Source organism: Lissotriton helveticus, chromosome 4_1 (genome assembly GCF_964261635.1).
Source record: "Lissotriton helveticus chromosome 4_1, aLisHel1.1, whole genome shotgun sequence".
Lineage (NCBI taxonomy): Eukaryota > Metazoa > Chordata > Amphibia > Caudata > Salamandridae > Lissotriton > Lissotriton helveticus.
The window spans coordinates 1,868,635,239-1,868,779,417 of NC_136063.1; positions in this window are offsets into that span (position 1 = coordinate 1,868,635,239).

The window sequence follows — 144,179 nt, forward strand, 5'->3', positions numbered from 1 at the left end:
ATGGAAAGGAGCGAGAGTGACCACAACGCCCTTGAGCTTGACCTGGTGCACCCAGGCTCTAATGCCCTAGGGCCTATAGTGGAAGGGAATAAACCCGCGCTTCTCCTGGATAACAGCAGGAGAAGAATTAGGTGGGAACACATGGTCACAATCAAGGATAAACTCCCCCTACTATATGCTGAGATTGTCCCTATTCTGGAAACCGTGGGGAGTTCTGACATTAAGGAAAATAATATAGACTCTCAGATTAGATTTTTCAATGCCCATGAGGACCTCACAAAAATTGCGGCACTCCATTTTACCAGTAGCTCACGAAAGACAAGAGAGAGGCCCCGAGCCAAAGCATTGTGGTACAACCTAGCATGCAGACGGGCTAAAACAGAACTTCTCAGAGTAATTAAGGAGGGTGCAGGAGGGGAACACCTGAAATACAGCAGGCGAGCCTATAAAAAGCTTCTTGCCCAGGCTAAATCAGAATGGGAGGAAAATCAGTGGGAAGAGCTTACAAAGGCTCTAGCACTCCAAAACCAACGTTTGTTTTGGAGGATAGTGAACGGGGGGTCAGGGAATCTACAATCGGCACTAGAGCCAAATATAGCACCTGGGGTCTGGCAGGCCCATTTTCAGTCCCTCTATAGCTCTGAGCCGGGAGAACTCCCTGCATCTATTGAGGTGGATGGGCAGGGCTACCAAGGGGAGGCAATTACGCTGGGCGAGGTCACTGCTGCTATCTCAGGACTGGCTTCTGGGAAGGCGCCAGGACTGGATAGCCTACCGGGGGACCTGTTCAAACAGGAGCCCACTGTCTGGGCACCTTACCTCGCTGCCCTTTTTAACAGTGTTCTCGGTGGGATGGAAATCCCTAGTACTTGGCTGGGGGCAGAGGTGGTCCCTATCTTTAAAAAGGGCTCCCCTCTTCTCCCAGCCAACTACAGGCCAATCAGCCTGATCGACGTACCGCAGAAGCTGTTCGGCAGGGTCTTGCTGAACAGGCTTCAGGATTGGATAGAGGAGGTGGGAGCCCTCACTCCCTATCAGGCGGGGTTTAGGAAGGGGGTATCCACAGTGGACCAGGTTTTTAGATTGAATTTAATCTACTGGAAGACAGCAAAGTTCGACGGCGGCAGTTTGTACACAATTTTTGTGGACTTACGGGCCGCTTTCGACCTGGTCCCCAGGGGGAAACTTTGGAGCGTTCTGACAGAGATGGGCGTCCCCCCAGACATCCTGTCAATCCTACAGAGGCTCCATCATGGTAACTATGCCCGAGTGAGGTGTGGGAGGTCGGGGGAATTGACTGATAGATTCCCCGTTGGCCGAGGGGTAAGACAGGGCTGTGTGCTGGCGCCGACCCTGTTTTGCCTTTTTGTCAACGGGGTAATCGCTCATCTCAATGCCACTGATTATACCGACGCCCCCAAACTAAATGGCTGCAGGGTGCCCGCAATCATGTTTGCGGATGACACCCTGCTGCTTTCAAAAACCCCTATGGGTATACAAAGGATACTTGACTCCTTCACGGCATTCTGCCTTGACAGAGGGCTAGAAATTAATGCCACTAAAACCAAATTTATGGTTTTAAACCCGAACCAAAAACTGCGCCAGAACCCACAACTGGGAGCCGCGCGGCTCGAGAGAGTAGCCACCTTTGAATATCTTGGTGTGACCCTCAACGAAACTATGACCTGGGGACCCCACCAGAGTAGGGCAAATCTCAAACTCATACAAACCACTGGGGGCATTGCCCGACTAATGACTGGCTCGACGTACCGTCCATTGGGGTCTCTAATTCAGATATATAAGGCCCAGGCGAGGGGAGCGATTATGTATGGGGCTGAACTGTGGGGTCATATGCCCTGCCACAGCCTCTCAGTAACAGAAAATAAGTTCATAAGAAAGGTAGCCGCTCTCCCCCCGAGCACACCGCTTCTTCCATTGAGGCTTGACTTAGGGTTACGACCACTAGCTGACGAGATAGGCCTGAGACCCATAGCCTTTTGGCGCAGGCTATGGAGCAGCAACGATCTCGCGGATTATAGGGCAGAACTGGTCGAACTATTGAATCACCCCAAGGTGCTCAGTGTCCCTTGGGTTAAAAATATTCAAGCCACTTGTATGGATTTGGGGCTCCCTGATTTATGGACAGACCCGGCTACGGCAGCACCCAACATCTCCAAGAGGTCTCTGTCGAATCTGTATCATGAACGCAAATTGGCAGGGGCCAAAGCTGCCCAGCCGGATGGGTCTCTATCAGCTGTGTTCTTGCAATGCAAGGACACTTATAGGTTCGAAAAGGCACTGGACCCTATCTACCCCATACTTGCCAGAAAATTGTTCCTCCAGTGGAGGTATGGTACATTGCCCCTCCGGTCTTTTACAAGTTTGTGGTCGTCGCCTTCCCCTGTAAAGCACTGTCCTGTGTGTGAGGATAAGGAGGAAAATGATCTGCATGTGGTCTTTTTTTGCCCAGCCTATAGGGCAGCCAGAAAGTACTGGCTGCTTCCGTTGATAAGGAATATGGGTGGTAGGGAATATGCACCCATGTACAGGATTTTAAAATCTGATGTTACTGGCCCAACTGTTTTTGCACTTTCAAAGTTTTTTATTAATGTTTGGTACACGCGTAATCGCTTTTTAAAGATGTTGGGTAGTGTGTAGACATTTTTATTTTTTCTAAAAAGTTGTTTAACCCTGTACAGGAATCCTTCATATATGTATCCAATGTTTTATCTGTAATGATGTCCTTACATGTGCTTTTTCCTTTTATATTGTGCATCTTTTATGACCAAATGGTCGAAATAAAGATTGGAAAAAAAAAAAAAAATAGTGGAATTAATTTTCTTGAGAGTTACAGAGGAAGTATTCTGAAAGTCAATATGTTTTAAAAAATAAACTCTGAACTAAGCTTGTTAGAGAAATGCCTCACTTACTGTTTCATTAGACATTAACCCCAAAGACCTTTGTAAAAATGTCAGTCTTTGGAACTTGAAGACTTTTTTGAAGCAACAATTGGAATTCTATTATCAATGCATCATTGAAATTATAATGTATATGTTACGGGCTAAGGTATCAGTGATGCCTAGTGAGTGAAAAATGTGTTGCCATAATAGGAATATACAAACATTAAATACATGTTAAATTCCTTCACAATAGTATTGAGATTATCTGAAAGGAACCAATAATTGCATAAGGTGCATATGCATGTGGTCAAAACTAGTTATTGGGGGGGGTGTGGCTTAATGCTTGAGCAAGTGTGCAGCGTCTGTGTGAAGCTCTGGGCATCGACGCTTGAAGAGATGATGCAATGGCATCCTTACAGCTCCTAATTACCTCCAAATAACTGGACTGTATTGTCAACGCAGGGAGGTCACTTCACTCATGCTTTTTAAAGCTCTGAAGGGCGAGTATAATGTTATTTAGGTGGCTCACTACTTCTCTTCAGCAGCGGCCGCCATTTTGCATGCAAGACGAAGCGTTCTTTAACATCTGACCTGCTTGCTACTGCACAGTTAAAGGCAGACTCTTCCATAAAGGTACACATGACTTAAAGGCATTTTTCTCCTTTGAAAAGCATTTTCCTCATTTCCTGCCGATCTATGTATGCAGAAATAAGCATTAGGACAAGTATATTTTGATTTTTAGAGACTTTTTTTCTACAATAATAATTTCTTTACACTGACTTTATCTTTTCTATTTAATAGGTGACATTTCGGCACATGGGCAGGTCAAAAGCTCTTAATTAATTAATTAATGTATTTATTTATTAATTCAGTATTTAAGTCTCCATTGGACATTTCACATAGGCACATACCAGTACAATCATTGTTCACAGCAATGGAGTACTCTACCTCTGCTACAGGGTCCAATATTGCCTCTTCTATTTTGACTAACACACAACTCTTCTACCATGTATTATATCAAAGAAGAAATATTTTATATAGCACTATTAAAATATGTTTGAAAAAAAATTCTAAATCAGTTTATATGGTCTTTGGCGGAGCCACAACTCACTAATTTTAATGATACATCTCTTGAAGTGAAATCTCTCCAGGCACAGGTTTCCTCCTTACAGAAACAGGTCGAAAACCTTGAAAACAGAAACCGAAGGAATAATCTTCATATGTATGGCCTGCATGAGGGCACTTAAGAGGCAGACACATCTCCATGTTAAAATCTTTTCTTCACCTAGATTTTACATCTACCAAATAGCCAGTCACTCAACATTCAAAGAGCTCACAGACTGGGTCGTACTTCTTCGAGTGCTTCACCTTCCAAGAAACTTAGAGCAACAAAGTAAAGAATTGCAATTCCTAAATTGCGATTTTTAAGGAATCACAATTTAGGAATCGCAATTACTTATGCATGTAGGAATCGCAAATGAAATTACGAGTCCTACACTTGAAGCTGATGTTAATTTGTGATTCTAAATTGCAAAACCACACTTTTGCGATAGCATAATGCATCACATTTAGGGGATCGCAATTTGCAAATCCCTAACTGCATTCGCAATTAAGGAAATCACAAAAAATTGAGATTTTCTTAAGTGCTAAATGCAAAAAAGGCACATGCCTTGCAAAAGCCATTTTGCGATCTCAATTGGCCGAATTTTGTGATTCACACTATTCGCTATTGCAAAATGGTTTAATGCTTGTGGCCTCATCTTACACGTTTTAGAATATACAGAGCTAATACGTGTTATTTCTGCCGCAAGACACATCAAAAGAATCTCTTGGTCTGGACATGTTCTACATTTTTGCCAAGATTATGCCAAAAGCACTGCGGACAGGCACAGAGACTTTCTCAGTATGAGACCTTCTCTCCTTGCTATGGGTGCCCTGTATGGACTTTTTGATCCATGCCTCTTCAAAGTCATGTACAATTATAAAATAACAACCTATGAAGATACACTGTATTTTAAGACTTTTTATTTAATCTTCTCGAGCAGACATTATGGATGTTGTTCCTTCAGCTTCATTCATATGATATTACTACGCTGTTGCGTTTGCATGTCACACTGTCATTTTTAAGGGATTATGTTATATTGTGGTGTTTGTATTTCTTTTCTTAATGTTGTTGCTAACTTGTCGATATATATTTTTATATGTTAGTATTTATTCTTAGGCTTACCATTTTTTTGTTGTTCTCTTTTTCTTGCAGGTATTATTTGTGTGTTGCTGTCTTTTTTGCTCTTTGTATCGCAACGCCCCTTCTGCGCCATGTCGCCCCTAGTGAATCAGACATGATGTCTTCTACTTGTGGTCCTCCCCTACCTTCATCAAATTATTGTCAGGTATGTTTCCCTTTTTTGTTGTTTGCTTCTTATGTTTTCATCAAGCTAATACTGGATTCTCTTTTATTGTTTCTCTTTGTTTTATTTTTATGCTGGTTTTCATTTTTCTTTTCCCTTTTTCCTTTGTTATTTAGTTAAAAAAAAATCTTTCTAAGCTGTTGTTTTCTTTATTATTTGTATGGCTCTACTATATTATCTTTCCAATGAGGTCTGATTATTATCTTCAATTTGCTGTATTCAAATGGTTTTGACCATGGTCTCCTGAAATGTCAATGGTTTGAATTCTCCAATCAAAAGACAACAAGTCCTTGCTCACTTGTCAAAACTTGGTGCACCCAGAGTTTTTTGGCAGGAATCTCATTTATCTTACATTGAATCAAATAAATTAAAGAGGGGATGGGTGAGGGAAGTTTTCTTCTCACCTGCTATAGGAAAAAAACAAAGTTGTAATATTGTGTCAGAAATCTTTAAAAGTTCAGTCAATTTCTTAGGAAATGGATGAGTAAGGAAGGAACCTACTCTATCTCATGTCAATTTTTCTTCTCTTGAGTCTCATATCATATAATCTGAAGTTCAGATTGCATTGCTTTCTCTTAAAAATGGACAAGGGCCCGGGTCCTGATAGTTTTCCAACTGAATTTAACATACATTTTTACAAAGTGCTACTTCCCAAACTGTCGTTGTTTATTGAGTCTTTTGTTGATTCTGCTGCCTCAACTTGCTGGTTTTTAGATGCTTATATATGCCTCATTCCGAAAGAAGGCAAAGATCCATGATTTTGAAAAAACACTATCAGCCTATATCTTTAGTTGACCTGGATTATAAAATTTTCTCTAAAGCATTAGCCTTTCCGAATTAAAAAGTTTCTTTCTGATCTCCAGGGAAAAGAGCAGTATGGTTTCATAAAGGGTAGTTATCTTTCAGACAATAATTTCTTATTTTTCGACGTCATTTCTAGAGCCATGAGCTTGCCTGATCCTATGGCAGTCATTGCCCTGGATGCCATATTTGTTTCACACTTTAGCCTTGTTTGGGCTCAAAAATCTTTAATCTCTCTTATTTATAATTCCCCTAAGGCAGCCACTTGTGTTAATGGATTAATATCTTTTTATTTCAATCTGAGCAAATGAGTCCATCAGAATTGCCCCTTCTCCTCATTCTTCTTCAGTTTAGCATTAGAACCATTCTTGTCTCGGATTCGTCAGAATGCTCATATGCATGGTTTCTTTCAAGAGTCTCATCAAACTAAATTAGCTGCATATGCTGATGACACACCGTTATTTATTCCTCAACCTCAATCTTCACTTCCAGCTTTTGCGTTGGAAGTTTCATCCTTTTCCTTTGTCTCTGGTTATAAATTGAACAATGATAAATGTGAAATGTGAAATGTTGCCCCTTACCAAATTGAACTTTAGACAAGATTTCCCCTCAACTACTTTTAAATGGCAATCCAGCCAATTTAAATTCCTCAGTCTCCAATTCACTTCATCCCTCACCTCGTCCATTTCTATCAACTTTAATGCATGCATTCATTCAGAAAATGTCCTGCCTAACCAGCAAATGGAATTGTCTCTACTTATCTTGGTAGGACTTTGTTAATTTAATCTTCATATGTCCTGTTTTAAAAGCAAATTGACTTATGTTGCTAAAAAGTATTTTTAATGAGAGGGGCATTCGCACCTGCAGATCTTCTATACTAAAGTGCCTTGATCCAAATGATCCACAGCTTAACTGCAAATTGATAACGTTTTTACTCTGTATGAGAAACTAAACTGAACAAGTATCTTGCCTAGTTTGAAAGCACTTTATGTCAAAAAATGTGCAGCTTATTTGTTTCTAATATTGTCTCCTGTAAATACATAATGGGTGATAATAAGATTTTAAAAGTACATTTTATTGTTATAACATGCTTAGTTTAATTGATATATTGTTATGGTTTTAATTTTAAACAATAAAGGTTCACTCAGACTCTTCTAATTACTTATCTTGGAGAGCCGTCTTGACACTATTAAGATGATGTTAGTTCCTATAATACTTTTTACTCTCTCTACAGTGCCACTACCACCCTGTCTGTATCTTACAGTGGTGTAGGTCGTTTCTGACAACCACTGAACATGACAACCCCGATTCCTCAGGGAGTGTGGAAAACAGTTCAGTACTTTTCGCTCAGTCACTCGTGCTTACTGACTCTCAGACAATACACATGATGACGGTTAGGACGTTTCAATAAGTATTTATTGGTCCAGGGTCATTTTCGTGAAAAACATATTTGCTGCAACAATCAGGGGACAGAATCATATCAAAGAAAAATAAATCACAATTACTAATATAGTAAATGTTAGAAATGGGGGTCTCTAGTTGGCAATGGTAGGTATCTTTGTCCACATAGGGACCCTTGCTTCTAGTCAGGGGAAAGGGGGAAACACTCCTAAAATAACCCCTGCTCACCCCCTTGGTATCTTGGCACGAGCAGACAGGTTTATCTTAGAGGCAGTTTGCAAAGCATTTGTGAACACATACAGTAATACAGTGAAAAGACTACAAATGGACACCACACCCGTTTAGAAAAATAAGTAATCTTTAGTAGACTTAACACAAGGACAAACTACAAAAAAAGCCACAATACAAGATTAAGAATATGATATTAAAATGGTAGAAATAGCTTAGTACGATGTAGATGGTAAATGCAACACTTTACTCTCAAAGTACCTTTGATGCGTCACACAAAAACAAACAAAAGGGTCGCAGGGAAAGTGAAGCACCATTCCTTACACTCAGGGGAGTGGATGTGTCAGTTCCTTTTTGCTGCGGAGGGGAGTTGACGTGCCGCTTCTTTACTGTGTGGGGAGTTGATGCTCGGGTTCTTACTGCGTCCTGATACAATGTGACAAGATGGTCCCTCGATGCGATGTGATGATCCGTGCAATGCAACAAAATGGCGTCTTTGATGCGATGCGACAACGTGGATGCGATGCGTGCATGCCGAGGCCCGTTCGGCTAACCGGTGGACCCTTGAACTGTGACAGGTCCTGGGACACGGTTCTCCCGTGATGTGACACGACCTTTGCAGTGGTGACCTTCTTCACCGGCGATGCAATACTCTCCTTCGGCGATGCGTTGGAAAACAACTGCGGTGTCGGCACGCTTCTTTGGTGATGTGACGACAACAGCTGCGGTAGCGATGCACTTCTTCCTCATTGTGTCGCGCTTCCATCTCCCAGTGACATGCAGTCCCTAGAAGTCCCAAAAACAGCAGCGGGCACCTCTCTGCAGTCAGAATTCCCAGCAAGGAAATCCAGGAGAGCTGGTGGTTAAGTCTTTGTGTCCCTGAAACTTCTGAACAGGAGGCAAGCTCATCTTCAAGCCCTTGGAGATCTTCCTCAAGATGATAAAGAACACACAAAGTTCCTTTTCTCCTTTCCTTGGCAATAAGTAACCACTGCAGGCCAACTACAAACAGCACACAGCACTCCTCCTTCAGCTTCCTTGGTTTCTCTCCTTGGCAAAGGTTTGTCTTGTTTCCCAGAAGTGATATAACGTTCTGGGGTTTGGGCCCCAACATTTATAATGCTAAATCCTTTGTTCTCTGAAGGCAGAGAGTGTCTGTACCCAGCCAAAACAAGTTCTGTACTCCCTGGTGCAGCATCCTGGCAGGAGGTGGAGACCGCATTGTTGAAAGCAGACCTGGCCCAGGTAGCTGAAAAGAAAACTCACCCCTACTCTCTTTTCTATGTAGGCTCATGCCAGTGGAAGGAAATCTCCTCCCCCCTACTCTCTATTCAACCCAGGTCCTATTCATCCCAGCCCTGACTCATCAGACTGTTGAGCCAAAGCCCAATCCAGCCTCCTGTCAGGCACAAACCAGACAAGGAATACACACACCTAGCAGAGACATAGTGGATGGTTAGGCAAGAAAATACCTACTTTCTAAAAGTGGTATTTTCAAATACAGAATGTAAAAATTACCCACACTAAAAGATGTATTTTAACATTCTGATTTCAGGCATACTAAACCAGTTTTTTTCCCTTGTTTCCTGGGCCAGTAAGATGTTATAATCAAACTGCCCATTCTGGCCTAATGGAACAGGTAGCCTAGCAATAGTGAAAAAACTAATTTGGCTGTAATTCCCTATCAGGACATGCCACACACATCAGGGCATGTCCCACCTTTCACATAAAATGCACCTTGCCCATAAGGGTGACTAACATGTAGAAAAGGGAAGGTTTTTGGGACTGGCAAGTGGGTGCACTTACCAAGTCGATAGGGCAGTCCCAGACTGCACACCCGCTCTCCATTGGCAGGCCTGAGCCATATTTTACAAGCTGCCTCTGTGGGTGGCACAATCAGTGCTGCAAGCCCACCAGCAGCATTTGATTTACAGACCCTGGGCGCACAAGGTGCACTATACAAGGGTCTGACAAGTAAATAAAATAAGCCTATCATGGAATCACTAATCCATAACACAATTTACAAATATGCACTTTAGCACTGATCAGCAGTGGTAAAGTTCCCAGAATCATAAAACCAAAAAACATCAGGTCAGAAAAAAAATCAGGAGGAAGGCAAAAAGTTCTGGGATGACCCTGCAAAAGGGCCAAGTCCACCAGTAAACAGTAGATACATTTCTACCATAGTGCTAAGAAGATGAACATATACAGTTCAGATAAAAAAGTAACACTTGCTTACTCCTATAATGCACTCCCTACATAATTTCCCTAAATGTGCCCAGCCTACATATATAGGTGTACCATGTATATGCTTATAGATATATATGTGTATAGCCAGGAATCTCCTAGGGAAGAACAAACCCCCTCACCTGATGGTGAAGAATGAAGGAGTCTGTCTCTGCTCTGAGGATGACACCCCGCAAGGGATGTCAGACAGCTGCATGTCGGAGATTCAGCATGCAGGACCCCGTATCAGCATAGAAGGAATTCTCCTCTCTTTTGCAGGGAGGAATAAAGGTCTTATATACTAGATTGGTCACTCCAGGGTTTCCTCTAGAATCAATATGTTTTGAAAACAATCATAAATGTTTTGAAAATATTCATAAATATTTTTCTAAAAGAATGCCATCATGCACAGCAGGCCTGTTGGCCAAGGGTGAAAAAAAGTGGGGACCCTTACACAGAAAAATAATTATGCAGTGCCTGAGGACATGTTTATGTAAGTCAGGTACAGGGATTATGATAACATACTAAGAGCCTGGTGTTGAAGAGACAGGAGCAAACTACTAGATAAAAGGTCACCTATTCAGAACTGTTATTGTTGTGTGTATGGGACAATGCATGTAAAAAGTGGCATACATGACAGGACTAGCCTAAAGGACATGACAAAGCTTCTTATTGTGGCACATACATAACAAATGCCATATGTAACATAGACTTTAATGGCAGAGGTGCTTCCACAAGCCCGGGAGATACGTTTTGAAACCTAACTGGTATACACAGAACTAAAGCCAAGGCAAGAGATAGGCACTCATGTTCTGCCTCAACTCCATGAGGGAGTAGGGAAGTAGGTGTGCTGATTGTGTGACTTGGAAGCTCACTGTGTGCAAGTATTTTACTGATAAGGCAAATGAGTGTGAGTGATGCTCATCCAAGCAGTACTTTGCATCCTAAAGATGAGAGACAGGTGGAAATGGACCCGGCTGAATACTCTAATGTGCACAAATAGGAGGAGAACATCACAATCCTTACTACCCACCAGACCCCACCATCTCTATAACATAAAAAGAATTGTAAAGATACAGGTATTGTGAACAGTAATAATACATTAAAGTACAGTAATGTCATTACGGTTGTTAAACCAGATTTTAACTGTTATCAGTTTGCTTTCTCCTAGTCAGCGCTCACATCACACTGATGTTTCCAATTAAAGAGAATGTTAGTCAGTTAAGTGCGCAATGGGTTTGTTCCTTTCCACTGTTTCTATTTTACAGATATTGAAATATTTGAGAAAAGCAATAATAGCTGGTTCTTAAATGCTGCATGGTGTTAGAAGGGTTTACAAGGCTCAGCAGATAGACTATTCTGTGTTGGGGTTAGTTTGGAATGCCCCTCTTCCTACAGAATGTATGAAAGCATTTTGCTGATCCTTGCCTCCTGTGGTTCCTAAGAGGGATGTATTACTTGAGTCTCCAGACAGTCAGAATTTTCAAGCCAATTTGTTGGATTTCCTCCAGCTGCAGCTACTACTATTATTAGCAAAAAGAAAAATTGATGGTCAGAACGCATAACAATGTCTTACATGAAATGAAATGAAATGAAATAAGATTTATAAACGCGCTACTAAGCCCGAAGGCACCAAGGCGCCTAACCAAAAGAAATCATAAAAGGCCAGTCCAGAGCTAAGGGTAGGCTTTGACAAATAGCCACGTCTTAAGGGCCTTCCTAAAAACTTGCATTGAAGGTGAGGATTTGATTTCAGCCGGCAGAATATTCCACAGCTTTGGAGTTAAACTCGAAAAGGCTCTGCCACCCCACTTGGCTCTACGCACTTGTGGGACTGATAATAAGGATTTATTGGCAGAGCGCAGGGTTCTGGAAGGGGTATAAGGAACCAGCAGGTCCCCTAAGCCTCCGGATCTGTTTGTCGCAAAAGCCCCATAGATCAGGCACAGGGACTTGAAGGAGATCCTGGCCTCAATCGGGAGCCAGGGCAGTGTCTTTCTTGCAGCAGAAGCTGAAGCCCGCTTAGGAAGATCCAATACAAACTTGGCAGCAGCGTTCTGCACCATTTGGAGTCGCATTAACAGACCCTACATTCACCCAAGGACAGAGATCTGGGCCTAAATCCATCGTTTTTTGCTCCCCATGCCATTCAGTTTGAATTTAGCTATATGCAGATCAGTCTTGACCCTGTGCCCAATGGGAACAGTCCAGCCTGAACTGCCAGGCCAGATCGTCCGTGGACTGGAAATAAGCATCCTAGGACCAGGTTTGGGGTTTCACCCCTCACCATCCAGGTTAGCTTGACTCCAGTGGCATGGAGAGCATGAGACCCACGTCTGGGCATACCCGTCCCACTCGGGGGTACAAATACAAAAAGAACAATTGATGGACAGAATACAGAACAATGTCTTACATTCACCCCACTACCGAGATCTGGGCCTAAATCCATTGTTTTTTTTCTCCCCATGCCATTCCAGTTTAAATCCAGCCATATGTAAATCAGTCTTGACCCTGTGTTCAATGAGAACAGTCCAGTCCGAACTGCCAGGTCCTCCCAGGACTGTAAACAAGCATCCTAGGATCAATTTCGGGGTTCTACCCCTCCTCAACCAGGATAGCTTGATTCCAATGGCATGGAGAACACAGGACCCACGTCTGGGCACACCTGTCCCACTCTGGGTGACAAATGCAAAAAGAGCAATTGATGGACAGAATGCAGAATAATGTCTTGCATTCAGCCCACTAGACATCTGGGCCTAAATCCATCGTTTTGTTGCTCCCCATGTCATTCCAGTTTGAAACCAGCCATATGCAAATCAATCTTGAACTTGTGCCCACTGGGAACACTCCAGCCTGATCTGCCAGGCCAGGTCCTCCCTGGAGTGTAAACAAGCATCCTAGGACTGGTTTCAGGGTTTCACCCCTCATTAGCCAGGATAGCTTGATTCCAGTGGCATGGAGAGCAGGGGACCCACGTCTGGGCATACCCGTCCCACTCGGGTTGACAAATACAAAAAGAACTATTGTTGGACAGAATGCAGAACAATGTCTTATATTCAACCCAGTACAGAGATCTTGGCCTAAATTCATCGTTGTTTTGCTCGTTTAACAGGCAGTAACACAAGCTCCCATTGTGAAAACTAAGGTGCAGTTCGTCCCTGCACATGGGGTGCAAGCATCAACAGGGGGGGACCATAGGTTCCCCCTCTGCCCCCAACCGAAAGCCATAAGTATTAAGGGGCCCTGCTGGAGGCCCCCAAGTATGCTTTCTGACATGGTTTCCATGTCGGACAGGCCAGCATGGAAACTTTGCCGGAAATAATGCATCGTAATCTCAAGGGCAGAAAAGCCCGTCATTAAGATTACTTTTTTTTTAATTGTTTTCCTCATATACCAATCTGGAAATTCCTGAAGGGAAACTAGGCTGCTCCTTCTGATTTGGTCAGCCTGTTCCAGTCCTGATGTTAAAGACCACAATCGTAGCGGAACGTGCCTGGTCCCTCAGGTTGCCACTGCTTTCCCAATCCACTCCCGTTCACATCTTAGCTGGCACCCTGTGTTACTTAGGAGATAGGGACAGGGCCCAGGATAAATCATAGGAAGACCTTTCAGCTTTCATCTATCTTGCCAAGCCACAAGAGGTGCCCAGATCTTAACAAAACTTGTGGGATTGCATGCCATGTCAGATTTACTAGTGAGAATAATGTGTTTTAGACATTTCGAAAAGGTAGGAGGGACTGGGTCCTTCCATGCTCTGCATATTTCACGCCTCGCAAGAAGCATAACATAAAAAATAAATCTTGTGTGGGGGTCATTAACACTATAGCCATGACTCAATCCAAAGAGAATAGTTCTAGTGGTAATTTCCAGCTGTGACTGGAGAACATCTTCCAAAAATCTTGAATCTTAACCCAGTAGTCTCTTATCTCGGGACAGACAGCAAACAAATGTACATCATCTGCTGCAGGGTGTCTGCATCTTGGGCAGTAGTATTCTAAGTTGGAAAATGTAACTAGTTTTTTGGGAGTTATATATGCTCTGTACATAGTATAGAGATGGTTTCGCTTCAATGCGGCGGGCTTGGCCACCGCCTGCAGGATGGTAAAAGAGTCATTCCACAGATCTTCCGTGATATTGCTGTCTGGATTTGGTGCATTGTTCCAGAGTTTTTGTAGCTCTAACTCTGTGATGTTCTCACCATCTAACATGGCTGTATACCAATACGAAATTTGTTTTTTTCCACCTGCCACTCTTAAAGATTAGATCGAATTTTGGATTGGGATTATTAAGGTTCCATGATCTCATTGACCACCATCCAGACAACTGGTAATATTTAAATCTGGTGAGTGTTCCTCTGGTTAAACTGGATAGGGCCTCCCAGCTTAGAAGCTGCAAATCTTCCTGCAGGTCCCCCCAACATTCTAGCCCTGCCATCCTCAAGGGCCGACATAGCTGGTCGTCGAGACAAATCGGCGTTCCAGGGGATTCCTAAATGGGAGCCTGCGCTGCTTAGTAAGGAATATCCAGTCTCTGCCTAATAAATACCCAGTTTCTTAAGGCAGCCCCTAAAGTCTTGAGTCTGACTTTGTTTTTTAAACTTCAGATCCCCATACTTGAAAAGAAAATAAGCTTCACCCGGTGGTATGTCTTGCAATAGTGCTTTAAATAATAACCCTTAAGACGATAAATCAGTTTTACCCGCAAGTGGTCTAAAATTTTTAAAGTGAAAAGCGTGGCAATAGACAAGTAGATCTGGAAGGGCCAGTCCTCCTGTTTTTAAGGTCCTCCTGAGCTTTTTCCAAGATATTCTTGGTGATTTAGAGTTCCAGATGAAAGATCCAAGTTTACCCTGTAGTTTTTAATGGATGGTGTGTGAAATGATAGAGGAATATAATTGAATAGGAACGTGATTTTCGGAAGGATGACCATCTTAATTAAATTTACTCTCCCGAAGATGTTTAAAGGGAGAGATGACCATCTTTGAAGGAGGGCACAAACATCCTTTGAGACTCTATCTAGGTTAATTTTTGGAATATCTTTGATTTTTTGGGCCAGATATACCCCCAGATATCTCATTCTGGTCTTTGCTCCCACTGTCCCTATTTCTTGATTCCATTCCATGATCTCGGTTTATCTCTATTGATGGTATATCCCAAGACCTCTCCGAATTCCTCTGCTAGATCTACTAATCTGGGAAGGGCATCTCCCGGATTTGGAGTAAACATAAGTAAATCATCAGCGAATAACGCAAATTTTTACTCCAAATCAGCTTTCTTGAAAGGTTTAAAAATCAAATCAGATCTAAGCAAACAAACGAAGGGCTCAATATATAAATTAAACAACAAAGGCGATAAGGGGCAGCCCTGTCTGGTCCCACGGGCGATAGTTACCCAGTTGGTAAGGGAATCATTGATTAAGATTTTTGCATACGGTTTAGCAAACTAAAACTAAACGGGGAGAAAACCGAACTGCTCCTGTTTGGCTCCGACACCTCACTCTGGGGCCCACAACATTGGCCACCGGAGATGGGCCCTCTTCCTATTCCAACCTCGTCTGCCCGTAACCTTGGGGTCCTCCTGGACAATCAACTGTCTTTCAGGCAGCACGTCGTGAAAGTCTCTGCCACCTGTACCACCATCATCAGGTGGCTTAGGAAAATCTCATGGATGCTGCCGGCTGACACCTTGAAATCTGTAGTCCAGGCTCTTGTCATCTCACGCCTGGACTACGGCAACAGCTTACTTCTAGGTGCCTGTAAGGAGGTCACTAATAAGTACCAGGTAGTGCAAAATATGGCGGTTCGCCTGATTTGTAATCTACCCGCCCGATCCTCAGCCTCCTCCCACTTGCGCAATCTACACTGGCTTCGGATCGAGAGCAGGGTTAAATTCAAGGCTTTATGTTTCATGCATAAAATCCTGACTGGAAAGGCTCCTCTCTATCTATCTGTTTTGGTGCAGCAATATCTTCCACCTCGCACACTTAGGTCCTCCACTCAGAATAAGCTCAAGATCCCACGCATCAAGAGAGCAAAAATGGGAGGTCGCTCTTTTGCTCTGCTGGCGCCCTCTCTTTGGAATTCTCTTCCCCCCCCTCTGCGCTCTGAAAGGTGCTTCCTTACCTTTCGTAAGGGAATCAAAACCTGGCTTTTTAATTTGTAAGTTCGCTGACTTCTTTTCCTTTCTCATTTCAATATTGTTTCACACCCATAGCGCCGGGAAACCTACGGGTAGCTGAGCGCTCAAGAAATGTAATAATAAATAAATATAAAGATCTTATTGCTGTTATAAAGTTGTTTGGAAAACCGAAACCAGCCAGGGCCTTCCACAGGTACAGCCAATCGACTTGGTCGAATGCCTTGGCGGCATCAACCGCTGCCAATGTCAGGGGGAGCTTCTTACTAACTGCAACATCTATCGCTGCGATGGCTTGGAATTTAATTTGCCTGTCAGGGATGAAGCCCCTCTGGTCTTGATGGATAATGGTTTTAATTATTTTGGCTAGTCTTGCTGCTAAAACCCCTGCGAAGACTTTGTAGTCCGAATTTAAAAGAAAAATCGGTCTATAAGACTCGATTTTAGATGGATCTTTTTGTGGCTTCAAAATTAAGGTAACGGTAGCTCCTGCCCACAAGTCTGGGGCCCTTTCACCACCTTGGAGGATTTTATTAAAAAGGGATGTTAGAGTGGGTAGAATTTGATCAAGAACTATCCTGTATACTTCAACTGGCAGACCGTCGGGACCGGCTGCCTTCCCTTTAACCATTTTCATAAACTGAGTTCTTATTTCGCCTTCTCTGATGTCGGAGGAGGTAGATTTTATCTCTCTCAGATACATGCGGGAGCTGTACTTTACTTAACCAGCTATCCACCCTCTTCGGGCAGTAGTTGACATTACCTGTATATAATGTTTGAAAGAAAGATTGAGCCTCGTCCCTGATTAGATCATCCTCGTGGGTGACTACGCCTGTACTCAGCAGGGATAGACTGTTAATCTGGTTTCTAGTCCTGTCCACCCGAGATTTACATGCAAGAAGGCGGCCACATTTCTCCCCATACGAAAAGTTCTGAAGCTTGCTGGTATCCCATTTATCTTTAAGAACCTTATCGAGGCCTGCTTGATAATCAGCCCGCAAGCCATCCAGCTCCTTTTGCCGATGAGATACAGTATTTGAATGATTTACTGAGGCTGCCTGAAGCTCCTGTTCTTTTAATTTAAGCTTGAGAAGGTCTTCTTCCTTCTTTTTTTTCTCAGTTTATTCCTTCTAATGATCAGGGTCGTCAGAGAGCCTCTCTAAAAAGCTTTAAATGTCTCCCATATCACCTGCTGGGTTGCTTAGCAGTTGTTGTTTCTAAAGAATTCCTCTTTCTGAATCGATAAGTCCTGCCTCACCCCCTCTTCTAATAGCAAGGCTCTATCTAGATTCCACCTCCTCTGCAATTAATTCCTTCTGTTTGAAATGAATTACTAGCTCAACAGTCGAATGATCTGATAATATGGCTGGGATATAGGAGATGGTGTCTACTGAGGCAAGGAGTGACTGATCTAAAAAGAAAAAAGTCAATTCTGGAGTTATGTCCATATCTACGACTATAAAAAGAAAATCCCTTTTGGTGCTGGTTTTATTCTCCAAACATCTATAAGATTAAAATCTTTAATTATGTTTTTAAGCTCCATTCGAGATTTTTTTTTGGGCGGGGGGTGAATTTAACCCTGGATGTGCGATCCAGTTTTTTGTCGAAAATCAAATTAAAATCCCCCCTAAAATGACAGGCCCAACATACTCCATCAGACCAGCATTTAACTTCAAGAGAGCCGCCGGGGCATCTTGATTGGGGCCATAATAAACTGTACATATAAATGGAGTATTATGGCACGATAATGATGCCACCAACCACCGCCCTGAACGATCTGTGTCGAACTTCGCCAGCCTGATCCCGGCATTTACTCTGATCACTATTGCCACTCCTCTCGTACTGCCACTTTGGTCAGAACACAAGATATCTTGAACCCACCCACTTTTACCCAACCCTGACTCATATTCTCGCCTCTCTAGATGGGTCTCCTCAAGTAGGCACACATGTGCCCCGGAATTGTACAAATATTCGTTAATCCTGGACATTTTCCTCCTATCCCTCAAGCCGTTGACGTTCCAACTAATGATTTTAATTTTATTATTGGTCATATAAGCCATGCCAACATTTCCTCAAATAAATCATCAACCATCTCCCTTCTGTAGCCACTATGTTTCTTTCTATGCATATGAGGAATATTTTTTCCCTTTTTACCCTCTGCCACCCAACTGACTGCCCACCTCCCTCGAGGAACACCCCCCATACCTACATAAGCGATCTTGTCGCCAATTTGGGAGCTCCCCTTGTCCGGTCAAGGTTTCCCCCGCTAGGAAAGTAGACACCTAATATAAATCTAGTGTACTTTTTTATTTTATTTAAATTTTTATTTCAAGTGTTCTCCCTATCCCTATCTAAATATTCTCTCTCTTCTTTTACAAGAATTTTTTTTTGTTCTTTTTCTTTTCGACCCCTATATCTCCTACAACCCTTTCCTCTCTCACCCATATCCCCTTCACCCCTCCTTATTTTGCTAAATTACCCCTATATTTCTTATGTGCGTATTTACAAGAAATGACAACTTACAGAGAGAAATACCCTTTCCCTCCTGTAATCCGCAGCATTCAGGTTCCGCTGGTGAATTCTAATGGGGGTTTTCTTTCATTAAGAGAAGAAATGAATCAACTTCATGGGGTGATAAGAAGACATGGGTTTTGTTTCTCCAAACCACTTTCAGGAATGCAGGAAACTTCATTTGCACCTGCGCGCCCATGCTTCTCAAATCGGGCATTCGGTTCCCCAGCTCCCATTGTCTTTGTGCTGTGGCCTTTCCTACATCTGACCGGATTAGGTATTTAACAGAGTCTACCTGAAGTGTGGTATCAGATAGTGCTCTACCCAAGATTAGCTCTTTTGTTGTGTAGGTGAGGAAGTTCACCAGGATCTTTCTTGGCGCTTTCCTCTCTTTGTGTAATCTGAAAGGGTCCCTATGGGCTCTCTGGATTTCAGCCTTGAGGTTTATATCGGGTCTGTCTTTTAAAACCCCCTCTCTGAGAAGTTTACAGATTAGCGCTTTAACGTCCCCATTCTCAACACCCTCTGGGATTTTTAGGAGTTTTAGGTTATTCCTTCTAGAGTGTATCTTGAGTCTCTCGACATCCATCTGGAGGGTTTTATTTTGAGTTCTAAGTTCCTCTAGGGCCCTCTCATGTCGCTGGGAGGCCCCCGAAAGCAAGGAGACTTCTTCTTCTAAGGCGCTGATTCGTTTACCCACATCATCTAATTTTGCTTCTAGGTTCGAGCACTGATCTTGGGTGCTTTTTTGGTTGGCCTCCGATATTTTGAATTTAGATGATAGCTTGGATAGTAAATCCCCCCTCATAGTATGTAGAAGAGACTCCAGTTGTGAAAACCCAGCTCCCGAGAGGTCTGATGCCGATGCTGACTCCTGAGAGTGGCCATCCCCATTCTTTGCCCAATCCGTAGCCTCTGGGGCAATCGAATCAGCCGCTAGGGCTATAGGATTCTGGGGGCTTTGAGAATTGGATGCAACCTCATCTAAAGGGGGCAACCCTGATATATCTGGATCACATGCCAAGGCTGCATATCTATTTTTTGTGGTCACCGATTGAGACACTATACCTGGAGTCAAGGTTTGTGCATCAGGAATAGAAATAGCTACAGATGGGGGGGGGGAGGCTTACTTCCCTTGGGGCCAATTGCCTGCTCCATGATTTTAAAGAAAGATCTCAATGAGGGAGTAGGTTTTCCCTGAGAGGGACAGTTTTTTGTAGTCTCCGCTTAGGTTCCCCCACCTTTAGGTTCTTCGCCTTCTTCTCTTTTGCTTTCCTAGGTGAGTAGGCAGCTACCCGGGACATGCCTGATAAAGATCAAATTACAATGGTCAGGCGATTTCAGTAGTTGTTTCCTAAGTTAAATTTGCCCGGCGTAAAACGCCTCTAATACCATACGAAATTACTCAATAAAGAGGCAGGCGCTGGAGACTGGAAGACAGGAAACAAGTTTTATTCCGACGGAGTGGAACACATCAGATCGGACAACAAGGTATCGTCTCGAGGTGCTCTCTCTACCTCTCTGAGACCTGGTCTTTTATACACTGGTTCAAGACATGTGAACGTCCTTTATTACAACCGGGACATTGTAGAGCATGAGAATGACATCAGAACGATATCCCTGTCACCCCCCCAGTTCCGGCCCATTCCAACACATGACAACAGTAGAGACCCCTTCCCCTCATATGATTGGGAGGGGCTATCACGCAGCTGAGTGTTCTGCCGATCTCTTTGGAATGTGTGCGCCTGATCGAATCTCCGGGGGCGGGGATGTCATGATCAATAGTGGCCTCTTTCAGGAGAGGCGAGTGCATACAGTGATGGGCAATAAACTGTGTCCTCGGGCTAAAGGATGACCAGCAGTCAGTGCTGACGTTTAGGCTCAGAGGTAGGGGTCATCAAAGGAGGGGTATTCATGGACGGAAAGGACTGGTGTGGACAATCGAGCGTGGTGGAAGGGTTTATCCACAGAGGGGTATTCATGGACGGGGAGGAGGTGTTGGTCAGGCGCGGGGTGTGATTCCCTGAGACAGAGTCATGGGGGGGTTTCATGGCTTGTGCATGTGAGCGCGGGGGCAGCCAGGGCTCGCGGGGAAGGCTTGCATGGTCAGGGAAATATGCTGACGGGCGATCGTGAACAGGGAGACCATGGTACCTAAAATGGCTGTCGTGTATGTTCGTACGTGGGTCTGCAAGACGGCGTAGATAATGTTTAGTACACGAACTAAATTTCCACAGTCCTCCCTTTAACATGTCTCGCCAGCTTGTCAGTTTGGATCAATCCCCATGAGACCACGCACTTCTATTTCGTATAGGGGACTCATGTGTTCAGGTTTAAAGTTCAAAGTCTTTGGGCACATACAGTTGGAAACAAGTGCACATAAAGGTGGTAAACATTGAATACCTAAACAACATCCACATAGTATCGTGATTGGTATCAATAAAAACGTGAACAGTCTCCATCCCCAGTTCTTTAAAGTGTCCCAGAACCAGCCTCCAAGCGACCATCCTTCCTGTTCCTGGTGAACCTCCGAGGACAGTCTGTGGAGGTGTTCGATTGCTTTATAGACTGAAGGTGAGTTATCCGGCACGTAGGTGCAACAGCTGGAGCCGATGACACGGCATGCACCTCCACGGTCGGCCAGAATCACATCTAAAACAAGACGGTTTTGAAGAGCCACCAGGCGGACTGCCTGAAGCTCAGCCGTATTGTTGGCGAGGACGCCAGCGGTGATGTTGATTGTTGTTTCTAATGCCTGAGTTAGATGTCGGATTGCGCGGCTATTGGCCATTGGTCCCCACAGTGGAACAAGTCCCTTTGCTGCATCCAGGAACTGTGCTCCGGTGGAGTCGGCTTGTTCAACATCTTCAGCGCGCTTTTGCCGGTGGTGGTTGGCTGGGGCCACATACGTGGGAGGAAGTACGAAGGCGATGTAGCACGTACCCTTCCAGCCTTTTGGAAGCCAAGTGTAAGCTTTGGTGCCACAAACAAAGTACATATTCGGGGAAGCAACAAAGGAAGGGGGGTCAGCTGAGGCCAATGGTTTGGTGATGCGGCAAGAACTGTGACCCACCAGCTGTGTTCCTTGTCCTTCGAGGCATACGAGCCCTGTGACATTGATGACGGACAGGGCCGCAGTCAGGGTGGCAGCCGTTTGTTTCCGCAGGTGAGAGAAGGTGGATCTGGCTGGATTGTGGAGCACTTGCATTTCGACCCTTTCTTTGGCAGGGATGTTCGTAAGGAAGGTTGAACCTGAAATTGCGGGACAAAAGGGTTTTCCTGTGTTGTTCGGCCAGAACCCATAGTAGAAGTGCGACACTGTCTGACCAGAAGCGGCGTTGTCCTTGTGGCTTTCTTGCATGAGGATCAACCAGGCGAGGCAAGAGCCGTGAACTGAGAAAGGTGAAGGAATAAAGGGGATGGAGTGTCCGGTAGCATGTGGGAGCAACCCACAGATCCAGCAGTTTGTGGCATTTGCAGCAAGGTTGTGCTGGTGCAACAGTTGTACAAAGGAATTGTTCCAGAATTCCCTACGCCTTTCTCGAAGCTGAGGTGAAAGGGTGATCAGGTGGTGCTCTTTCACGGTGGTTGGCTGGACAGTGGTCGGCAACATTTGGTGAGCGGGCGTGCTTTCCTCCAGGATCCAGAAGGAAGTCATGAGGAGGAGGCAAAACAGGGAGATAACAAAGAGAGCGATTGTCTTTGATCTGTGCAATTTGTCAGTCTTTGGGTTCCTGTAGTGGGTATTTCCTGTTGCTTTCGATGTCTTCTTATCTGGCGCTTCCATCATCTTCTTATCTGGCGCTTCCATCATCTTCATCTTCAAGGTGCTCGGTAGTGGGCAGAACCCCAGACTTAGTTTAGCTTCTCTCCAGGTAACCCTTGGTTGCTTTGGGTCACCGTTCTGAGATTTTTAACTTAGTCAGTGGCCTACTTAGCCGAAGCTCCCTCCTTTCGACGCAGGAAATACCCTTCTCGAGATGGCACAGTGGGATCAGAGTGTTTTGAAAGTTCAAGTGCCTCGGTATCAGGATAACAGTTCAGTGATGGTCGGTCTTTGTTCAGGAGCTCTTCTTGGGTGCTGACGTTGTCTGTCGTGGCCAGGGTTGAGGAGACCTTTTTGCAGTGATGGGCGTGCAGACAGTGCTTCTTCCCCTCCACTCGAAGAGCCGTCCGAGTGGTGATCAGTACTTGCCAGGGGCCCGTCCACCGGGGTTCCAGACTCTTCGCTCGTTGGAAATTCCGGATTAAGACGTAGTCACCCGGTTGGATATCGTGACCGGGACCCCTGGAAGCATCGGGGATGGCCTGCTGCACCTGTTGATGAATGACAGACAATGTCTTAGTTAACTTGTACAAATAATCTGACAGTAGGACGTCGGGGACGTCATGAATGGAGGTTGGTTTGGGGGCAGTCCAGAGGTTCATAGGCCGCCCAAACACAACTTCGTAGGGGGTCAAGTGATGTTTAGTGGGGGTGGAGCGCATCGATAGTAATGCCAGTGGAAGGGCATCTGGCCACTTAAGTCCTGTGGTGGCCACTATTTTTGACAGTTTCAGTTTTAGTGTAGCGTTGTGTCGCTCAACCAGGCCAGCGCATTGGGGGTGGAAGACCGCATGGAACCTTTGTTTGACCCCCAACCCCTTCAGGATAAGTTGGATAACTTCAGCTATGAAGTGGGGGCCATTGTCGCTCCATAAAATTCGACAAAGGCCGTAGCGAGGGAAAAACTCCTTCAGTAGTACTTTGGCAGTAGTCATGGCAGTGTTATCACGGGTCGGATAGGCTTCCACCCATTTGCTGAAGGCACATACAATGACTAATACGTACTTCAAGCCTTGGCACCTCTCTAGCTGGATGTAATCCATCTGGAGGACCTCAAAGGGGTGGTCGGGGATCCCAAACCCTCCCCGGGGTACCACAGTTCCCTTCCCGGGGTTGTGTTGTAAGCAGATAAGGCACTGTTGGACTAGGCGTTTGGCTGAGTCGGGGATCTTGCCATTGTGCCAGACTTTGGAAATGAGTTCGATCATGGGGGCAGAACCTATGTGTGCAGGGGAGTGTGCCATTGTCAGTATGGGGATCAAGTATGCATCAGGTAGCAACCATTTGTTTGTGTCCTTTGTCCGCCAGCAGCCTTCATCGTCCCTTAGACCCACCCGTGCCCACTCAGTCAGTTCGTGTGGTGTGCTGGTCGATTGGATATCCCTGATCGTTTCCCTAGCGTCGGTCCGTTTTTCTGCCTGTGACCTGGTCACATATATGCGTGTTGTGGCCCTATTCTCAGCTGTGGTTCGGGCAGTGATGTCGGCTAGGGCGTTTCCCTGTCCCACTAAATCCGTCACCTTCTTGTGTGCCTGACATTTGATCACTGCTAATCGTGTGGGGAGAAGGACTGCTTCAATCAGGGCGGAGACTAGATCTCCGTGAAGGATGGGTGTACCATGGGACGTCAGGAATCCCCTTTCCCTCCACAGGATCCCAAAATGATGAACCACTCCGAAGGCGTACTGGCTGTCCGTGTAAATGTTCGCCGTGGTTCCTTCTGCTATGATACATGCTCGTGTGAGGGCAATTAGTTCTGCTGCCTGTGCTGATCGTTGTATGATGCAAGCTGTTTCAACTACTGTTCGAGCAGTCGTTACCGCATAGGCAGCAGAAGTGGTGCCGTCTGGGAGTTTGATGCAAGAGCCATCTACCCATAGTTCTCCGTCAGGGTCTGTGAGAGCAACGTCTCGGAGGTCAATTCTACTCCTAGTCTGCTCGTCTGTGAGAGTCACGCAGTCGTGTATAGGGGGCACATCGGGGTCATTCTCGGGCAAGGGTAACAGTGTAGCAGGGTTCAATGTCGTGCATCTCTTCAGAGTGATGTGGGGAGCAAGTAAAGTCAGTTCGTATCCTGTCAGTCGTGCACTAGTCAGATGTTGAGTCTTTGTCTGGTTCAAAAGTGTGTCAACTGCATGGGGTAATAACACTGTGAGAGGGTTCGAAAGTACAATTCCCTCACTCTGTCGGATAGAGACAGCAGCAGCGGCTACTGCTCGAAGACAGGCTGGTAGAGCTCTGGCGACTGGATCAAGAGTGGCAGAGAAGTAGGCACAAGGGCGCTGTTTGGCGCCGATGGACTGGGTCAGAACGGACAATGCGCATCCCTCCTTTTCGTGAGTGTAGAGGGAGAAGGGCTTGGAGTAATCTGGTGTTCCTAGAACGGGTGCCGAGCAAAGGGCATCTTGCAACTCCTTAAAGGATGCTTGGCATTCGGGAGTCCACGGGAGTGGGAACGGAACATCTTTGGCCAGCAGGGAAAGTAGGGGTTTTATAATGAGACTGAAATTTGGTAGCCATTGTCGGCAGAAAGAAGTAAGGCCTACTAATGAACGGACTTGCTTTTGTGTTTTTGGAATAGGGGTGTCTAGGATGGTTTGGATTCGGTCGGGTGTAAGTTTTCTCCCTTCTTTGGACAGGAGATGACCTAGGTATGTTACTTGGGACTGACAGAACTGCAGTTTCTTTTTGGAGACTTTGTGGCCATTCTCCGCGAGAAAGTGCAAGAGTTGGATAGTGGCTGTGATTGCAAGGGGAGTGGTGTCGGCCGCCAAAAGGATATCATCGACATATTGGATCAACACCACTCCATCTGGTAGCTGGATGGCGTCCAGCTGCCTTTTGAGGGCCTGGCTGTAAATGCTGGGACTTTCAGTGTAGCCCTGGGGAGCTCTACAAAATCGGTATGAACGGTTTTTTAAAGTGAAGCCGAAGAGATAACGGCTGTCTGGATGGATGGGGATAGAGAAAAATGCATTTTTAAGATCTATAACGGTGAAGGTGGTGGCAGTGGACGGGATGAGAGTCAGAATGGTGGCGATGTCCGAGACTACAGGGTACTGTGGCACCACCACTTTGTTGACTTCTCGTAGATCGATGATGAAGCGGTACGCTTTCTCATCCCCCTCACCTTGCTTCTTAACAATGGGTAGGATAGGACTATTGCAGACATTACTAACCACTTCCTCTACCACTCCTGCATCTACCAAGGACTGAATAATTGCCACTAATGCCTTCTCGCCTTCGGGCGATATCCGGTACTGTGGGAGTTTCGGGAGTATTGCATCTGGTCGAACAGTTATGTGTACAGGATCGATCATCATTCGTCCCACATCTGAGTCGTTTCTGGCCCATAGGTGCGGGGGTAGCGAATCGAGCAAGGATAGGTCAGCATCTGTCAAAATGTACATGTGTCGTGCGGGGTAGGGTCCGGACATGTTCGGGTTGTCGTACAGGATGACTCGGACTCCTTCCGGGGAACACCTAATAGTAGCTCGGAAATGTTTCAGTAAATCAATACCCATAATAGCGTCAGGGGAGTTGGAGGAGAGCAGAAACGTCGTGTCAGTGGGATTGTTTCCTAGGTCAAAGGAGATAGGTACAGACAGGGGGTTAGTGGAGGGCGTCCCATCGAAACCTATCGAGGTAATGTGTGAGCCAGACAAGGGTGCCCTTGGAATCAGTCGTTTTGATAACACACTACGTGTCGCTCCGGTGTCTACCAAAAATGGAGACTTTGTACCCAGGACCTTAGCGGTGACATAAGGACCTTGCTGGTCTACACAGAGCTCGACTGGATCCCTCCCTTGCCCCTGGCAGTCCTATGCAGAGTCGTGATCATTGTAGCCACCGGACTGTTGGCACTGATTCTGTCGGGGGCGGTCAAATGTGTTTGGTCTACCAGATCGGTCATTGGTGGTGTCGTGGGTCTGTCCTCGTCCCTGCCCTCCAGTTTTGGGGCCATTTGCCATGTCCCTCGTCTCTTTATTTCTAATCAGTTCCCTAAGGGCTGGGCACTGAGACTTCCAATGTCCAAATTCTTTACAAAATGCACATTGGTTCTCGTCAAGGTCGGTTCGTGGAGCGCCAGGGGCAGGGTTGCGGTCTCTAGGGGTCGAACTCCTAGGGGCATTCGACTGGTAGTTCCCTCTATACCGTTCCCTCCCTGTGGTCACTCCCTGTAGTTGTGCAATCATTACTCGTTCCTTTAGGTCCTTTTTCTTTTTCTCAGTTGCCCTTTCGTTCTCATTCTTTTGGTGTTCGTAATACTGAGCCATCTGAAGGATAGCTGCAGGTTTAGAGGCTCCCCAACTACTTTCGCTAGTCTGTAACTTTTGGGAGACCTCTTGCAATAGCCCCTTTACGTAGTTCTGCACGAATAGGTGTTGTCCGGTTGCGGTGGTCATGTCTTGGCCACTGTAGTCGGAGAACACTGTTTCAAATCGTGAGAAGTATTCTGATACGTCCTCCTGAGGTTTCTGGCGGCAGGCCGTGACTATCGACCAGTCTACCTTCTTTTCTGGAACCAACGTTTTTAGCTTCTGCACTATTTTGTCGGGGAGTTCCAGTATGTCTTTTAAAGGTTTCTTTCCGGGCTCTCGCTGCCTATCTAGTTCATCGAGTTTTGTCCAGGTGTGTCCGAACAGCTCTGTGTGGTCAGTTCTCCGGATTTGCTTCCACACATCAGCCGGCAGACACAACCCGAAAAACAAATCCATGTCCGCTAGAGTCATTATAGTTGAGCCCAAGGCTGTGCCTAATTCGGTATAGAATGCTGTAGGGTTTTTTCTTAAATCGGGCAGGGTTTGTCTAAAAGTTAAAATATCTTGCCGATCCCATGTTTGGTAAACCCAGTTGTACACAACCCTCCCTTTGGCATCTGCATGGTTGATATCATCGTTTGTTCCCTGACCTCTCGGGGGAACCCAATAAGGGGCGGCTTCTCTGATAGGCATCATAGTGTTGGCTGCTCCTAGTGAGGGTTCAATCGTCTCAGGGACTGTGAGCTTGCACTCTGGTTTCTGCTCCGCGAGGTGGCGGAAGACTTCAAGCATTTGCATGAAGAGATCCGTCATATCGCTTTCAGCCCCATCTCCGACATCAACCTTTCTGTATAGAGCCGTCAATTTAGCAGGGCCTTTAGTCTGGTACCTATCCTCATATGCGTTCAGAGTGTGGTAGCTGAACCGTAAAATAAAATGCCGTCTGTGACTACCGGCATGCGAGTTGTGCATATTCATCGTATATTCTTCACTCTCCCTCTGTTCTACCAGGGTTTTTGCTATTTGGTCGATTCCAGCCCGCTCATCTTTGCTCAACCTATTTGGTCTGGCTGTTAATTGTTTGCCAGTCTCAAGTTCATCTGGTGTTGTTACCGATGCGGCTGGTGCGAAGACCGTAAGAGTCGGGGCACTAGCGCTAGGGTTACCCTCGACTGCACTCTGGACTGGTGAGTGCTGTGCTAGAGGCTGGCAAGGAGCATAAGGAGGAGGCATGTAGATCATTGGAGGACCGAGCAGTAACTCGTCATTTGCCCGTTGTTTGGAGGGAACCTCCGGGTAGAGCGTAGGGGTGGTCCTGACAGGGCATTGACCTGTCAGTCCTGATTCTTGCGTTTGTTTAACTTCCTCTCTTCTTCTTATTTCTTCATCTAATTCTTTTGCAGCCAGATGGGCTGCTTTGCGTAATTCTTTCACTGTTTTTGCTTCATCTTTTTTCCTTCGATGGTCTGCTTCTTTGCGCCACATGCCAATACTAACGAGCATAGTGGGCGTTACCTTATTTATTTTTACAGCTGCTTCTAGTGTTTTTATTTTACTTTCATCAAAAGAACCTATCAGTGGCCACTGGCTTTCAGGATCCCTTTTTGTATATTTATGCCATAACTTACTATAAGCTATAGCGACTAGTCCTTGCTTAGTAAACATGTCCTTATTAGGGGTGCCCTCCAGTGGAGCTGGATGGTTCATCTCTAATAAGCGGTCTGGGTTGACCCAACTATGAACCAATGGGGAGAAGATAGGCATGACGAATTACCATAGGGGGCAAAAGCCTGCACTACCTATCTTTTCACTATTTGCAAAGGCTGGGCAGAATATTCTATTCTACACTATTTGCAAACAGAGAATACCTCCCGAAAGACCCAATTCCAATCAGTCAATGTTTGGTCAAACAATCAATCAAAGGTTTGCGTTACCTACCCTTCACTTTCTGCAAAGGGAGAGAGAATATTCCTATTCTTCCCTGTTTGCAGGCAGAGAAGATTCCTAAGAGAACCAACTTCGAACAATTCAATGCTCGATTCAATCAATCAATCAATGGGGAGAAAAACAGAATAGACACGACGTGTTAAAGTTTTGCGTTGCCTACTCTCCCCTATCTGCAAAGACTAAACAGAGTATGGCGATTCTGTGTTTGTTTGCAAAATAGAGAATTTCTCAGAGACAAATAAGTAATACTAGTATTATCAAACAATCAATCAATCAATTTCGCAATTTTGTCGTGTGTCACGACCTTACCCGGACCGCATGGACAGTTTATCGTCTTCCGCTTCCAGCGCCCGATCGTCCTCTACTCTCTGTTGCTATCGCGGCACTCCTGGTGGTTCCCAGTCAGGACCGTAGATCACTCGGGAGAGGTCTGCTCGGAATCAGTGAAGTTCAGATGATCGGCTGTCAGACGAGGGTCTATCGGACAGGAGCTCTTCCGATCGTTGCAGTCGTTCACTCTGTCGTCGGGACCTCTCCCACTGGATCCACGTGTCGCTGATGGGCCCCGCGTTTGGGACGCCAATTGATAAAGATCAAATTACAATGGTCAGGCGATTTCAGTAGTTGTTTCCTAAGTTAAATTTGCCCGGCGTAAAACGCCTCTAATACCATACGAAATTACTCAATAAAGAGGCAGGCGCTGGAGACTGGAAGACAGGAAACAAGTTTTATTCCGACGGAGTGGAACACATCAGATCGGACAACAAGGTATCGTCTCGAGGTGCTCTCTCTACCTCTCTGAGACCTGGTCTTTTATACACTGGTTCAAGACATGTGAACGTCCTTTATTACAACCGGGACATTGTAGAGCATGAGAATGACATCAGAACGATATCCCTGTCACCCCCCCAGTTCCGGCCCATTCCAACACATGACAACAGTAGAGACCCTTTCCCCTCATATGATTGGGAGGGGCTATCACGCAGCTGAGTGTTCTGCCGATCTCTTTGGAATGTGTGCGCCTGATCGAATCTCCGGGGGCGGGGATGTCATGATCAATAGTGGCCTCTTTCAGGAGAGGCGAGTGCATACAGTGATGGGCAATAAACTGTGTCCTCGGGCTAAAGGATGACCAGCAGTCAGTGCTTACGTTCAGGCTCAGAGGTAGGGGTCATCAAAGGAGGGGTATTCATGGACGGAAAGGACTGGTGTGGACAATCGAGCGTGGTGGAAGGGTTTATCCACAGAGGGGTATTCATGGACGGGGAGGAGGTGTTGGTCAGGCGCGGGGTGTGATTCCCTGAGACAGAGTCATGGGGGGGTTTCATGGCTTGTGCATGTGAGCGCGGGGGCAGCCAGGGCGCGCGGGGAAGGCTTGCATGATCAGGGAAATATGCTGACGGGCGATCGTGAACAGAGAGACCATGGTACCTAAAATGGCTGTCGTGTATGTTCGTACGTGGGTCTGCAAGATGGCGTAGATAATGTTTAGTACACTAACTAAATTTCCACATGCCGCGACACTGGATACCAAAAGTCCTGTTTTTTACAGGTTTGAATTAGATCTAAGCTGGTACCTATTTTTGACAATTACTACTTCTAGGCACTAAAGGGAATGAGGTCTCTACCACGCTAGGGAGGGCTGCTTGTAGTGAATTAGAAGCTTGCAGTATGTCAGAGCCTATTAACCCTCGTAACTCCAATTGTAGAGGGGTGAGAGCAGTCACAGAGCTAGGTGTGTTATTAGAGAGACCGCTTAAGCAGAGACCAAAATCATACTCGCAATCACAATCACCTGTAGTGCCTGTAAAAGTATCAGATCCATGTACGCCTCCCTGGGCTCGTGGCATGCACCCCCTCCCTCCTTTCACTGACCGTACAGCGTTGCCTCCAGTGGGTACACGATGACTAATTCTGGCAAGCACCGTCCTCGCTCTCCGCCAGAGCCTTGCCCGGCATCCCAGCTGGTTTTCTCGCTCTTGCTCTTGTTCTCCTCGGGTCACAGCGTTAACGCCCTTCCCCTTCTCAGCAGCCGATTCGACTGTCTCCGAAGCACCCGCCAACACCATCGCGCGAGAGAGAGAGAAGGCGGCACTTCCCCCGCGGTCCTACCGCCGAGCTCCCAGTCTCCCAACCTCGGTCTCGGTCTCACGGGCGTGCAGGCACAAATCGCGGTGAAAAAATGAAGAAAGATATTAGCAATATATTATACGCCGCCATTAAGATTACTGACCGCCTTCCGACTGGCTTAAGGGCTCCTACAGCCCATCGGAAGCCAGCTGGAATAAACGTCTGGTTTACTTTCTGTCCGACTAGATCATAATTAGGCGGTCGGAAAGTAAACCATAGGGCCAATTACGATGCGGCCCTGAAGGCTACGACCATCGGTCAGAGACATAACGGGCCGCATTGTAATCGCCTGAGTGTTTTATATTGTGATAAACGATTATTTTTATAATTATTTTCTCAAGAATATTGTAATATTAAAAATATCATTCACAAGAATATTGAAGAAAAGAATATATATGGGCTAATAACGTTAGTTGGTAGGGCTCCGAACTGCATTTGGTTTGTCCGAATCTTATTAGAACTCGTATTTCCGACCGACTCGGAAACATTTCCGACTGACCGATTACAATGTTCTCAGTCGGAAAGGAAACCGTTCGGTCATTTTGAGTTGGTTCTAACCAGCATTCAGATACTCTGAGTCGGTCGGAGTCGACTTGTACAGCTTTATGGGCGCGTTTCCACCAAGCGATTGCAATGTTGGATTCGGACAGCTGTTCCGAATCGGTTTGTCTGACATGGATAGGCTTTCGGAAGCTGACTTTGGGGACCTGTAGCAGGCTCCCCTTCACCCGGAGACCTCTGGTTGGTGCCCATGGTGGTACCCGTGAGTCTCCTCTTTCCAATCATGCACATTGTGGAAGGTACCATGGGGTGGCCCCCAAAGGGTGCAAGGTTTTCTTCAACCACCCCATTTTTCAACGGATGCATGTGATGTCAGTTGGAACACAAGCTCCCATTGAAGTCAATAGGAGTCTGACTGAACGGTTTTCGGAAACATTGTAATCAGTCGATTGGACGCCCGGAATTCGATTTGGTTGCAATGCTTTCTGACCGACATTGTAATGACGCCCTTAATTTCTAGTGCTGTTTTTATGTAGTTGTTAAATACATAATTGATAGTAGTATAGTTTTTCTGATATTTTTGTAATTTGTGTGTTTTTAGTGTGATGTTTTTGGTGTTATGTTTTTTAATTTTTTTAGTTTAGATATTTTCAAACAAGACCATTGTGAGAAAATATGTGTTTTTATATTTTTAGGATAAAAAAGTTTTCATTTTTTGGGGGAATTCTTCATTTACATTTTTAGTTTTTAGTAGTGGGCTATAGGGTTTATACCGGAAATGATTGGGAAGATGCATTTTATTTATATGTTTGGAATATACTGCATTTTATTTGTGTTTTAATTTTAAATAATGTTTTTAATCATGTTTTGAAATTATAGTGATGTTTCTATATTTGTATTTCTATTGTATTTTATTTGGGCACATATATGTACACACACATATATATATATATTGAAATAAAATACACTTTTTTTATTTGTATAGACTCTATGAATATTTATTTAAATGTAATAATGTAATCTCTCTAATATATTAATAATTTAAAATATTTTTGGGAAAAACCAAAATGATATTTAAAATGTATCATTTAATTATTCAAATTTCCTGTTTAAAATGTTTAGATTAATTTTGCAATACATAAGGTATTTTTTGTTATTATTATATTCATTTTTGTAAACTCATGTTCTGTTTGTTTTTTGTATTTTTAGTGAATATTACTTTTAAGTATCATATTTAAAAAAACTAATTCTTTAATTTTTAGGGGCCCATTAGGATGGCGGGCGGATTGCCCCCGCCAGGCTGGAGGTAGCCACCGCCAGCCTGGCAGGGGCAATCCGCCCGCATCCTCTCCTGAATCCCCCCCACCATATTAGTATGGCTGGGGGGACCGCGGCGGACGGAAAGACCGTCCGCCGCTTTTCTGCCCCGGTCGCCATGCGGACGGGGCGGAAAAGGTTTAATATGGTGTCGGTGTCTATTAGAGGTATGCGGTCTTCACTTCGGGGGCCCCCTGCAGGCCCCCAAAGTGAAGGAGGGGTGGGGATGCACATGGGGGGTACCTGTGGTACCCCCTGCATTTGCATATACAATGCGGTAGGCACCGCGCGGTGCCTGCCGCTTTGTGTATGCAAATGCATACATGCATTTATAGCTTTGTGTGCTCTCTGCACCGCCCACCACAATGTTATAAATGCAGGATGCGCCCGCCACTGTGGCGGGCGCATCCTAATAACCCCCACGGAACCCCCGCCCTTATGGTGGGCGGTCCCGAATTTGGATAGGATGGCTGGCGGACTAAGTCCGCCCATCATCCTAATGACCCCCTTAGTTAATATTATATGTAATTTTCATTTTTAAAGTTATGTAAAATTACTTACTTTTGGGGTGAGCTAGTAAGTATGAAGACTTTTGTATGTTACACTCTCTCTAAAATGTTTTACACTATGGAATGAAATTGATTTTTATCACCATCTCCAACATGGGTTAGATTGGAGTGGGAATAGTAAAGCTGACTCTGCCAGCGTGCAATGCCTCCCCTAAAATGGTTTAGGTTGGAGTAAGAATAGTAAGTTTGAGACTTTTCGTGTCTAACACCTTCCCTAAATCGGTTTGAAATGGACTCAGAATAATATTTCTGATCCCTTCTGTTTTCAACACCTTCATCAAAATGGTTTAGGTTGGAGTGGAAAAAGCAGCTATTTCCCCTTTAAGGGGCCGATGACGATTTTGTAGAGAACGGCTCCGAAACAAGGCATCCCTATTTGCGGACAACAAATCTTACTACCCTCTAGTGAATTAAGAAAACAAGCATTTCTTTGGTGTCATGAGTTACCCACCGCTGGTCATATTGGGGTTGAGAAAACCAGAGACAGGATCTTCCGTCAGTTCTAGTGGCCTAGTGAGTGCTTTGATGTATTCATGTGGGTCAGGAAATGCGAGGTGTATGCGCAAATGAAGACCGTCACCACAAGAAAGCAAGCATTACTTCATCCTCTCCCCACTCCAGAAAATCTGTGGGAAAATATATCCTTGAACTTCATAGGACTACCCAAAGACCAAGGTTGCACCACTATTCTAGTAGTTGTGGATTACCTGGCCAAAATGGGGCACTTGCAAACAAATCCCAACTGTGGGTAAAGTAGCTCAGTTGTTACCAGTAAATATAGTGCGATTGCATGGCCTGGCGTGGGTAGATTGGTTATGGCTGGCAGAAATTGCTTTTAATAGCACTCCTTCTCGCACACGCACACTTCTCCCTATCACTGTACTGATGGCTTTCACCCATGCTTTACTCCCTTTGTACATCCATCAGAAGCTCACAAAGTACCAGATGTACAAGATAGGATTACAAAAATTCAAAGAAACTTGAAAGAAGCACAAGATTAGCTAAGAAAGGCTAAACTCACCTATAAGAATCCAGCAGATAAACACAGACGGACGCATATCAGATACAAAGAAGGGGACAGAGTGTGGTTGTCCACTAAAAACATCTGATTTAAAAAAATACAGTGTGTTTAACCCAAAATTCATTGGGCCGTATAAAGTGGTGAAACATTAATCCAGTGACAGTGCAGTATTCCTCTCCTCTCCTTCCATCTGGCAAGTAGTTTTTGCATTTAGGGTAAGAACAGTGAGAACTTTTCTTACTTCATTAATTTTCTAAATTGTGTACACACTTGCGTCCGTCCGCCGCCCCCGAGGAAGAGGGACCGTCCGCATGGGCTGCGGCGGTCCCTCCATGGCAATCCCCTATGTTTAACATTGCGGCGGATGCTGCTTCAAGCAGCACCCGCCGCAAGGTTAAAAAATGCATGTTTATCTTTGCATGCACGAAGCGACAGGCACCGCGTGGTGCCTGCCGCTTCATGCACGCAAAGGTATGGTACCCCCCATGTGCAACCCCCACCCCCCTTCACCCCTGGGGGCCCGCAACGGGCCCCCAAACAAAAGACCGTATGCCTTTCACGGCGGAAATGCCGCCGTGGAAAGGCATAGGACCGCCGCCATCCTAATATGCCTGGCGGTGTCTGATAGATACCGCCAGACATGTTAGAGCTTTTCCGCCGCGGTCGGAAGGCGACCGCGGCGGAAAAGCTGCGGACTGAAAAAATATCCCCCCGCCATCCTAATCTGACGGGGGGTATTTCTTCAGTCCGCAGCGGATAATCCGCATCCTTCGGCCCGGCGGTGGCTTCCGCCGGCCCGCAGGATGCGGATTATCCACAATCATAATGGGCCCCTATGTGTCACATGTCACTCACTTTTAACTGAAACAGTGCTTGCATTGTTTCCAGTATTCTGTTGTGACCCAAATGTGTTGTTACAGTTTCTATATTTTTGTTGTACTTTCTGAATCTACGCTTGACATTGGTATCCATTTCGGAAGTGGAGAGAGACACAGGTCACACCCTCACAGTGGTATCTTCTAACCACCAGTTTGTAAAAACTGAGCCCTCCTTCTTTGTACTAAGGTCCTGATGAATGCCCTGGATCCACTTTGGCCAACACGGCAGAAACATGTTGATCGCTTACACTACAGTCAGGGGACAAGTAAGTAAGTAAGTAAGTAAGTAAGTCTTTATTGCTCGATTAATTAAAATCTTAGCAGTCCGTACAGTTATAAAAAACACATATATAACACAATTTCATATTTTTTCAAAACAAGGTTACTATGTTCTAAAAAGAGGGGTTTCAAAGGGTTAAGAGTACATGTGGTAAAATTGAAATGAACTTCTTAGTGTAGGCGAAGTCTGTATGTGAAGCCAAGGCTTAGATCGTTACTTGTGGCCATAGATCTAATGGTTGATTGCTTGGTCGTGGCCCGCCCGTTTTATTGTCTTTGCGGTTTAAGAATCAAGTACGGTCGCATGGCAGGAGGCCATGGGTGTGCGTGGTTGGCTCAGGTTTCTGCGCCTAATTTTATTTGTACTTCTTTCATAAAACGGACAAAGCTGCAAACTAGTCTAACATTGGCCCCATCAAAGCACGCCTTCACTTCCTGTCTGAAGGACCGGATCTGCATTGCATTTATATGTGGCTTTAACAGCTTTCTCCTCTCCCGGTCTAGATTCTTGCAGATACACAGAAAATGTAGCACGTCTTCTTTGTTTTCTCCACACACAAAGTAGTTGGAAATGAGTGTTTCCAGGGGGGCATGTGGGTTTTAACAGGTAAGATCCCCATCCTCATTGCCAAGAAATTTTCCTTTAGCATTCTGGAAAAGCTGGTCCCTAGGTACAATTGTGGAGGGCAGTTTGAGTAACTTTGCATCACGAACCAGCCATGTGCCCTCTTAGTTAGGGCTGCTTTAATCTTTTTCAGTGGAAACAAGTTTTATCGAATTATTGACCAGTGCTTTGACATTGTTAAAGGGAAGGCCAGATTCCCAGATGTTCTGTAGAGCTAGCACACTGAGCCCTGATTGAAGATAAGCCATGGCTGGGGAGTTGTTTTTCCTCGAAATTTCTTTCCATAGAAACGAGTTTAGTGATCCGGCCACGGGGCTCCTTATTTGATACCAGTTTTTAACATATGCGCCCTTCCAGTTGATTGCCTGGTTTGGTAATCTGAATTCGAGCCTTAGTTGCACTGGGGAAGTATATTTTGGGAGCTTAAATATTATTCTTAGCGCTTTGGAGACCGTTTTGTCCAGGGTTGTTTCATCCCTCCCTCGCATGGCCTTGCTGCAGTAGGTTATCGTTGGTAAGAGTTTTGCTCGGAGTAGGGAGCAGGTTTGGACCAGTTATTTTAGTTTTAAGATTTTTTAAGGTGATCGCAAGGAGTGTCCCTTGCCTTTGAATTGCATCTTTTTGTTGGACGTATGACCCCTTATTGTTAAAGATTATTCCCAGATATTTATACTCTTTTACCACTTCGAGTTCACTCTCGCCCAGCCGCCACCTCTCCTGCTTTTTTGCGCTTTGCTGGTTTAGTACCATCATTTTAGACTTTTCTAAATTTATTTCCAACCCATTGTTTGAGGCAAAGTTGTTTGTGGTATTAAGTAAGTGCTGTAAGCCAACTTGGGTTTGGCTGATTAGTAACAGATCGTCTGCATACAATAAGTTTGAAAAGGGTAGGCCGCCTAGATTTGGTGCATGATGATTAAAATTGTCTCGCTCAGTTGAGAGGTAGGCCACAAAGAGGTTAAAGAGAGTTGGGGCAAGGACGCACCCCTGCTTTAAACCTCTGGCAGTTGGGATTTGACTAGACACGATGGATCCGCTCCCCAGTTTGATTTGAACCCATGTCTCGGTCTGTAATAGAATGGGTTGATTCAGGATAGCGGGCGGGATTTCCCATCCAGCTAACATTGACCATAATTTCCCTCTGTCAATGCAGTCAAAAGCGGCTTGGAAGTCAATAAAGCAAACAAATAATGGTTGTCTCGTTGCTTTTGAGTCAGCTAGGAGAGAAAGGGCCAGGATATTTGTGGTAGTTCCCATGTTTTCCTGGAACCCTGTTTGATTGATTGGGATTAATGTTTTTTCCCTTGGCCATTCCTTGGCCAGTATGAGGCCGGCGTAATATTTAGCCTCAATATCAATAAGAACTATGAGTCTGTAATTTTTGGATTGCTCTTACAGCCTTTTTTATAAATGGGGGAGATAATTGAGCCTTTCCATGATTCTGGGATTGTTCTTGTTTCGGCTAAGTTGTCAAAGAGTGGTAGTAATGCGCTGGACCCATATTTTGGATCTTGTTTGTATAATATTGGTGGCAAACCATTGGGCCCAGGCGCTCCCTCTTGATGGCTTTGCTTAATTTTGCTCTCAACAATTTTAGAGGAGAAACTGAGTGCTAACCCATTTTCTTGGAGGGAATGGGGTGCTTGGGCTCCGTGGTGCTCAGCTACTTTTTGCAGATTGCAATATGGTTCGGAATTGATGTAGGTGTGTAAATGTTTTGCCCAAACATCCTCCGTTATATGTGAATTAATCCCAGATACCAAAGGGTTCTCAATGCTCTTGACCGTTTGCCAAAATCTCACGCTGATGTTCATTTTGGCGTCATACAATAGTTTTGACCATAGTGAATCTGTGTTTTCCTTGCACCCCAAATGATTTTGTCTTTCTTGGTCCAAAGCTTTCTTAGTGCCTCTACGGTTCCGTCAATCGGGTTGTTTTGGCGGGGGGTGCGGATTGCACTGTTTATATCTCCCCTAATTTGTCTTAGTTCGGCATGCTGACTTGCCGAAAGGTGGCTACGCTGGCTTTTTTCGATCCTGACGCTTTGTTTTTGCTGGTGCTCGCTTTTAGGTTGTTGTGAGTCGACTGGAGGAGCCGATAGACTTAAGGATTTCATGAAGAATTCCCAGGAGGGGACAATATTTCCTCGCGAATGTTTGGTCTCCTCCTACAGGGTTTTTGCGGCGGCTGAGAGCTTTTCTGGCTCTCGTATTTTGCATCTGATTCTTCTGTGCTGGTATCTCATCATTAAATGGGAGTCCGGGTTTGCATATGTTAAGGCAGTGGCCTGGATACCAAGAGTGAGCTCTTGCGGTTGATGGTTGGTATGATCTGACACCCCAATCCTAAAGTCCTTTGTTAAGGCGAAAAGTGGTAGAGCGAGGAAGGTGTAGTCTATTGCAGTGTTAACTAAATTTCTGTGGAAGGTTGGAGCTTGGGGACTATCCCCTTGCGTGCGTCCATTTAGCGGGACCAGTGATAGACTTTCCAGCTCTCTCAACAAGTCCTTAGAGGTCTTGGTTGGTTTTCCCCACTTGTATTTATCCTGTGAGAAGATCCCCCATGCTTGATCGTAGTCGTCTTCTGGACTGTTTTGGTCTAAGCCCTCGGCAAGAAACATATTAAAATACCCTGTTATAATGTAGTTCGAGTCTTCCTCCTCCATTATTAGCTTTGTCAGTTTGACTATTAATTGCTTCGCACCGTTCTTCTTACTCTCAGGGTGAATATAAATGTTTACCAGAATTAGATGCTGTTGATTGCCTGGGCCCTGCGTTTCTAACTGGATTGCCATTATTTGAAGGGATGTGGTGTTTTTGCTTATTAGCTCTTTGCCTGTTGATATAGTTTTGATCGAAGCATAGATGGTTAGACCTCCTTTACGGTGACCGTAGTTTGAATTACGAACTGCAGGGAGGTGGTAGGTCTTATAACCTCGGAGATGGAGGGGATCTTCCAACCAGGTTTCCTGTAGGAGTGCTAAGTAGAATTTTTGAAAATATGACAGTAGTGAGTGGTCACTGATTTTGGTCCAGAGACCATTTATGTTCCATGAGCAGAGTTTTAAATTCAGTCAGGGGACAATTCTTTCCCCATACACCGTCCACTGATTTTAATATCATATAGTTACTAGTCACATTAAAACATATTTAATAACTATAATGATTTTTACTCTCACTCACTTTTTCACGGGCCCCCACTTAGTTTGTAAGTGCATCCCTGTCGTCAGGTGTATGCCCACCCTCTATCAAACCAAGGTCTTAGAGGGCAAGGACTGGTCAATGATGAAGCATGACACCAGGTGGTGTGTGAGACCAGTCCGTCACATTTTGTGAGATGCCTTCACTCACAATACAACCATAACCTCACAGTGGTCACTACACTAGGAGCAGCTCTTATTGTATTTAACAGTGCAGTTAACACTGCCTTCCAGTTTGCGGATACATCCAGTTTTCTATGTATCCCTATTGAAGCCCTCCAAATCTCCGGTTAAAAAACAGCCAGATCCAGTTTGGGTTAATGCGGAAAGAGAATATAGTCAAAGGAATTCTATATTCAAAAATCAAACACCGAAAGTTGTGGTATCTGATAGCCTGGAAGAGTTATGGTCCAGAGGGGAACTCCTGGGAACCTGCTTTAGGAGTACATACTTCCAGACTAACAGGCTTGTTCCTTTCACACAATCCGCAGAAAACCATGTCTATGTCAGTGTTCTCCTAGGAAGGGATGTACTGTCAAATCGCATCAGAGAAAAATCCGTTCTTGAACACCGACATGAGCGGTACTTTAAAAAACACACATTTCGAGGGAATGCACTACAATTCCCAGCAACCTGTGAGAACCGGAAGTGAGGCAGGGAAGTTCAAACTTCGTCCTGAAGGGTTCATAATTCCTTCCGGAGTGGAAGACACTGCCGAATATTCGTGTTTCCGGGGCAGCGATTGAAAGAGGGAGAACTACTGTTCCAGTGCGGTAAGGGTGCTACGAGCACCACTCAAGTCTTCCTCGCTTTGTTATAAAGTGCGGCTTGCACTTTCCTGATTTGTTTGTGCTTGGCATTTCCAAGTGGATATTAATTGCACTATGACCGATCTAAATTGAGACTTCGTTTTCGCATTCACAAGCATTTCCTGTTGATTGAGCTACATTCACTGGCTCGTGCTGGAAAGGGATTGGAAGTTCCAAGTTTCTGGAAACAGCCTATTTTCCATGAATTCAATGGGGCAGTTATTTATCCAAGAATTCCACTGCTTATTAGCCAGAACTTTCGTTTTTGTTGCAATTTATGGCTATTTTGATACTATGTATTTATTGGTTGCATCATTGCATTTAGAACTTGTTGTTGTTTCTTTTTGCCTTATTACAGGAGGTTGTATACAGACTTGCTCCACCTCCCCTGTGACGACAGGCTTTACATAACCGAGGGTAGGTAGGGAGTAGAGATAGAGAAATAAGATTGTTCATAGTATTAGCTTAGTTGATCTTAATGATTCTTTCCTCACAGTGTCTCTAACCTCCCATACAAACTGCTTTACAACTCTGGCTCATAAAGTGGAAACGTACTTTGTTTTACAGGTACATTTAATTTATGTTTGTTATAGACCTAGTATTTTAGAGAGAATGTTTAATACTAAGTATCAGATTGTGTCTATTTGTTGTTGCAGACCTCCCTCCCTGCAGACCCTTTCCTTTCCTTCCACGCTTAATTTATTTGTTTATTTCATTTATTTATTTTAGAGGTTTTATATAGAACTGGCTGGACCCAGAGGTATCAGAGCGCTTTACAGGATAGAGCTAGGTGGACCTTCGAGATTCCTGTGAGGATGGCATTGCCATAATCGATTCGTGAAAGGACCAGGGATTGAACTACTAATTTAAAATCTTCAGTTGGGAGACAGCCGCGGCCGATAGTGGGAGTACCTGCAGGGCGGTGATGTGGGGCGGGGAGGGTCAGGGTAGGGGGTAGTAATGTATGGATTACGGAGCTTCCCAGGTAAATAAACATTTTTAAATAAATAAAATGAATTTCATTGAGTGCACTGCATCCTCAAATGCGATGCGGTGCGCGCAACGAAATTCGTTTTATTTATATAAATGTTTACTTACTTGTAAAACTCCGTAATCCATACATTACTACCCCCTCTCCACGTCACCGCACTGCAGGTACTCCCACTACCGACCGTGGCTGTTGGGAGAGAGGGTTTGATTTTCTTGAGATGACAGAGAGTGAACAGGGCACCGTTAGCCAAATTTTTGATGTGGACATTGAGGTTAATACCGTTATCAATGGAGATACCAAGAGATTTTACTGAGTTGGACAAGGAGAGAGAGCAGTTGAGGGCATTGAGGTCAGAAAACCAGGTTTGAATTGGGAGAGGGTTGTTTTTAGGGGAGAAGAGAATGATTTCAGTTTTTTTGGGGTTGAGTTTGAGATGATTAAGGTGGAACCAGGATTGGATTTTAGTGAGGGTGTTATTAAGGTGTATGATGTCAGAGTGGGTTTTAATCTTATAGTAGAGTTGGGTGTCATCTGCATAAAGGTGGTAGTTGATACCAGCTTGTTGTAGAATGAGGGTGAGGAGTTCCATAAAGATGTTAAAGAGAGAGGGTGAGAGAATAGATCCCTGGGGGACTCCTAAGGAGACCAGAGTGGGGTTAGATAGACAGTCTTGAATTTTAATTTGCTGGGTTCGATGTTGAAGATAGGAGACGTACCTTGTGTGGGTAGTACCATTGAAGCCGAAATGATCTTTGAGCACACTAAGTAGGGCAATGTGGTTTACAGTGTCAAAAGCTGCGGAGAGATCAATAAGTAGACATGTCCCACCATTATCAAGGGAGTGGTGGATGTCGTCAACAATGTTTAGTATGGCAGTTTCAGTGCTGCAGGCTTTTCTGAAGCCTGATTGTAAGGAGTCCAGAAGTTTGAATTTTTCGATGTGTTTGTCTAATTGGAGCAAGACACATTTTTCGAGGGCTTTAGAAGGAAAGGGGGGGGTTAGTGATGGGGTGGAGACTGTTTAAGACATTAGGATCTGCATTAGTGTTTTTAATAATGGGGGAGATTTGACCAATTTGAAGGTAGCCAGGGACACTTCCAGTAGCAAGGGAGGTGTTGATGATTGTGCTATAGGATGGGACAATAATGTGCTTTAAGTCTTGGACAAGGTTAGAAGGGAGGGTCTTTGGTATGTGAGGGTGGTTTTAGTTTAGCAATCAGCTGTGGGCTTCACGCTCAGTTAGAGGTAGGAAATGTTGCCAGGAGGCATTGTTTTTTGGTCGTGAGTTATGGTGGTTGGGTACAAGAGGAGTAGTGGTGGGGGGTAGTTAAGGGTGGTAAAAGGAAAAGGAATGTGTGAGGAGGGGTTAGGGTGAGGTGGGGAAGCAGTTGAATATGAGGGTGGACCAGGGGGTGTCAGGAGTGTGGTTGGTGATTTAGAGGTGATGTCAGGAGTAAGTAGAGCGTTGGTTGGGATCTGCGTTGAGAAGAAGGATTGATCTATTTTGGTGATTTTTTCAGAGAAGAAGAGGGCAATTTCTTCACATCTAGTGGTTCAGGCCATCCGGTTAGGCAGGGCTGAGAAGGTTTGGTGATAGATAATGTTGAACAGTTCTCTAGGTCTGTTTTTGTCCCAATCAAGTTGTATACAGAAGAAGGATGCCTTTTCATGAAAATGTTGGTTTTTGTATGTAGATCTAGCTGATCTGAGGAGTGTCTGATTTGAGTGGGAGGGATGCTGTCTCCAGGTTCTTCCACCAGTCTTAATGAACGTCTCTTGTTGTTAAGTTCTGGGTTAAACCATGATTTGGAAGGGATGTTTCTTACAGTTTTAAGTTTAGGAGGGGCCAATTGGTCTAGGACATCCGTAACAGCTTTATTAAAGAGATCAGTAAGCTCATTTGCGTTTTGTGAGACAGGAGGGAGGAGCAGTTGAGGTTGGAGTTTTGACTCAAGCTCGTCAGGAGGGATACATTTTGGATTTCTGGTCTATTTCATGGGTTTAATTTGTTTAGTGGGGAGGGGGAGTGATAGTAATGGAGAACAATATGAGGTGGTGGTCGGGCCAGTCAATGATGATGATGTTGCTCAGGAAGGCCAAGTCCTTGTTGGTAATAACAGTGTCCAGGATGGCTCCTTTGCTGTGGGCGGGGGACTGACATACATTTTCAGTCATTCAAGCGGAGGTTGAGGTCTCCAAGAAAGAGCTTTTTTGAGTTGGATATTGAGGATTGTGTCATCAAGTCAGAAAGTTTATCAATAAAGGGGTGTTAATCACCAGGAGGGTGGTAGATAGTATGTAAACGAATAGGGTGGGTATCTTGAACTTTAAGTTCAGCTTCAAGGTATTCGAAGGTGGAGTGGACAGAGTTGTTAACAAGGGAGAGCTGAAGTTCTTTTTGAAGATTATGGCCAGGCCTCCCCAACTCTGTCAGGTTTGTCTTTTCTGAGGATTGAGTATCCGGGGGTGGAGAGCAGATCTAGCACGCTTGTTGAGTCGTCATTGAGCCAGGTTTCCGTGAGGAACGCGATGTAAGGGTAAGGTAATCTTTATTGCTTAATTAATTAAAATTTTAGCAATCTGTACAAAGAAACACATATTTAGAACAATTTCATATTCCATTTAAAAACTGAAGCTCTGTATTCTTAAACTTGGGATTTCCTATTTGAAATGTATAAACAATGCAAAAAGGGGAGGGAAAAAGTATAAAAATTAGGAGAATATATATTTGGGTAGCGTGTGCTACTTAGAAGATTCAACCCATTAAAAGTCAGTTACAACCGTGGTTGTCTTGTCCATTAAAGCTGTTCCCGCGTGATAGGTGTATTTGGCGAAATTAGCCATATGCTTCACAGTGTCCAACAGGTATAATTGGAGAACAGCCTCTTCTGCCGTCCGTATTCCTAATTGGAGGAGGATGGGCCTGAGATGAATTCTACGAGCTGACAGGAGGGCAGGGCACCATAATAGAATGTGAGATAAAGTTTCACGCTTGTAATGACAGAGGCGACATTCCATGATCTCTGGGCCAGCTTTGACGGAGGGGTATAGGTGTTTTAAGGGGAGCGCATGCCGTCTTGCAGCCAGAATCCTTTGAAGGGCTTGCCTGCCCACCGATTGTACCAAATGCGGTTTTGGACCATTTAAAATGTGCGGGGAGCTTTGAGATTCATGGAAGCCTCTGATCGTCAAGGCTTCAATATCCAGATTTCGTGAGCGAGTTCTTACTTGCTTTCTCATAACTGCTTTGATATTTGTGTATTTTATTATGTTCGGATCCCAGTTTTCTATTGCTAATTCCAGATGCTCTTTGGCTAGAGTCAGGCTGGCTGACCAGGGATTGCCCGATTTTGTGAATCTTTTGTTTATTACTTGCTTCATCGAATTCTCTGGAGCTGTGGTTGTTAAATAAAAATATTTTGCCATGCTTGCCAATTCTTCCAAGGATTGTCAGGTGAGGTTAAATTCAAGGCGGATTAGAGTATTCCTTGTGCAAGATGGAAGACAAAATAACTTTTTATAGGCTGCGCAGTTGATCTTTTCGAGGTCTTGCCACAGTTTTCCTGGGAACGCCTGTATGCCGTAATTGACGGAGGGTAATAGTTTTGCTTTCAAGACCCGTTGGATGGCCGTGGTGGTCGGGCTTTCCAAGGTTGCGTTTAATTTGCAAATTGCATAAGTTACCATTTTGGCTTTCTGCATGAGCTTGAGTCGATGAACGTGAGGCCGGCCGGTTTCACTAAGCCATACTCCAAGATAATTATATGCTTGAGTGGTAGATAACGTGAGCGATCCCAGTCTCCATTTTGTTAGTTTCTTTTTTGGGTATCTGCCAAAAATCAGTATTTTAGATTTTGCTTGGTTTGCCACCAGTTTGCTTTTGGCGTTATAGTCTGCTAGTGCAGTTAGCCCTTTTTGGAGACCGACTTTGGTATGGTCCAATAGGACCAGATCGTCGGCATACTGCATCAATTGGATTCTGGTTCCCCCGATCATTGGAGTCACCAGATTTGCTCCCTTAAGAGCTTTGCCCAAGTCAGCTGTATAATAGTTAAAAAGGAGCGGGGCAAGGACACACCCCTGCTTTAGCCCTTGATCTGTGCCAATTTTGTCCGTGGCTGATTGGCTTGAAAGTTTGACTCTTACCCACGTCTGGGTATACAGTGATCTGATGGCTTGTAGAAGTTTCAGGCAGATATTCCAATCTGCCAATTTTCTCCATAGGATGTTCCGGTCGACACCATCAAATGCTGCTGTATAGTCAATAAAGCAGGCAAAAAGAGGCTGGGCACCCTGGGCCATTGATTGTTGTATGAGGTATGAGAGGACTATGATGTTGTCTAAGGTTGAGCCGCCCGGATGGAACCCTGTTTGGTAGAAGGGGAGCAAGTTTTCCTTGGTTGCCCAATATGTTAGTTCTGTAAGAAGAGAGCTTGCATATGCCTTGCCTTCCACATCCAGTAGGGCAATCATTCGATAGTTCTTAGGGTCAGTGCTTGCCCCTTTTTTATGGATTGGGTGTAGCAGGGATCCCCTCCAGGAGTCTGGGACGTCCATCATAAGTCTGCACTCCGCGTACAGCTGGCTCAGGCTCTCGGTCCAAAAGTCGATATCCTCTCTGAAGAGAGAGCCCGGCAGGCCATTTGGTCCAGGTGCCCCGTTGGGGCGTATTTTTTTCAAGATTGCTCTCAAAACCTTGCGATGTGAATTGATTCGCTAAGGATAGATTCAGAGATTTCAGTGGCGTGTCAAACGGCAGATTGACATCATGCAGGTGATTGGTTTGGGGTTGTTTTTGGGGAGGGCAGGAGTGGATGGTGGTAAGTTGTGGAGGGGATCTGGGGGAGACGGGAAACTAGGGAATTCTGTTGGTACAGAATGACAGGGATGTTGGTGTAGGGTGTAGGTGGGTTGTTGACTAAAGTACTAGGATGGTGAGAATTGCATAGGTCAGAGAGGTCGGATGGGGAGAGGTGGTTCGAGGAGCAGCGAGGCCTAGACATCCGGATGTAGAAGGGGGAAGTGTTCCAATGATGACGATTGAAGTTGGCAGGGATTTTGCAGATGGGGTGGGGGGAATTTGCATGCGTGAGTCGGGGTTCCAGAGCTGAGAGATTTAACATCTTCTCTAAGTCGACAGAGTTAATTCATCAGTAAAGAGTGATTACGTTCAATGTTGTGTATAGTCAGGGTTATAGGGGAGAGGGGGATCTCAGAAGGAGAGGATGAGGGTAGGGTGGGGTGGAATGGATGGTGTTTGTTACAGACAGGGGGCAATTGTGTTTAGGGTGTGTGAGGTCAATGGTGGTGGAATGAGTAGAGTTAAGGCTATTAGGCGTGGGCGGTGGCGTGATGGAGAACAAGAGATTTGAGACCTCAGGTGATGTGGATAGAGATAATATGAGTATTCTTAACAACAAAGGTCCCTAGAAAGGAGAAAAAAGGAAACCAAGCAGTGAATATAGACTCAATTGTTGCTATATTAAGTTGACTTGTCCAGTCGGACAGTGGTCTAATATTTACTTGAAAGAAATAGCACAAAGCAATACAAAAAACGGGACACAAGCCTGTGTCCGATAACTAGAATACATAACAGGGGTAAACGAACAACAGGGGGCTCAGGCAAAGCGTTTGGTTTGTTAAACATGGGTAATACACAGTGCTATCACAACAAATTGCAAAGAACACCTTTACAATGAAATGAACAAAAGTTTTGGGCACATAAAGTGTATTAAAGTGTCGACCGTGTTTGGATCCATTGAGAAATTTGGCAGATCATCATCAGGACATTCAATTCATGCCTGTTAGATAGAGCCTCAATAGCCAGGGAGGATAGTGTTGCAGGTCACAGAGGGTTGATGAGGAGTCGCATTTGCTTACTCTGACGGCTCGGTCGCTTGTGATTTAAGTTGAAGGATGCTGAACAGCGTGAATCGAAGAAGCTCTATCTAACAGGCATGAATTGAATGATCATGTTGTTCATTTACCCCTGTTGTGTATTCTACTAGTAGGACACAGGCTTGTGTCTCGTTTTTTGTATTGCTTTGCAATATTGTCTCTATTGCTTTCAAGTAAATATTAGACCGCTGTCCGGCTGGACAAGTCAACTTAATATAGCAACGATTGAGTCTATATTGATTGCTTGGTTCCCTATTTTCTCCTTTCTAGGGACCATTGTTGTTAAGAATAATCAATTCCCAAAGGTCCCTGGTCGACTTTTTTTGGGTTCCCTTGTTGCTTAAAATATATAGAGAGATAATATGAGGGCAAAGCGAGTTTGAAGTATGACTGCGTCGGGGATTAATTACTGCAAACGTCTGTGCTTCAAGAGCAAGTCAGACTTGAAGCTATTGAGAGGTGGACCCATATCAACATCACCGCAATCCCAAGTACAAGGAACAGGACATTTAATGAAATTCAATAAATTGTTCTAATAATATTTTAGTATTCAATATTATTGTATTCAATTTTGCTTACATTTTCTTTTTTTAAATTGATTTTAAGCTACTTTGTTATGCTATATTTCTGTACTAGATATTGTGCAATTTTGGGTATTTGTAATGGTGATATTTGTGTTATTGATATTTTTGTAATTCTTGTTTGTGTACAAGGTGACAATATTGTGGTAAATGATAATCGTTGCTGATATTTTGATGAATTGTTAGTTTGTTGTATTAAAATGTGTCATATAAGCAAATAAGGGAATACATTGGCATTGGCTCGATTGCATATGCCGACGACACTCAGTTGGTATTGACTATGGATAAAAATGCCTCGAATGCTGAAGCAACTCTGAAAGAATGTCTTTCGGCAGTATTTTCATGGATGACCAGCAACCATTTGAAATGTAATTCTGCTAAAACAGAAATTGTGCCTTTTGGTCCTAATAACTGCTTTTCCCCCAGTCATGGTGGCCTAAGGAGGCAGAGGCCCCACCCAATACCATCAATGCAGTTAGAAATCTGGGGGTCAAATTCGACAACACCCTGTCTTTTAACCAACAAACGAGAGAAGTGGCCGGAAACTGCTTTAATATCATTAGAGGTCTGAGAAAATTCTTCAAGCTACTCCCTCTGAGTGCCAGACGGACGGTTGCAGTAGCACTGATAACATCACGATTGGACTACTGCAACAGCCTGTATGCAGGGCTGAATAGATCTGCCCTGCACAGACTTCAGATGGTCCAGCATGCTGCAGCCAGGCTAGTCTTAGGTTGGGCAAGAACATCCTCAGCCTCTGCCGCTCTAGATGCGCTGCACTGGCTCCCGATACAAAAACGTATTCTGGTCAAGGTTTTGACAATTTCTTTTAAGGTCTTCCATCATCAAGGCCCAGTCTACCTACGGAAATACTTCAAACAATACCACCCGACACGTGAACTCAGATCATCCACAGCAAATTTGCTTATCGTCCCCAAGTTTAGGCTTACGACCAAGGGAGGCAAATCCCTACCTGTTATTGACGCAAAAGGATGGAACAAACTACCCCATCATCTCCGTGCAGCCAACACAGAATCAAGTTTTAGGAAACAGCTAAAAACATGGATGTACTCACTGCCAGACTCAGTATGTAAAACTCTAATATGATCCTCTTCCATCTCTCGGACAGTCTAGCTATGATCTTCTGCTTGACATAGGGAGTCACAGCGCCAAGATGCTCCTCGGAGTGGTAGCGCGCTATACAAGAAACAAATCACATCACATCACATCACATCACATTGTGCCATTAATCAGGGATCCAATGTCGTTTTAACTATCAGATGCATTACCCCCATTTTCAAGGTCAAAGGTTCTGTCCTTTGTGGAAAATAGACATTGATGAATGAAGTAAGTATGGACAGAAAATTATTGTATTTCTAACTAACAGGAAAATTAGGGTGCAGTATAGAACTAGTACCTTTGCAAAAAAAAATAAGTTCCAAGATTGCATCAATGTATATTTAAAGCAAGTTTTAATTTTCGAGGATATCAAATCAGAAAAAGGGGGAAGCGAGTGTGTTGAAATACATTAATTTTAACTGTGGATCTAGCTTACCAATAACAGCAAATCACTGCTTTATTTAGAAGACTTTCATGTATCATATAATGATTACTAAACAGCAACGTTAGAAGCACAATAATTTGAATATATTATACTCTTCATGATCTCAAACAGTCTTTGAAATTCCTTATAGAATAGACCCAACATGTGAATCCTCAATGATGTCTTTCTAAAAGAAATACTATTTTTACAAATGGGTTTTTAAATATGTATTTTTTTATTTCCTCATTTGATTTCTAGTGTTTTGTTATTCTTTGAGCACTAATTATTTATTTTTATTTGTCTCTACGTTTTCTATTTTTTTTTTTTTATAAATTGTGCATATTATGTAGTTGGGTATTTTCATGTCTTTCCGGAGATCTCTCATATACTGCTATCATATATGTGCCTCCACACAAACCTATTCCTGGTTGCAACACCATTCATTTTAGGTGTCACAGAAGCCCAGGACTTATGTAAAAAAAACGTTCATTACAGTTATGGTTGTCTCTTACAAATTGTCTGAAAAATAACTAGAATTGATCAATTCAAGCTTTAATCTTCTGGAATGCCATGCAGAAAGTCTAGGAATGGACTGGTCCATATCCTGTGTACAAACTCGAATTTCTACAAAATATCAGCTTGAGATTTGGAGGCAAAATGTATGATTTCTTTAATGGTCAACTTGGCAAAATTGTAATTTTTAGAACTCAAGTCTAAATTACATTTTGCCATTTTGGTGTTCTATTTTCTAGCAACAAAATGCTCTTGTTGCAATCTGGAGCCCTTTCATGGTGCTCCAGGGCAGTTGCCTGGAGTTGCCTTAATGTAGAACTGAATGTACCTGAACTGAACTACACGTCTTGATTTAAATATGTTTCAAAATGTAAGCTATTTCTCAGTTCAAACTAATCCTTGTTTTCATATTATTTCTTAGTTATTATGAGCCTATTTAAACAAAGGCATATTTTCCAGAACTAACAAAGATGGAATTGCCATGTGAGACATTGTCATGAAAAGTTAAAATCGATGTATCGCTAAAGCAAATTGGTATGAAGTTGTGATCACACCATGTACATGAAACCTAATGTGATAGTACATCTTTTGACAGTGAAATTAGTCTTCTCAGGCCTCTTCTCTCCTCGTGCTTTCTCCTGTCTTTCTGTTTCTAGAGGGCCAAGAAACAATTTTTGGAATATGTTGCACTATACACAAATAAACATTTATTTAACTAGATAGCTAGTGATTACTAACGTATCCAGGCCTTCCCAAATAATTAATCACAACAATTGAAACCAAGCAGCTATATAAAATAGACTGAATTGCATTAGCACCTATTTAATGAATGACTGGCATCTGTAATTTGGATTAAAAGAATACTTAACATCGGGGGCGTGGCTTGCGCGCCGCTGAAGTATGGCGGGTCGCGCTTGAGCTCCGTAGCGAGGGTGTCCCGTCGGACTGTTTTCTCCGCTTCCTGACTGCCCCTGTGTGCGGAAACGGCAGCCTTCTGCAGCGGAATATGCTGGGAGCTGTTTGACGGCGTTTTCGGTGCTTCCTGACATCAGCTGAATGCTTTCTTTGCTGAGCGCCTGTGACGCCTGTTCCTCTCACGGACGGCCGCCATTTTCGCGCTTCTGACGCAGCTGGCATTTTTTCTCCTCAGAAGTGCCGCTTGGATACAGTATTGCCGGTTTGGTGGCTGTCCAGATAATTTCTTCCAAGATGCCTCCAGTTGGTAACATTTATTCCTTTTTCCTGCTCTTTTCTTGCTGCTTGGCTGGATACTAAGTTGCTCCTGCGCTGTCGTTTTTTCTTCAGTGCTGCTATCCCTGGCTGGTGTAGTGCTCTTTCTTAAAATCATTGCTGTGCCCTCCTGCTCTATTTGTGGTTCTGGCATTACTGTGGTGTCTGCCTGCCCTGCATATAAGTCCGCCGCTAGTATTTACTTAGCGCCCAGTGCGCTCATTGTGCTGTCTTTCTTTTTTTTGGGCACAGATTGCGCAGTTTTTGTTATTCTCCTCAAGTGGTTGCGCATTTTTTCTTGGAGGCTGCTCCTACATGGCTGCAAATATGGGTCGTTCCTCGACCAACAAAGATTCAAAGGATGCTGGCACTTCGCTTAAGAGGCTTAAGGCAGTGTCCCCTACGCCTGAGTCGGTTCAGTCAGATACTAACTCCACTCTGGACACAATATTAACGCGCCTTAATGAAGTGCATGATATTGCGCAGTCAACTAAAACTAATACGGATTTACTGCAAGTGGAGGTGTCTGCTATTAGATCTGACTTCAAAGCCCTCTCTCTTCGTGTATCTGCTACGGAATCTCGAATCAGCTGTGCAGAGGATGGTATGCAGAAACAATCCAGATCCCTCAGCCACTTAGAGCGTTCAATGGCGGCATTGCGAAGAGATCTCACTGAGCAGGAGGACCGTAACCGTAGATCTAACTTACGCATTTTTGGTCTGCCGGAAGATACAGAGAAATCATCTTCGTCTATGATCGACTTCTTATCTCATTGGCTTCCAGACACCTTACAAATCTCATTCCAGAGAGACTTTGAGATAGAAAGAGCACATCGTGTTCCAACGTTTCGATCTAAATCAGCAACCCAGCCAAGAGCAATAATTTTCAAGCCGTTGCGACATCAACATACTGAACAGATTCTTTCTCATATGCGGAAAGCTAAACAGGTCGTCTGGGAAGGTCATCGAATTTCCATTTCTCAGGACTTTGCCAGAGACACGGTTATAAGAAGAAAGGGCTTCCTTAATCTTCGGAAACGTCTTTCTGAGATGAACATTCCCTTTTCGTTTTCTGGTCCGTCGAAGTTTCGCATTACTTACAAAGGGCGTTCCAGACTTTTCGATGAACCGGCCGACTTAGCTACATTCCTGGACAACCAATTGGAGATAGAGATGGAGATTCAAAGAGCGACATCGCATGTTCCTGGTGCCTCGGGCACTTGAAATGTCTCCGTGTGTTTTTTTGGTGATGGTTTTCTATATGCCTGAGTTTTCTCCTTGCTCCTCTTGAGCTTATATTTTTCTCTTGACTTCCACCTCTGTTGCTGAAGTTTCTCTGTTCTCCTTGTGTCCGCACGGTCTTCTTTGAATATCCCTCTTCCTTGGATTTAGTTTTTTTTTTCGATTTCCTTCTGTTCCTCTTGCACTTATTCCTCTTATTTATTTTTCTATAGGTGTTCCGCTCTTCTATTTTATTCCTCTCTCTCCCATTTCTCCTTTCTAGACTATCTTCTCTTTCCTACTCGTGTTGCTTACTCTATATCTACATGTCTGCCTCTCTTCTCTTTATCCTGGGTACTGCCCTTGTTGTTTCTCTTGTTTCTCTTTCCTCTCAATCTTCATTTCAGGTCCGTTTTTCTTTTCTTGATTTTTACCTATTCCTAATAGATATCTTGTTTTTTTTTTTTCCCTGATATGTGTCATTTTCTATCTTCTGGACTTTTCTTCTCATGTTTTCTCCTTTTCTTCTCCTATATGCTTATATGTTCCTGAATTCTCAATTTCTGTTACTTACGGTTTAATTTATACAGTTATAGCTTGTTCATTAATTACATATTTATTTCTAGGATATACATGGTTATCTGCATGCATTCATCTATTGTTCATGCTTTACCACAGTGTTTTGTCTCTTTACTAGATCGTCTAGTTTTATTACTTAGTATAATTATATTTCTTGTTATTGGAGTAATGACTCATTGAGACTGTACTGCTTTTTCATTGCACTATGATATTTCATAATATTAATCTGTTACTCGTTGATACTTTTGCTTGTTCCCAGCTCTCATTTACATGCCATCAGCGTGGTATATTATTGGGGCTTTTGTTATTCATTATTTTTCCTCCTTGTACGGGTCCCTTGCTCGCCTTTCCACGTTCTCCCTAGTATGAAGTTGGTCTTTTTTAGGCCTCCCCTCCTGCTTCTGCTTCTTCTCTCCCTTCTCTCTTTTCTTTTTTCTTCTCTTCTTTCTTTTTTTCTTCTTCGGATTCCCCACATGGATTCTCCCACTTTGTTCCTTCTGTTTTCTGGGTGGTTTTTTGTCTCTGTGAGGATGATTGCTTCACTGTTGTCCATGGCGTCTTTTCTCTATCTTTATGTACTTCCATGCCGGGTTTAAATGTATTATCCCTTAATGTTAAGGGATTGAATCATCCGGTGAAGAGGTCAAAGATCTTAGATTATTGTAAGTCTCTATCTTCTGATCTGGTCCTTTTTCAGGAGACCAAGGTCACTGCCAGAGAGGCAGTATTTTTGAAGAAAGAATGGGTTTCGGATGTTTGCTGTTCGGATGCCTCGGGCAAACGGAATGGGGTTGTTACATTAATTTCAAAAAATTCTGGCTTGTCTATACTATCTTCTGATCATGATTCTGAGGGTCGTTGGTTGCTATCTAAACTGTCGGATGGGCATCATGATCTCTATGTGATGAATATCTATGCTCCTAACGTTGACGATCCGAATTTTTGGAAATCTGTTACCCAAAAATTGAATGACACCCCGCATTCTGGCAATCTGATTGTTGGTGGAGATTTTAATTTACCAATGGATCCTCTTTTAGATAGAAATTCTGCATTTCAGTTTCGGCCCCCTAAATCCCACAAACAAATGCTTAACATGTGCTCCTTTACTCACCTTCAAGATATATGGCGTCTTCACAATCCCACTGGTAGTGACTTTTCTTTCTTCTCTTCGCCTCATTCTTCCTTCTCTCGTATTGATTATCTCCTTGTCCATTCTTCTCTTGTTTCATCTTCCTCCTCTCCGCTTATACATCCTATTTTGATTTCTGATCACGCTGCGGTTACTTTTATGTTATCATCCTTTGCCCCTAAATCACATGCTCGTTCCTGGAGATTGAATACCGAAGTTTTGCATGATGTATCTCAAGTTAATGAATTTTCTAAGGCTATAGACACTTTTTTCCATGAGAATGACGGCTCTGTTTCTTCCCCAATCGTCCTCTGGGATTCGTTTAAATGCACTTTCCGTGGCCAAGTTATTAATTGTATGTCAAAAAGGAATTCTGCTATTAAAAAAGAACTCACAGATTTATCCTCTGAAATCAAAACTCTGGAAGCCACTTTCAGACATTCTAAGGATTCATCTTGTCTCCAGCTAATAAAACAACTGAAATACAAATATAATACTATTGTTACTAAAAGAGCCCATATTGGAGTACAAGCGCAAAAATCCAACAATTTATTGTTAAAAAATCGAGCTGGGAAAATTCTGGCGGCTACACTGAAATTCCAAGATTGTTCCTTTAAGTCCTCGCACATTTCTTCTATTACTGACCACTCGGGATCTAAAAAATTCCAAACTGATGACATACTTGAAGTCTTTCGTGATTTTTATAACAAATTATATACTCCTTCTAATCAATCCTCTTTTGATCATTGTCGGGATTTCTTAAAATCGGTTCCGGTTCAGTCGGTCTCTGAGGATGATCGCATTTTATTAAATAGACCAATCTCCCCTGAGAAAATTGTTACCGCAATTAAAGCTACTCGCTCTGGTAAGGCCCCAGGCCCTGATGGTTATCCTATTTTATTTTACAAAACTTTTCTCCCTACACTTGTTCCCAAATTACAATCTGTGTTTGATTCTTTTCTTCAGGATGGGTCTGTTTCTGGTACTGCTGCTGAAGCAACTATAGTAGTGATCCCAAAAGAAGGGAAAGACCATTCGGATCCCAAAAACTTCCGTCCTATTTCTCTTCTTAATATGGAAGCTAAGATCTTTGCTAAAATCCTGGCCAAAAGATTGGAAGCCCTTATCCCTCATCTTGTTCATCCTTCCCAAACCGGTTTTGTAAAGGGTCGTCTTGCGCGGGACAATATACGCACCTTTTGTCATATTCTTGGTGCAGCTAAGCGATCTCGACTCCCTGCCGCGGCCTTGGCCCTTGACGCGGAAAAGGCCTTCGACAAGGTCTCTTGGCCTTTTCTTCGAGCTGTTTTATGCGCTCACAACCTTGGGGACTCTTTCATTAACATGGTAATGTCCTTATATTCCCAACCTAGAGCTAACATTAGAGTTAATGGGGCTACATCGTCTTTTTTTAATCTTCGTCAGGGCACTCGACAGGGTTGTCCTTTATCTCCACTTTTATTCTTATTATCTATTGATCCTCTTCTTCGATTAATTGACTTACATCCAGATATTAAAGGTTTTCAATTCGGATCTCATTGTATTAAAACTGCTGCTTACGCAGATGATGTTCTTATTTTTTCCGATAATATACCCCTAGCAATACCTGCTATTTCAAATACCATTTCCCTCTTCTCATCGGTTTCAGGTTATACCCTAAATAGAGATAAGACGGAAATGTTCCCTCTCAATGCCTACTGTTTCCCTTCGCATATGGGTTCTGCGGGCTTTAAGTGGCAGTCTACACACCTGAAATACTTAGGGATTTACTTTTGTTCTACCCTTTCTGCTACTACTGCCTATAATGAATCCCAGACTCTCCTTAAAGTGCGGCGTCTTTTGGACACATGGTCTCCGAAACATATTTCCTGGTGGGGTCGCCTCCAGACTCTCAAAATGATGATCACCCCTATTATAAATTTTGTTTCATCCATGCTTCCGGTTAAGCTATCAGATTCCTTTTTTCGCGAAATTGATGTTTTGACGTCTAAATTTCTATGGAACGACAAACGTGCTAGAATTGCATACAAATTTTTGCGCCGGCCTTGCGATATGGGAGGGTGCAATTTTCCTGACTGGGACAAATACCAAACTGCCTTTTGGGCCTCTCAAGGTGCCTTGTGGTTCTCTCCTCCATCTCCTCATGTTCCTTCTTGGCTGCTAATAGAACAGGAATTAGCATCTCCTTTGCCTATTGCCTCTTTTTGCACCACATCTAATTTGCATATCCTGTTTTCTCATGCTATAATTATAGATACTATTGCGGCGGTCAGGAAAATAGATAAGAAAATGGCAATTCCTTTACATAAAACTAGGTGGACGTCTATTTGGCGGAACTCTAAATTTAAACTCGACATTACTCCCGTCCGCATATCATACTGGGCTACTAAAGGGATCTCTCTTGTTAATCACCTTTATGGCGCTTCTGATGAGCCATTACCTTTTTCCACCTTGGCTACGAAACACTCTTTAACAAATCTTGATTTTTATACTTTTCTTAAAATTAAAGTGGCTCTTGCTAAGGTACGTCTTCATCCTACCTCTTCTACTGTTTCACTTTTTCATATATGGATTAAATCTGGTCACGTTGCCTCCAAGATTTATAAATTTTTATCATCTGTTTCACTACCCGCACAGACGGTTGCTCAGCAAAAATGGTTACACCATTTTGCTCCTGACATTACGGATCATATTTCCTCAGATACTTGGCAACTGATTGGTAAACTCTCTCTTCGCAATAAAATTGCTCCATCTTTAATGCAGTCTAAATTTTTCTCTCTCAATCTCCTTCATTGGACGCCCGTGCGTCTACATTCGCTCAATCTTAAAGATGACAATTTATGTTGGAGCTGTGGATTGTTGCCGGGCGATTTTCAACATATGTTTTTTGGTTGTTCCCTGCTTCAGCCTTTTTGGAACCTCATCCATAAACATCTCTCTCTTATCTTTGGTATTGAGTTCCAACTCTCTTTCCCTTTAATTTTATTGGGACCACTGGCTGCCCCTACTCCTCTCCCCTTGGATCCCATGGAAATACAACTGATGGATCTTCTTTTGACTGTTGCGGTGAAAATTGTACTTATGGAGTGGAAATCCTTTTCTTCGATTTCCTATCATACATGGTGGGCGTGGGTTTCCTTTTTGCGCAGCGCTCACGTTTCAATTGATCATGCTCATCTCTCTCCTTCTATCTCTAGTGGGGTTTGGAAAGCTTTGGATGACTATATGGATCTGTCATCAAAAGGGTTGGTTGCTCAGTATCCTTTTTGATTTGTCTGTCTCCATGGTGTTATATGAGTTTATATGATGGGTTACTCCTGTGGGAATCCTCCTTCTTCCTTCTTCTCTTTTCTCCCTCTATCCTTTTTTCATCTTTCCTATTGCTCATTCTTTCTTTCTTCTTTCTTTTCTTCTATTTCCTCCCCTGTTTCTATTTCAAAATTTGATAGTGATACTTTTGTTTATTGCTTTGATGATAAGTTTTACCTAATCGGTTTCTGTATTATATAATACGTTGCCTTTACTTCTATACGCACTTATTTTGTTTACATCTTATTTTTTAGCCCCTGATTGGGTATTTATCTTGATTCAATTGTATCACTTTTGTTGTATTTTGCTCATTATTTTCTTTGACACTTCTTTATAAATAAAATATTTTGAAATCAAAAAAAAGAATACTTAACATCAATACCCACTCATTAACCAGCAAGGACCAAAAGCATAGTTTATAACAAAGAACCGATAACACACATGAAGACATGATTCAAAGTCTTACTTTTCAGACACATTTACATTTCAGTAGGGAAGATCACAAATCAGAGTGGAAAGCATTTGCAAAATAGAAATACCTGCAACATCACAATAAATAATTATTAGCGATTAGACTGAGGGCACCTAGGGACACCAACATTCTATCATCACTTAGTCACAGGCCCTAGCATTCACATATTAAACAATCCATTTCAGTTCAACAATGTAGGAAAGTGGTTTCCTACCCATTAATTCTCCTGGATGTTGCACTTTTTGGACTACATGGTTCATTACCATCTGCAGTGAGTGAGCCTCATTACTTGAGGTTCATCCATTGTAAGCTCTGTTGTAATGAAATTGGAGTGCTGGACATCATTGTCTGCCTTTTAAAGCAAGGTTTACTGTTGCACAGCTGGGGGTATGAAGCTCTGTGCTGGTTGTACATGAACATGTATACACACGCATGTAAGAGTATGGGACTACTGTCCAGCTCAGCACAATATCTATGCACATGTACCCTGTCTCAGAAGAAATGCTTCATGGTGTGGTGCTGATGTGATATATGCCTTTTAAGGAGAGTGAGCATTACGTGCATGGGTATATATATCTGTAGTGATTACTGAAAAGTGTGTGTGCTTCACTGTATTATACACTATGGGCGAAATCTTCACACAACTGCCACTTTCCCATAGGCTTAAAGACTAGCATGAAACACTGATAATATGGTAATAAGAGACCCCAAGTGCAGATTCAAAACCACTTTTGATAAAGCTGCACTCCTTATGGCACTTGAGAATTTGTCACATTTCTCTGACCCAGCTTCAAATTCGATTCCAGTATTGGCTCCCCCTGCTTGGCCAAGTTAATTACTCTGCTGTCTACCAAGGGAATAAAAGGCTTATCCCACATTTCCAGAGCTTTGTTCTCTTGGTGCATAAGGAAAGCGTGGGGACAGAAACTGCAATTGACAGTTTGTTTTCACACTCCACCTGTCCATTGAAGGTGCATCCAAAAAAAAACAAAAGGGTAATGACCAGACCTAGGGGCATATTAGCAAGAACCTCGTTAAAATGATCGCCGTTTTAGCTGCAGTTTCCAGCCGCTAAAGCGGCGATAATTTTAACGAGGTACTTGCTAATATGCCCCCTGGATTTTGCAGTACCCTGAAGAAGACTAGGCCATTGTTTGAGTTGTTGGAGCACACTGGTCTTAGCCTTCATGGGGCCCTGTGCATTCACCTCTCCAGGGCCAATAGTGCTGGCCTGCATACTCCCTCCAAGCAACAGCAGAGACGTGAACCTGCCGTCGGCCCTGGAGTAAAAATTCCTCTGGAACATCGGAGGACTGTGCCTGCAGAGGGCTTATCAGTGGGCTGCTCCCTGACCTCTCCTAACATATGGATGCCCTTCAAGTGGCCTTTGAGGCTATGGGACCTGAAGAGTTTAAGCATGGATGGTATTCTGAATTTAGGGTTGAGGGTTGCCGCTGGAGGTGACACCCCAAGCTGAGAAGAACACCAAGAACCAGACAAAATTCAAAAGCTTGAGGAGAGAGAGCAGAAAACAAAAAAGCTTTCAAAAGGATATTAAAATATAGAGGCCTAAAGGCCTGAAGAGCTGCTGGGAGCAAAAGGACATCAAAAATGTCACAAATGTATTTATTTATTTAAACGTATAATGCGCACAGCTACCCGCAGTGGGTTTCCCGGCGCCCAGGGACAGAGTAAAGAAGAAGAACTAAACATGCTGATTTTACTGATAAGTAGCTTCTAATCACAGCTGAAAAAGCCAAGTTTTAATAGCCCACGGTTGGTGTGAAAATGCTGGAAAATGTTGGGTCTGCTAGGGGGACTGGAAAGGGCAGAGTGTGATCATCTCTCTAGTCTGTGTGCTTGCTCAATTCCAAGAAAGGGTAAAGGGCCAGGGCATTGGCATAACATGGGAATGAAAATGGAAGCTGGGAGAGGGCATGTGTAGCATCTCCTCTCCCCATTAGATACACTTACCCCACAGTGCCACCATCTACTATCCAGGAGGTAATATAAGAAAAGCCTAGGACGAGTATGACAGAAAGAAAAATGTCCACTGTGCTCCTTTAAAAAATGCCTCTGGAGAACTTCATTCCCCAGGGGCCCAAAGCCAGAAGTGAAGCATAGTGGAACTCAAGAAAGAACTGACCCCAGGGAAGCCAGAGCCCAGGAGCATGGTGCTGCACTGTCTTATGCTCCCCATGACTGTGATGTGGGGAAGAGTGGCAAAATGGAACCCAGCTGTGGGCTGGCGCAGAAAGTGACTGGGACTACGAAGGAAAATAAATGGAAGGATGTGGGTGCCCCAAATGGGATGGGCACCATTGAAAAATTCCTACAAAAAATAAAGAAGCAAGAGCAGCTTTCATCACAGTGGCTTCATCCCAGGCTTCCACGAGCATTGATCGGCTGAGCTACAAGAAGCCTATAAGCCCAAGTGTGAGCCACAAACATTTGCATATCTGGTTTTCATGATGCCCCAAAGAGGGCAGGGACACAACTAACTTATGAACATTTGTTCTCGGTGTTGCCAGAAGTGCATCACCTTCAAGGTAGCCCCACCAAATGAATGTAATAATGTTGCCCTAAGTTTTCCATCTTGATATAATGATATATCGATGACCCATGGAGAATTTTGGTCAGGAGTAAGTCATTCCTGTAGATTGGGCTTTTTCTAATTGGTTCTGGAGTATGGTGACCCTCTGTTTTGGGCCGTAAGCTGCACCTGTTGCTTGTGAAATATTTTATGCTCACAGCATTTCATGGTGGACATCCTTTAATGGCAATGGCAAAGCTAATAGTGCATTATTATATATTTTAATAAAGGACACGGCTAACAGTCAATCATTGTATGACTTGAGGAAGGTAACTGAAATGTTTTGAAATGTTTTATTCACAATCACAATTTTAGACCTGTTATCCCCAGGGCATTCTTCCCCCCAACTTTTTACCTTCCTCCTACATTTTTTCTGACCTCGTTTTTGCTGGCCGTAGGACTCACAGCACTTTACCACTGCTAACCAATGCTAAAGTGCATGTGCTCTCTCCTCAAAGTAGGGTAGTATTGGTTTATTACCAATTGACATATTTAATTTACTTACAAGTCCTTAGCAAAGCGATACTTTATGTACCCAGGGAACTTAAATTAAATGCTACTAGTGGGTCAGCAGCACTGATTGTGCTACCCGATGTGTGAAGTTTAACCTGGCATTTCGGCCTTGCAAAATAAACCTTTTCCAAACCCATACTTCCCTCTATATACACATAACTAACCCCTGGGTAAGCCCTGAACAGCCCAGAGGGCATGGTGCAGTGTATTTAAATGGAAGGATATTTACTTTTAAGTCTGTACTGGTAATAAAAGACTTCTACATTTGTTTTTAACTACTGTAAAGCCTATCTCTTCCATAGAATAATATTAGAGTTACCTTAATACATTTTATAAGTGTAATTTCCAAATAGGAAGAGATAACCAGTTCATGTTTGATCTCTTTGGTATTGTGGTGAAGAGACCAATTTTATGGTAAAGTCAAACTTTTTACCACGGTTATAATAAAAAATGCCACTTTCGGAAAGTTACGCAAGCGTATGATTGGTATGATTCCCATAATCTTTTTTTATTTTAGCTGAAACTCCCAGATAAATGTGTGCAAGCAGCACTCTGAGTCCTCCCACCACAGCATATCTAAGATACTGAAAAAGCGTACCAAGAGTGCCCAGCTGCTGCACTGCTACAATGAAGTGATTCAAGTAAACCAAGTCTACAATATCATCCAAGTAATCCATAGCGAACCAATCGATGTGTCATTCAAAATTATCCAAATCTTAGTATATCCATACTAATATTATAAAGAGAGAGCCCAAACCTTTGAGGCGGGTAATCTCAGTAACCACAGCACCAATCACAGCACCCAATACAGCGTTGGAAAGGGCAGTTGCAGCAGAAGGACATAGGCTATGCACACGGCCACCATATACATTTAAAAGGTAAGAGAACCGTGCCAGCAAAGTAGTCCCTTGTGGGCGTGTCTCCGTTGTGCCGTGGGCTGGGGGCTTGACTAACGCTGGGGGTGTGTGGTACAGCCATCATATCGTGGGCTGTGGGCGTGTGCTGGGGGCGTGACAACGCTGGGGGCGTGACAAACGCTGGGGGCATGTGTCCGCCCTTCATGCTATGTGAGTCATACATACAAGCGCCAATTACGTTGCTGCGCAGCATCAAGGGGCACGCTGGGGGCATGGATTACTTGGATTATATTGAAGACTTGGTTTACTTGAATCACTTCATTGTAGCAGTGCAGCAGCTAAGCGCGCCAATTGTGATACAATTTTTTCGGTATCTTAGATATGCTGTGGTGGGACGACTCACAGCGCTGCTTGCACACATTTACCTGGCAGTTTCAGCTAAAATAAAAAAAGATTACGGGCAGGAGTGCATTCGCCATTCATACACTTGCTTAAAATTGTATTATTCGTCCCACGTGTGTTTGCACCCCATTAGTTTCATGGAAGGAAGAAAAGTTGCATTGGAATAATAGAAGAGCATCACTCTGGACACAGTGGAACATCCGCGCAATGTCCTATGGACTTCATGAACAGTACATCATTTTGATTTGAAGGATGGTGGATCCGATTATTTAAAGGACGTTCAATATTTCATGTATTTAATATTTTATGAATGTTCATAGACATAAGATTGGTTTTAGTCTATTACAGGCATTGTAATGTCTCATTAATCATGTTATTTTGCTTTCTGTTTCTTTCACGTTTTATTTTAATGTCTTGAGTTTTATACATCAAGTTCTTCATGTTACAGGGTGAATTCTTTTTGAGTTTATTGTGTTTGGGGGTAATGCATTATGGGATTTGTAGTTGGGATTGTTTTTTCACAAAGTATAAGCACTTGATTTGAATTTGTGAGTCATGTGGTTTCATTTAGCACACCTGCACGAGCGTTTTAAGAGTAACTGGGGAGGGATGGAGCTGTGTGATGATCCTTTGAAAATGAAAAGAGGTACGAAAAGGTCATAACGCTGATCTCGGCTTTTATTAGGTAAATGGGTTCTGCTTTGTTTCTGTGATGTGAAAGGGTTTAATTTCATTTTATTTTGTTGCGCATTCATGAGGGGTTTTGGTATTTGGGTAACAGCAGAGGAATTATTCGTTTCTGCAGACACACAACAGGTTTAAAACTTGAGAAAGGATTTTTTATTTACACTGCTTATCTGTTGCAGTCTGTTGTGTAAGAACTCCGGAAGGCCCAGGTAGAGGATGTTGGCATAGTCCAAACTGGAGGTTATAAGGGCCTGAACGACCATCTTTCTGTTTGTGGCCGGTTATAGAAATAAAAACCTATGGAGCATTTTCAGGAGACCGAAGCATGTGGCCATTACCGACTGTACTTGAGGTGTCATAGATAAGGCGTCATCCATTTTTACTCCTAGAATTTTTATGATCTTGACTGCTGCCTGAGGGGGCAACATATCTAGGGGCCACCATTGTTTCTAGGCATCCCGAGTTGGAGTGCCAAAGAAGATAATTTCAAACTTTTCCTGATTACATTTGAGATGATTAAGTCTGAACCAGGCAAAGGTTTCTCTCAGACACTTATTAATCTTCTCCCCGTTAAACTCCTCTCCCTTCTTACAAGTGAACAGCAGTTGAGTGTCGTCGGCATAGGATATAACCATGGCCTCACCTGCTTCAGCCAGGGTAGCGAGGGGAGCCATGTACAGGTTAAAAAGTACCGGGCTCAAGATAGATCCCTGTGGCACGTCTACGCTCAAGTGTGGCATGCTGGCTGAGAACGGGTGTGACAAGACCTCTTGATGTCTTGAAGGAGGAGAACCACTTGAACACTGTGCCCCCAAGCCCACACTCCCGCAACCTCTGCAGGAGGTGATCGTGGGGCACGGTGTCGAAGGCGGCAGAGAGGTCTAGAAGGACCAGGACAGCTTTTCCGCCTTTATCCAGGGTCTCTTTGATGGAATCGGAGATCTCTAGCAGTGCCCTCTCTGTGCTAAGGTTCTGCCTGAAGCCAGACTGACTCAGTGAAAAAGATTGTTGGTTTCAGCAAAATCACTGATCACCGAGTGGACATATTACTCAATTGTCTTTGCAAAGAAAGACAACAGAGAGATGGGTCTGTAATTAGTTAGGACCGTGGGATCAGCCATAGGTTTTTTCAGTAAGGGAATTATTTTCGCGCTCTTTCAGCATGCCGGGACCTGACCGCTAAGAAGAGACGCGTTCAACACACTATTCACTGTGGGGTTCAATATCTCCGCCATTTCTGCCAGGAACGGGCACGGGTCCACAGGAGATCCAGATTTAAGGCCATTCATTATTGAGAGGGACGTCTCTAAGGACAAGGGAGGGAAGATGGAGAGGGAGGCCTTGGCTTCATGATTCGGGGGGCTGTTAGTCAAGAGGCCATCACGTTTTTTCCTAACTCCGCCATCAATAGAGGATTGGATTGTTATGATCTTCGTATAGAAGAAGTTGGCTAATTTACAGATTCAATCGTCTGAGGGAGGGGAAGGCTTAGTCGCAGCCCTCGGCAATGGTAAGCTTTTAACAATACTAAAAATGTCCCTGCTTTTATTTCCTGCGGACTCGATTTTAGATGCAAAGAAGCTCTTTTTGGTGGCCTGTATCTTTTTGTGGTAATCTCTTAAGACCTCTTTATAGTTACTTTTATTATCCATGTTAAAATCCTTCCTCCATGCTCTTTCCTGGTGTTTACAGTCCTTTCTACACTGTCGCAGGGTATCATTGAATCAGGGGGCTGAGTATCTTGCAATTTTCGTAGAGCACGGTGTTAGGGGGGCAAGAGCTGAGGTTCTTTGTGTGATCCAGTTTACAAGAGCCTCCGCATCCTGCTCTATATTGCCAGTCGGCGTGAGAGGGTGTTGGTTGGGTTCATATTTGAGAGCGGCCGGGGTGATCTTGTGAAAAGGCCTGGAAGTAGAATATGACCGCTTGACCAGAGTCAATGAGGGCTTTGTTAATTTTGGTCATTTAAAACCCATTCACCAGGAAGGGGTCTGAGCATAGTAGAGATAAGGGAGCCTCTGTCTGAATTTTGCAGTTAGCAAATATTTGGTCGGGGATGTGGCCTTTAAAATGTGTGGGGGCTAAGACCTGTGGAGCGAGATTGAGCGCATTGAGGATTCCCACAGGGAAATGACCTCAGTGGTGTCCTGTTTATCTATGTGTACATTGAAGTCACCCAAGACAAGAAAGTATGTAAATCTGGAGGCCACAGGTGCAATTGCATCACTGATGGACTTCAAGAACACCCCTGCATGGCCAGGGGGTCTATATATGAGAACTCCTGCTAAACACTGATGGGGGGACAGGGTAGCCTGAAAACAAAGACACTAAGCCCCTTCAATTTCTTCTATGTAGATGCAGGTAATGGCAATGCTCAGGTTGCTAATACTAGCAATTCCACCTCCCTTGCTCCCAACATGACACACACACACACCAGTGGCACAATAAATACACCACAAAAAAGACTCCAAACACTATTATATAAAAATATCTCATATATTGTAAATAACACACAGACCAAACATGACATACAACATAAATCGCTTAGTAAACTAGGCAATTGTCATAACATCACAGTACAATAAAGTAAAGGCTTATGTATTGCACACGTCATATACACAGCATGACTGTACAGAATATGCAGATCCTGATATGATACTTGCTATACTGTCATAGCGAGGCATAAAACAACAAAAATCATAACACCAGGGTATAAAATGCAGGTTATAACATACATGAATGATAACTGCTGGGCATCCTTTGCACGTCCGGGAATGTGAGGAAAAAGAAAATACTTCACAACATCAGGGCCTGAACACATAGCTGTCAATCTGAGACATCACACAGAAGAATTACCAAAGCATAACCATATACACATCAGTACAACCATATCACCATACGTTTATAGGGCACAGCACTCCTGTGCACCTAAAGCAGGAATTTTGGAAAATTGACCAAGTAGGTTAAAGGAATCCCTGACCATCTACTACATTTATTATGGTAATTCATGCTGATCTTTACCAGAGGCACCGTCACTGTCCAGTGAAGATCAGAGTGACCGTGGATGATCCACCTGCAAGGTCAAGAACCACCCAGTGAAGAAATGCCCCTTTTTGTCTGAGGGGGACAAGGGCAGCCCTTCACCCACCCACCAATCCCTGGTGATAGTGCATGCCTCTTCAGGGGAACACACACACAGGAGACAGAGCAGCCCACTCCCTCACCTTCGTGCTCCCCCTCAGCGCGGGCTGAACAAGGGACCTGAACACCATGGGCCCTACGGGACTGGATGGAATCTTCCTTAGCTGGCATGCCACGGATCGAAGTCTCCATCGGCTCTGCTCTCTTCACTCCAGCCTTTCACGATGGCTGGATCCCGCCCACGGGTGATGTCAGCATTCCTATGCAACGGGAGAACTTGGAATGACATGGATCGAAGTCTTCGTCAGCTCCGCTCTCTTCACTCCAACCTTCCAGGATGGCTGGGCCCTGCCCTCGTGTGATGTCGGCATTCCTATGCAATATGGGAACTCCTGTCCAGAATTTCCTTTGGTGCCGCTTAAAAGAGGGGCACAGAAAACCCACACTGGCTGCCAGGAAAAGAGAGAGTTTGCCTACACACATGCCAATCCCGGAGACTCCTCTTGACCAGGAGATGAGCCCCCTCACACACTTCCTCAGCAAAACACTCTCCACCCATTTTGCTCCCTCTGGACAAGTGGGGGAAGTATGGAGTATTCAGCACGAGCAGAATTAGAGCTCCCAAGAGAAGTCATGCTCTCCCAGGTGCCAGGGTAGTGAGGCGCTCACCGTGCTGTGTAAACCAGTGCAGGAAAAGCCTAAAGCGCTCCCCATGTGCTATGTTTAAAAGTAAAAGGAAGATTAAGTCTGCTGCCCAATGAAGCACTCAGCACAGTTAGTATCAGGCCCAAGAACAGAAAGAATAAAACACTCCCCAGGGACTGCGTTTTTCACACACAAACAGTGCAGGACACCAAGTCCTACGAGATCTCTGAGGGCACCAAATCAGGAGTGTAGGCAGCAGTCCAGCACATAAGGTCCTTTGTAGGCAAAGAGACAGACCTTCCAAGTCAGAACAACAAAGCAAAATCCCAGTGGTGGTTTTCCTGGCAGCACAGCAATCCTCTGGTGCAGCATGTAGAGCCAGCAGCATCTGGTTACAAGTCCCATGCAGTGTCTAAAATCATGGGGTCCGGGCCTCTGTATTTATACTCCAAATTTCTTTGATCTGGAGTGACTTCAAATAAAGTTCAGAAGTGCACAACACCCCAACTCATTCCCAGACCTGGCTCCAGACAAACTACAGGGGGGCGGAGACAACATTGTGACAGGACAGGCACAGCCCAATTCAGGTGTCAGTGACAACTCCTCCCACCACTGTAGACCAGGACGACCCATCAGGATATGAGGCACACATCAGCTCACTTTGTGTCTGACTAGAGTGAATGCTCAAACCAGGCCCCTGTCAGTCTAAAACAGACATTGATTTGAGTCAGGCTGCAAAGAACAGAGAGGTATACTCACTTTCTAAAAGTATAATTTCTGAAAAAGTTATGAAAACTCCCTTCTCACCAATAAGCAAGATTAATCACCATTTTCCCAAAAGATGGCTGTTGGACTTGGCCCTTTAGGCAGGTTCACCCCGAAACTTTTGCAGCTTCCTAGCCTGTTTACGTAACCTGGTGTTGGTGATTTTAGGCCTCTGCACACTTTTTCACTGTGGTCCAGTGTAAAGTGCATGTGCTCTCTGTGTATGTGTGGTGAGAGTGGCCTGCCCTCCCATAGGAATGCATGGGGATAAGTGTGTCCATGGTGGTTCCTGATGTGTGGGGAGTGCACAGGCGAGTTTGGTATGTGCGAATTTGTAAGAATAAATGCTGTGCGGCGGTGTGAAGATTTAATGTGCCTAGTGTAGAAGGGCCACTTTTAGAATTTGGCATTTCTGTGTGCAGGGAATGTGAATTGACTGTCTGGCTTGTGAATGACAGGGGCTGGCTGGTGTGCTTGGCTCCAGGAGCCAGGGTGGGTCTGCCCGGTGGTGAATAGGGAGATCTGCATGTTGATGGAAGGGAGGAGTTGAACCTGGGACCTGAATAGGGCTGTGCCTTCCCTACACAATGTTGGCTCCACCCCCTGTGGTGCATCTGATGTCCCTAGCCTGTCCAGTGAAAGGGAGAGAGGGGCTAAGCAAAACTAAGTGCTCATGAGTTCCCCTGAACCGGCTGTCGCCGGTTCTCCCATTGCCTGCACCTTGTTAACAAAAGAAAATGCAATGTAAAAGAGGAGCTCTGACCCCATGAGTTTGTTCTTGTCTTGCACTTAGAACTGCCAGGGGCGTGCTGCTGCTGGGGCCCAGGGGAAGGCTTGTCTCCCTGGGCCCTGCCCTGCCCCTTAGCAGTGTGCGACCCTATTTTGTGAATGTTTATGTTTCTTTGAGCGGTGGGCTGAAGAGCTCGGGATCCCGCACCTGCGTGCCTTTGTGTGGTACTATACCTGGTAATATTTGGCAGCACGCAGCAACCCAAGAAGATAGCCTAATCCCTGCTGACGAGGGGTAAATACCCCGAAACACGTGTACAGGGATGGCAAAGATTTGAAGATACGTGAGAATTGGAAAGAAGATGCATCGCAGAAAACGGTACTACAATTACCATGGTCCTTAGGGGCGATCCAGCTGGTGTATTAGCAGTGTGCAACCTCATTTTGTGAATGTTTATGCTCCTTGGAGCGGTGGGCTGATGAGCTCGGGATCCCGCACCTGAGTGCCTTTGTGTGGTACTATACCTGGTAATATTTGGCAGCACGCAGCAACCCCAGAAGATAGCCTAATCCCTGCTGACAAGGGGTAAATACCCCGAAACACGTGTACAGGGATGGTGAAGATTTGAAGATACGTGAGAATTCGAAAGAAGATGCATCGCAGAAAACGGTACTACAATTACCATGGTCCTTAGGGGCGATCCCGCTGGTGTATTAGCAGTGTGCGACCCCATTTTGTGAATGTTTATGCTCCTTGGAGCGGTGGGCTGACGAGCTCGGGATCCCGCACCTGCGTGCCTTTGTGTGGTACTATACCTGGTAATATTTGGCAGCACGCAGCAACCTCAGAAGATAGCCTAATCCCTGCTGACGAGGGGTAAATACCCCGAAACACGTGTACAGGAATGGCGAAGATTTGAAGATACGTGAGAATTCGCAAGAAGATGCATCACAGAAAAAGGTACTACAATTTCCATGGTCCTTATGGGCAATCCCGCTGGTGTATTAGCAGTGTGCGACCCTATTTTGTGAATGTTTATGTTTCTTTGAGCGGTGGGCTGAAGAGCTCGGGATCCCGCACCTGCGTGCCTTTGTGTGGTACTATACCTGGTAATATTTGGCAGCACGCAGCAACCCAAGAAGATAGCCTAATCCCTGCTGACGAGGGGTAAATACCCCAAAACACGTGTACAGGGATGGCAAAGATTTGAAGATACGTGAGAATTGGAAAGAAGATGCATCGCAGAAAACGGTACTACAATTACCATGGTCCTTAGGGGCGATCCAGCTGGTGTATTAGCAGCGTGCAACCTCATTTTGTGAATGTTTATGCTCCTTGGAGCGGTGGGCTGACGAGCTCGGGATCCCGCACCTGAGTGCCTTTGTGTGGTACTATACCTGGTAATATTTGCCAGCACGCAGCAACCCCAGAAGATAGCCTAATCCCTGCTGACAAGGGGTAAATACTCCAAAACACGTGTACAGGGATGGTGAAGATTTGAAGATACGTGAGAATTCGAAAGAAGATGCATCGCAGAAAACGGTACTACAATTACCATGGTCTTTAGGGGCGATCCCGCTGGTGTATTAGCAGTGTGCGACCCCATTTTGTGAATGTTTATGCTCCTTGGAGCGGTGGGCTGACGAGCTCGGGATCCCGCACCTGCGTGCCTTTGTGTGGTACTATACCTGGTAATATTTGGCAGCACGCAGCAACCCCAGATGATAGCCTGATCCCTGCTGATGAGGGGTAAATACCCCGAAACATGTGTACAGGGATTGCGAAGATTTGAAGATACGTGAGAATTCGAAAGAAGATGCATCGCAGAAAACGGTACTACAATTACCATGGTCCTTAGGGGCGATCCCGCTGGTGTATTAGCAGTGTGCGACCCCATTTTGTGGGGGCCCAGGGGAAGGCTTGTCACTCTGGGCCCTGCCCTGCCCCTGGATGCCTGGAGGACTGCTCGGATCCTTGTTTGTCTCCCCCTATTTGCTTCCTAGCCTTATGGACTTGAGGGTGCCCTAGCGCCCTGGGAGTGCTGAGATTTGGCTCCACCAACAGCCCTGGAGCTTGGCAACGCTAAGCTGCCCTTTGCCCTAAGGGAATCCCCGATTTAGGGATTCCTCAAAATTGCCGCAATTACGGGTGCCACCCTGCTTACTTGGAGTTCCTTAAAGCAGGTGCCCAACCCGCCTGGCCGCCGTGCTATGGATATTTTTAATTAATTAGAGGGTGCCCAGCCAGCTGTACATGCCTCCAATTTACGTCTTTCCTTAGCGGGTGCCCACCCTGCTGTAAGTGCCACCGAAGAAGCAAGATCGCCGTCACCGTCCGCGGCCCACCTGGTTGTGGGCGGGGCCTGGCGGACAGAAGCGGAAGGGGGGATGGACTGGCGGCGCCTGATCACGAGGGGCTCCCGTGTGTAGTGAAGCCCGGCACGCTGCACAGAAGAGAGTCGTCTGGAGACCCGCGGGCTCCCCTGCCAAGTCTTGCGTTCCCAAGGAGGGACCGGATAATGGAGCGAGCAGGGGATGCCTCACGGACTCCCCGGAGAAGTGGTGCCGATCCGCGGATTGCTGCAGCCGCCCACGAGACCAGAAAGTCCCCAGAGCCCCGGTGAGTGGAGAAAGGGGGGGCTGCATTCCCTGTTCTTGGTGCTCCTGAGGCACCCGGGCATCCCTGCTGGATTCTCTGAGTGGACCCCACCTGGTAGGGGGCCGCTCCAACATTGGTGGCCATGTTCTTAGCAGAGTCCCAGAGCAGAGCCCCGCACCATCATGTCACCTTTATTTAAAGCTCCACAGTCCTTGGGGGGACAGTGTTCTTTTCATATGTATTGGCCTCATTGTTTTCTGAGCCAAAGGTGGCTCCAACGATTAGGGGGCTTGTGTTTGGGGACAGAGCCTGATTGGCTCCAATGCCTAGCCTAAGTTAGTCCTAGAGCCTACGTGGCTCCAACATGGGGGCAGAGTTTTGTTAAGAAGCCCCAGTGATGCCCCCGAGGGCATAGCCGGGCCGGGGCCCATTTTTCCTACTTGATCAGAGCCACTGAGGCTCCAGCATAAGCCATGTTCTGTTTCTGAGCCTGCGGGCTCCAATGATGGGCAATTGTTTGCACAGTGGTGCCAGGCTTCAGGTGTAGATCCCCAGCTGCCCAGCAAGTAGTGGGCAGCTGCACCGTTTAGGCGCAATTCTTCGGAGAGTCCGGGAGAGGGACAGAAGGGGCACAGAGGTGTCAGGCCTCCCACAGCTGCGCAGCACTTAGTGCCAGCTGCTACATTTAGGCCTTGCTAGTGTTCTCAACTGCCTAGCTAGTAGTGGGCAGCTGCAACATTTAGGTTTTGCCCAGTGGCGCAATTGGACTTCGCTGCATTGGCAGCGTGCCCTGACATTCTGGACACAGGGCATTTGAGCCCCTTTGGAGATGGCCAGCTGGTAGAGGTATAGGGCGCAAGGCCCTAATGTGATTGATGTGCTCATGCAATGTGGTGCTAGGAAATGTAATGCATTTAGTATGTTTTACGCACCCTGTTTGATAACTCTAAACTGTGGTTTATGATTATGAGGTAATTTTGCAATCCATGTGGTTATGCTAGTGAGGTTATGTTTCACTGTGTGAGTTACGCCCATAATGTGAGTTATACTTAGGAAGTAGCGTCTAATGTGTTTAGACTAGTGAGAAGATTGCATAATGCGTTTATGCTGGTGAGGTTGGCGCAGAATGTAATTCGTGCCTGATGTGACTGTGCATAATTTAGTTTATGTTACAGGTTGAGGTGGAGTACCGTGATTACCAGTGGTTACTGGCTGTATGTTTATGATCTATATTACTTTTACCAATTTCTGCTAAGTGCTGATTCTGACAGTGGCCCACGTGGCATTGTCATGTGTAAATAATCCCTTGTGAATATTGCCCGTGCCATTTGGCAGAGTGTAAGTTATGTGTTCACTATTCTAATGTGTTATGAGACTACAAAGGCGATTTTTATATAACCTTGTGTGGAGTTCCTTTGGTACTGTGCCTGGGATGTTGTTGCTGTGTGTGTGCGCAAATGCTTTACACATTGCCTCCGGGATAAGCCTGACACCATGAAGGCTGGTTTGCAATGCAGCCTTCATGGTGAACAAGGTAGTGCGCATGACTGGTTTGGGAGGCCCGAGGGGGCTGACCCAACAGTCATTATTCAGTGGTCAACTGTTATGTAATGCTGCCAGCCCTGGCTGGATGGAAATAGCCATTTCAGCCTACATCGCTGCAGTAGTCTGTTTAGCTGAGGTGGTGGAGTCGGTCTTGTACCTCTTCATAAAACATGCGTGCCTATGTCTGCTATTATGTTCTCCTCATTTCTTGTCCAATACTTCCTTCTAGAAAACTAGTCTGGGCTTGCATTTTTCCCTTTGCTATGCTGCTTGTATCTTCTCCTCAATAGTTGCAGCTAACAAGTCGCAGGTCGAGGAATACTGGCACACACCACAACCTACTTGTTGCGCCCTCAAGGACTAGCTACTGCTTTCTGGATTTTACAGTGGAAAGCATTTCAGTTCTGTGGCAATCATAGAACGTTGTGCATATTTCCTATGTAAATATATGGAAACTGAATAATGTCTGAAGAAAAGCAGAATTCAAGTATGTACCTGGTGCAGTGACTTTGGTTTCCAATTTAACTTTACATTTCTGAGGGCAACATCAGGGTCTGAGTTTGACTACCTCACTATTCCTGCATCCCGGAATTAGCAATATCTGCTGCATCAGTACCTTCAGCAACACTGAGGCTGTATTCCTGACCCCTACTGAAAATATTGTGGAATTAAATCTTAAATATGCATTTCCACTTATACACACATTCCCACCTGAGGTGGAGGATGGTCGCCCCACTGCTTTCTTGCAGTGCAAGAAGCAGAAACATAAAATTGTAAAACTACCATTTTATTTGTCTGCTTCTCGCACTGCGAGAAAGCACGACTGTGTGGTTGCGGGTGGGCGGGTCTGCTCCATGAGCAGGGCTGGGCATGAGAGGAGTGGTGTGCCCACTCCTGAGTGAGCCTGACTGGTTTGGTCTGAATTACCCAATTGCACTTCTCATACAGTTGTATCACGCTTCATTTATTTGCAGTTTTATTCCCAGGGAAATGTAATGATTTGGACGGAATGAAATGATTGTCGGACATCTACAAAAGGGGAGATTACAGCCAGGGCACAAGTCCTAAAAAAAGAAGTGGGGGGGACGCTGTCACCGGAAGTGACGTCACAACAGGAAGTGACGTCACGAAAGGTGCAAGGGGCGGGAGCCAGGGTGATTGGCACATGTGCCCTGGGCTGGGATACAGTGAGGGGGCTTGTAGAAGCGAGCGAACGGGTGAGGGGGGTCAGTGCAGGAGGCGACGAGGAGCTCCAAAGAGGAGAGGACGCTGTTCTGGGATACAGTGAGGGAGGCTTGTACAAGCGAGCGGTGCGATGGGGTGACGGACACAGAGGAGGAGCGGGGGAGGGGGTGTCCGCGGGTTCCTTGCGGGGAGGCATCTACCGAAGACACAGTGCAGCGTCAGACTGAGCTGCTCCTGTCTGACACCTCCTCCCCGCTCAAAAGCGAAGGTTAGCAGCGTGCTGTGAGCTCCGATCTCGTATCAGAGAGGCCAAAGAGTGAAGTCCAGCTGTTCAGCAGGGGGGATGGCGTCCACCCGGTAAAATAAGTGGGGGGACGCCGTCCACCCGCGTGGTACCCCAACTCGAGCCCTGATTATAGCGCAGATTATCACATTCCATTTTGTCAATTTAGATCATAGACCACAATTCTCCAATCCACACATGCAGTATGATATATACTTTACAAACTAAACGTGGAACTCCACCGTTTTCACTTTGGATATTGAGAGTTTTATTTAAAGTTTGGAGGACAGGAAACACCCTCACTTCCACTGTAATCCAAGTGCATTTTTTGCCTGTGGCACTTAAATACGGATGAGGGGCTATCCATCGTGTTGTGAGATGAGTATCGCTTCTGCCGAATTTAAAACCAGTGCCTTAATCGTGTTTCATTTCCAAACATTTGTTTCGAATTTTGATTAAACCAAACACGTATATAGTCATGTGAAGTCACTCCATACTATGCAGTCTGCCGCTTTGCCACAAACTCCACCCGTCCAGATTCAATGTGCGATTGCAAGCGCCCCCTAGGACTTTGATGAAAGAGGTGGAAATAAGCCCAACTCCCCTCTAATTCGATGTTGAACGGTTGGAGCTCATATTTTATAAGGCTGGAATCTCAGTTTTCTTAGACCACATTAACTCAATGAAGTATTGATCAGCTTTGCTTAAGATTGATGAAACAATTTAACGCATGGATGTGAGCTAACAGTGAGAATGGGTTTAAATATTTGTCAGTAAAATGCGTGCACAGAATGAAGAGGCAGTTTAGCAGAAATTCAATTAGAAATTTAACTGCTCTGCTGACTCCTGTCCAGGCTTTTCCAGCCGTAAACAATCATTTATGCGCCGTTTGCCAGTTGCCTTGCACGGTGTGAGCTCCCACCCGCGCCTTGTTCTCTCATGCGGTCACAGATGTCTCAAGTCCGTGTGTCCGTCCGCATTCGTACTGCACACAGGTCATTAGAGGAGCTGCGCGGTACTTATACTCGGAGCCAGAGCGAGATATCAGCGCTCGTGGTGTTGTTATCTGTTACTCAGGCGGGACTGCTGTGATGACAGCGAGCAACAGTGTACACTCGTCTAAGGTTAGACGTCAACAGTTCATCATTTTAAATAGCTAGCTTGGGCACATTTTTTTTCCTGTGATATAATTTGACTTTTTCAGAGGAAAGATAGTTTAGTTTGTCCATCAGGGATTCCGGCAGACATTGAAAACTACAAGTGACGGTAAATTTTCCATATTTATTATCTAGAGAAGGAATATAGCATTATTTTTCTCAGAAAAATACTTAAGCTACGTGTTAATAGTAAATTTGCGATTGTGAAAACTCCTCAATCGTAAACTTGCTATTAACTCGTAGTTTGCGAATACCAAAAAACATAAACTCACATAAAAGTTTACCTTTGTGAATCAGGCCCTTATAATTCCTTTTGTCTGTTCTACCTATGGCAGTCAGCAATGACACGGAAAAATAACGCTCTTCTATGGTCACCCCTTGTTTCAGAGTGTTACAAACATTGTCACTGTTCATCTAGCTTTCTGGAGGGAAATATTTTTATTTCAAGATTTTCTCAAGCAATATATGATGCATAGCTTTGCTGTAAAAACAATGAACGTCTAGGAGTGAAAGCACATTCGATTAGACAGATGCTTACTGTCAATTTTGTAAGGGAATTACGCCTTTTTATTGCTTCCAAAGTTATTAATATCATGCCAAAGAGTTGTCTAGCGACAATTCAGTTTGTGAGGTGTTTTTTAAATTTATTAGTGATTGCTTCTTTTTTTTGTTTTACCGATTTGTATTTTATTTTTATCGATACGGCAAAGTAGATAAAACCAAACAGTACATTTGGTTATTACATACAGCATTACAGGCCAGTCATTACTAAAGAGTCAATTCATCACTCCAGTCTGTGATACGACCACCATCGACTCAAAATCGTTTTGTGTTTGTACAGGTATCCCCTGACAATGTACACGGCCTCTTCCAATTTTCCACACCAATCCATTTCTTTGTGCCATGCTTTGATTGATAGGGGTTCAGACTTGCCCCAGCTCTGGCAAAATCACGTTTAGCGATTAGGGTTTCCAGTTCCACTGGTACCTCTCCCCTCGAAGTCTCCACATCTTCATTCAGTCCTAGCGGTGCCACATATGAGGAGACATCTACGCTGCGCTCCAGGACTCAGGATACAGTGCAGAATACTTCCTCCCAGTATCGCGGTATTGCTGGACCGGCCCATACCATATGGAAGAGTTTTACCTCTTCCTCTTAACACCAATGGCAGTCTGGCAACGGACATAGGTGTGGCTTACCCAGTCTCATCAGCGTCGGGTATGTGATGTGAATGTATATCAGCTGAATCAGGTACTGGGGGAAATTGTCAGTTCCCTGGGTGACATTAGGGTCTAACAGAAAAGGTTTCTGTTTCCAGATACCTTAGAGCCTTGCTAGAAGAAAAACAGCCAGCACTCACTGGGGTTGACTGTAGGAATTGTGTATAATGTATATAAGAATGAATGTCTGAGATTACTAGCTGACCAAAGGAATTATGAGGTTCTGAGGGCGGACCCGACAGAACGTCTAAGAATTGAGATCGCGGGGATGGTGGAAGAATGTCTGGTCAATGACTGGTTAACTAAAAAGGAAGCAGACTTTCTGGAGAATAAACACCCAAGGACTCCGTATTTTTATACGATCCCCAAGATCCACAAAAGATTGGAAAAACCACCCGGGAGACCAATCGTCTCAGGCATAGGATCAATACTAGAGCCCTTGTCCAAGTTTGCAGACGCTTTCTTGAGACCATTAGTACAGAAAACAGAGACATACCTAAAGGACACAAAATCAGTACTGTGACTCTTAAAGGACCTTACTTTTGACCCCTCCACACAGATACTAATTGGTCTCGACGTAGAAAGCCTCTATACAAGCTTGCCACACAGAGAGACACTACAAATTCTGGAGGACATCCTATTTGAGAACCAGTGGGATTACAAAACACCAAGGCATGTAGTGCTAGAATGTTGCCGCCTTGCATTAACCGAGAATTTCTTTCTCTTCCAGCAAACCATATACAAACAAACCCATGGAACCAGCATGGGAAGCACATTCGCGCCGAGCGTGGCGGGACTGTATGTGCACTGGCTAGAGACAAAGAAGATCCTGAGTACAGACAATCCCCACTCCACCAAAATCCAGATGTGGAGACGTTACATCGATGACGTCATCCTCATCTGGAATGGAAATGAGCAGGAGGCATATGATTTCCTAAAGTGGCTAAATCTACAGGACCCTTTTCTGAAGTTCACCTCTACAATGAGTCGTGAACAACTGGTCTTCCTGGATCTAAACATTAAGGCTGAAAGAGGGACACTAACAACCACTACACATTTTAAACCAACATCAAGGAATTGTCTACTGAGTTTTGAGAGCTTCCACCCACGCCAACTTCGTGAAAATCTGCCTTTTGGACAGTTTCTAAGACTAAGAAGGAACTGCTCTGAAAAATGTGACTACAAAGTGCAGGCCAAGGAGCTGTGCGATAAACTATACCAAAGACAGTATCCCAAAAGGATTGTCCAGAAGGCAAAGAAAAGGGCATCCAATAATAACAGGGATGCACTGCTGGAGTCAAAACCCAAGGAACCACCATCAGACACCTCTGAAAGAAGACCAATTTGTATCACTACATACACCGTAGCTTCACAGCAGGTGACAAAAATCATAAAGAAACATTGGAGAACATTGAACAGTGGAGGTCTGAACATCACCCAACCGATGTTCAGTCATCGGAAAGGGAAAAATCTGAAAGATTTAGTGGTACATACACGTCCTAGGAATACGGAAGGCCCTATCCGACTTTTACATCCTTTGCCAGTGGGACACCACCCGTGTTCCAATTGTAGTGTGTGCCACCTTACTGAAACCACCAAACAGGTGACTTGTAACACAGGCCTCGTATGGGATTTGAAAAACTTCTCAAACTGTAACACATCAGGGGTCGTTTACATGATCACATGTGTGTGCAATTTGCACTACATAGGAATGACAACCAGAAAGGTAAACACAAGAATGGTTGAACATCGCAGTAACTTCAGGTGTAAACACTCAAATACAAAAATGACAACACACTTCCTGGAAAAGGCACACACACCCAATGATAGGCGTTGGGTAGTGCTGGAAATTCAACAACCCCATGCTGACATGGAAAAGAAACTACTGGAAAAAGAGCAACGTTGGGTGTTCAAACTCCGCTCGCATATTGTGGGACTGAATGACGATATTCCCTGGGGACAGTTTACCTAAATGTTAAACATGTACTACACGTGAACAGATCCATAGTGTATAAAACTCATGAGCTTCACGAATATAAAACTACCATCTTTTCGAACTGATTGCGTGATCCCTGATGAAATATCAAGGTTTTTCTGCCAGTCATAGCTAATTAATTAATGGATGTGAGAAATTATAAGTAACCCAGAGGGCATTTCTGGTGAACCTGGTGCGTCAGATAAATTCTTAATATTTTTCTAACAACCTTTTTTTCGAATTTATTCCCAAAAAAAACCTGGCCATTTTATACCCTGATAATACGCTGAATTTTATATACAACACCCCAAATTACCTTTGAGGTGTGTTTATGCCCATAACAGTCCCAACTGAACCCCTTTTTTATAACAGAGGACGAAATCGGTACCCCCAAGATGGCCGCCACGTAGGCGTGAAACAGGAATGGAACCACACGCTCTAGTTTGCGTAAGGGCGTTCCCACGCCAGCACTAGCAAACCGCGAACGGCATCTCCTTATAAACATCACTGAAACCCCCAGTCCGATAACATCCGGACCGGAGGGAGACAAGTAGGTGCCTGAATGTAGGAGGTAACCAGAGCACAAGTAAGTGAAAACAGGGCACCAAGGACCGCCAATGGGTTTTTCGTAACATCGCCAAGAAACGCGCATTGCTGGTTGATTTAACAACTCGATTTCTCCCCCATTAGAGTTGCTAGGATACCGATACCCCTCCGACTCCATGGGGCCCAGTTAGGTCTCGTGAAAAGTATGTATGAGTGTGTATGACTGATGAATGCTTGGGTGTGTCACTGAGCGAGGTGTTTTTAAATCACGTTCAAAAATGCACGAAATGAATCACGTTTTTGTGCATGAAAACAACCACGGCCAATGAGTCCGCTTTCGGATCACAGAAAACCATCACATTTTCTGCATAAACACTGTGTGTGATAACATATGGGGCTAATCACCCCGTGACCTTTCAAGTTGTTTTTTATCTTTCAGGAACCACGTGTTTTTTGGAACAAAATACGTAGGTATTAATGCATGCACTTAGTAGAGTTTGCTGCAGTTGAAAGTCTTTTTCTATAAATATCTCAGTGAAAGAGCTAAGGAGTGGCGAACACAGGGCTGGTCCCTGTGTAGTCCCGAAGAAGTGCTTGGGGTATGCACGAAACATGTCGACTTAGGAGTTGATAGGTACATCTGGACACATTAAGTTTAGGGCAGCCTATCTCCCCACCCCGTTTTTAATATTACCACCTAGAGGTCAGAATAAAGTTTATTGAAAACCTACTGGGCAGGTATTTTTAACCCACATCACATAGTCCACTCCCCACAAATACACATGCACCACACATAGTCCATAAAAGTGCTCCTACGTAACTTCGCAAGTCGTAGCACGCCCCAGCCCGTAGAGGACTGGGATGGCCCCAATGATGAAGCATGTCACTGTGGGGCAACCCCGGTGAGTGAGGGGACACCTAAAAAAGGAACAACTTTTCCTTTTTTTATATACATTATACACAATTCCTACAGTCAACCCCAGTGAGTGCTGGCTGTTTTTCTTCTAGCAAGGCTCTAAGGTATCTGGAAACAGAAACCTTTTCTGTTTGACTTAAATTATTGGAGGGCGAGCCTAGCTAATAACCCTCTAACTCCCTTCCCCATTTATTGACATTAGGGTCTCCCTCCTCTCAGATTCTTCTAGTTTACACACCCAGCACTCCCATCTGGATGTCAGTGGAGTGAAGATATTAGGTGAGTTAATTACCAATGACTTTTGAATGCAAGCTATTCACACTTTCCCCAGGGGTCCCATCAGAACTGCGTTATCACCCCTGGGGGTATCTGGTCGCTGAGGGTGCTGTGTCTCAGTCAAAAAGCTAGGTCTTGAGTCACTTTCTGAAGTCCATCGGGAGGGTGCTGTTCGGAGGTGGAGGGGCAAGTCAGTCCAAGTCTTGGCAGCAGTGTAGAGAAAGATCGCCCCCCGCTGAGGCTGTGACAGATGTCGGGGGTGTGCTAGGGCAAGTGAGGTGGAGCACAGGTGTCTCCTGGGAAGAGAGAAGTGCAGTTGATGGTTGATATGGGACGGTCCTTGATCATGTAGGGCTTTGTATGCATGTTTGAGGAGCTTGAACTGGCAACTCTTCTGGTTGGGGAGCCAATGGAGGTTTCTGAGGTGAGGGTGATGTGAATTTGTTTGGGGAGGTCCAGGATGATTCAGGCTGTGGTATTCTGTATGATCTGGAGTCTTCTGAGGAGTTGGGTGGAACTTCCGGCATAGAGGGAGTAGCACTTAACGAGGATGCTGATGACAAGGGCCTGCATGACAGTCTTTCTAGTAGTGTGGCTCACTGGTTAGAGGCGGCAGACCCGAGAGCAGAGGACGGCCCGGGACCAGGGTTCGATTCCCGGCGCGGCAGGTTTCTGGACCAGGGTCAGCGGACTCGATAATTCTCTCGCCTCGGTGCCCACTCTGATCAGCGATCACACTCGGCAACTCTGGGCATTAGCTTGCCTCATCTTCACTAACGGCCCCACCAGACCGCCGGGGATGCCTGGTCTCACCCTGGAGATACCCATTAAGGGACCATCTCTCAGGGAAGCCAGGAAGGGTTTCGCAGCGGTCGAAGCGCCTTGGGACCCTACGGGTAAGTAGTGCGCTATATAAATGCCTATACATTTACATTTCTGGTGTTGATAGGCAGCCATTGGAAGATTCTGCTGAGCATGCAAAGGGTGTGGAAGCAGGAGGAGGCGACTGCGTTGACTTGTCATTTCATGGTAAATTGGTTTTCGAGGATGATGCCAAGGATGTGTGCATGGTCTGTTGGTGTGGGTGTTGGTGTGGGTTCTGCTCTACACCAGCTGTGGTCCCATAGGGATGTGTTCTTCCCAAAGTTCAGCATGTCTATTGTGTCTGAGTTGAGTCTAAAGCAGTTGTCTCTCATCCATTTGGCTACATTGGTCATGACATTGCAGAAGTTCTTTTTGGTGTTTGGGGGTCCTAGTGAGCGAGAGGATTAGTTGAGTGTCATCTGCATAGGAGATTATGTTGAGTCCCTTCGATCTGATGATTCCTGAGGGGGGGTCATGCAAATCTTGAATGATCAGGGTTGGACTGAGGGATGATTCTTAGGGTATGCCTCATACAATGTTCTTGTGTGCGGAGGAGAAGGGAGGCAGTCGGATGCTCTGTGTGTTTTCTGTAGAAAAATAGGTGATTCATTTGAGTGCTTTGCTGTATGACAATGTTGTAGAGTCTGTCAATGAGGGTGTGGTGGGAGACTGTCTGGAATGCAGCAGGGAGGTTGAGGAGGATCAGGGTCATTGCTTCTCTGCAGTCAAGGAGAATTCTTATGTTGTCTGTGGAAGCGATCAGCATGTCTCAGTTCCTTGGTTGTCCCAGAATCCAGATTTTGAGTCATCCTCTAGGTGGTTTTGTTCCAGTTATTCGGTGAGTTGTTGGTTGATGGCTTTGACAAGTACTTTGGCTGCCTAGGGGAGCAGGACGATCGGTCAGTAATTTTTAAGGTCTCTGGGGTCACCAAATGGGTTTCTTTAGGAGGGGTCTGACATCTGAGTTTTTCCATCTGTCCAGGGAGGTTGCTATGGAGGTGTTGAGGATGCTGGTGAGTTCCGTGCTTGTTGGGTTGTTTCCAAGGTTGAAGAAGTGGTGGGGGCAGGGGATGTAGGGTGCCCTGGAGTGGATAGACGGCATGATGGCTGCAGTGGTCTGAGTGGTGAACGGGAGACCAAGATGTGATCATTTGGTTGGTGTTCGCTGGTTGGTAGGGGTTGTCAAGGCTGAGACTGGTGAGTTGGTGGGTCAAAATTCTTGTAGATGGTGGCAATCCTGCTGTGAAAGTAGCCCGAGAGGTTGTCAAGAGTTTGTGGGAGGGCTGGATGGTGTTATCTGTGGCTGTCGGGTTGGACAACTTCTTGACAATTTTTAAAGATTTCCTCCGTGTGGTTAGCCGCGATGTCAATGTGGGCAGTAATGGCTGCTCTCTTGGATTTCTTTATGCGCAAGTGGTAGTGGCTGAGGGCTGCTTTGTGAGTGGCTCTGTCGGAGGGGTCCATAGTGGTGCGCCATCGCTTCTTGACTTGGTAGCAGTTGGCCTTGGTGGTTCTGTGCTTTGGGGTGTACCAACTGGCTTATTTTGAGGTTTTGTTTTCTCTTGCTGGTTTCAGTAGGGCGACTCTGTCAGTGCATTTGGTGATCATTGTGCTTGAACTTGGGGACCTCCCTCTGTGCATTTTAATGAGTCTCCAGTGTGTGGTGAAGCTGGAGGAATCTATAGAACTGCAAGTGATAAAGCACAACATCTGTTTGCAGTTCATGGAAGGATTTTATTTGGGACCCCATCCATATGTCCTCCAGCTTCGAGTCTCTGAATAGATCCTATTTACCAAATCTCTGTAGACTGGCCACCTGACCAAGCCATCATCCTCTCCATAGAAGGTCTTTCAGGGAGACCCTGTCTATTGGAGGGCTGCTCTTCATACTAAAAGGACCACCCACAATGGCTCCAAGAGAGATCTAGGGACGGGGCCCGTATAGTACATCTTTGATGTCATCCCACCACCTAGCTTCCATCTATCTCCTGACGGCTGGGTTTGCCGTGCCTCTGTGGATCCAGTCATTAAGAACCACCAGTTGAGAGCTCCAGCAGTAGAGCCCTATATTGGCAGCAGCCGTGCTCCCATCATATGTGAACTGAATCGATTTCCTGAAAGCTATGCATGGAGGCTTGCCCACCTAAATTAGGGCCGTACTACTACTTGAACGTCTATAAACCATGTGTGTGGATTTAGGTATGTGAAGTTCTGGAGAGAATATAGAAAACAAGGTAAGATAATCATCTTAAAGAGAGCTGATCTCCCGAGGATAGTACATGGCAAGCGGTTCCATCGCCCAGGTCCTTTACATGTTAGCCGCTAGAAGAGTCAGATTTAATGGCCATGCTAGATCCAGTAATGGGGAGCTATGCACCCCTGGAAATTGAAAGCTAATCCGATGGATAGTGATTCAGGCATGTGAGGCGTTCATCCTCGCTTCCCCGTTGATTGGGAACAGTAGAAACCAAGAGGTCTGACACCTGACAATAAAGATCTGGCATGTGAAGGAGATATTTTTGGGGTGGGACAGAAAAACTAGGATGTCATTGGCATAGAGGGAGATGCAGACCTCTGGCCCAATCTTACCACCAATATCCTATATCAATGAGTCACAGCATACCCATGCAGCTAATAGCACCATAGCCAATGCAAAAATCGAAGGTGATAGATGGCATCCCTGCCTGATACAGTGCTGAATCTGAAATGCCCTTGATAGGGTTCCATTTACACGGACCTGGGTTGTAGGTGTTGCATATAGCACCCTCAAACATTATGTAAATCGTGGTCCCAGACCAATTTGTTATATATATATATATATATATATATATATATATATATATATATATATATATATATATATATATATATATATATATATATATATATATATATATATATATATATATATATATATATATATATATATATATATATAGGAAGGGATTCAGAGAGAGGGGGACTCTCTCACTCTGATCGTGCCGGAGCAGAGGCACTTTTGCAGACAACTATGGATTATAAGCACCATGCTAACAGAGAATATCCACGTGACAATGTGAGTTATCAACCCACTAAAAAAGAAACATTCACTGTAAATAATTGGACACCTGAAAAGAAAAAACGATCTATTTGATGTGATGAGAACCTAAACTATCAGTGTAATGCATCATGGGACTTGTATTGTCTATGCCTGTCAAGTGACTTTTGAAGTTTAAAAAGCGCGCAAACAGCACTATGCAAATGACTCTCTCCCCTTGTGACCAAGGCTGACGCCGAAACGTGTAAGGGAAAAGGAGATTTCTCACGTTGTTGAGCCTGTCAATAAATGCTTTTTATCCGGTATTGGGCCTCATGTGGTACTTTGACAGATGGAAAATGGTCGGGCTGCTCCGTGCCCGGTGTTCTGAGGCCGCCCTGTAGGGTGAGATGCTCCTTTGCTCGGAGGCTTCTTGGAAATGTTTAACCTGGAGCATGACCCACTCGCCTCTGTGATCCGAATGAAAGAATGCTATTTTGCTAAAACACAGTGGCAGAAGGAAGGGATTCAGAGAGAGGGGGACTCTCTCAGTCTGATCGTGCCGGAGCGGAGGCATTTTTGCAGACAACTATGGATTATAAGCACCATGCTAACAGAGAATATCCACGTGACAATGTGAGTTATCAACCCACTAAAAAAGAAACATTCACTGTAAATAATTGGAAACCTGAAAAGAAAAAACGATCTATTTGATGTGATGAGAACTTAAGCTATCAGTGTAATGCATCTTGGGACTTGTATTGTCTATGCCTGTCAAGTGACGTTTGAAGTTTAAAAAGCGCGCAAACAGCACTATGCCAATGACTCTCTCCCCTTGTGACCAAGGCTGACGCCGAAACGCGTAAGGGAAAAGGAGATTTCTCGCATTGCTGAGCCTGTCAATAAATGCTTTTTATCTCGTATTGGGCCTCATGTGGTGCTTTGGCAGATGGAAAATGGTCGGGCTGCTCCGTGCCCGGTGTTCTGAGGCCGCCCTGTAGGGTGAGATGCTCCTTTGCTCGGAGGCTTCTTGGAAATGTTTAACCTGGAGCATGACCCACTCGCCACTGTGATCCAAATGAAGGAATGCTATTTTGCTAAAACACAGTGGCAGAAGGAAGGGATTCAGAGAGAGGGGGACTCTCTCACTATGATCGTGCCGGAGCGGAGGCATTTTTGCAGACAACTATGGATTATAAGCACCATGCTAACAGAGAATATCCACGTGACAATGTGAGTTATCAACCCACTAAAAAGAAACATTCACTGTATATAATTGGACACCTGAAAAGAGAAAAACGATCTATTTGATGTGATGAGAACTTAAACTATCAATGTAATCCATCATGGGACTTGTATTGTCTATGCCTGTCACGTGACTTTTGAAGTTTAAAAAGCGCGCAAACAGCACTATGCAAATGACTCTCTCCCCCTGTGACCAAGGCTGACGCCAAAACGCGTAAGGGAAAAGGAGATTTCTCGCGTTGCTGAGCCTGTCAATAAATGCTTTTTTTCCGGTATTGGGCCTCATGTGCTGCTTTGACAGATGGAAAATGGTCGGGCTGCTCCGTGCCCAGTGTTCTGAGGCCGCCCTGTAGGGTGAGATGCTCCTTTGCTCGGAGGCTTCTTGGAAATATATATATATATATATATTACCTACTGGCGGTCGCCAGTAGGTATATATAGTTAGGATTTTTTCTCTATGGGATTTTTGAAAATTCTATGTCGAATAACTTTGGCGTTTGAGGACGGAATTGGCTGAAATTGTCAGGAAAATGGAACATTTTGTTTCTGAGCAGCCCCTGAAAATTGGGGGGGGTTTCGTCAAGGGGGGGCCGAGAAAAAAGGGGGGTCCCAAAACGCGTTTTCCCCATGCAATTTTCCATAGGGCGGTTGGCCTCACTTTTAGCTCGAACGGCTGAATGGATTTCCACAAACTTCGCAAAATTGTAGGGACTGGTAGCCCGATGTGCCTTTGCTAGGTCTCAATATATGTGTTCCAGTGGATTTTGAGAAATTAACGGTCAAAAAAATATTTATACCTGTAAGCGCGCTCCGGGCAGCGCCCCGGTTCGCGTACCTGACGCGTAATGGAACTTCGCGAAGCGAAGCTGATTGGCTCTCCGGTGTCTGTCAACATTCTAAACAGTCCGGAGCGGCCGCCATCTTGTCTCTCGGTAGGATCGAGAGACAAGAGGAGGCCAAAACAAAGGGGTAAATGACCATAAGGGGGCATAGCAGATCCTCCCTGACCCCCTAGGTTTGATGTGGAGGCTTTAAAAGGGGCGTTTTTTTTGCGTGGGGAGCGCCTGGTACGCGCACCGGGAAGCGGTCCGGGGAGCGTATTATAAGGAAAAAAGAATGATAGACTTTTTAAATATTGAATGTTTATTGATTGTTCGTTTTGTTGTTTTTTTTGGTTTTTTTTATTTGATTATTAAATATAAATTTATTTTTCTGATTTTTTTTCTCCAAAATTTAATAGAACATCTAACATTTGACTGTCCGATATGTCTTCTTTTTGACTGAACATAACTTCCCACATTTGACCGTCCTCATATTGAAGTAAGAAATCCAAAGATTCTACACATTGTAGAAGTTCATGGTCTCGTGATTCATCCATGAATTCCAAGTCAATGGGTTCAATGATTTCCTCAACAATTTCAAAGGAAACGTTCTGTTCTCCTTCTATTTTTGTGCTGAAATTTGCATAAAAAATAAATATATCAGTAGAGATAGGGCACTGTTGGGTTTAAGTTCAGACAGGTACTTTTCAGGCGTGAAGTAGTACTATTAAAAAATGTCTGTGAAAAAGCCTAAGTAAATTCATAATTATACCACAGATACCTAAATCAATCCATAATTATAATAAACAAGCCTTTCTCAAAGTCTAACTCTTACAGAGGGATAGTATATAACTATCTGAAAATGTTTTCAAATTTATAAAATAACATCTTACCTTTTAAAAACAAGTTTAAGTTGTCAGTGAAAATGATCTTGCAATGTAGTTCAGGAAGTAGTAGTCAAAATGGATGTGTTTCTCTCTCTTTCTTTATATATATTCAGGTACATAACCAATCAAATGTCAGGTAAAAAAAGTAGAAAATGAAAGTAACATTTTAATTGGTTGTCAATTCCAACACTTCAGATGTGTTTTGTGAAGTAATTTACCTCAGGGTATTTATAGAGGTCTACGGGCTAAATGGCTAAATGGAATTCCAACCAAATTTGTGAAAATGGTAGGGATTGGTATGTAGTATGAGCTAATCTATATTTGGTGAAAGTGTCTCCAGTGGTTTTTCTGTATATTACTTTCCCACCTTTTTTGAGCGAGCGCTTCCCGGTGCGCGCCCCGGTACGCGAACTGGCAGCATTACGGGAGTCCTCCATTTTGTGTTTCGGTAGAATTGAGATACAAGATGGAGGGCAAATAATGTTCAGAATGGGTAGAAGGGGGCACGGTAGACGTATCCTGACCCCCTAGGTTTTCTGAGGGTGGCTGAGGAGGCCCATATGTGCAAAAAAAACCATTTTTTTTCAAATTTTCGCGCGGTTAGCGTCCGGTGCGCGTACCGGGTCGCGCTCCGGGGAGCGTACTTTGGTGAAAATTAGTGAAAAAAGTTAGAGTAAAATAATAATTGTGAGTGATCAGATGTAGGGTAGCTCTGAAAAGAGCTTTTGGGTCCTGTGGCTGATGTAGGTACCTACAAGTAGGTACCAATGCACAGTCTTAAATTGAGGATGAAAATTCTGTTCCCCTCATCTGAGAAGTGAACTCCATCTGCTCTGTAGATATCTTGCATGTAGTAACGCAAGTTATTGTTGTAGATGGAGCCCATTCCATGGTCTCTCATGTAAGCTGAAACAGATTTATTTACATGCTTCCTCGATTTCTCAATTTGTGGACAAAATTGGTTTGACCACCTCCATTTCTGTCTTTGGCATATATTTGAATATACCAAGGCAGTTTGAGGAAATAGTGCCATCAATTGCTCAAAGGTGTCCTTTAAAAGCATTTCCAGACCTACCCCAGTCAAAGTGCCCAAGTCATTTTCTCCACAGTGCACAATTAACAGGTCAGGTTTTGGCAAATGCAAAAATGTTTTCACCAATGGTATCAATTGGTGACATCTTAATCCTCTGTGGCCAATCCAGTTGATTTCCACATTTTGTAAATTGAGGTTGTGTAAATTTCTGTTATCAGCATACCTTTGAGCCCAGTGGATATAACTATGTCCAACAATCCAGACAGAAAACATGGTGAGAGGAGGTTCTGCTGCAGTCAGATGAGGTGTGGTAATGAAATGGCAGTTAAAACAGTAGGAGTATGTAATGAAAAAAACTGTGGAGTTTCTGTGGTAATTAATCAGTAGCAGTGATTGGTGGATTTTGATTGCTGAAAACAGAAAGTTAGGGTGCATGGATGAGTTCTTTGAAAGATGTAATTTGAATGGTCAAGAAAAAATCATTTTATGAAAGATTGCACTGGATACGCAGGTGTACTGAGAGTTCAGAGTTCAATTGAAACATTGTTGTGTGAACGTGCAAACATGAGAGGTCTTTCAGGAGGTGGTTGCTATGGAAAAAAGGCAGAAAGGGCAGAGGGGGGAAGGGTGTTGATTTGAAAAAAGTGAGGGAAGAGTTTTGATTGGGTGACATGAGAGATATGTGTGATGAATTACAGCATTTCTGTGCCATTGTTGGTTGCAGCCTCTGGAGTGCATACCTTTTGCTCTGCTGAAGACAAATTGGTGTGTGTCTGAGACTGTTTTGAAACTCAAAAAGTATTTGCTAAGGTGAGAAAAAATTCATTTAATTTCGATAGAGAATAGTATGCTTTAAGGAGAAAATTATGAAGAAAGTTGTGTATTTAAAATGTTGCTTTGTTTCATAGGTTGCTTGGGGCATATTTACAAGGCCTTTGAGTCCCTTTGATGTTATTTTCCCCATTTTAATTTAAGTCATTTCCCCGTGGTGCAAGGTCCTTGTAAATACGCCCCCATGTGTGCTTGGCAAATTTAGATTTTGTTTCTTTGAGTTACATAGCCATGTTAAAAGTGATGGAAAAATGGTGCAAGGGCCTTCAAAATACGCTTTCATGTGTGTTAGGGCATTTTAAGTCACTTCCCCTTGAATGTAGTTGAATTACTGCTTTAGTTGATGTGTTTAAAAATGTTTATTGAAGTCATTTAAGTTTCTTGATATGTACTGCTAAAGTTTCATGGGCTGCTTGGGGCATATTTACAAGGCCTTTGAGTCCCTTTGATGTTATTTTCCCCATTTTAATTTAAGTCATTTCCCCGTGGTGCAAGGTCCTTGTAAATACATCCCCACGTGTGCTTGGCAAATTTAGATTTTGTTTCTTTGAGTTACATAGCCATGTTAAAAGTGATGGGAAAATGGTTTAAGGGCCTTCAAAATACGCTTTCATGTGTGTTAGGGCATTTTAAGTCACTTCCCCATGAATGTAGTTGAATAACTGCTTTACTTGATGTGTTTAAAAACGTTTATTGAAGTCATTTAAGTTTCTTGATATGTTCTGCTAGAGTTTCATAGGTTGCTTGGGGCATATTTACACGGTCTTTGAGTCCCTTTGATTTTATTTTTCCCATTTTAATTTAAGACATTTCCCCGTGGTGCAAGGTCCTTGTAAATACGCCCCCATGTGTGCTTGGCAAATTTAGATTTTGTTTCTTTGAGTTACATAGCCATGTTAAAAGTGATGCAAAAATGGTTTAAGGGCCTTCAAAATACGCTTTCATGTGTGTTAGGGCATTTTAAGTCACTTCCCCATGAATGTAGTTGAATAACTGCTTTACTTGATGTGTTTAAAAACGTTTATTGAAGTTATTTAAGTTTCTTGATATGTACTGCTAGAGTTTCATAGGCTGCTTAGGGCATATGTAAAAGGCCTTTGAGTCCCTTCGATGTTATTTTCCCCATTTTAATTTAAGTTATTTCCCTGTGTTGTAAGGTCCTTGTAAATACACCCCCATGTGTGCTTGGCTAATTTAACTACTGATAGGATGTGCTTCTACATAGGACCTGTGTTGTGTTTTCAAATTATGACCAGAAAATCGTTTTTTTTTTAAAAAAAACACTTTTCACATTAATGAGAAGGTCATATTTTGTGTGCTTCTTTAAATAAATATTGAACTGAGAAATATTAAACTGAGGCTTCTGTAAGTGTCAAAGGAGGTGAGTAATGTACATTGCTCTGTTGGATACAGTCCTCATCCTCTGCGTACTCTTGGATATGCTAGACTAAATCTGCTCAATGAGATAACTAAGCTGAGGAAACACAAGTTATGTGATTCTGAAATGAGGAAAAGAAATTCCACATTTTTCAATTACATCACCTGTGTTTCCTAACTTTACGAATCACATTGTGCAGATGAGGTTTAGGCCTGTCCACGGACACAGAAGAGATCTGGCCTTTGTTCAAGAGTGAAGTGGACATGACTCACTTCATTGGTAGGCCTGCACATGTATTATCTCCTCTGTACTCTTCAACAAGCCTAAATTTCATCTGCAACCCTGAGTAGGACTCACCTGAAACAAATCTGTGGATAGGCCACACCTTATCAGCATCTAGAAACAATCATTTAAAATGTTAAGGGCAGATTTATGATGGCCGTGTGCGTCTCTTTTGCGCCGCTGTTCCGTCACTTTTGTGATGCAGCAGCAGTGTAAAAGATGCACCATGTTGCAAGATAGGCATCACTTCATCTCCAACAAGATACCGTCAGTTTAAAATGTATATAATTAGTACTGTGTAGGGGGCATGGAGAAGCTGAGGCTTCAGTAAGTGTCAAAGTTGTTGCATGCAGTGCTGAACTTCTGCGTACTCTTTCATATGCTGGACTACATCTGCACAATGAGATACCTAAGCAAAGGAAACACAAGTGATGTGATTGTGAAATGAGCAAAAGAAATTGCACGTTTTTCAATTACATCACCTGTGTTTCCTAACATTACGAATCACATTGTGCAGATCAGGTTTAGACCTGTCCAGGGAGACAGAGGAGGTCTGGCCTTTGTTAAAGAGTGCAGTGGACATGACTCACTTCATTGGTAGGCATGGACATGTATTATCTCCTCTGTACTCTTCAACAAGTCTAAATTTAATCTGTAACCCTGAGTAGGCCTCACCTCAAACAAACCTCTGGATAGGCCACACCTTACCGTCATCCTGAATCAATCATTTAAAATGTTAGGGGCAGATTTATGATGGCCGTGTGCCTCTTTTGCGCCACTGTACTTCACTTTTGTGACGCAGCGGCGGTGCAAAAGATTTGCTATGTTGCGATATATTTACAACTTGATGCATCTAGGCAGATGTGTCATGCTGTAAAGTTCTGTGCCACATGAAACCGATGCAGCAGTGATGCAAAAGATGCACCATGTTGCAAGACAGGCCTCACTTCATCTCCAACAAGATACCATCAGTTTAAACTGTAAACATTTAGGACTGTGTAGGGGGCATGGAGAAGCTGAATCTTCTGTAAATGTCAAAATTGTTGTATACAGTGCTCAACTTCTGTGTACTCTTTGATATGCTAGACTCCATCTGCACAATGAGATACCTAAGCAAAGGAAACACAGGTGATGTGATTGTGAAATGAGGAAAAGAAATTCCACATTTTTTAATTACATCACCTGTATTTCCTAACTTTATGAATCACATTGTGCAGATGAGGTTTAGGCCTGTCCACGGACACAGAAGAGGTCTGGCCTTTGTTCAAGAGTGAAGTGGACATGACTCACTTCATTGGTAGGCCTGAACATGTATTATCTCCTCTGTACTCTTCAACAAGCCTAAATTTCATCTGCAACCCTGAGTAGGCCTCACCTCAAACAAACCTCTGGATAGGCCACACCTTATCGTCATCCTGAATCAATCATTTAAAATGTTAGGGGCAGATTTATGATGGCCGTGTGCCTCTTTTGCGCCACTGTACTTCACTTTTGTGACGCAGCGGCGGTGCAAAAGATTTGCTATGTTGCGACATATTTACAACTTGATGCATCTAGGCAGATGTGTCATGCTGTAAAGTTCTGTGCCACATGAAACCGATGCAGCAGTGATGCAAAAGATGCACCATGTTGCAAGACAGGCCTCACTTCATCTCCAACAAGATACCATCAGTTTAAACTGTAAACATTTAGGACTGTGTAGGGGGCATGGAGAAGCTGAATCTTCTGTAAATGTCAAAATTGTTGTATACAGTGCTCAACTTCTGTGTACTCTTTGATATGCTAGACTCCATCTGCACAATGAGATACCTAAGCAAAGGAAACACAGGTGATGTGATTGTGAAATGAGGAAAAGAAATTCCACATTTTTTAATTACATCACCTGTGTTTCCTAACTTTATGAATCACATTGTGCAGATGAGGTTTAGGCCTGTCCACGGACACAGAAGAGGTCTGGCCTTTGTTCAAGAGTGAAGTGGACATGACTCACTTCATTGGTAGGCCTGAACATGTATTATCTCCTCTGTACTCTTCAACAAGCCTAAATTTCATCTGCAACCCTGAGTAGGCCTCACCTCAAACAAACCTCTGGATAGGCCACACCTTATCGTCATCCTGAATCAATCATTTAAAATGTTAGGGGCAGATTTATGATGGCCGTGTGCCTCTTTTGCGCCACTGTACTTCACTTTTGTGACGCAGCGGCGGTGCAAAAGGTTTGCTATGTTGCGACATATTTACAACTTGATGCATCTAGGCAGATGTGTCATGCTGTAAAGTTCTGTGCCACATGAAACCGATGCAGCAGTGATGCAAAAGATGCACCATGTTGCAAGACAGGCCTCACTTCATCTCCAACAAGATACCATCAGTTTAAACTGTAAACATTTAGGACTGTGTAGGGGGCATGGAGAAGCTGAATCTTCTGTAAATGTCAAAATTGTTGTATACAGTGCTCAACTTCTGTGTACTCTTTGATATGCTAGACTCCATCTGCACAATGAGATACCTAAGCAAAGGAAACACAGGTGATGTGATTGTGAAATGAGGAAAAGAAATTCCACATTTTTTAATTACATCACCTGTGTTTCCTAACTTTACGAATCACATTGTGCAGATGAGGTTTAGGCCTGTCCACGGACACAGAAGAGGTCTGGCCTTTGTTCAAGAGTGAAGTGGACATGACTCACTTCATTGGTAGGCCTGAACATGTATTATCTCCTCTGTACTCTTCAACAAGCCTAAATTTCATCTGCAACCCTGAGTAGGCCTCACCTCAAACAAACCTCTGGATAGGCCACACCTTATCGTCATCCTGAATCAATCATTTAAAATGTTAGGGACAGATTTATGATAGCCGTGTGCCTCTTTTGCGCCACTGTGCGTCACTTTTGTGACGCAGCGGTGGTGCAAAAGATTTGCTATGTTGCGACATATTTACAACTTGATGCATCTAGGCAGATGTGTCATGCTGTAAAGTCCTGTGCCACATGAAACCGATGCAGCAGTGATGCAAAAGATGCACCATGTTGCAAGACAGGCCTCACTTCATCTCCAACAAGATACCGTCAGTTTAAACTGTAAACATTTAGGACTGTGTAGGGGGCATGGAGAAGCTGAATCTTCTGTAAATGTCAAAATTGTTGTATACAGTGCTCAACTTCTGTGTACTCTTTGATATGCTAGACTCCATCTGCACTATGAGATACCTAAGCAAAGGGAACACAGGTGATGTGATTGTGAAATGAGGAAAAGAAATTCCAAATTTTTCAATTACATCACCTGTCTTTCCTAACTGTACGAATCACATTGTGCAGATGAGGTTTAGGCCTGTCCACGGACACAGAAGAGGTCTGGCCTTTGTTCAAGAGTGAAGTGGACATGACTCACTTCATTGGTAGGCCTGAACATGTATTATCTCCTCTGTACTCTTCAACAAGCCTAAATTTCATATGCAACCCTGAGTAGGCCTCACCTCAAACAAACCTCTGGATAGGCCACACCTTATCGTCATCCTGAATCAATCATTTAAAATGTTAGGGAAAGATTTATGATAGCCGTGTGCCTCTTTTGCGCAACTGTGCGTCACTTTTGTGACGCAGCGGCGGTGCAAAAGATTTGCTATGTTGCGACATATTTACAACTTGATGCATCTAGGCAGATGTGTCATGCTGTAAAGTCATGTGCCACATGAAACCGATGCAGCAGTGATGGCAAAAGATGCACCATGTTGCAAGACAGGCCTCACTTCATCTCCAACAAGATACCGTCAGTTTAAAATGTAAACATTTAGGACTGTGTAGGGGGCATGGAGAAGCTGAATCTTCTGTAAATGTCAAAATTTTTGTATACAGTGCTCAACTTCTGTGTACTCTTTGATATGCTAGACTCCATCTGCACTATGAGATACCTAAGCAAAGGAAACATAGGTGATGTGATTGTGAAATGAGGAAAATAAATTCCACATTTTTCAATTACATCACCTGTGTTTGCTAACTTTACGAATCACATTGTGCAGATGAGGTTTAGGACTGTCCACGGACACAGAAGAGGTCTGGCCTTTGTTCAAGAGTGAAGTGGACATGACTCACTTCATTGGTAGGCCTGCACATGTATTATCTCCTCTGTACTCTTCAACAAGCCTAAATTTCATCTGCAACCCTGAGTAGGCCTCACCTCAAACAAACCTCTGGATAGGCCACACCTTATAGTCATCCTGAATCAATCATTTAAAATGTTAGGGACAGATTTATGATAGCCGTGTGCCTCTTTTGCGCCAATCTGCATCACTTTTGTGACGCAGCGGTGGTGCAAAAGATTTGCTATGTTGCGACATATTTACAACTTGATGCATCTAGGCAGATGTGTCATGCTGTAAAGTCCTGTGCCACATGAAACCTGCGTCAGATTTCATGTGAGCGTTTTGTTGTAGGGTGGCCAGTCATTTGCATGAAAGCCCTGTAAAACTAACACAGTAAAATTAAGAAGATTTCACTGAGTCACATTTATGGCATTGCTGAATCAAATCCTTACGCCTGTTTGAAACAGGCATAAGGAGTGATGCACCATGCAATGTGTGGCTTGCCCCTGTGCATTGCAGTAGACATGTCGCGCTTACGACGTGATTCGTGCAATGCGCCGTTTTTGTCGAACAGATGCGTGACGCATCTGTGCTGTTTTTGCTCAATGGTGCTCTGCATTGTATATGCGGCACATCATGGGTGGCAGAGCAGTGGCGCACGTTAACTGGTGCATCCCTGGGGATGCGCCAGTTAACATAAATCTGCTCCTTTAAATTTAAGTATTAGCAGGGGACACAGTGTTGGTGAGGCTTATCCAAGGTTAAGAAGAGATGAGTCCTGTTCACTGAAAAATTGGACATAGGCCTCACCTCCTCAGCATCGCTGGACATGGTTAAATAATATCTGCAAAATGTTACTCTTGTTAAACAATTTTACAATTATAGTGTCTGAGATTTGTCTCTTACTCTGCAACATCTCATTGTTGTTCTCTTTCTTTAAAGATAACGACAACATCAAGCATGAGTGATAATGAGCAATCTGTTGATCTCGATATTATCATTGAAATTGTGATTGAAACATCAGTGGAAGTAGATCCCTTGGATGATTTAAATCCTGAGGATGATGAAGAACATGATGAGGATGCCGATTTGTCAGAATTGTATGACATAGGGTGGGAAGCTGACCTGCTTGAGCCTATGGAACTATAAACATTTATTTTTAAAAGTTACTGGAAATGAAAAGTAAACGCAAACCGTTTCATTTAAAATTAAACACAACTTCAAAAACAGCTTGTGTGTAGTGTCTTTAATAAAATAGTCAAATATGCTCATAAAATTAGTTCAGCTTCACATATAAAAGAGCAGAGGTCAAATGTAGAAGCAATCCATTTCTTTGCTACTATTTGTGACTACTAAATTTGCCAATGCACTAAAAATTATTGTATGTAAAATTGACAAGTAGTGTGTTAAATTTTTGACGACTGTTATTGATTTACTGTTTGGTAATAGTGGTTAATAACATTTTTTATTATATTTTACCACAGATTCAACTGCAGATCATTTCAAAAGTACATAATGCCATCTAAAGAACGAAACCGAAAGGCTACAAAACTTCAAAGACAGCAGATTACTAAATGCTTGCAGCAGTCCTCTACAATAAAAACTCGTCAAGTCACCAAGAAAGCTCCGGGTAACACAACAAAATCATTCCTAAGAAACATTTGTAGAAAAAAAGTAGTACTACAGAAAATGTTTTAGTCCAGAAAAAGAGAACCAATTTAAACGGAAAGGAAAGGCCAATCAAAAATGTTACTGCTAGAGCAGGAGATAACTCTGTGCATGGTAGTAGAAGGAAAAATCAGTTTAGGGACATTCGTAGACGAATGTTCCGTAACAGGATAATTGGCAATTTGTTAAAAAATATTAAGAAAGGTCAAGAGAAAGTGGTTTTTTGTAAGAGAAAAAAAAAAGTTGAGAAAATTATTGATCAGGCATTTGAAATTAAGCGAAAGTTATTTATTTTGATAATCAATAGAATTAGGAAGCTAAACAAGGCAATTTATGATTTCAAAAGAAATAGTAGATGGAAGAGAACAGTTAATCGTAGTAATTTTTGTGAAGTTTTTTCAGGAGAATGGATGCATAGTTCAAGTTGTGAGGCATTTTTTAATGAGGAGAGTTATTACCAGGATAATGATTTGGTGCATGCAGTTGACACCAGTGGTCGAGCTTATGAGGTGAAAGATGGTTGTCCAGTTGAAAAAGAAAAACTTGTGTCAACAGAGGCAGAAGAGGTGTTAGGTAATGAGGTTTTAGGAAGACGTCCTAAGGGACCAGTGTATACCTGGAAGTGTAGTAGTATTTGCAGTGTGCGACAGGATTCCATCAATTTGCTTTGTGATTTTGTACGGACATTTAATAAGAAAACTTTAAAACAGAAAATGAAGTTGTTGCAAGAATTAGATCCTTGCAGAGTGAGAGAAGTGACTGGTTTGCATGGTCATTCACTGGCTTGTCTTTCCAGGAGAGTATGCCAGAGTGTTTTTCATCATTTCAGGATGCTAGCAGTGCATCATAATAAAGTGAGGAAATTAGTTAGAATGTTGTATTATGCTAAGAGTCCAGCAATTATGCTTAAACAATTATGCACTGCACTTTTGCATGGTTCTGAAGTAGATGTGAAGAATATTTGTGAAGAAATTGAGTTTTGTTACTTTGCAAGTAAAGAGGAGAATGTTGAAATTGACCCAGAAGAAGAAGGTAATGTGGAAGATAGTGTACAGGTTTCCAGTACAGATAATTTTCAGAAAGAAATTGCCACGTTTCAGGTGAAATCAAGTGAGAGGCCTAATTTTACTTGTGTGTGTTGTCGACGCACTTATTATAAGAATCAGACTAAGTTAGTGGATTTATATGCGAAAAGTGAAAGTGAAAATAATAGTGAATGGAAGGATTTTGCAACATACTTGATGGTAGAAAAGTGTTTTGATTTGGGATTGGATCAACGTGTGTGTACTTATTGTTGTAACAAATTAAATCAAAACCGGATGCCTGCTAGAGCGGTTCATAATAATCTGGAATTGGTTGAGATTCCTTCTGAATTGAAGGATTTAAATACTTATGAATCTATTTTGATTCAAAGTATCCATCCCTTTCAGGCTATTGTACGAATGGAGCCAAAGACAGGGAAATTGCCTCCATCAGATTTACAGAGAGGATTAAAGGGAAGAGTTGTTTATTTGCCTCTAGATTTGAAGAAAAACATTAATACAATTGGAGTAGAGAAAGTGGAAGAGGAACCTCTGGTTATCTTAGTTAATGGGGTTCCGACAAAGAGTAAGAAAATCTGGCAAGATTTAGTGGATGTTAGGAAAGTCAAAAAGGCAACATTGTATTTGAAGAAAAACAATAAGTACTACAAGAATGTATATGTTGCAGAAGAGGAAGTAAGTGAAGAAGCGGATAGCGATTTGTGTGCTGGTCAAATTGAGAAAGTAGAAGCCTCTAAAAATGAAGAAATATATGAACATTATAGTGTTCATCCTTTGCATTCCAAGGAAGTCATGGGGAATGCTATTGAGTTGTTTCAAATGAAACAAGCCAAAGGAAGTCCCATTAGTGCTTGGGAGGAAAGTTTGGAAGCTCGGTGTTTCCCACAGCTATTTCCAACAGGTCAAGGAGGAAGATATGATGAGCGACCTGATCAAATTCCTGCTTCTGAATACCGGACTTTACGATTGTATGCAGAAGATCCTAGGTTTCGTCAATGCATTCCCTATTTGTTTCATCTACTGTTTGAAAGCGATCTGTCTGGACTGTCATATGCAGTGAACCACATCTTGAAAAGTGGTGTACAGATGCAAAATATCTCGGCAAGTGACTTTATGGATAAAGTCAATGTGCAAGACAGTATTTTGGATTCTCACCTGATTAATCTCATGGCGTGTCAGCGTGGTACTAATGAGTACTGGTACCGTCGTCATGGTGATTTAAAATGTATGCTGAGGAACTTAGGAACTCCCACACGGTTCCTCACTCTCAGCTGTGCCGAGTATGGCTGGGAAGATTTACTTGAATTTCTACGAGAGGCAAATGGAAACATTGAAAATATCGAATTCAAGACACCCGGAGAACTGTGCTCCTTGGATCCAGTGAATGTATGCAGTTACTTCAATCATAGATTTGAAGCTATGATGTCTTTCATCATGAACAAGAAAAATCCAACTCTTGGAGAGGTGTTGGATTTCTTCTGGAGAAAGGAGTACCAAGCAAGAGGTGCTCCTCATATACATATGCTGCTGTGGATCAAAGATGCACCCAATTTTGGAACAGATCCGGATGACTTAGTGATGAGTTTCATAGAACAGTATTCTACATGTGCTGTTCTAAAGGCAAAGGAACACAAAAGCCTAAGAGAACAAGTTTTACGCTTCCAAAGCCATCGTTGTGGAAAGTACTGTCGTCGTAAATTCAGAAACAAGGACAAGTTCTACACAAAATGTTGTTTCGCCTTTCCACGACCGGTGATTTCTAAAGGAAGAGTGAACAGTTTGATGTCTTCACTGCGACATAATGTGATGAAGAAATCACCCAAAAATACGTACAATTTGAAAAGGAACGAAGAGTCCAAGTACATCAACGACTACAACCCAGTGATTTTGTCCACGTGGAATGCTAACATGGATATACAGTTTGTGGCTGATAACTGTATGGCTGTGGCTCGGTATGTGACATCTTACATCACCAAAAAAGAAAAGACAGAATTGAAGGATATGTGGGAGGACATTTCCCATGAAAAGAGCCTCAGTAAGAAGTTGTACAGTTTCAGTCTGAAGATGTTGTCGCATCGAGAAATCGGAGCTTACGAATGTTCTGACCGGTTGTCTTCAGCAAGTCTCTATGCCAAATCCAGGAGTATCATTTGGGCGAGTCTTGGTCTTGCTGCAACGCGTAATCGAGTTCTGAAACCTGTATGGGAAATTGAGTATTTGGCGGAAAAGGAGCCAAACAGTACAGATATTTTGAAGACCAACATGTTGGATACATATTATCCAAATAGAAGCAGTCACCTCGAGAATGTTTGTCTCTATGAGGTTCTACAAAATTACATATTCAAGAGGAACATCAAAGAAGATATTGATAAAGGAGTGTATGCTGTAATTGGAAGTGAGGGATGTCTGGTCAAGCAAAGAAAATGCCACTTGGTAAACCATTGAAAATTGAGTGGCGAATCTCCTGAAAGAAAAGAGTTTTTCTATTTAGCACTTTTGCAACTTTTCAAGCCTTGGCGTGCAGAAGAGGAACTGCTTGGAGATTTCCTCTGTTACGAAGACTCTTTCAATGCCGCCAAGGAGACCATAGAATGTCCTGTTTTTCCCAAATATCTAGAAATGTTGAATGCGGAAATCGAGCAGGAAGCAACGATTGCAGCCGAGATTGCTAGAGACAGTTCTCAGGACAGTCAGAGTTCTGTTTTATTGAGTCAGGATCCACTAGGAGGACCAGTTATCGAAAATGAAGCTGCCACTGCCATGATTGAAGTGGAAAGAGCCATGGCACATGCTCAGGAGGATGCGTTTAACTTAGAAGACTTGGAAAGACAACTCAACGTTGATCAGAGGAAAATATATGACGAAGTTACCAACCAAATAGATCATGGATTAAGTCATGAGAAGAAAGAGTGCTCCTGTACGTCGTTGAAGCCTGTCCGACTGTACGTGAGTGGAGAAGCGGGAACTGGAAAAAGTTTCCTCATTAAAGCAATTTCATGTTATTTGCAGAAAAGGACTGAGTCATCGCTGTCTTGTGTTGTCACCGCTCCAACTGGACTGGCAGCACATAACATTAAAGGTATTACTTTGCATCGTCTACTGATGCTGCCAGTGGAGCATGATAACAAATTACAATACCACAAGTTATCTGGAGATGCTTGTTGTGAAGTTTCAAGAATCTTAAGGAAAATGAAACTTCTTATCATTGACGAAGTAAGCATGGTTTCCAATGTCATGCTTGCCTTTGTGCATTTGAGAATGCAAGAAGTTCTCAAGTATGATGTGTTATTTGGTGGCAAACACATCATTGTTTTGGGTGATCTTCTGCAGCTGACACCAGTGAAAGGACAACCTGTGTTCAAAATGCTCACGCATGAAGATACCAGGAAGTGCCTAGGGAGTATTGGCAACGTCAATATATGGTTAAACTTCAATTATGCTGAACTGCGTGAAAATATGCGTCAAGCAAAGGATGAAGATTATAAGAATATTCTACAAGATGTTAGAATCGGAAAAGTGACCGAGCATGGGAAAGAAGCTTTACATGCACGATTACTGTCAAATTTGCATCCAGAAGAAGACGTTGTGCCTGAGAATATTTTTCAGAAAATTACTGAGAAGAAATCTGGAATATGTTTGATGCCAACTCTTGCAGAATGTGCCATCTTCAACAACAAAATGTTGCATTTAGAAAACCAAGAGATTGTGAAACTGGAAGCTATTGACAGAGTAGAGCATATGGGAGCAACAATTATTTTGTCTGAGAATTTGAAATCAAAATTGGATTCATTAGAGAAGACTATATCTAAAACTGCTGGTTTTGAAAAGACTCTGAATGTGTGCTTAAATTTCCGTATAATTTTAAGAAGGAATTTACATGTTGAAAGAGGTCTGGTAAATGGATCAATGGGTAATGTTGTTGATTTTGAGAAATACAGAAATAGAGATGGAATTGAATTTTTAAAAATTAAATTTGATGGCATTGAGGAAGTACAGCTAATTGGTCGTTGCTCTGCTAGGTTTTTGCTTGTAAAAGACTTATATGTTCGCCGTAAGCAGTTTCCTGTTTGCTTGGCATATGCGGTGACAATCCATAAATCGCAAGGTTTAAGTGTAGACAGTGCATTGGTGAATATTGGCAGTTCTGTGTTCAAGGAGGGTATGGCATATGTGGCATTGTCACGAGTCAGAACTTTATCGGGATTGTACTTGATTGAGTGTGATGTCACAAACATTTGTGCGGATCTAGATTGTGTTAAGGAATACAATAGGTTAAGAAGAGAGTATGCGCCACATTTGCCTCAATATCCTTTGTTTGAGAAATGTGTGGTAGGCCGGAAACGAAGAAATGTGACCAATAGTAGAGAGGTTGTAGCAAAAAGACGAAAAGTCGATGAACCAGAAATTATAAGCAGAAAGAAAAAGGATTTTGTTGAAGATGTTGTTGGTTTTCAATTTGAAAACAGTTCTGGTGTCAACTGCTATGCTAATGTAGTGGTTAATGTTTTGTTTTCTCTAGAAAATTTAAAAGAAGAGATTGTGGTCAATTCGGATCAAAGATTTTGCAGTTTGTTGAATTCTGTGTTAGAGAAATGTAGCACTGATAGAACAAAAATAGAAAGTGTGTCTGAAATTCGAAATCTGTTAGACAAATGTTCAGGTCAAACACAATTCTCTCAAAATATTCAGCAAGATTGTCAGGAGTTTTTAATGTATATGCTTGATGTATTGCAAGATGAAGGTGTAGATAAAGATCACCTGTTTGGGCTTTCTTATCAATGGCAGCATGACTGCGAGAACTGTAGGGTATCAAGTACTACTAGTGTAGACTCAGAAAAATTTATATATTTAACTTTGCCAGACAGTAAATCAGTGTCCTTTAATAAGCTTGTAAAAGCAGCCGATCACAACATGGAGTGTAGCCAATGTAAGTCTGAAATGTTGTCCACATTATTTATACGAACATATGGCCAGTATGTCATTTTAATGTTCCAACGATGTAGGCCTGATGGAACAAAATTGACAACTTTAATAAAAAATGTTGTGGCTTCGCAGTTGTCAATATCAGGAAGGACTTTTGTAACTGCAGCAATTATATATCATGACGGTCCTTCAACAACATCAGGACATTACACAGCTTATTTGAAGTCTAGAAACGGCTGGTCATTCTGCAATGATTCTGTTTTAACTTTAAAAAAAATTGCCTTTTGACCTTAAAAATTCTTACCTGGTGTTTTTACAACCAAAATTTTAGGGAAAGAATCTCGGGATTTGCTCTGAGGAATTTCAAGAGTTTCTAATGGCTCCTACACTATTTGGCCTTGAGGATAAGTGTAGTAAAGAGTCAAAAGTTATTTTTCAGTTTTAAGTAGTTCCTGAAAAAAAAGAAGGGTTTCTTACAGAAAGTGGTGGGCACGGATTAGTTAAAGGACAACAGAGTATTTTCCAAAGCAAACGGTGTTCTTACCATAACACTTGACGTCATGGAAAAATAACTGCACTTTGAATGAGTTCAGAAAAACTGTTTCTTTTAATAACCTAATTCAAGCAGCCAATCAAAACATGGAGTAGAGGTAATGTAAGTCTGCAATGCTGTCAACATATTTTGAACAAACTTTTGGTTATAATGTCATTTAAAAATTCCAACTATATAAACCTGATGAAAATAAGTTTTCAACTTTAATTTCAAACGTTGTGGCTACACACTCGTTGATTTTAGAAATTTTTTTCTAACTGCAGCTATTATATGACATGATGGTCCTTTGACAACGTCCACTTATTACACATCTTATTAAAAATATTCTTACTTTCTGTTTTCAGAAGAAAGAATTTAGGGTAGGTAACTGGCCTATAATGATTCTAGGGGTTGATATAATTGTATGTACTGTTTTAAATTGCTTTGTGATTAAAAGTGATGTAGAGAATTAAATAATTGTAGTAGTCATAGAGGTAGTGTGAGTCTGCTTCATAGTAAGCAGTATCCGTGTCATAGGAAATGTGGAACATGAGTGAGCAAGAAGGGTGAAATATTACTAGTACAGGATTGTGAAAGTGATCTTGAACGTTTTCTTTCTGAAAGTTGCGGAAAAAGAAAATGACGGGATTTGCTTAGAAGAATTCCAAGAGTTATAAATGGCTCTTACACAATTTGGCCTTGTGGAAAAGTGTGGTAGAGAGCGAGAAGTCATTTATTGTATGTAACATATTTGTCAAAACGATGGAGCTTTTCTTTCAGAAAGTGGCGGGCTGAAAATAATAACAGCACGACAGAGTGTAAGCTGTTCATAGGATATCCTTCGACGTCATGGAAAGTAAGTTAATTTTAAGAAGTTCTGATTTTTGATTGGTTATGTTATATGGGTTTTTTAAACACAATCATTTTGATTGTGTTTTTTTTCCCCCGCTGTTATATGATGAATACCTTCAAGTCACTGTTTTTAGTGAAATTTGATATATTCTGAGAACAGCAAAAATAAACCATTTAACATGTATAATTAATTCTGTACTTTTTGTATTTATGATATACATTTAGAACTGTGTAGGAGGCATGGAGAAGCTGAGGCTTCTGTAAGTGTCAAAGTTGTTGCTTTACATACAGTGCTCACCTTCTGCGTAGTCTTTCATATGATAGACTACATCTGCACAATGAGATACCTAAGCAAAGGAAACACAGGTGATGTGATTGTGGAATGAGCAAAAAAAATTGCACGTTTTTCAATTACATTACCTGTGTTTCCTAACATTACGCATCACATTGTGTAGATGAGGTTTAGGCCTGTTCCAGGAGACAGAGGAGGTCTGACGTTTGTTCAAGAGTTCAGTGGACATGACCCACTTCGTTGGTAGGCCTGCACATGTATTATCTCCTCTGTACTCTTCAACAAGCCTACATTTCATCTGCAAACCTGAGTAGGACTCACCTGAAACAAATCTGTGGATAGGCCACACCTTATCAGCATCTAGAAACAATCATTTAAAATGTTAAGGGCAGATTTATGATGGCCGTGCGCCTCTTTTGCACCGCTGTTCCGTCACTTTTGTGACGCAGCAGCAGTGTAAAAGATGCACCATGTTGGAAGATAGGCCTCACTTCATCTCCAACAAGATACCGTCAGTTTAAAATGTATATAATTAGCACTGTGTAGGGGGCATGGAGAAGCTGAGGCTTCAGTAAGTATCAAAGTTGTTGCATGCAGTGATGAACTTCTGCGTACTCTTTCATATGCTGGACTACATCTGCACAATGAGATACCTAAGCAAAGGAAACACAAGTGATGTGATTGTGAAATGAGCAAAAGAAATTGCACGTTTTTCAATTACATCACCTGTGTTTCCTAACATTACGAATCACATTGTGCAGATCAGGTTTAGACCTGTCCAGGGAGACAGAGGAGGTCTGGCCTTTGTTAAAGAGTGCAGTGGACATGACTCACTTCATTGGTAGGCATGGACATGTATTATCTCCTCTGTACTCTTCAACAAGTCTAAATTTAATCTGTAACCCTGAGTAGGCCTCACCTCAAACAAACCTCTGGATAGGCCACACCTTATCGTCATCCTGAATCAATCATTTAAAATGTTAGGGACAGATTTATGATAGCCGTGTGCCTCTTTTGCGCCGCTGTGCGTCACTTTTGTGACGCAGCGGCGGTGCAAAAGATTTGCTATGTTGCGACATATTTACAACTTGATGCATCTAGGCAGATGTGTCATGCTGTAAAGTCCTGTGCCACATGAAACCGATGCAGCAGTGATGCAAAAGATGCACCATGTTGCAAGACAGGCCTCACTTCATCTCCAACAATATACCGTCAGTTTAAACTGTAAACATTTAGGACTGTGTAGGGGGCATGGAGAAGCTGAATCTTCTGTAAATGTCAAAATTGTTGTGTACAGTGCTCAACTTCTGTGTACTCTTTGATATGCTAGACTCCATCTGCACTATGAGATAACTAAGCAAAGGAAACACAGGTGATGTGATTGTGAAATGAGGAAAAGAAATTCCACATTTTTCATTTACATCACCTGTGTTTCCTAACTTTATGAATCACATTGTGCAGATGAGGTTTAGGCCTGTCCACGGACACAGAAGAGGTCTGGCCTTTTTTCAAGAGTGAAGTGGACATGACTCACTTCATTGGTAGGCCTGCTCATGTATTATCTCCTCTGTACTCTTCAACAAGCCTAAATTTCATCTGCAACCCTGAGTAGGCCACACCTCAAACAAACCTCTGGATAGGCCACACCTTATCGTCATCCTGAATCAATCATTTAAAATGTTAGGGACAGATTTATGATGGCCGTGCGCCTATTTTGTTCCGCTGTTGCATCACTTATGTGATGCAGCAGTGATGCAAAAGATGCACCATGTTGCAAGATAGGCCTCACTTCATCTGCAACAAGATACTGTTAGTTTAAAATGTATATATTTAGGACTGTGTAGGGGGCATGGAGAAGCAGAGGTTTCTGTAAGTGTCAAAGTTGTTGAAAAACTGTTTGTCCTTCAATCTTTTCCCTTGTCTTTTCTAATTTTTAAATACATGTTTTAATATTTTTCAAATTTTTGTTCTTTCTTTCACAGATTGAAAGTATAAAAATAACAAGTGACTAAGTTAACGACAATTATAAGGTAAATGTTTTGTACTCTTTTCATTACATTTCTATCACATTTAACTTCTATTAGTTCCACTGCTTCATTTCTTTAACCCTCGGTTTCCTGCCTTTGCTACTTCTCTCATTCCTTTCTCTATTACTTACTTACTCTACTCCTTCCACTCCTTTTCTCAGTCCCTCTGTTCTCATAGTTCCTCACTCCTGTTCAGTCACTCTGTCTCTATTACTCTCACTGTCTCTGACTGATCACTCTTTCACTAATAGTTCATTATGCTTTCTCCCTGTAGTTCAAGCACACTAAGGGGCATATTATCAACACAGGCAATAAAATTATCGCTGCTTTTATCAGCAGAAAACTGCCGCAAAAGCGGCTTTAGCTGCAGTTTTCTGCCGCAAAAGCGGCTTTAGCGGCAGATTTCTGCCGATAAAAGCAGTGATTATCGGCAGAAAACTGCCGCAAAAGCGGCTTGGCTTTAGCGGCAGATTTCTGCCGATAAAAGCAGCGATAATTTTATCACCTATGTTGATAATATGCCCCTATGTTATTTACATTTCTTTGCTGTTTCAATCATTCCTTTTCTGTTACTTCTTCTTTTCTGCTTTCTGTTTTTTCTCTCTGTTATTCTACATGTTTTAATCTTATTTTGAACATTCACTCACATTCTCTAAGAAACTCTTGTTTATTATTCTTCTACTCTCCTTTTTTTTTCAATTCCTTATCCATTTTGTTTTTCACAATTATACCCTCTTCCATCTTTTCTTCGGTAAATAGATCTATTAAACAGTATCTCTGTGTTACTCCCTATAGCTGTCTTTCTTTTAACATTACTCTCTGTTTCCTTCCCTTATACTTACTCTTCTTTTTTTTAAATTTTTTTTTTTGTTTCGCTTCCGGTTCGCGTACCGGCGAGCGAACCGGTAAGCGAACCAAAAGAAATAGAGGTTGCCAGAGTGCTAAACATTTTAGCAATTTTTTTATAAAGGGGAGGTAGTTCTGAAAAGAACTTTTTTTAAAATTATTTTTGTTGTTTTATATATTTTTTTTATTTTTCTGAACATTTGTTTACTTTTTTTGTATTTTTTGAACGATTTTAAATTTTTTTTGTTTTTTTTGAGGGGAAACAACGAAAAACAGGCATTAGAAAGGGCTCAACAGGAGCAAAAAAAAAATTAATTTTTTGGGGCGTTTTGAGCACTTGTGGTTTTCAAATGCTCTGTTTATCAAATTGATACTCATATTTGCACATGAGAGTAGGTCACCACAATAAAGGCACACTATCTTCATGTGCACAAAATTCTGTTGGATGTTTGGGACCGTTTCCCTCGCCTCTGGTCCCGACAGAGTTACCTGTGCCGATGTACTGGCCACAGGAGTTGGTGGGTTGTCTTGGAGGTGACGCATCTCTGCAACACTGTAATTCAGTGGATGCCACCTCTGCATATGACGGTGCATAGTATGGTTCCCATAACTATACTTTTTGTCTGTACCTCTAGATAAAACATCTTTACAAATGAGGCATGTCACATGTCGGGCATTCACTTTTTTTTGGCCTCGAGGAAAAGAATAAAACTGCCAAATAAAACTGTCTTTGTGGTGGGATTTCCGGGGCTCTTCACGTAAGAACTGCCTCCTCTCTACTTCCTCTTCCTCTTCTTCTTCCTCTTCCTCCTCTGGGTTGGGAAGGAACTGTGGAGGTGGTCCTTCCTTCCTAGGTGGTTGTGGTGGTGGTGGGGGTCCACCAGCTGCAGCTACTACAGATGCCATTATTTTAATAGGCAAAAACAGGTCTTCCTCTCACAAAGATGAAAGTCAGAGTGAGGAAAAAAGGTGGGGGCTTTCATCATTTGGGAAAAAAAATGTTCTAAACCAATGAAAAGTGTTATTTTTAGGTCACATGACCTAGCCTTACATCATTAGGAAACCAAAAGGGAAATGAACCAATAGAAAGTTTTATTAACAAGTCACATGACCTGTTACGCTTACGTTACGCGCTCCGCGCCGTGCCCCGGATCGCTTCCGGGAAGCTGCGCTTCGCGCCTCGCTTCGCGTACCGGAGCACTTCCGGGTGCGCTAACGCGACGCGTCATATGACGCATTACGCGACAACGCGATACTTCGCGATTACGCGACGCGTCACGATGTTGTTTTCTAACGCGGCAGTTGCGCAAACGGGACGTTTACCGGTTCGCGGACCGGGTCGCGGCAGCAAATTGAGCTAACGGGAAGCTACCCGGTTTGCGGACCAGGAGCGAAACAAAAAAAACTAATAAAAAAAAAATACATAAAAAAACTTGTATTAAAAACATATAAAATATATTTTTCGATTTAAAGAAGAATACATTTTAAAGCTTTTGATATTTACTATTAAAAAACCATTGAAATTCACTGAAAAAACCATAGGTTATAGACCATATATAGTTAGGAATTAGCATTTACAAAACCTTGAAAATTCACTGAAAAAACCATAGGTTATAGACCATATATAGTTAGGAATTAGCATTTACAAAACCTTATTTTACTCACACAAAACCATTGAAATTCCATATATAATTAGTTGCACTAACTATATATCGCGCACCCGCAATCCACTGCTGATGATGTCACATATTACATCATTCATGACATGGTCAGTGACATCACTGATGACATCACTGATGACATCTCAAATGACATCACTGATGACATCACTGATGACATCTCAAATGACATCACTGATGACATCACTGATGACAACATCCAGTGACTGTATGTTTCTGTAAAGTTAAAATATGTCTTACATATTGAAGAATGAGTGGATTTATAAGTGTCTGGATGAAAGATTTAGTAGGTGCATGACTGACTGTATGAGTGAGTGATTAAATGTGTCTCACTGAGTGCATGGGTTAGTGACTAAACTGTCTTAATTTGTGCATCATTATATCTGTTGTTCTGTAAACTCCTGCATGTGTTGATCAGTAGCTATATGAGTAACTATATGGGTTATTGATTGGTTGCCCATGTATTTGTATGGGAGACTGAGTGTGTGTGTGGGTGTCTGGGAGGTGTATGACTCTGTGCATAGATGTGTGAGCAGTTGATTCACTAGATGTATGGGTTCAAAAGTGCATGTGGAAACAGCTGTATGGGCGGTTGACTGTGTGCATGAGTGTATTGGTGAGTGAATGCATATCTCAGTGCTACATGTCAAAGTAAGTACATATGTAAAACACAGTACATGTGAGAGGTGACATATATAAATAACTGTGCATAAGAGCCAGTGAATGTGTGAGTGGCTGTATGGATCATTGTGAACTTGTATCCGGGATTGTATAAGAGAGTAAATATGTGTTAGTATGTGTTTGAATAAGTAAGGTGTGTATAACTGTATAGTTGAGAAAATGGAGGTGTGATTGATTCTTTGCATGACTGACTAGGTGTGTGTGTAACTTCATGGATGAGTGACAGTCTGTGAGTGTCTGTTTACACTGAGTGTATCTAAGGTTATATTAGAGTCTGAAGAGGTTCATCGTATTATCACATGAATGATGTCATCAGCGATGTGATCAGTAATGTCAAATGAGATGTCGTCAGTGATGTCATCAGTGATGTCATTTGAGATGTCATCAGTGATGTCATCAGTGATGTCATTTGAGATGTCATCAGTGATGTCATCAGTGATGTCACTGACCATGTCATGAATGATGTAATATGTGACATCATCAGCAGTGGATTGCGGGTGAGCGATATATAGTTAGTGCAACTAACTATATATGGAATTTCAATGGTTTTGTGTGAGTAAAATAAGGTTTTGTAAATGCTAATTCCTAACTATATATGGTCTATAACCTATGGTTTTTTCAGTGAATATATATATATATATATATATATATATATATATATATATATATCTCAACAAAAGTACCTTCTGCTTAAGGACGCCACTCCACGAAAAATAAGTTCACAGAACCCTTTATTTTGTGAAACCAGCTCAGCTTTCCAATTGTTCATTACCTTCCCTGATGCATTTCAAAGCCACAAGCTTCTTTTTCAAAGGGAAAACACCATCTGTCAGCCACAGGTTTGCACAGCACTTTCTCCAGCCTTCAATTCGTTTTTTTCTTTTTTTCTCCAAATAACCTCCCCAGAGGCCTCGCCTTATCAGGTGTGTGAATTCGTGTGCATTCTGGGGCTGGAAGTCTTTGTGCTGTGCCCAATTCTTCCCCACCAGTGGGGTCTGTGTATTTGCTTGCAGATAATAATTTTTAAAGCAGTGTTAATTATTCGGTTGTTTTTCAAGCCCTCCACTGGGCTCAGAAAGGCGCGCCGGTTCCTTTTACTTATTTTATTTCTCATGCTGCAGACAGGTTAAGTCCAGTCCCAACCATGCAGACCCATCATTTAATGGCGGTGCATCCTTCACGACGAGGCAGCCGTGTATTTAAATCTCAACAAAAGTACCTTCTGCTTAAGGACGCCACTCCACGAAAAATAAGTTCACAGAACCCTTTATTTTGTGAAACCAGCTCAGCTTTCCAATTGTTCATTACCTTCCCTGATGCATTTCAAAGCCACAAGCTTCTTTTTCAAAGGGAAAACACCATCTGTCAGCCACAGGTTTGCACAGCACTTTCTCCAGCCTTCAATTCGTTTTTTTCTTTTTTTCTCCAATTAACCTCCCCAGAGGCCTCGCCTTATCAGGTGTGTGAATTCGTGTGCATTCTGGGGCTGGAAGTCTTTGTGCTGTGCCCAATTCTTCCCCACCAGTGGGGTCTGTGTATTTGCTTGCAGATAATAATTTTTAAAGCAGTGTTAATTATTCGGTTGTTTTTCAAGCCCTCCAGTGGGCCTCAGAAAGGCGCGCCGGTTCCTTTTACTTATTTTATTTCTCATGCTGCAGACAGGTTAAGTCCAGTCCCAACCATGCAGACCCATCATTTAATGGCGGTGCATCCTTCACGACGAGGCAGCCGTGTATTTAAATCTCAACAAAAGTACCTTCTGCTTAAGGACGCCACTCCACGAAAAATAAGTTCACAGAACCCATTATTTTGTGAAACCAGCTCAGCTTTCCAATTGTTCATTACCTTCCCTGATGCATTTCAAAGCCACAAGCTTCTTTTTCAAAGGGAAAACACCATCTGTCAGCCACAGGTTTGCACAGCACTTTCTCCAGCCTTCAATTCGTTTTTTTCATTTTTTCTCCAATTAACCTCCCCAGAGGCCTCGCCTTATCAGGTGTGTGAATTCGTGTGCATTCTGGGGCTGGAAGTCTTTGTGCTGTGCCCAATTCTTCCCCACCAGTGGGGTCTGTGTATTTGCTTGCAGATAATAATTTTTAAAGCAGTGTTAATTATTCGGTTGTTTTTCAAGCCCTCCAGTGGGCCTCAGAAAGGCGCGCTGGTTCCTTTTACTTATTTTATTTCTCATGCTGCAGACAGGTTAAGTCCAGTCCCAACCATGCAGACCCATCATTTAATGGCGGTGCATCCTTCACGACGAGGCAGCCGTGTATTTAAATCTCAACAAAATTACCTTCTGCTTAAGGACGCCACTCCACGAAAAATAAGTTCACAGAACCCTTTATTTTGTGAAACCAGCTCAGCTTTCCAATTGTTCATTACCTTCCCTGATGCATTTCAAAGCCACAAGCTTCTTTTTCAAAGGGAAAACACCATCTGTCAGCCACAGGTTTGCACAGCACTTTATCCAGCCTTCAATTCGTTTTTTTCTTTTTTTCTCCAATTAACCTCCCCAGAGGCCTCGCCTTATCAGGTGTGTGAATTCGTGTGCATTCTGGGGCTGGAAGTCTTTGTGCTGTGCCCAATTCTTCCCCACCAGTGGGGTCTGTGTATTTGCTTGCAGATAATAATTTTTAAAGCAGTGTTAATTATTCGGTTGTTTTTCAAGCCCTCCAGTGGGCCTCAGAAAGGCGCGCCGGTTCCTTTTTCTTATTTTATTTCTCATGCTGCAGACAGGTTAAGTCCAGTCCCAACCATGGAGACCCATCATTTAATGGCGGTGCATCCTTCACGACGAGGCAGCCGTGTATTTAAATCTCAACAAAAGTACCTTCTGCTTAAGGACGCCACTCCACGAAAAATAAGTTCACAGAACCCTTTATTTTGTGAAACCAGCTCAGCTTTCCAATTGTTCATTACCTTCCCTGATGCATTTCAAAGCCACAAGCTTCTTTTTCAAAGGGAAAACACCATCTGTCAGCCACAGGTTTGCACAGCACTTTCTCCAGCCTTCAATTAGTTTTTTTCTTTTTTTCTCCAATTAACCTCCCCAGAGGCCTCGCCTTATCAGGTGTGTGAATTCGTGTGCATTCTGGTGCTGGAAGTCTTTGTGCTGTGCCCAATTCTTCCCCACCAGTGGGGTCTGTGTATTTGCTTGCAGATAATAATTTTTAAAGCAGTGTTAATTATTCGGTTGTTTTTCAAGCCCTCCAGTGGGCCTCAGAAAGGCGCGCCGGTTCCTTTTACTTATTTCATTTCTCATGCTGCAGACAGGTTAAGTCCAGTCCCAACTATGCAGACCCATCATTTAATGGCGGTGCATCCTTCACGACGAGGCAGCCGTGTATTTAAATCTCAACAAAAGTACCTTCTGCTTAAGGACGCCACTCCACGAAAAATAAGTTCACAGAACCCTTTATTTTGTGAAACCAGCTCAGCTTTCCAATTGTTCATTACCTTCCCTGATGCATTTCAAAGCCACAAGCTTCTTTTTCAAAGGGAAAACACCATCTGTCAGCCACAGGTTTGCACAGCACTTTCTCCAGCCTTCAATTCGTTTTTTTCTTTTTTTCTCCAATTAACCTCCCCAGAGGCCTCGCCTTATCAGGTGTGTGAATTCGTGTGCATTCTGGGGCTGGAAGTCTTTGTGCTGTGCCCAATTCTTCCCCACCAGTGGGGTCTGTGTATTTGCTTGCAGATAATAATTTTTAAAGCAGTGTTAATTATTCGGTTGTTTTTCGAGCCCTCCAGTGGGCCTCAGAAAGGCGCGCCGGTTCCTTTTACTTATTTTATTTCTCATGCTGCAGACAGGTTAAGTCCAGTCCCAACCATGCAGACCCATCATTTAATGGCGGTGCATCCTTCACGACGAGGCAGCCGTGTATTTAAATCTCAACAAAAGTACCTTCTGCTTAAGGACGCCACTCCACGAAAAATAAGTTCACAGAACCCTTTATTTTGTGAAACCAGCTCAGCTTTCCAATTGTTCATTACCTTCCCTGATGCATTTCAAAGCCACACGCTTCTTTTTCAAAGGGAAAACACCATCTGTCAGCCACAGGTTTGCACAGCACTTTCTCCAGCCTTCAATTCGTTTTTTTCTTTTTTTCTCCAATTAACCTCCCCAGAGGCCTCGCCTTATCAGGTGTGTGAATTCGTGTGCATTCTGGGGCTGGAAGTCTTTGTGCTGTGCCCAATTCTTCCCCACCAGTGGGGTCTGTGTATTTGCTTGCAGATAATAATTTTTAAAGCAGTGTTAATTATTCGGTTGTTTTTCAAGCCCTCCAGTGGGCCTCAGAAAGGCGCGCCGGTTCCTTTTACTTATTTTATTTCTCATGCTGCAGACAGGTTAAGTCCAGTCCCAACCATGCAGACCCATCATTTAATGGCGGTGCATCCTTCATGACGAGGCAGCCGTGTATTTAAATCTCAACAAAAGTACCTTCTGCTTAAGGACGCCACTCCACGAAAAATAAGTTCACAGAACCCTTTATTTTGTGAAACCAGCTCAGCTTTCCAATTGTTCATTACCTTCCCTGATGCATTTCAAAGCCATGATGGGTCTGCATGGTTGGGACTGGACTTAACCTGTCTGCAGCATGAGAAATAAAATAAGTAAAAGGAACCGGCGCGCCTTTCTGAGGCCCACTGGAGGGCTTGAAAAACAACCGAATAATTAACACTGCTTTAAAAATTATTATCTGCAAGCAAATACACAGACCCCACTGGTGGGGAAGAATTGGGCACAGCACAAAGACTTCCAGCCCCAGAATGCACACGAATTCACACACCTGATAAGGCGAGGCCTCTGGGGAGGTTAATTGGAGAAAAAAAGAAAAAAACGAATTGAAGGCTGGAGAAAGTGCTGTGCAAACCTGTGGCTCACAGATGGTGTTTTCCCTTTGAAAAAGAAGCTTGTGGCTTTGAAATGCATCAGGGAAGGTAATGAACAATTGGAAAGCTGAGCTGGTTTCACAAAATAAAGGGTTCTGTGAACTTATTTTTCGTGGAGTGGCGTCCTTAAGCAGAAGGTACTTTTGTTGAGATTTAAATACACGGCTGCCTCGTCGTGAAGGATGCACCGCCATTAAATAATGGGTCTGCATGGTTGGGACTGGACTTAACCTGTCTGCAGCATGAGAAATAAAATAAGTAAAAGGAACCGGCGCGCCTTTCTGAGGCCCACTGGAGGGCTTGAAAAACAACCGAATAATTAACACTGCTTTAAAAATTATTATCTGCAAGCAAATACACAGACCCCACTGGTGGGGAAGAATTGGGCACAGCACAAAGACTTCCAGCCCCAAAATGCACACGAATTCACACACCTGATAAGGCGAGGCCTCTGGGGAGGTTAATTGGAGAAAAAAAGAAAAAAACGAATTGAAGGCTGGAGAAAGTGCTGTGCAAACCTGTGGCTGACAGATGGTGTTTTCCCTTTGAAAAAGAAGCTTGTGGCTTTGAAATGCATCAGGGAAGGTAATGAACAATTGGAAAGCTGAGCTGGTTTCACAAAATAAAGGGTTCTGTGAACTTATTTTTCGTGGAGTGGCGTCCTTAAGCAGAAGGTACTTTTGTTGAGATTTAAATACACGGCTGCCTCGTCGTGAAGGACGCACCGCCATTAAATGATGGGTCTGCATGGTTGGGACTGGACTTAACCTGTCTGCAGCATGAGAAATAAAATAAGTAAAAGGAACCGGCGCGCCTTTCTGAGGCCCACTGGAGGGCTTGAAAAACAAGCGAATAATTAACACTGCTTTAAAAATTATTATCTGCAAGCAAATACACAGACCCCACTGGTGGGGAAGAATTGGGCACAGCACAAAGACTTCCAGCCCCAGAATGCACACGAATTCACACACCTGATAAGGCGAGGCCTCTGGGGAGGTTAATTGGAGAAAAAAAGAAAAAAACGAATTGAAGGCTGGAGAAAGTGCTGTGCAAACCTGTGGCTGACAGATGGTGTTTTCCCTTTGAAAAAGAAGCTTGTGGCTTTGAAATGCATCAGGGAAGGTAATGAACAATTGGAAAGCTGAGCTGGTTTCACAAAATAAAGGGTTCTGTGAACTTATTTTTCGTGGAGTGGCGTCCTTAAGCAGAAGGTACTTTTGTTGAGATTTAAATACACGGCTGCCTCGTCGTGAAGGATGCACCGCCATTAAATGATGGGTCTGCATGGTTGGGACTGGACTTAACCTGTCTGCAGCATGAGAAATAAAATAAGTAAAAGGAACCGGCGCGCCTTTCTGAGGCCCACTGGAGGGCTTGAAAAACAACCGAATAATTAACACTGCTTTAAAAATTATTATCTGCAAGCAAATACACAGACCCCACTGGTGGGGAAGAATTGGGCACAGCACAAAGACTTCCAGCCCCAGAATGCACACGAATTCACACACCTGATAAGGCGAGGCCTCTGGGGAGGTTAATTGGAGAAAAAAAGAAAAAAACGAATTGAAGGCTGGAGAAAGTGCTGTGCAAACCTGTGGCTGACAGATGGTGTTTTCCCTTTGAAAAAGAAGCTTGTGGCTTTGAAATGCATCAGGGAAGGTAATGAACAATTGGAAAGCTGAGCTGGTTTCACAAAATAAAGGGTTCTGTGAACTTATTTTTCGTGGAGTGGCGTCCTTAAGCAGAAGGTACTTTTGTTGAGATTTAAATACACGGCTGCCTCGTCGTGAAGGATGCACCGCCATTAAATGATGGGTCTGCATGGTTGGGACTGGACTTAACCTGTCTGCAGCATGAGAAATAAAATAAGTAAAAGGAACCGGCGCGCCTTTCTGAGGCCCACTGGAGGGCTTGAAAAACAACCGAATAATTAAGACTGCTTTAAAAATTATTATCTGCAAGCAAATACACAGACCCCACTGGTGGGGAAGAATTGGGCACAGCACAAAGACTTCCAGCCCCAGAATGCACACGAATTCACACACCTGATAAGGCGAGGCCTCTGGGGAGGTTAATTGGAGAAAAAAAGAAAAAAACGAATTGAAGGCTGGAGAAAGTGCTGTGCAAACCTGTGGCTGACAGATGGTGTTTTCCCTTTGAAAAAGAAGCTTGTGGCTTTGAAATGCATCAGGGAAGGTAATGAACAATTGGAAAGCTGAGCTGGTTTCACAAAATAAAGGGTTCTGTGAACTTATTTTTCGTGGAGTGGCGTCCTTAAGCAGAAGGTACTTTTGTTGAGATTTAAATACACGGCTGCCTCGTCGTGAAGGATGCACCGCCATTAAATGATGGGTCTGCATGGTTGGGACTGGACTTAACCTGTCTGCAGCATGAGAAATAAAATAAGTAAAAGGAACCGGCGCGCCTTTCTGAGGCCCACTGGAGGGCTTGAAAAACAACCGAATAATTAACACTGCTTTAAAAATTATTATCTGCAAGCAAATACACAGACCCCACTGGTGGGGAAGAATTGGGCACAGCACAAAGACTTCCAGCCCCAGAATGCACACGAATTCACACACCTGATAAGGCGAGGCCTCTGGGGAGGTTAATTGGAGAAAAAAAGAAAAAAATGAATTGAAGGCTGGAGAAAGTGCTGTGCAAACCTGTGGCTGACAGATGGTGTTTTCCCTTTGAAAAAGAAGCTTGTGGCTTTGAAATGCATCAGGGAAGGTAATGAACAATTGGAAAGCTGAGCTGGTTTCACAAAATAAAGGGTTCTGTGAACTTATTTTTCGTGGAGTGGCGTCCTTAAGCAGAAGGTACTTTTGTTGAGATATATATATATATATATATATATATATATATATATATATATATATATATATATATATATATATATATATATATATATATATTTTATATATATACATATAACATATGTATATATTTATTTTCTTTAATTATTTTTTTTCACAGGAGTACATCCCATAAAAGATCCCAATCAAGGGAGTCTAATGCTTTCTCAAAGTAAATGAGAAGGAAGGTGGAGGGCCTAGCTGTTGTCATGTTATAGACGAGAGAAACCTGGACACGTTGTATACAGTGTCTGGTGCTATGTTGAGGCACGAAAGCCTCACTGATCTGTGTGGATCAGTGTCGGTAATGCCCTGAGGCGATGGTTAACAAGTATCTTGGCATGGATCTTGAGCTCTTTGTAAATTAGTGATATGGGATGACAAGAGGAGAATTCTGCTGGAGGGTTACCCTCTTTGTGGAGGACCGCAATCGTGGCCTCATCTAGTCCTTCCAGGACGGAAACTTTGTCATTGACATCATTATACATGGCTTGCAGCAGTGGAAGCAGCTTAGATTGGAAACTGCAATAAAATTCTAATGGAAACCCGTCTGGTCCCGGGGTCTTCATCTTCCAGCTCATCTAGAGATGTGGGGGGCTCCATCTCAGTGCAGTCTAGCGCAGAGATAGAAGTCAGAGGCATGTCAGCTATTAGGGGAGTAGTGACGTCTTGAGGATGCCACTGCCAGTGGGCATACAGAGCCTGATAATAATCTGTGAAGGCATTGGCTATCGCCTCATGGGACGCAAACCCCTATGTACTGATGTTCAACGTCTAGTTTCCAGAGATGCCCCTGGGAAGGATCTCTGCACTTCAAGTCAGCAGTAAGTCAGTCGCTGGCATAAAGAAAATATCTATGTATGACTTGTGCCATGCACTCCTGTGGTATGTGGACATTCTCGTGCCAATGGGTGCAAAACCTTCCAGGTGTCACAGAAGCCAAGGCTGGCTGCCTGTGTCACTAGTCCTGTCTCCCTGACTCAACCACCTTCTCTCCTCACAAGCAGTCAATCTGGGTATCCATCACTTCATTAGAGTCACCCTCCAAGACTGTTTGCCTGCTACAGATGTGAAGAACCTCTTGTTTTATCTTGTTTAGGGTTGGCCATATTTGCTGTGGAGCGACGTAGGTGTCCATTAACTTTTAAGCCTGTCCCAAAAACATCCCCTCAAGCAGATGTTTATGAAATTGTAAGCCTGTCCGAAAAGCATCCCCTCAAGCACCAGGTATCTACCCTCTTCTCCTGCTGTTACCTGGGACACCACTATGGAAAAGCATGAGTGTAGAAGAATCTCTTTTCCCCAAGGTCCCTGGAATGCCCCACATAGTATACTCTGTCAAAACTATGCAGAGCCAGGAATTGAAATTTCACGCCTAATAGGCATGTTGCTTTGAACAGCAATAACTCCAGGGTATGCCGTCAAGCAAAACCCAGGACTGCCCCCTCTATATTTTATCCAGTACTTCATTGACATTCCATATCATGACCGTGAACCTCATCATATGGGATCGAGAGGTAAAGGTGAAAGGATTGAGCTGTGACACTGTAGCATATTGGGAGCACCAGATGTGGTCACATTTTGCTTGACCTGCAGAGTTATATCAATTGACACGTTGTTATTATCTAATCATACTTGTAGCACACAACAGGTAAAACTGCGGGCCAAGAGGGCTCAACTCCCCCCATATACCACCCTGCATTACCCCTCCCCCAATACTTCCTCCCCAGAAGCATCCATTGCTGCAATGGAATGAACAAACAGTCAGCGGAAATAGACTGATGAAATCGTATTTGAGCTGCAACTTCCAGAGCCCCAATGGAAAACCAGGATAAAAGTGTGGCTGTCTGCGTCATACAACGACACTCTATCGTCTGGGTCCATCTGCTTGAGAATCCTGTCGCCCCTGCAGGGGAGCAGGATCATCCTTCAGTTGATGTTTGCCTGCACACTGAGCCTGTAGTGCATTGCGAATGCTTGGGTCAGGTACTTCAGTTTGAAACTGTTGTGACTAAGGGAATCAACGCCATACCTGTTTTATTTTATAACACCTGGAGTATATCTATAAGTAAAAAATAATTTTGCCACAAAAATTCCTAATATTCATAAATGTGTGCACCTGCTAACATTAAGGTGATTAAGGTGTTTTTAAGATATAAAAATACTAGTTTATGATGTAAGAAATGTAATAAATACCTATAGAAGTAGAGTTTTAAGTATAAAAACACAATGAACCACCAGTTTAGCAACGTATGCAATCGAAATAATGCTCTAATTACTAACGATAATCCTCATTGCTCCTTGTCCTACTCGTCCTCAACCCAGTCATAACAAAGGAGGTATATTCCACTGACAAGAAACAAAACAGGAAACACTTTTAAGCTCCACCCACCCTCCTGCCAGGGGCTATAAGTACAGAGTCAGCGAAAAGCACCTCCTGACATACCAAGCACAAAGGCCTGAACCGGGAGGGTGGTTGGGAAGTCTGACTGCATGGAGGGTGAGTAGGACTAGGAGTAATGAGGATTACCATTAGTAATCAGTGCATTATCTCCACGTCCCTCATCCTCAACTCGTTCATAACAAAGGAGGCATACCAAAGCAACAACACATGGACTTTGGCATCCCAGCAGGAACAAAACACACGGCACACTGGAGAGAAGTGCACCACAGCGAAATGTTTTAATAACACACAACTGAAATTCACACGATCATTTATGGCGCAACTCAAATGGCAATGCTTTACAAAAGTAGAATCTGAAGCCCAAGTTCCAGCCCGACAAATCTCATCCTGAGGCACACCATGAAAAGCAGCCATAAAACAGAGACACCCCTCTTAGATTGGGCCTGAACCCCAGATGAACAAGGCAAACCACCACCCTGATAAGCCAAGAAAACGACAGACTTGATCCAATGACCCAACATAAGCCAGGAAGCAGCCTTCCCATGACCAGCCTGCCCAAACGTCACAAACAGGGAATCAGCAGAGCGAAAAGCCACGGACCGGTCCACATGCACGGCCAATGCACACTTAACATCAAGAGTAGGTAACAATTGATCAGCAGGAGAAGAAGAAGGATAGAAAGCAGGAAGGACCAACTGCTGAGAAGCATGAAACATAGAATCTATTTTGGGGAGAAAAAGGATCACAAGGTCATCCATAAACTGCAAAAAGGGAGGAGAACAACGCAATGCAGTAAGCTCACCCAACCTCCGAGCAGAGATAATGGCAACCAGAAATGCCACCTTGAAGGACAGGAACTTGAAATCAACAGACTCCAGAGGTTAAAAAGGAGAGGACTGCAGAGTAGGCAGGACCAGAAAAAGATCCCAAGGCAGCACAGAAGAACAAACAGCAGGAGAGGAACAAGAGAAACTCCGGAATAACCAAGACACCAACAACCCATCCAAAGAGGGTAGGGAGTTTGGGTCCCGGATAGCCCTAATGGCAGCCCATTGGCCCTTCAGGGTAGACAAAGCATAATCTTTCTGGAATCCTTCCCCAAAAAATTGCTGATCATCAGCGACAGGGCAGGAGGTGGAGGACAGACAACACTCAGAACACCAAGAGGTGAAAGAAGCCCAATGCTTGGAATAAGTAGACAAAGTCTGCAATACAGTAATAATATGGTCAGGCAAATCTCTGTTCCCCTAGAAACAGCCGTTCATCCTACAGACCACCAAGGTGAGAGGGACCAGGAGAGCGGGAGAGGGAGAGGCAGACTGCAGGGAAGATGGGCAGCGAGGCAAGATCCAAGGAGGACCCACCGCCAAACTCAGCAACAAAGGGAACCAAGACCTCCAAGGCCAGCGAGGCAAAACCGCCACCACCTGAGCCCACACCCTCTCAAATTTCTGCAGAAATGCAGGGATGCGAGGAAAATGAGGAAAGGGATACAGGAACCTAGGGGGGCACAGGAGATACAAGTCATCCACTCCCCAAGCACCGTGCTCCGGAGTCTGGGAACAAAAGAGGGGAAGCAGAGCACTGTTCCTGGAAGCGAACATATCCAGCAGGGGAGTCCCAAACTTCCAGCAGAGTAACCGGAAAATCCTGGGAGCCAGGCAGAGGCAGAGAGGATGGAAACCTGTGACTCATGGCATCCACCACAACATTGTCCAGGCCACTGATGTGCTGAGCAGAAATGGGCAGAAGTTGAAGTTCCACCCAACCCACAATGGCACAGGCCACCAGGTTCAAGGAATGACTGAGAGTACTGAGCTGGTGAATGATGTAGGCCACAGTCATGGTGTTGTCAGACCGAATCAGAATATTGCAACCCAGGAGATGATCTTGAAAGCACCGGAGAGCATGCTCCACCGCCGACAACTCCTTCCGGTTGGAGGACCGGCGAGACTTTGAGCCCCGCCAACGAGCCTGCACAGTCCATTGCCCCAGAGTAGAACCCCAACCGGAGGCGCTGGCATCCGTTGTCACTACCTGCAGTGGAGGAGGGCGCAGCCACATTCCCTGGGAGAGATACGTAGAAGCCAACCACCACTGTAGATCAGACACAATCTCTGGACACACAGGAACGGGGATGGAGGAGTCCTGGAAAGGGAAAAACACTCAGTGGTGCAGATGCCACAGCAATGGACGAAGATGGAACCTGGCCCATGTAACTGTAACCACTGTTGCCGCCATGTGACCCTGAACTTCCATCTACTGAAGCAGTGTCACTGGAGGCTGAGCTAACACTCTCCGCAACAGAGACTGTAGACGCAGAATCCTGGAATGAGGCAGGAACACCTTGCCCAGAACAGTATCGAAGTCCGCACCACTGGAGGTCCTCCTGGTGGCAGGAAGAAGATGGCATCTCGGGAAGTTCAGATGAAACCCATGGCTTTCTTGCATATGAATGGTCACAGAAAGATGCTGAGACATCACCAACATGGAAGGGGCCTGGAGAATCCAATTGTCCAGGTAGGGAAGCACAGACCCTCCCAGGAGGTGAAGACGCTCCACCAGAGGGGCCACCACCTTGGTGCAGACTCAGGGAGAGGACCGAAGGTCAAATGGAAGGACACAGAACTGCCAATGCGTGCCCTTCAGGTAAAACCTCAGAAACTGCTGACTCTCCTGAGACACTGGCACATGAATGCATGCATCCTGAAGATTCAGGGTGGACATCACCCAACCAGTGTGAATCAACAGGATCACGTGTTGTTGGGTCTCCATCGAGACCGGAATCTTCCAGACAAAATTGTTCAAAGGGCAGAGATTGATCACAATCTGAAAGCCCCCCATGACCTTTGGAACAAGAAAGATGATAGAATAAGTCCCCCGGCCCCACTTGGATCTCAGGACAGAACAATTGCCCGCCAGAAACAGAGACTGCACACCGTCCAACAGATCCTGGCGACGAGACCCATCCTTGGGGACGGTCATCTTTACCTGGCGTGCTGGAGGTGGAGGGGATATGAAATCAATCTGGTAACCCCGTTCCAGGACATCCAGGACCCACTGGTCAGATGTTTTACAGACGCCAAGCTGGTAGATAAAGGCGTAACCTTCATCAAGCACCCCAGACAGAACATACCGGGATTTCACATAGTCAGGAACGCTGATTACCAGGTCCCGCCTCAGGAGGGGGGTTTCTTTGAAACCTCCAATGCAACCCTTTCCCAGTGTTCTTCTGGTTCCGGAACGGATGTTTTTGCAGATGAGAAGGCTGATGGAAAGTGTTAGCATTGGAATAGAACAATGAGGTTGCCTGAAGGACAAGGAATGTTTCCGCTCCTTGAACACCTTTTGGAGCTTCTCCTCCAGGACTTTCCCGAAAAGGCATGGACCGGTGAACGGTAAACGTAAAGCCATGGAACGCTGTTCTGCCTCAGTGTTCCAACCTTTGAACAATAAGTTCCACCTGGAAGCAATGGACTGACCACAGGACGTTGCCAAAACATGCACAGAGTCAAAGGCAATATCAGAAAGGAACTCAGCCTGAATTTCCATGGATTCAAGCAGGTCAGGACAACTGCCACCTTCCTGCATGGTGGCATATAAGGTCTTAAAGTTGCACAACAAAGAGTGAGCAACGTAATCTCCATACACCCCAGACCGGATGGCAAGATCTGAACCAGCATATACTTTCTTCAAAGAAGAGTCAATCTTTTTATTCACACCATCACAGAAGACATTATCGTCAGCCATGGAAAGACGACCCATCAAACTGGCCACAATCAAATCCACGTGAACAGTTTCAAGAATGGTATCTTCCATGTCTTGTAAGGGGTAGAGCTTTGACATGAAGAAAGGCATCATAATGTGATCCGGGTCCTTCTACTCATTCAAGAGGACATCCATTACAAAATGATGAATAGGCAGAATCTTGCTGGCTTGCTTTCGAACTTGTGGCAATACGGTGTCCCATGAAGTGCCAAAGAGTATAAATATCTCAAAATATGGTTTGACAAATCTCTAAAATGGGGCACGCACCTGGAAGCCCAGAAAATAAAAGCCTTAACTGCAATTTGCGGGTTGAAAAATGTTAATCGCAGCTATGGCTCCATGTCCCACACACCATTTTTGATGGCTTACAATACAATGATACCCCCACAACTGCAGTATGGTTCAGAGAGTTTATGCCTAGGGGGGAAAGGTTCCTGGGACAGCGAGGAAGGGAAATGTCTAAAGGCATTGATGTCATTGCCTAGTTCATCAATGATACAGGCATTTAGACGAGAGCTAGACATGACCGCATGGAATGTCCAGGTGCAAGTGAGCCTAATTAGATTCTGGAAAAGGCTGGGGACAGGTGAAGAATCGAAAGTGGCACAATGGTGTATGAAGGAGATCCAGATGAGCGAATTAAAGTGGGCGAAAGTAGCAAAAAAGTTACTATACACCATTTGTGATAAGTTAAAGGCGACTATTGATCCACAGTCCCTGCATATTGATGAATCGAAAAGTGAACTTAAAGCCTTAGGGAAGGAATTATCTAAACTGAAGGACATGGAGTATCTGATAAATAAAGAGTCTGTGCGATGTATGATAAATAGCTGGATGGGAGAGAAGTGGTACCCTTATTTAGACTTTTTCCCAAACCCATGGCTTAGAATGGAATTACTAAGGGTAAGAATTGACATCAATCCTGTTTGGTCACATGGCAAATTGAAAGGGAATTGATGTATCCAGATGGTAGATGCACATGCAGGATTGGTATGAAATGCAATTGCTTACATATTTTAATGGACTGTCAAAAATTGCTAGACCAACGAAAAATGTTTTTACGACCGATGTTCTTAAAATATGATACCAGGTACCGTGTGCAGGCAATTGAGCTCCTTATGGACATGCATTACTTCGATATTACAATAGCTGTGGCAAAGTTTGTTCAGGCTGTTAAAAGGTTGTTTGGAAGAGGGATCTGAGGGATAGACTGATTCAAGAAGAATTGAGATGTTAAGCTTCATATTTTAATATTTTTAAAAATAAGATTTAACTATAATGGATCAAATAGTCTATTCCGATTGAGTTGGTTCTCCCGGTTGGATGCATTTTTAATAAATTAGGATGGCCGCTAGGAAAATTTGTGAGTTATAGTGGAATACGAGGCTGTTTCTTTTTTAAAGAATTTATGTCATTTTTAAATAAAAACAGTTTATGTTCATATGGTTTATAGATCTACGGTCTAAATAAACTTTACTTTTTGACTTGACTTTGACTACTCATCAGGGAAAGCCATGTTTTTACTGACCTGGGACAGAAAGTCTGTTAACATATCCTTGAAAATATATTTTCCCTTAAGGTCCATAGCCCCCAAGGAGGAACCTTCTGAAGACTCAGAACTGGAAATATCGGAGTAAAGTTCAAGACCTCCACCAGAACACACACCCGCAGACTTCTTGGAGGACTTCATATCTGACAAGGCCTCCAAAATCAGCTTCTTCAAATGGAAAATATCGTCCAATTTTGCCTGCTTCACAGGACTGCCGTAATCCACACTTTGCTCAGGAGAGGATAGAGAAGACACAGGAGAAACATGCCCGAGCTTCTGACGATTCTTCCCCATGACGTCCAAGAAAAACTGATCAACAGGTACAAAGAGAAGAAGAACTCCCCTACTTTTAATGCAAAGGAGCATTCAGAAGCAGTCTACACCAGTTCAAGCAGGTGTAGGACCCAAGCAATCCAGACAGCCAACAGTAAACTGAAGCATGAAAGGAATGAGGGGGTGTGGCCTACCTCACAGTGAAATTCCAGAATTTCCAGGCCAAGGCAGGCAAAGTAAGGGAATAAGGCAAAGCAATTAGTTAGAGCAGCACCAGCAGCATCCGGAGTCTTTGTTCGAGGAACCACAGAGGGGAGTGAGCAGCGACAATTCATGGAACAGACCAGCGAGACTGCCGCCGACATGCCCGAAAACAAAAAACATGTCCAGATCCCCCTGCAACCCGGAACTCCTCCCCATTTCCCACACATAGGGAAACAATAGAGGAGTGCGGAGGGCAGCACCAGCAGCAAAAGGGAAGCCATCGACACCACGCCAACCCCGATGAGCAGGCAATCAGGAATGCGGCTCGTTCAGACACCAAGTACAGCGGGAGCCAAATCCGTCACCACATGTTAGATGACACAGGCTACGATCCCTACCATGCCCAACCACAGTTGCATGGTAGGGGAACACGGCACACACCCTTCCCGCAGAACGCCCAGCAATTCACAGTGGGAGGAAGATCACCGGCACTTTGCCAGACAAAGTGGATTTTTTGGACATCAGATTTCAAGGCACATGAACGAAAAAGGAGAGTAACTGAAGACCACCATGGACACAAGCAAGCCCAACAAGTCAGGCGACCGGGGTTACTTACGGCATCCAGGAGGCCAAGCGTCCCGACCAGCTGCTCCCTCAAAAGCCCAACAGCATCCCCAGAGCCCAGCAAAGGAGGAAACTGAAGAGCATCCAGTAACAAGGTAAGTGCCAAGCAAATACCTAGCTTCTCACCTCAAGTCCACCGAAAGGAAACAAAACAGGAGGTGCTTTTTGCTGGTGGTGTACTTATAGCCCCTGGTAGGAGGGTGGGTGGAGCTTTAAAGTGTTTCCTGTTTTGTTTCCTGGCAGTGGAACATACCTCCTTTGTTATGACTGGGTCGAGTTTAGAGGGACCTGGAGGTAATGATTAAATATCACCTTACAAATGTCTTATGGCATGATTTTTTAAACAAATTTAGAATGGCAAAACCATCAAAGTTATGCAACAAATGCATGGTGTTAGATCTGGGGTCTCTAGTTGGCAATGGTATTCACCTTTGTCCAAATAGGGGCCCTTACTTCTAAGTCAGGATAAGGGGATTATGTGTAATGTGTAATTACACTCCTTAATAACCCCTTAATACACTCCTTAATAACCCCTGCTCACCCCCTTGGTAGCTTGGCACGGGCAGACAGGCTTATTTCAGATGCAGTGTGTTAAGCATTTCTGAATATACACAGTATTACAGTGATAACACTACAAAGGGACACAACACAGGTTTTATAACAATAAGTATTCTTTATATAGACTTAAACACAAGACCATAAACGACAAAAATCCACAATACTACACTTAAGATTACTTAAGTCTCTTAGATCAAGTTGCTGTTAAATGCGACAAAGTTCTCATCAAAGTACTTGGATGCGTAACGCAAAGTGAACAAAAGGCTCGCAAAATGGGAGATGTGTCGGTTCCGTGATCCGGGGGAACGGTTGCGTCCTGCCTCAATGCTTGCGCAGAGTAGGGGACTCATTATGAGCCTTACCGGCAGAGGTGATGCGTAGATTCTCGGCTTGCGTGCCCGTTGCGGTGCGCAAGATGGCGCCTTGATGCGATGATCCAGTTGCGATGCGAGAAGATGGCGCCCTTGATGAAGTGATGCGATGATGATGATGCGATGACGCCCTGGCAGCCTTGCGACGACTCTGTACTTTGGAGCCGCGACAGGCCCTGCGACGCGCTTCTTCGGTGATGCGATGGTGACTCTCTCGATGGCGTTATGCTTCTCCGGTGATGCGACAGCAGGCAGCTTCGATGAACACACGCTTCCAGGGAGATGCAATGAAGGCTCGCTTCTCCGGCGACGATTTCAGCTGCGGCGGCAACACGCTTCTTCTCGACGCGTCGCGCTTCCAGCTCCCAGCGGCGCGCAAGCGTCTGGAGTCAGAATTCCCAGCAACGAAATGCAGGAGGGAGCTGGAGGTGAAGTTTTTTGTCCCTGAGACTTCAGCAGGAGGCAAGCACAGTTCAAGCCCTTGGAGAATATTCTGTAGATGAAAGTCCTTACAAAGTTCCTTCTCCTCTCCCTTGGCAATGAAGCAACCACTGCAGGCCAACCCAGCAAACAGCACACTGGCAGAGGGGCAGTCCAAACTCCTGCAGCTTCCTTGGTTCTTCTCCTTGGCAGAAAGGTTTCTTGTTCCAGAAGTGATCTAAAGTCTTTGGGACTGGGTCCCAATATTTATACACCAAAATCCTTTGTTCTCTGAAGGCAGAGAGGCCTCTGCCTAGTCCAAACCAGTTCCTGAGCACTTCGTTTACATGACTCTCTTCTTCCTTTCACTGTGCAGGGCAGAGACATCAGACGCCCCTTAGGAGGTGGAGCCAGCACAGGGGAGGGAAGATACAGGTCTGGAGCACTCTGTGACATGATTCCCCTTCTTCTTTCACAGTGCAGGGCAGAGACATCAGACAAGCCACAGGAGGTGGAGCCAGCATTGTAGAGGGAAGGCCCATCCCTATTCAGGTCCCAGGTGCACCCCTCCCTCCCATCTGGATGTAAATCTCTCTATTCACCACTGGGCTGTCCCAGCCTGTCTCCTGGAATTCCCCAGCCCTGTCACTCACAAACCCAGACAAGGAATACACAACCCAGCAGAGGCAGGCTCAAATGGTTAGGCAAGCAGATACCTGCTTTCTAAAAGTGGTATTTGCAAACACAGAATATTACAATAAACTTTACTAAAAGATGTATTTTATTATCCTGAGTTCAGGCATACTAAATTTGAATTTCTACCATTTCCCCTGAGTCAGTTAGAATTATAAGAATGTAATAATCTAACTGCCCATTCTAACCTATGAGAACAGGTAGCCTTCAATAGTGAAAAACGAAAATGGCTGTAATTCACTATTAGAACATGCTATACACATCAGAGCATGTCCTACCTTAAATTTACAATGCACCCTGCCATTGGGCCTACCAAAAGGGTGTCTAATATGAAGCAAAGGGAAGGTTTAGGGACTGGTAAGTGGGTGCACTTGGCCAAGTCGACATGGCAGTGCTAGACTGCACATAGGCCTTGCAATTGTACAAGCTTCTTCTGTGGGTGGCACAACCAGTGCTGCAAGCCCACCAGCAGCATTTGACTTACAAGCCTTGGGCACACATGGTGCACTGTACTAGAGGCTGACAGATAAATCAAATAATCCAATCATGGAATCCAATCAGTGTATCAACACAGAACCGGAGTTCGGGTGTGGCACCCGGCGAGGTAGCCTTAGGGACCAAGACCACTGGGCTGGCCCAAGGACTATTTGAGGACTCAATGACCAATAAAGCAATCATCTTGGAGATTTCCTCCTTAATGTAAGCCCTAACCTTGTCAGTCACTCTGTAAGCCTTGTGCTTCACAGCAGGACTGTCACCAGTGTCAACATCATGGACGCACCACTCTGTGACAGCAGGAACCAAGGAAAATAGATCAGAGAATTGCCCCAACAGCTGGCGACAATCATCCTGCTGATCAGGGGTCAGTGTGGCAGAGAGGCTGACACCATCCATTGACCCATTTTGCTCTGTTGCAGACAGGAGGTCAGGGAGAGGCTTGGTCTCCTCCTCCATTCCATCATCTTTCGCTAGGAGCATGCCCACTTCGGACCTTTCCAAGTGGGGCTTTAGGTGGTTAACATGCAGGACCCGCAAGGGGTTCCTGGAAGTCCGCAAGTTCACCCAAAAAATGACATCACTCTTGCGCTCCACCACCTCATATGGACCGGTCCACCTGTCCTGGAGCGCACAAGGCTCCACAGGGGCCATGACCCAAACTTTCTGTCCAGGCTGAAGCTCAATCAGAGTGGCATTCTGATCGTATCACCGCTTCATCTCCTCCCGGCTGGCTTCCAGATTTGCCTGGGCAAGATTTCTGAAACGGCGAGTCTGGTTCCTGATGGCCAGCATGTAGCTATATACATCCTGGGGAGGATTCCTGGGAGATTGCTCCCAGCCTTCCTTGACCAGACTTAAAGGTCCTCTTACCGGGTGCCTGTACAAAAGCTCAAAGGGGCTAAACCCTAGAGATTTTTGTGGCACCTCATGGTAGGCAAACAGAAGGCATGGCAAGAGGATGCCCCACTTATGCCTCATTGTTTCCTCAAGACCCATGATCATGCCTTTGAGGGTCCCGTTGAATCGTTCAACCAGCCCATTTCCTTGTGGGTGGTAAGGAGTGGTGAACTTGTAGGTAACACCACACTCCTTCCACAGAGACTTCATATAATTAGAAATGAAGTTTGTACCTCGGTCAGACACAACCTCTCTGGGGAACCCCACACAGGAGAACATCCCCATCAGTGCACGTCCTACCACGGGGGCCGTCACTGTCCTGAGCGGAATTGCTTCCGGGTACCAGGTAGCATGGTCCACCAAGACCAGGATAATCCTGTTGCTCATGGCTGTCTTGGGGTCCAGTGGCCCCACAATATCAATGCTCACCTGTTCAAAGGGGGTACTGACTACAGGGAAAGGTTGGAGAGGGGCCTTGTGCCTCCTTCCACTATTCCCACTTGCCTGGCAATTTTGACAGGTCCTACAATGAGTATCTGAACTCTTCCGCATCTGGGGCCAATACAATTGGTAGACAAGCCTTTCAAAGGTCTTGTTCTGTCCCAGATGACCAGCTAAAGGAACATAATGAGCCAAATCCAGTATTAAGGCTCTGGAGCGCTGGGGTACCACCAGCACCCAGGCTGACCTAGGCTCAACAACCTTAAGCTCGCTATACAGGAGATCATTCTCCTAGTAGATCCAATGTGATCCAGACTGATCAACTGTTGCCTGGTTTGTGGCCTGTTGCCTCAAACCCACAAGAGAAGGGTACTTCTGCTGCTCTTCACAAAATTCCTCCCTGGAGGGACCCCTTCTTGCTGCCAATGGGTCAGCTCAGGAAGGTTCCCTAGTTCAGAAACCTGCTCCCCTGTAGGTTCCAGGGCATCCCCCTCAAGGTCTGCCTCCTCCTGGACCGTGGGAATAATGGGGGCTGGTTTCCCACGTCCCCTACCTCTTCTGTTTAAGGCAGGTCCCTGGGCCATACTTTCAGGCTTCAGGGTCTCTTGAACACCCTTAACTGCCATTGTCCAAGTGGTCACACATGCCCACTCAGGCAGACCCAACATCTCCAAATGCGCCTTCTTCTCCATCTTAGCCCAAGTGTAGCTTTCTAAATCATTGCCTAACAGACAATCAACAGGCATGGATGGCCTCACAGCTACATGAAGAGTACGAGACCCCCCCACTCAAAGGGAAATTGAGCCACTTTGCAATGGCTCTCCGTGTTGTCAGCGGCAACAACGGGGAAGAATGCATGAGGGACTACCTGCTCTTTAGAGACCAAGTGACACTTGACAGCTGTCACACTTGCTCCTGTGTCTCTGAGAGCCTCCACTCTATGGCCATTGATGGTCACCCACTGCCTGTATTTTTTTGTGTTCTCAGGCAGCTGAGTTTTAGGGACCATCTCAAAATCTCCTAATGAGACAAGGGACATTTCTGTGTGACCCCACCCACCTTGGGCATCCATCTCATCCCCACCCAGGGCTACACTGGCCATCTGACGGGGTGGTGCACGGGGTGGCACATACTGTCCTTTCTGAGGACACTGGGGATCATACCAACGGTGTCCCACCTGCTTACACTGAAAGCAGGTAACAGGCCCCCTAGGAACAGGTTTACCTGTTGGGGATCCTGACTTCTTTTCAGGGGGAGGCTGGGAACCCTTACCTTGGTTCCCTTGGGAATTACTTTCGGGACCTTTTTGGAACTCCCTCTGTTTATCCTTGTCCCCCCCACTCTTCTGCTGGGGACCCTGCCCACCTTTGGCGGAGTCTCCCACAAGACCGTTGTGGACCCTGGTACTGACCCAGCGGTCTGCCTCTTCAGCAAGCTTTCTAGGGTTAGTCAACTTGCTATCAATAAGGTGCTGGCGTAGCTCTAGAAAACAGTTAGCAGATAAGTGCTCCCTAGCAATCAAATCATAGAGCGCTTGAAAATTATCAACATTGCTACCCCTCACCCAACCATCCATAGCTCTGCAAAAGAAAGACACATATTCTACCCAAGTGGTTCCCTCCAGTTTCTTACAATTCCTGAACCTCTGTCTATAGAGCTCTGGAGTTAACCCATACCTTGTCATCAAGGCTTCCTTCATGTGGTGATAAGACATCCTATTCTGACTGCGTAGGTCTAACAAAGTATACCTCCCCTCAGTCAGAAAGTGGCCCCACAACCGCTCTCCCCAATCCTTCTCAGGGACCCGGTGGGCCAAAATTGCTATCTCGTAGGCTGCAAACCATTGACCAATATCTTCACCTTTGTGAAAATCTTTGATGGCATGCTTGGGAATATGTGCTAAATAGAGAAACAAAACAGTCTGCCCCCACTGATATATATAAAGGCTCAACTTGAGTCCTGTAATTGAATTCGCAGTAACAAGCTCACTGAAACCAGAAACAAATCAAGATTTCCAAAACAAACTCATAATAGGAAAAAGTTCATTGTTTATTTCATTTCTTTTATATAAATATGTCTTTTTACAAGAACAAAGCAACAATAAACAAAATATACCAATGGTAATGCAAACGGAATTACACCATTCAGCCTATATCCCACACATCCCTTCAGACATTCAAACAAGCTCACACGTTCTTCAGACATCCAATACATCAAAGGATTCATACATACTCACACATTCTTCTATCATCCAATACATATCACACATCAGTTGCCAGATGTTACAGATGTATTGCGTCCGGAAACGTCTCCAAAGAGAACATAGGAGACTGGATGACCACGTAACAGGACAGTTTCGAGGCGCCAATGGGCGTTTCGGTGCTTGGCCCAATCTAAGGCCACACCTTCATCAGGACACACAGAAGAAGGGAAGGGGGGAAAACAACCACAGACAATCTGTAATGAATACAAAATCTCTTTAAACACATATCCACTAAGTTCATAATAGTTTTTCATAGATTGCATTTAACACATCGCACATCATATTCTTGTCATACTTCTGGTTATGGTCAGTGAGCTTAGTAACTGCACAATGAGCTGATAATAACAGTAGAAGAATAAAAGTAACCCAACAACCCACATACAATTAAGACAAACATATTTAAAACAACCTTACACAAAAAAAATATGACAACACAAAATAAAAAAATTTACCTTTCACATGCATAACAAAAACCAGGCCAGTATTATGCAGAGAGACTAATCTCTAGTGGGTTCTCTTCATCCCATCTGGGTATTACATATCACAGTATAACCCAAAAGTTCTACAAAAAGGAATCTATGCCAATACCTGCATAACTATTGGCGTTCCCTACGTTTCAAAGGTTCAACACACGATCATGAATTCAGGGTCTCACGTGCCGGTCAAATTAGGACGACACATCAGGCCACAATAGGTTAGTATCAAGATCTGTAGTGGGGACAGAAAACATATGACCATTTCTAAAAGGGAGTTCAAGATCTAATCCCAGGGTCAATAACCTTGTTTTAACCCAACAAGGGCTATCCACATAACGGGGCATACTCACCAAGGGAAAACACAAGCCGGGTCAGGAGAGAAATTCGAGAAAAAGATGACAACCCCCTCAGGGTCGGGAACTCCAGTCGTCTGATAGAACGTGATCCAGGTCTCAAAGACGTAAACAAAGTTTTGGCACTTCAGACTCTATAAGAAATAAAGAATATCGTGACAAAACCATAGCCCCATCCACAAGCGTTATTCAAACCTAACTGGACGGTTTCAAATAGGAGCGCCAATTTAAAAGAGAAATGGGTACAGTTAATTTCAAAACGCCAATCATAGGGAAGAACCCGTTCTCACCGAGCGTTAAGGCATCCAAGCCTGAGCCGCTCAAAACGATAAGGTAAGTATCTTCACCGTAGAAATTAAAAACCGGTGTCGTAATTTAAACAACCCAGTCTTAATCAAAACAAACCTCACCTGTTCTCATATTACCTGGAGGTATTTTCCGCAGTTCGCCTTTGCAGATAGGGCAAGAGAAACAATTTTCCATCGGCCTCTGTAATAAGGAACAAAAACATGCCCGCGATTAGAGCAGTACCGTCCCGGGGCAGCATGGGGAGGCTAAATTGGATAACAACTTTCAATAAGCTGTATGGATATTATCACGGGTTTAGAGAGAAGGCACTCGATTAGTGAGGCCGGTGGAACCAACCACACAGCCCAGGGGCCTTATGTTTGCAAAATTAAGGTCCTGATCATAGGCGAGTAGGCGTAACTATACTATAGAAGCAACTCGTGCTCCATAGATGAGTCAATCACAAACGTTTTATCTTAATAAAACCACAGGGAGAGATCTAGCAATCCCCGGATGAATCGCCCAACCCTCCAAAAATAGGGGGACCAGTCAGTTGGGAGTACGCCCACAGTTTACAAAAGTTGGAACGGAATCTATGATGCACTTAACAATTCCCAGCACAGCCGCGCCCAAATACGAGCAGTGCCTAGACATTAAACGGCTTCTGCTCGCGAAAGCGGGAAGGAGAAAGAGTATTCAATATCATCGTACCTTCAAGATAAAGCACCGTCCACAAATAATCCGAATCGCTCCGACGTGCAAGGTAACGTTCAACAGTGAATCCCGAGTCTTAAAAGTGTCGGAATCCGGTGTGTTTTAAATGTCCCGCGCCAGAGGATACACCAATCAGGGGCAATTGAAAAATGCGTTTCGCCAAAGGAGAGATTAAAGATCCGGGGTGGATCATAGGAATAACAAATAATCCACTACATTCATGCCGTATGGCAAGGGAAACACAAAAATTAGTGGAGTCAGACTCAGAAGAGTTTTAGAGATCCCACGCACAAAAGTTTCACCTATCTCTAGACGTTCAGGAACTCGTATCGCAAAAAACAGGATTCAGGATCCAAAAATGGATCAAAGGCATCCGGATCTACTCCTATATTAATCCCGCCTAACGAAGAGAACCAGATCCAAATGGCATCAAACTTACACAGTTTCTCTACTCAATCGGGGATAGAGCAAGACTAATAAGGAAAAAGAGGTACCCCATGGGAGATGTAAAATAAGTCATAGAGATACCCCAAACACGGTCAAAATCACAATAATCAACAGCCATAGCTCATCCCTAGAAAACTAATACGTATGCAAAGAGGGTTGCATCTAAGGGTGGAATAAAAAACTCTGGCCAGCGTAATCGGTTCTCGATCATATTAGTATAGACCGAATACTGAATGCTGGAAGCAGACGGCGAGTCAAGGGCCTAAGGGGCACAAATATGAGAGATTCCAAAATCAAATCCATTCAAGAGATCGACATAAACATCTCAAAAAAGTCTCTCCAGAGAATAATACGGACTAGCGTCAAGACTTCGGTCCAGTATGCAGTGAAGCCCCTGCCGAGAAACCGCTAACTAAGTTTCATCGCTCAGAACCCTAAAAAGGGAGATGGAAATTAGTTCTAGCGTGCATCAAACTCACTAAGGGGCAGAGGTCATGAGTATAAGACTAGATCTCGCTGGGTCTCATAAGATCGCGTTCTCCCACGGGCAATGTTCGTTAAGACCCTTTTTAATAGCGTTAAGGAGGAAAATCCAGAATACTTCCCTTTTCTTTCTAAGGGAGGTAGTATCCTTCCCTGCTACTCTACGTACCTTTTCGAGGATTGACCATTTCAGATCAAATTCCCTGTGCTTTTCGTTCATCCAATGCTGAACCAGTGGAGCCCCACTTTTCAGCTTTCTAATATTGGACTGTTCCCCGATTCTAAACCGGCATTTACCGCCAGTCTCGCCCACATATGGGAGTCCACAGGGGCACATAATGGGAATATGCACCCTGCCTTCTGAAGGCACAGATGGTGCGCTGCCACCAGAGGGATTGATTTCTAAGCCCTTGGCTTTGATCTCTAACTCCCTCAACATTTTCTCTTGCTCCATTCTCATTCTCTCCCTTTACAAATACAACCTGTTATTCTCTGTTTCCCTATGACTCTCCATATTAAGCTTAACCAACTCCAGCTTGTGCGCCCTATTTCTCTCCCTGTCTTCCAACTCTCTGGGGGACAGGTCTTTGGAAGAGATGCTGCTGCCAGGTGGGGACGGCACCCTTCCCCTGGCTGGAAACACTGGCCTATCAATGTGCCCATCTGCATCCCCAGCAGGCTCCACCACAAGATCAGGGACATTTCTGGCTTCTACCCAGGCCCTCAGCGCCTTTTGGTAGTCTTCCTTTTTAGAAACGCCTGGTGTAGCAACTTTCAATTTCCTGCAGAGATACTGTTTCACAGTGTAGGTTTCCAACCTCTCTTCCTCAAAATCAAGATCCATAGATGCAACAGATGCTGGTACACTCATGGTAGTAAGAATTGGGAGTTTTCAGGAAAAAACTAACAGTCCAAGGAAAAAGGATTCTAAAAAAAGTATGTGGTCGCGTTTGGTCTGCACTCACTAGTAGTGTACACCAATCACTGTATATGAAACACAAATGCAAGGCCCAAATCCTCACCGCTGACCACCAATGTTAGATCTGGGGGTCTCTAGTTGGCAATGGTATTCACCTTTGTCCAAATAAGGACCCTTACTTCTAAGTCAGGATAAAGGGATTACACTCCTTAATAACCCCTGCTCACCCCCTTGGTAGCTTGGCACAAGCAGACAGGCTTATCTCAGAGGCAGTGTCTTAAGCATTTGTGAATATGCACAGTAATACAGTGATAACACTACAGATGGACACAACACAGGTTTTATAAAAATAAGTATTCTTTATATAGACTTAAACACAAGACTATAAACGACAAAAATCCACAATACTACACTTAAGATTACTTAAAAGTCTCTTAGATCAAGTTGCTGTTAAATGCAACAAAGTTCTCAACAAAGTACCAGGATGCGTAACACAAAGTGAACAAAAGGCTCGCAAAAGGGGAGATGTGTCGGTTCCGTGATCTGGGGGAACGGTTGCGTCCTGCCTCAATGCTTGCGCGGAGTAAGGGACACGTCGTGAGCCTTACCGGCGGAGGTGATGCGTAGATTCTCGGCTTGCGGGCCCGTTGCGGTGCGCAAGATGGCACCTTGTTGCAATGCGATGATCCAGTTGTGATGCGAGAAGATGGCGCTCTTGATGCGGCGATGCGATGATGATACGATGACGCCCTGACAGCTTTGCGACGACTCTGTACTTTGGAGCCGCCACAGGCCCTGCGACGCGCTTCTCCGGTGATGCGATGGCGACTCTCTCGATGGCATCACGCTTCTCCGGTGATGCGACAGCAGGCAGCTCTGATGAACACATGCTTCCAGGGAGATACGACAAAGGTTCGCTTCTCTGGCATTGCGATGATTTCAGCTGCTGGGGCGACATGCTTCTTCTCGATGCGTCGCTCTTCCAGCTCCCAGCAGCACGCAGTGTCTGGAGTCAGAATTCCCAGCAAGGAAATTCAGGAGGGTGCTGGAGGTGGTCTTTTGTCCCTGAGACTTCAGCAGGAGGCAAGCACAGTTCAAGCCCTTGGAGAATATTCTGTAGATGAAATTCCTTACAAAGTTCCTTCTCCTTTCTCTTGGCAATGAAGCAACCACTGCAGGCCAACTCAGTATACAGCACACAGGCAGAGGGGCAGTCCAAACTCCTGCAGCTTACTTGGCTCTTCTCCTTGGCAGAAAGGTTTCTTGTTCCAGAAGTTATCTAAAGTCTTTGGGATTGGGTCCCAATATTTATACCCCAAAATCCTTTGTTCTCTGAAGGCAGAGAGGCCTCTGCCTAGTCCAAACCAGTTCCTGAGCACTTTGTTTACATGACTCTCTTCTTCTGTTCACTGTGCAGGGCAGAGACATCGAACGCCCCACAGGAGGTGGAGCCAGCACAGGGGAGGGAAAATACAGCTCTGGAACACTCTATTGACATGATTCCCCTTCTTCTTTCACAGTGCAGGGCAGAGACATCAGACAAGCCACAGGAGCCAGCAATGTAGAGGAAAAGCCCAGCCCTATTCAGGTCCCAGGTGCACCCCTCCCTCTCCTCTGGATGTAAATCTCTCTATTCACCACTGGGCTGTACCACCCTGTCTCCTGAAATTCCCCAGCCCTGTCACTCACAAACCCAGACAAGGAATACACAACCCAGCTGAGGCAGGCTCAAATGGTCAGGCAAGCAAATACCTGCTTTCTAAAAGTGGTATTTGCAAACACAGACTATTACAATAAACTTTACTAAAAGATGTATTTTATTATCCTTAGTTCAGGCATACTAAATTCGAATTTCTACCATGTTCCCTGAGTCAGTTAGGATTATAAGAATGTAATAATCTAACTGTCCATTCTAACCTATGAGAACAGGTAGCCTTCAATAGTGAAAAACGAAAATGGCTGTAATTCACTATTAGAACATGCTACACACATCAGAGCATGTCCTACCTTATACTTACAGTGCACCCTGCCCTTGGGTCTACCATAGTGGTGCCTGATATGAAGCAAAGGGAAGGTTTAGGGACTGGCAAGTGGGTGCACTTGGCCAAGTCGACATGGCAGTGCTAGACTGCACATATGCCTTGCAATGGCAGGCCTGAGACACATTTTACAAGCTGCTTCTCTGGGTGGCACAACCAGTGCTGCACGCCCACCAGCAGCATTTGACTTACAAGCCCTGGGCACACATGGTGAACTGTACTAGGGGCTGACAGATAAATCAAATAACCCAATCATGGAATCCAATCAGTATATCAATTTAACATGGGGAGCACTTGCACTGTGGCACTGATTAGTAGTGGCACAGTGCCCTCAAGCATAAATCCAGCAAAAACATATCACAACAGAGGAGGCAATCCGTCAAAAATGGAAAGGAGACTCACGCTAATGATGCCAGGTCTAACACATGGTAAAATATTCATTTTAATATTTTGTGTTTGTTATTGTAATAATGTGTTGTTAATTTTAGACTAAAAAAATTTACTTTTACAATAAACCTCAGATCAAAATGAAACCGGTCACATCTGTGTCATTAGGCAGGTTGTCACCTATTGAACTTCCTGTGACCTGAACCTTAGTGAATGTCTAAACAGCATTGCCAAGTCACTTGTAGCGAGGAACAAAGAGGCAATTTATGTCACAATGACCCCAAATACAAGTACTGCAGAATTTCCACGCAGCTAGAATCACCAATACCAGCCTGAATCTCCTCATGGAATTTCTGCAACTATGTGCTAAATCCCTTGGAATTACGAATAATTGTTTGGTCCTGAATTACTGGATACATTTCCACAAGGTATCTCACTATTCTAGGAGTTTAATAAAGACATTTTCCACCTGCACTGAGCTTTTCAATGTGAATTATGAATGTTATTTTTCAGATTACCATTCCAGGAGAGCCATTGGAAACATTGGTATCTTGGACACTTGTATGTTATGTGCTAATAACTGATTTTATTTAGCCCTAATAAAAAACCCAGTGTTGAAAAGTCTGAAAATTACTCCACATTTGGAAGCACATTTCTTATTTTCTCAGGATTCACAAATAATTGCAAGTCTACTTCAGGAAATCTACAGCAGTTGAAGATTTCCTGCAGTACCCCAGAATATAACATATATTTATCAGGATTTCACAGGTTACTTGACGGAAAATTCTTTGCGTGAAGCTATTTTTTATTTGCTCATGCAGTACTTTTTTACTCCACAATTACATTGTTTTCCACGTGAAGGAACCCCTATCTTCCACTTTCCCGCCCCAATTCGACCATGATGACACAATTCCATCTGCCATTGGAATATTACACATTTAGGTTAATTTTTATCAAACTACATGGAAGGGTTTGTGAATAACCAAAGCAGTGTGTTGAATATGTATTTTTATCTTACGTTGTCATGTATGTTTTCTATTTCCATGATATGCGTCACACTCTGTCATCTCCGAATGTTCGGACACTACATATGTGACGTCACCGCTGTCATCTGTCAGATGCCGTTCCGCTCTGTCAGTGACTGCGTCCCTCCTTCTGGCTCCGTGTGGGCCCTTTTACTCTGTTAATAAAAGTAGACTATTACTTTATTTAAATGTCTATTCTATTATTTAAGTTCCCCACAACAATTGCCGACAAGGACGGGGATCCGACTTGGGCCCACGGGTGATGATTATTTCATGAGAAGAATCGCGGTACTGATCAGTAGGTTTCGGTAAATGAAAAAACAAGGGATGCGGAAATTAACATTAAAGACCCTGAAGTAAGTGCAGCGTGGAAAGTGACTTGCGAGGTAAAGGCTGCCGGCGTAAGAGCACTGAGGAAATCCTGTCAGCTGTGTCGCGTGAGGCATGCTGGGAAAGGAAGGCTTGACATCTAAGTAACCATTGGATAATAGCCACAAACGTCAGCGAGCGTCAAATGCGTGCGGCCATTTTGAGAAAATAAATTACCTCAGAGTAAACACGGTGCCAACACTAATTGCATAGTGCGCGAGCGATGGTAAAAGCGGCGATTTGAACACTACAAAATTAACGCGCTAAACCAAATCTTTGAGAGGAAAGTGTGAATACAATACACTGTATAAACTTGAGCAAGTAAACTAAGGAGAAGTAAATGAATAAATAAAGAAATTTGGCAACCGATTGAGCAGCACTTGAAACAGCAAAGTGAAGTTACTTGTTAAAATTGCAACAGCAAAGTGAAGTTACTTGTTAAAATTACAAGGGAAATAAAACATACAAGGAAAAATTCTAGAAATTAATATGGCACAAAGCAATAACGTATGTGTGCCACCACTCTTTCTGGATGAGCCTGGAAAACCAGCAAAGAGATGGAAGAAATGGATTAGGGCATTTGAGAATTATATTGTGTCCATTGATGGGAAAGGATATGATGCTGAGAGGAAGTGTTCTTTATTATTTGGCCTTCTAGGGAGAGCCGGGCAGGAAGTGTTCGATAGTTTACCGGAGTATGAAAGTCCCCCAGGAGTCTTTATACCTTTAAATGAGTTCCAGGGAGCAATAAAGAGACTTGAAGTACAATTTGATGAAGAGAGTAACATAATGGTAGGAAGGCACAAATTTGCGCTAAGAAAACAGCAAGAGGGGGAAACAATTGATGAATATATTGCATATTTGCGTGTCCTAGCTAAAGAATGCGAATTTGAGGACATGACGGATATTTATATCAGAGAGCAGATTGTATTTTACTGTTACTCAAAAAAGGTGCAGGAAAGATTGCTAGCATGTAAAAAACCGACGCTGCAAGAAGTTGTAGACATCGCAAAAGGGATAGAGAGGTCAATGGTATCTACAAAAGAGTTGTCTAATGCATGAGGTAATACTAATGTATTTTATCTACAGGACAAAAGAAAAGGTGAGAACAAAAGCTATGAGAAAAATTGGAGTGAGCGAAAGGTAGGAGGGAAACAAGTAAGTTGTTTTAGATACGGATCAAAAGAGCATTTAGCAGACTGCAAAACATGTCCTGCGATGGGTAAAAAATGTGTGAAATGTAAAAAATTTGGACACTATTCAACTTTATGTAAAACAAAAAAAGTACATAGTAATGTAAATGTAAATACTGTAGTAGACTTTGATGAAGAAATGTGTGCAAGTATAATTTTATATGTAGAAATGGTTGATGGGAAAATAAAAGGACCAATAGGTGATGCAAAAATTGGTGATGTTGAGCTGCAATTCACGGCAGACTCAGGATCACCTATCACAACCATATCAGATAAACTATTCGAGGAGAAATGGCATGATGTAATTTTAATGGAGTCTGATGTGAACCCAAAAGCATTTGGTGAGCAAGATATAAACATGTTAGGATATTTTTGTGATACTGTTACATTCAGAGGGAGAATGATTAATACCAAGATCTATGTGGCAGAAAAAGGGAGGATTTTGATTGGGTGGAGAGACTTGGCGAAATTAGGAGTATTGTTAAAACCAGGTGCAAAGGATCCTATAATTTTGAGTGAAGATTGGGTGAACAGTGTATGTTTAAATTACAATCAGAATGAAATTAAATGTACTATTGAAAAATACCGGGATGTTTTCATAAATGAAATGGGTTGCGTTAAAGGTTTCACGCATGAAATAAAGCTAAAAGATGGTGCTGTTCCTAGTAAACATAAGGTGAGAACCATTCCATTGTCGATAAGAAAGGAGTTGAAGGATGTCCTAGATAAATTGAGCAATGAAGGTGTGATCGAAGAAGCTGATGAGTCAGAGTGGGTATCAGTTATTGTGGTTTCTAAAAAGAAAAAAACTGGAGAAAAAAGGTTGTGTGTAGACCTCAGAAGTCTAAACAAGAACATTATAGTAAACTGCACTCCACTCCCAAAGATCCAAGACATATTACAATCGGTTTCTGGTTCAAAGTATTTCACTTTAATTGACTTGAAAGCCGCATATCACCAGGTATGTTTGACGGAAAATTCAAAGAAATTGACAACATTTATCACACCATTTGGTGCGTACAGATACGTCCGCCTACCAATTGGTTTGGCTTCCTCATCAGGTGTTTTTCAAAAATTGATGGACATCTTATTTAGTGGAATGAAGGGTGTCGAAGCATTCCAAGATGATATCCTTATACATTCAGACACAGTACATGATCATCTGAAAATTCTTGAAAAAGTATTAGGCACCTTAAAAAAAAAGAGGAATGACTGTCTCAATGGATAAGTGCAAGTTCATGACAAACAAAATAGAGTACTTAGGTCATGTTTTGTCTTCTGAAGGAATCACTCCAAAAGATGATCTTGTGAAGGCCATAAAAGATGCACCAAATCCAAATGATAAGGAGAGTTTAAAATCATTTTTGGGCCTCAGCGAATACTACGCTAAATTCATTCAAGGTTATGCTGAGAAAGTAGAACCACTGAGGAAATTACTTAGAAAGAATGTGGCATACAAATGGTCTACTGAACAAGAGCGAGCTTTCAAAGTAGTAAAAGAAGAAATAGCGGGCGCTCCCGCTCTAAAACCTTATGATCCTGAACTAGTAAATGTAGTTACTGTTGATGCAAGCGCCAAAGGGTTAGGAGCTGTTTTCTGTCAGCTTCAAGGTAACAGAGAAAATACAATTGCGTTCATATCTAGAAGTTTAAATGATACTGAAAAGAATTATAGTACCATTGAACGCGAAACGTTGGCATGTGTCTGGGCCGTGCAGAAATTAAAAGACTATTTGTGGGATAAAAGGTTCACTTTAGTCACAGACCATAAACCGTTAGTCTACATGATGGATGGTGAGGGACGTGGAAATGGCAGGGCAAGTTCAAGATTGATAAGACTTCTTTCGAAACTTCAAGAGTATAACTTTGGAATAAGGCACATAAAAGGTGGAAAGAACTGTAGAGCTGACTGTCTGTCCCGCCTACCAGTTAGTGGTCAAACAGAAGAATCACTCGATGACACTGAGTGCGTGGTGGCATGGGTGGATGCTACTGCCATGTGTAAAGGATCTATTACAGAAAAAGAATGATTAGAAAACATGGAAAAAGATTCTATTTTGTTAAAAGTAATGAGTCATGTGAAATCCAAATGGCCCCCTATCAGAAATGTGCACAGTGAATTGAAAAGTTACCTGCAGGTTAATGATGAACTGACCATCGAATGCGGTTTCCTGAAAAGAGGTGAATTGTTCGTACCACCAGCATGTCTAAGACAGAAAATAATTACATTGGCACATAAAGGTCACCCTGGTTGCACAGCCACAAGGAATGTTCTGAGGATGCATTATTGGTGGCCAGGAGTAGATAATGCAATTAAGGAATACATTGACAGGTGTGAACAATGCTTAAGGTCCGACAAGCACTGGAAAGTCTCTAAGAATGAATTGCAGTTTGTGGAAATACCTAATGGTCCATGGACTAAAGTTGCTATTGACTTTGCTGGACCTTTTAATATATTGCAGGATGACTGTAAAAACCTAATTGTACGAACGGATTATTACTCTAAATGGATATACTATAAATGTGTGAGTACAGTGACAACAGATGTGGTGATAACATTTTTGAGGAAAATCTTTGCAAGTGAAGGGCAGCCAAAAATCTTAGTCTCAGACAATGGGGCTCAATTGATTTCGCATAAAATGACTGAGTTCTTATCAAATGTTGGAATCAAACAGGAAAAGACGCCTTTATATAGCCCTAAAAGTAATAGCCAGGTGGAGAGAGTAAACAAGATCATTTAAGAAGGCATCCAGTCGGCTGTTGCATCTAAAAGGGGTGTGAAGGAGTTCATTCCGGAGAAAATAAATGCGTACAATAACACGCCCAATGAAACAACGAAACATACGCCTTTTTATCTGATATGGGGTAGAAAATGTAACTCTATACTTACACCTAAATTTAGCAAATGGTACAGTGAAGAAGTTATTTCTGATGAAATAAATGACAATGATATCAAGGTTAAAGAGCGCATTGTGTACAAACAGGAGAAAACCAAGAGATATTCAGACATGGTGAATAAAGTCAGAGAGAAGAGTGTGAAACCAGGTGATTGGGTTTTAATAAGGAAACCTACCATGGTATCAAAGGGGGAGGCAAAGTTCAGCAACCCTGTGAAAGTGTGCGAAACAACTGGTGGGGCTGTTTTTGTTAAAGGCAAAGGATGGTGGAGCAAAGATGACATAGTAACATTGAAAAAAGGGCAGGAAAAGATCATATTGAGAAACATGGATGAAGAAGAGAAAAGTCTGGACGAGAGTATACTTGAGTGGGATAATGTCTTTGAAGAGCAAAGCTATTCAATTTTAGATGATAGCATCAACACTTCCATGAACAATGGGGAGAGAGCAAGGGGTTCTATGGTAAAGGTAAGTGCCAAAATAACTGACAATTACAGTTCTGTGGTGGTACAGTCCAATGAGCGTGATAAACCCCTTTGTGTTTCTATGACAGACAATGTGTGCCCCAGTAACTCTGGTGTTCAGTCTAAATCAGGAAGAGCTGTCAGGATGCCTAAAAGCTTTGAGGACTATGTGATGGAATGAAAGCGTTTTGTTCATGTATATATCTTTCTTGTTTCAGTTTGGGAAAAAGGGAGATGTTGAATATGTATTTTTATCTTACATTGTCATGTATGTTTTCTATTTCCATGATATGCGTCACACTCTGTCATCTCCGAATGTTCAGAGACTACATATGTGACGCCACCGCTGTCATCTGTCAGATGCCGTTCCGCTCTGCCAGTGACTGCGTCCCTCCTTCTGGCTCCCTGTGGGCCCTTTTACTCTGTTAATAACATTACTTTATTTAAACGTCTATTCCATTATTTAACACAGTGTTTCTGTACTTTTGTATGAGAATGGACAATGCTAATGTCAAATTTACAATTCTAAAAAGGATCAGATCCTGATCTTGTGAATCAGGATTAGGCTTTTTATGTGCACAGGGAGTTTATTTTGAAGATGATAAATTCAGTTTAGGTACACACATTTCTTTAGGAATCAGGACTCTTGTGGTTAACACTGCGTGAGGTTTGTACATTTATCTAGCGGCTTCCACTAACATTTCAATGACATTACACATGAAGCACACTCCCCTTACTGTGTTCCTGTTGTTTTGTTTAAATGTTATGCATTCTGCCATATTTTGTAGTCCCTCTCTCATGACATGTGGCAAATGCATGCGTGCAGTTTCAGCAAGGTTTTTATGTGGGAGTGGTAAATGTTAGCGTATATCATTTGCAGCAACTTTAAGTGCTGGGTGTAATGGTTCCTCCAGATGCTGCTAGCCTGCTCTTTTCTCACTAAACACTGTGCTATGG